Consider the following 144,179-nt stretch of genomic DNA (forward strand, 5'->3'; position numbering starts at 1 on the left):
ACCTCCCCCATGAATCCATATCATAACAGCAAAACCTGCTTCTTTGTCGGCCTTACTTGTAGGAACAAATACATTCAAAAATAAGCAATCTTCGTTGGTCGAGCGGGTTCCAAACTTGACAATCTTATGTTGAAACTGTGGACAAGTCGATCCATATTTAGTTCCATCAATTGGCTGCTGGAATTCCCCGTATGGTTGAGGTCTTTGAAATCTCAGCTCACTCATGGGTGGTTTTGCATACGGAACACCAAGGAATTCATTCACAACTAATTGTTTTTCTCTAAAAGTCACTTTGTTTCTTTTACCATTAATTACTCCTTGCTTTATTTTCACTGAGGGCTCACAGCTTGCGAGCCAAATGCAGCATGAAATAAGAATAACTACTTTCATTTTCTAAATGAAGTTCTCAATCCCCTGCAATGCACAAACCAAGTTTTAACTGTTCTAATTTAATTTCAGCAAAGTTTTATCAACGGCCTTAAATCAGACGTACCTTATAATAACATACAAAGGGTATTAAATATTTGATAACGGAGCATGTGCAAATATTTTATCTTACAGTATCAGCAAGATGGGGTTCAATATTTAGCACTATCAATGTACGGTGTTTACAATGGAAGGCCGGTGAGCACATAACAGTTTATTAATCGCTATTTGCAAGTTGCTATTTTGCCAGTTTATGTTTGCCTGTTGGTATTTACAGATTATTATTTAGAGTACTTAATATTAAGGAGAATGTGTGGCCATTTCTGACGTACAAAAAGATAGTTTAAGGTTTTTTCAAAACTGAATTAATTGTTGTTGTTTTTCTAAAGAGTCAATAATACAATTTTTAAATTACCAATTGCCGGTAATCCTTCATCATTCAAAATTAGCAAAAACAATTGACAAATAGCATTAAGCATATTTCAACGAGCGGATAAAGTGCACGTACATGTACCTGTTGTTCAATATTGTTAAAACATTTCATAATCAGGGGGATTGCATGAAATGTCATTCAATACTGATTGAAACTCTTTTTATATGATCAGAACGTATTTTGGCGAGATTTCATAAACATTCGAAAACGCGTTTATGAAAGCCAAGAGTCAAGTTGGATGGATTTTAATGACGTATTTTTGTGGAATATGCACTGTTGCTCTGGCTAGAAACATTCTTTTGCAGGCGATATTTGTACCAAGTCTTTGAGTTCTTTAATGTACGTTATCACATTCGCCCGAAAGAATATCGGCCGATTTGACTTTCTGCCAGTGAATACAATAGTTATGTGAAAAACTACAGAAACAAGCTCAGTAGCAAACCGTTTAAATATAAAAACCGGTTTAATGGCACTGGGTAAACGCCAAAGACGTAGAACACAAGATCATATGCAATGGCTCATTAGTCAATAAATGTATACCAAAGAAAAAAATAGAAATATCAATATGTTATTTATATTGACAACTGGCAACAAGACGTTCGTAAGTATAAAGTGGTGGTGGTGATGGTGGTGATTATGGTGGTTGTGGTAATGATGGTGGTGGTGGTGATGGTTGCAGTTGTGATGATAGTGCTGATGATGATGATGCTGCTGCTGTTGCTGCTGTTGCTGCTGCTGCTGCTGCTGCTGCTGATGATGATGATGATGATGATGATGATGATGATGATGATGATTGTTATGTTAATGCATTTGACTTTAAAGATATAATGATAAAACGATAAAAACATATGATTTACGTCCAGATTAAACATATATGAGCCTGTGTAAATGGGTTCTGGGAATAAATAGCTACGTGGACACCAATTCCCCTGTTTAAAAAGCGCCAAAACATCCTTAATACCTGATACGTATTCCAGCTAAACTAGTGATTGAAATTTGAAAGTCACACACAGATATATTTTGTAAATTCTTGTTTAGGTTTAAACAATATTTATTTCGATATAATATTTACAATTAGCTTAGTTCTACAAATTAGAGCATAATCAAACTTAACAAAGACCAAATATGTAATGCATTGAAACAAAGAACATGTAAATTATGCACAAAACAATAGTGTACACAGAATTGAGAAGAAAGCCTTTAGGCTTATACTATGCCTCTCTTATGTAAATTGCTTTGTTTGATTTTGATAAGCCATTTTGTACCTAATATTGTATCATACCAGGTTGGTCAGGAAACAGAATAATATAACAGTTATCGCATGTATTTCAGAAGTTTGTTGCAGTCTGGCAGTGTTAGCGGTTTCACTTCTCTCAATGAACAGTTTCAGTCAATCCGGAACTCTGTCAATGAACAGTAATAATCAATCCGGCACTACTGTCAATGAACAGTTTCAATCAATCCGGAACAACTGTCAATGAACAATATCAATCAATCCGGAAATACTGTCAATGAACAATATCAATCAATCCGGAACAACTGTCAATGAACAATATCAATCAACCGGAACAACTGTCAATGAACAGTTTCAAAACATCCGGAACTACTGTCAATGGACAGTTTCAATCAATCCGAAACTACTTTCAATGAACAGTTTCAATCAATCAGAAACTACTGTCAATTAACAGTTTCAATCAATCAGAAACTACTGTCAATGAACAATTTCAATCAATCCGAAACTACTGTCAATGAACAGTTTCAATCAATCCCAAACTACTGTCAATTGACAGTTACAATCAATCCGGGACTACTGTCAATGAACAGTTTCAATCAATCCCTAACTACTGTCAATGAACAGTTTCAATAAATCCCAAACTACTGTCAATAAACAGTTTCAATAAATCCGGGACTACTATCAATGGACAGTTTCAATCAATCCGAAACTACTGTCAATGAACAGTTTCAATCAGTCAGAAACTACTGCCAATGAACAGTTTCAATCAATCCTGAACAACTGTCAATGAACAGTTTCAATCAATCCGGAACCACGGTCAATGAACAGTTTCAATCAATCCGGGACTACTATCAATGAACAATTTCAATCAATCCGGAAGTACTGCCAATGAACAGTTTCAATCAATCCGGAACCACTGTCGATGAACAGTTTCAATCAATCCGGAACTACTGTCAATGGACAGTTTCAATTAATCAGAAACTACTGCCAATGAACAGTTTCAATCAATCCTGAACAACTGTCAATGAAAAATATTAATCAATCCGGATCCACTGTCAATGCACAGTTTCAATCAATCCGGAACCACTGTCAATGAACATATACAATCAATCCGGAAGTACTGCTAATGAACAGTTTCGATCAATCCGGAGGTACTCTTATTTAACAGTTTTAATCAATCCGGAATTGTTGTCAATGAACAGTTTCAATCAACCCGGACGTACTCTTATTTAACAGTTTCAATCAATCCGGAATTGTTGTCAATGAAAAGTTTCAATCATTACGGAACCACTGTCAATGAACAGTTTCTATCAATCCGGACGTACTCTTATTGAACAGTTTCAATCAATCCGGAATTGCTTTCAATACACAGTTTCTATCAATCCGGACGTACTCTTATTGAACAGTTTCAATCAATCCAGAAGTTCTGTCAACGAACTGTTTCAATCAATCTGGAACTACTATCAATGAACAGTTTCAATCAATCAAGAACTACTGTCAATGAACAGTTTCGATCAAACCGGAACTACTGTCAATGAACAGTTTTAATCAATCCGGAACTTCTGTCAGTGAACAGTTTCAATCAATACAGAACTTCTTTCAATGCATAACTTCAATCATTCTTGAATTACTGTTGTAATTTATAATTCTGAATGATCTTACTTCCAGGATGTATTTAAAACTGATTTATGCCGTCATAGGTTATCTGACAGAAAATCCAGGTATACAATAAGTAAAATAGGCAAGGAAATTTTAAAGGCCACGTGTCAAAACGCCCTGGCAGTTTACATCAACAGAGAAACACACTCAACTGTTTGTAATGGATTAAAATACGAACAAAAAAAATGTGATTATAGTTTGAAGTGAACGGTATGCCTTATATTATTCACTTACCTAATCATTTTGATGTGTTTCGTACATTTTTTTTTCATTTAATGGTAAGTGTTTCATTTCTATTTGTCGGATGAATACATGTAAGATTAAACATAGTTTTATCTGATGGTAGTATTATTAAAAATAACTTGATACTGTATGAAAACAAATACGGAACTTAACCTCGTAGCTGAAACTAAGTAAGCCATTTTAAAAAGAAGTTCTTGTTAATGCCAACGGGAAGGCGTATGGATATTGGCAACATTCGCTGATTCTATTTGTTTGGCTAATCTTTCCCCCGGTCTTTCAATGTACAATTTGCCTTCAAGTCAGATGAAACCATACAGTCAGAAACAGAAGAAGGAGTTACTCATGTCTTTCGAACTGCATGATGTCACAAAGTCAGTTGACCTAATTCCGGCAGCAATACCAAATGTCCATACTCCAGTGGCGCGATGTAGACAGCGACATTAGCAGTTTGTCTTAATATCTTTGATGAGTCCACAGCAGCACACTCACTCATCCGATAGGATAAACCATTGATAGATGCATCATGGTCATTAAGTTGTATTTTACCAGTGTCAGCGCCCTGCTCTAATTTATAAAAACGTTGTACCATCTTATACAGATATACTATAAGTGAATGCCTAACAGCCATCAAATCGTCTTACTCTTGTAGGACTGTTCCATTTGAATGTCATATTACCAGTGCGCTTTTCAGTCGAATGTATCCAGTTATGACACTGTATTGCTGACGATTTCTTTGATGATCCGAATGGTAACTATAAGGCTACCAAAAATGTTCTACAGGCATGTCAGGTAAAGAATGAATCAAATAATTCTGCACGATGCTGTTTTAGCGAGTGACAGTCACTTAACGACTTCAGTTACTTAACGGAACATAAACGAACGTCATGTGGTTGTGTTCGGAAGGTTTGTCGTGGTGAAACTGACTTGTATAACAGTGCATTTCAATTATATTTTTTATTTTGATTGACCTCCTGGTTTGTATACTGATACAATCATTGCATCAGTCCCATCATACGAACCCATAGTTTTAAAGCTTTGTTTTACTGTTTTTATGACTCTTTCGTACTTTAAAACAATCGGCACTCTTTCTCGGGCTAGATGTATTCGTTGACAGGTATTGCCTGAATCTTGTCGTTGATTTGCTTTTTTTATTCTTAATTGTCTTCAAGATTATGCTGGCTACAATTTGGCTTATTTTATATATGTTTACAATCATTAATATATGTTGGGACAAGTTCGAGGTTGGATATCCATGAACAAATTTAATCCCGCAGTAAACTCCTTTAGCTGAATGTTCCAAGGCGGTGATCCCATATTTATTGCTAAAAGTATTTTTTAGCTTGTATAAAACTTTTCGTGAACAAAATATAACAGAACAGACGTTTTAATCAGACTTGTTCAATGTACATCGTCTTCATATGCATACATGTTCTGCAATGTTGCCGCAATCTTCTTTCTACAAGACCGGGAAACATTCGGGAGCCAATTCCGAACTGTTGGCATTCTTACGCGTCGCATTCGGCTACTCCGGATAGGTTTCGGCGTTTATACCGCAACCTTTCGTATGTCACTCCGCAAATGCCTTCCGAGCGAGCCCGATGTCAAAGCTTTGCCCATTTATTGACAAATGATACCGAAAGGTTCCCGAAACTAGCAAATTTTATCGGCAAACCTTCTGCAAAGCATTGGGGCTGTAGTGGACGGCAGCTATAAGAACAGTGTAAGGTAATCATATTTCTCGATAGAGATAACGGACCTATGCAGGGAATAGAGTCAATGATTTAAGACCTTAGGATTGCCTTAAGTTTCATTTTGAATACCACCTAAGCGTAATTGATTGTTCCACACATGCACGTGACAAACACACATATCAGTTACTAACTATCGAAAGAGTAATTAGAAACGAAATGTTTTAATAGCAAAGCTTCATTTCATCTCCTCCGTTCTATGATGTTTTGTTTTGACGTACAAGGTTTTCTCTCTCATTAAATTGTAAAGGCAGATGTTCTTATCGTTCTTTTAATTGTATGGTTAATGACATTTTATATTATTATGATGAAAAACGTTCTCGTGGTGTTTAATAAGAGGCCACATTTAATAACCAACTTAGATTAATCTTAAATGTTAGAGCAGAATCTGGGTGTTTTGATCAATAGACTGAATACAATCACTGAGGCATGTCTAATGCACCAGTCAATTGTAACCACGGCCCCAGGTCCGGGGAATAGCGGGGACTTTGACTTTCAGTCCGGCCAACCCCGTTAATATCTCCGCCCTGCGGGGACGAACTGATGGCAAAATCCCCGCCAAATGCCCCAGGACCCCAGGGACCCTAGGAAAGGCCAATTTCCCGCTATATTTTGCCCGAAGACAAAACAATAGCATTCACCTGGCACTGCGGGGCCACCTTAAAGGTAAAAACACGGACCTGGGGGAGGGGGCGTGATTACAATTGACTGGTACATAAAGATAAGGATAATAACTATATTGATTACTGCCCCAGATGATGTTGCAATGATATTTCGACATATTAAGAATGATAACAAAAACAAACAACAGAGGCTCCGTTTGGCGTGCGAGGTATATTCCTATAAAAACATATGATAATGGGGATCATGTTTAACAGTTTGCACATTTTAACAGCATTGCTATAAATATAAGTTAATCTGGGTTTAACAAGTGAAAATAATATAGCGAGTAATATATTGAATACTTAGATGTATCTGTACATCAGATATAGATAATATAAACAAATTCTTCGGTGCCGGATAAAATCAGTAAATGAAAAATGTGGACGGAAAGAATCCGCTATGCATCGTCACCGTGAATATAGACCCTGTTGAGATGTAGACGGAGAGAATCCGCTATGCATCGTCACCGTGAATATAGACCCTGTTGAGATGTGGACGGAAAGAATCCGCTATGCATCGTCACCGTGAATATAGACCCTGTTGAGATGTGGACGGAGAGAATCCGCTGTACATCATCACTGTGAATATAGACCCTGTTGAGATGTGGACGGAGAGAATCCGCTATGCATCATCACCGTGAATATAGACCCTGTTGAGATGTGGACGGAGGGAGAATCCGCTATGCATCATCACCGTGAATATAGACCCTGTTGAGAGGCACAGTGTGAGGGCTCAAACGAAGCTGAGAGGGAGACAAAAACGCACGAATACCTCAAACAGACCACACACGCATCAGAATAGGTTAATCCATAATTGATTGGATTACCGCCTTGGAACTGTAAGTAAATCACGAGTTTATATGCAGATAACTTAACGTTTGTACAAATATCTATTAATTTATTCATCATAGCCAGCATCAGCTTGAATACAATAACATAATTATTTAGTAATTGCCAGAACTCAAAGACCGGATACATACATCACCTGCAAACAAATGAATCCATCGGCAAATCATAGCCATCTCGGAAAAAGGTACGATATAATCATTCAAAGAAAGCAATCGGATATATTTTTGCTTTATCAAATTCAACGTTTAACTCTATGGTTTCATATATGGGGAATATTGTTACAGGACACTTTTCTGGTGACCTGTATCACGTCGAGTTCGGTGTGGAAATACGTATCCGTCGAGACCGCAGGTCGAGATGAATACATGTTTACTAACCGAACAAGACGTGATACAGGTCACCAGAAAAGCGTTTTATCGTAATAGTCCATTTATTATTAAAGTTTTCCTTTTTAATTTTTCGGTTTCAATTTCATTTAAACAGAACGCCATCTGTCAAATGCGCGTATGAATTCGAATGTGTTTTGTGTAATGAAGTCAAGAGAGACTACTACAGTGTAACGAAGACAGAAGTTACAGAACTCACTTCATTGAGCAAAATAAGAACAAAATAGTTTGTGTTTTAGCAACAACTAGTTTACTGAAGTAGCTGAATAGATAGATTGAAAGTGTTTTCTGTTTCGTGCGTATCCTCATGATTCTTTGAAAAAACATGAGAACCATGTTTCCTGAACGTTTACATGCTTCTGGAGCGTAAGAAAAGTTAGATAATTTAATGTTGTTAAAAGTTGACAGTTTAAACAGGGGGTTTTTGTCACGATATTTTTAGCAACGCGAAAGTAGTTCCGAGTTTACACACGGTACTCGCATGATACGGAATCAGGAAACGACAGTACCATGATACAGAATTTTCAATACAGCGTGCTGTATTTTCACTGTTGGATATGGAAAAAGAATTTCATAGGCATATCATAAAGTCGTATATTGAATGTACACTTATACAAACCAGGATCTCAACAATAAACAATATCTTCTGTAGAAAATTAGTCGAGATAGGAAACGATATCAAACAAAAACTTTCCCTTATATATGAAGAGGCCTATGCTGGTATCGTCCATTGTACTGAAAACGTTCCATAAAGACAACCCTTCATCCCCAAGAAACCCATCCGCGGACGCCAACACTCGCAACAGGCGGAATGGTGATACTACCGCAACAACAGTAATTGGAAAAAAGTTATACATGTATCACTGATTCTGATAACGAGAAGAGCTGGTATATATAGAATGCTGGTCTTTGTTGAGAGAATGGCATAACCGCAACATTTATTTTCGTGTTCGTTATTATTGATATTAAAATAAGAATTATATATTGCAACTGGAATAACTTGTGATTCATGGGGAAAAGTTTTAGACTCATTCAGATTGGCTCGATGGTGAAGAAAGGTGGTAGAAAGAAGTATTGTGTCTTTTGTGATATTAAGCAATAAGAAAATATCTTCTACATCAGCATATGTATTAATCCGCAGAGATTGTTTTACATGCTATTGCATTCCTTTCTTTCGGCTACAAATTATATACAAATCATCACCTACAATGTCTTTTTAATTTATTTCCCAGGCTGCCCGGGAATGACAAACGTTCAACAACTATAGCTCTAAATGTGGTTCATTAAAATTTCAAACGTTCACTAGTCAGCTTACATTTGGCAGGCAATTTGGACATATATATGTGAATACATATGGGATTTAATCATTAGAAACCTGCTCTACTGCCTTGCAACTGCGTTAACCAAATTGCAATTAGGAAACTTATTTATTTTAGAATGCCATGAAACCAGTAACATCATTATTATGTTAAATCACTTTCGTTTGCAATATATACGCGAGATTATGGTCTCATGATATAAAGGAAAAACGGAGTACCCGGAGAAAATCCACTTGTCTGACTTGGTTACCACAAGAACTTTCTTCTTTTTTGTAGTGCTTTTAAATAAGTGAAGGCCTTGTGGAAATTCTTAAGCCTGTAGTTATTCTAAAGACTATTAACAAATAGATCGGGTTTCCATGGGCATGCTATTAATTTGAAAAAAGCATCGATGATTCATCCATTATGCATGTTGGTTGATTTACACACGCATGCGTTTTAATTCATACATGTAACCATTGTATGCGCGTTAGTAAGGCAAAACTGATAAGATAAACGTAGATATTTTATTAGCTGAAATGGTTGTATATGAACACTATGGAATACGATAAAACATGCAGTTTTTAAAATATTGCTGAAAAACGGTCACTATAACGCCTTTCCGCGCCTGCGTAACCAGATGTTTCCTGTCATCAAGAGCAGACCCGCTGCAAATGTTGATGCAGAACCGCAGTAGAACGACAGGTAATAATTGCCCAGGAAGTCTCTTATCAATCCTATATAAGGGAAATAAGCAAAACATCTATTAAGAATAATAGTTCAAAGAATCTTAAGGAAACACAACTAATATAATAAACATGGATTTAATAACATCTTGGGTATAAGCGTGTCGTATACATGTGTCCATGGCCTCTATTCAATAACCTCATGAGTCTGTGCTCAGCCTTGAATCATGTCGTATACGTGTGCACATGGCCTCTATTCAGTATCCTCATGAGTCTGTGCTCAGCCTTGAATCATGTCGTATACGTGTGCACATGGCCTCTATTCAATATCCTCATGAGTCTGTGCTCAGCCTTGAATCATGTCGTATACGTGTGCACATGGTCTCTATTCAATAACCTCATGAGTCTGTGCTCAGCCTTGAATCATGTCGTATGCATAAGTATATGGCCTTTATCCTATAACTGCCAATAATCATTAACGAAACTCAGGCTTCAAAAAGTATGTTAAGGTTTAAAATTACAACCTTAAGTTATACTTTTTTCCTGAATATTAACACTATTAAAGATGAATTGTTACAATTACAATTTGCTGTTAAGTCTGAGTCTCATTTGTTTGTGATTTTATGTTCTATGTATTTGGCGTTTACCCAGTGCCATTAAACCGGGTTTATGTTTTTAAACTTTTTGCTACTGAGCTTGTTTCTGTAGCTTTTTGCATAAATATCATTCTCAAAACATTATTAACAACAGCCTCAGGGCATACAACTTAGTCTCAAGACTCAATATGCAAAACATTTTGATATGTCACTAATAACAATTCATTGATTTTAAAAATTGTTTTAAGCAGACATTACAATTCCCAAGTGTATAGTTTGTCAAATGCATGTTATAAAAATGATATAATCAAAGTTTGCTTTTCTGATTTTAAGTCTAGACATGCGATCATCCGTAACTTTGGTCCACGATCTTACCTCCTATTACTGTTAAGACCGAACCTTAGGGTTGTTGTTAGGGTTACCAGTATCTCGAAATAATTAGTTGAGTCCAGATCTTATCTCCGATCACTTTGCAAAGAAGCATAACAATATCATGAAATAACTGGTTGAGTTCAGATCTTACCTCCGATCACTGGGCCAAGAAGCATACCAATTCCCTGAAATAACTGGTTGAGACCAAATGCGCTCGCCAAATTGCTGATTCCCAAAATGTCCACCATTATGAGAGCCAATTGAGAAATGTACGTTCCAGAAACGAAACCAAATAGAGCACAAGTGAAGGCAAAATGGAAGAAACTGTGTAGAGACGGCATGGCAACAGTCAACGCAGCGGTAACGAAAAGTGTCAAGTTATATGCTATTAAACGATACGGTTTGACATGCTTAGTGTCTAGCAAAGCCGACATGGATATACGAGCAATCATGTCAAACACTCCTGTGATTGAGATCAAGTAGGATCCTTCCAGTTCCGAGATGCCCTGGTCCTTGGCTAAGGCTGGTAGATACACAAATGTCAGGTTGTATGAAAGGGCAAATAACACCATTTGTCCACACATGGTGGTAAATGCATAGTTCCGAAACAGTGTTAAATCAATGAAACGTCTCTTTGGTATATGTTCTGTCTTTGCAGTTTTACTGTCCGATGACAACATCTTACTGTTTTCACTACTGTTTTCACAATGCTTGCTTATTGCTTCATTCAATTGTTTGCTTTTTATCTCCTGTGACAACAGAGTTACCGTTGTTTCATTCTTATCTTTATCAGGAGTTATTTTGTGGCTGTAAAAATACATGCAAACATATTAATTGGAAATAACTTGATTAAAATATTCGGATTTTCTCCAATGAAATAAAGCTATTTATCAAGTGTTTAAAGTAAATTTAGCAAAATAAAGGAATACTTCTCTGAGTCAACAGCGTATGCAGCAGGTTGTTTTATTTGACATGAGGATGTATTAATACATATGTTACTATATATAGTAACACATTTGTACAGGGAAATCGCGATTATTTGCATGACTCAGCGATTATCGATTATCATTTTGCGGCCCGTAGAACGTTCGCACGTGAATTCAATTTTCGCCTTAAAATCAATTTAAGCGACTGTAAAATAATATCTTGACTAAATAATCAAAATTTATTGATCTGCTTGAACATATTTATTGTTGAAATCCTAAAGGATGGCAAACGCGAACGCAGTTTAGGAAAATATGCTAGTGTTTGATAACCAGTGTAGACCGTTAGGGCGGCGTTTTTCATTCTGCGTTGACATTCAAAAACAAAACAAAGGGTGCGGCAAAATTGAATTTACTTGAAAAACAGCAACTGTTCATACCTGTTGACATCATTAATACGAGGTATTGGTTTATTTAATTACAAACAGTCGTTCTACTTGCTATGTGTTCATGTTTATTTAATTGAATTCAGTTATTCAGACCATGAACAGACAGATGTCAGTGATTCGTACAGAAAAAATCGGATATACGTGTTGTGGAATTTTCAAAGTGATCAATTGAAATTGGAATGGGAACATAAAAATGACAACAAAATGTTGTTTGCCTGTTTGGCTCACTCTCAAAAAATAAATAAAAAGTAAATTTAATTTGAGAGTGAGTTTACTCATCGTTGTCAAGCGAGAGTAAATGAGCACAATTGGATAGCAGGTAAACTTTAAAAAGCATACTGTACTGTAGACTTTCAAAAAGAAAAACATACATATGTATTAAAGAGGTTAATACACGGCGTAGCCGGGCCGTGTATTAACCTCTAAATAATAAGTGAGTGAAGGAAATTTCAATGGTTTTACTTTGCTATGTGACCTGTCAAAGTTCAACACTTTTTCAAAACTGTTTGTTTATCAACAAAACATAAATCAGTTTAAAATACGTATTCCACTTTCCTGTATAACGGTTTCATTAAAAGATTCGATTTATTACATGCGCACTATATAGATTGATGCAAAAATATGAAAAAAAAAGATATTTTTATGCATTGTCGTGTTGACTCATTTCACTTGAAGATCAAAACAAAAACAAGTATATTATTTAGGAACAGTTATAGAAATATAAGTGACATTTTGACGCTTTTTCAACTGGGGAATATTGGCCACGTAGCTATTAATTTAAAGAACATTAAACAAGTATAATTTATTTTTAACCGTACCTAAATCATATAAAAATTTATTTAAATCATGAAAGTAAAATGATTTAGACATGGTAATGCTTTAAAATAAAAAGTGAAGACAAATTTGCATCTACCTATATTTTGCACCTTTCGACAGTGTAATTAAATAGCGTTAAGGTTATGTGACGCACGAGTATGTAACCGATAACAATTGATTTAATTCAATCTTAAAACCTTTTTCGGAAATATGTAAAGAAACGCTTTGAGTGCCTAGCCGCATTTTCTCGAAACTTCTCAAGTCTCTTTAAACACATTTAAGCTAAACTCACTATTTTTGTTTTTCAATAATTTGCATAATTTTTACTTCTTTAAGGGTTTTTATACTTTAGATAGAAATTATCTGTATGTAGGTTACATTTAACCACTTTTCAATAGTCAAAATTCAATTGAAGTATGTATTTTGGCTAATTGAAATAAGCTACTTAAGCCTGTTGAGCTAAAGAAGTTTCGAGAAATTGGGGCCTGGTTATTAGGCACCAAACCGCGCATAACTTAAACAAAAGTCCACCATCAGACTAATTTTCGCTGTTGGCGTCACAGTAACATCTATAAAGCTTACCTTACCTTATGTAGGCGTATTGTATCATTTGCTCTAATTCAAATTTATTGTAAGTTTTATGCATGCATGTGCTCTATATGAATAAAATAATAAACAGTTAGGATAAAAAAAATACAACAAAGGACAAATTTAGTAAGTATAGCTTATTCATATTGGAGTCATATTGGATCTGTTTGAACAGCTTATTCAGTTTGTAATCCTATTATACTTAGTATTGAATAATGAAGTCATATTGACTGTTTTTGCATAGATTATTAAGTATGTATACATAATAGCGTACATTGAGGTCAGAACTTCAGGGGTTATTATGTTGTAACTGCTTACAGTTGAATCCTGACTTTTCTTCTAATTAAAGGCATGAACAACATTCCACAAATGTAAACGTGGCTGACTATAGCACCAATAATCAGAAAAGCTCCTCTAAATCCAAAATATTCAAATAAAGCACGCAGTACTGGCGGCCACGCAAAACATCCAAATCCAACCCCTGATGCAGCAACACCAATTGCAATGCCTAAAACAACACACACATACATACATATATATATGGCAGTCATCAAAGTTTTAAATTTGTTTTTGACCCATCTACTTACCACATATGAATTACGGTGAACGTTGTATAATTGGTTCAAACATAAAGTACCATACGAATCTTTCATGATTCGGAAAACAGGCGGCAGTTACGTTGACAGTGCCAACCCTATGACCACGCCCCCTCAACAAAAAACATTGCCAACTTTGGAGAAATCCGGTGAAGTGAAAGTGTCTTTAGAGTTATATGATAGGAACATGATCAATTATCACAAAAACCTTAACATCAACCAATTTGAAAGATTCCATAAAAATAAACATTAAACATTATTATTAACTACTAAAGGACGAACGGACGATTTTATGTTGAAAACACAGATTCCGACAGCAATGAATTGGCTAGCTATGACTTATCCGTGTTCGTCTGAGTTTTGGCTAAACATGTCCATCTGTCATGGAAGTAAATTGAAGTTGTATATCTTTTAAACTTTATTATGTTCCGAGACGAGTACATTTTACTTGGAGACAATAGGTTGAAAAAAGATGTTAGTAACGACCTTTACAAAAACACTGTCGTCCGTACGAGGGCCTTAACATGTTAACCTTTAATAGGGAATAGCCGTAATGATACAAAATGAACTCATGTTTGTTAGTAGATATTTATGTACATGTGATAACTGATCATGTTATTATCATTAACCATCTTGTTGTTGTTGTTTTCTGTTTTGCCGGGGTGGGGGGGGGGGCTTGTCCAAAGGCAGGGTCTTGTCAATGTCACTGCCGCTTGTGATCCGTATAAAATTCATCCTTTTCATATATATTCCTGACACAAAGTTCTATATATTTTGAAACACAATTATACTAAAAAGAAGCTAAGTAAACTAACCCAAAACCTATTGTAAGCTACAAATGTCTGCACTAACCTCTTCTGGTATTAAAGTAGTGGCCGACAACAAGTATGCAGGCGGTATAGGAAAGGGAACACCCCACCCCCACAACGAGGCCATATGTCAGGTACAGGTACTGGACGGTGGGTACAAAACCGGAAGAGAGCATTCCAGCAACCGTCAGGCTTACTCCAAGAAAAGTGACTACGCGGAAAGAGTACCTGGTACATAGTCCACTTGAAATAGGGCCTAGAAGTATACGTGAATTAATAATAGTTGAGGATAAGTATGTAATTTGTTTGACACAATAAACATGAATGAGAACGATTATGTTTTATTCTTGATGCTGTCGTTCATATCAAAGTCGTTTTAAATTTAACCATAAAAATAGAAATAGAAATAATAAAACGATTTGAAAGACTAAACCCTCAATATGTACCTTTATGTCATACTTATGTTTTATGACCTTAAAACTGCACTCTCGTAGATGTACCGTTTTGACAACTATTTTTAGTTATGGAACGAGTCAATTGTTTCGTAAATATCTGAAAAGCAGTGGTATAAGACTGCTGACAAGAGATTAGGTCGCAGTATTTTTATACTTCCGTTCGGAAATTAATGTGTTCTGGCTAAAGGCGTTACTACTGCTTTAAGAAAAATGCATAAAAAATAATTTTTGAACATTAAAATGAAAAACTGTGATGTGAGATTTCGTCAGCAGTCTAATATTAATGGTTTCCATGCATTTTCGCAATACAAAAAATATAAAGATTGTCATAACATTCAATCTGAGTGCAGCTTTAATATCAAGGTCAGCTAACACAAGTATTACATAATGGTACCAACTGACAAAGGTTTAAGGACTTATGTATAGTCATAAAATTGTAGTTCGCTAGTGGTCGTTTAGGAACATTGAATTACGTTTTAAATTTTAACCAATTTATACGAGAAATATGAAAACGATTTAAAAGATTAAACATGTGTCAATAATTGCCCAGTTATGTCAAACTAACATGAACTGAAACATGGCCTTAGAGTGTTGATGTAGTCATTCATCTTATTTCACTATTGGTCGTTTGTAAACATCGAACTCAGTATTTTGATTATCAAAATAAAACATAATGCTGCTTTAGCTTATAATAATCTTCTTAGACAGTATTGTACACTTCTTAAAGCTGCACTCTCACAAATTTACCGTTTTGACAACTTTTTTTCATTTTTTTTTTGCTGGAATGAGCCTTTTTTGCGTAAATATCTGAAAAACAGTGATAGAAGACTGCTGATAAAAGATCAGATCGCAGCTTTCCATATTTACGATCGAAAATTAACTAGTCATGGCTTAAAGCGTTACTAACGCTTTAAGAAAAATAAGATATCATTTTGTGATCATAAATATGAAATTATGCAATCTGTTTTTGTCAGCAGTCTTATATCACTGTTTTCCATGCATTTTCGCATAAGTGGCTCGTTCCAAGACAAAAAATAGTTATCAAAACAGTGTAGCTTTAATATTAAGGTCAGTTAATACGAGTATGACATAATGATACAAATTAAAAGATTAAACATTTGTCAATAGTTGCCCAATTATGTCATACTAATATGAACTTAAACTTGACCTTAGAGTGTTGAAGTCATTCATTGTATTTCGCTATTGCTCGTTTGTAAACATTGAATTCAGTTTTGTCATTATCAAAATATAACAGAATGCTATTTTAGCTTCTTATAAGCTTCCTCGACAGTTTTTCATATCGATAATATTAATGTTTTAAATAAAATTTCCGCTTTAGAATAATCACGTTTTTCAGAAAAATAGTCCGCCCAAAGAATGATTTAATTTATGAACTCACCTACGAATCTACAGATGAGTGAGTACAGAGATAAGACCCAAGCCGTGTCTGTGGCGCTCTGTCCAAAATGGTGTCGCATTTGAAGGTAAAGTATACCGTTGCTACGTTCTAAACCGCCTGGAAACAATAGTAAACATCATTAAAGTAACCGCATATTTTGTTTATAAGTATTCACCATTTATTATAACTTTTTTTGTTTATTACTTAATCTTCACGACCTTGAGCAAATTTGGCTTCTGCTTACATTCAAATTATAATTGTATTTTCCACTTTTATCCATTGACATAAAAAAGTGTGTTAAACCATGAAACTAACAAAATTCAACATGTATAAGAAAATGTTGAGTTGGAGCGAAATAGAATTGCTCGTGGTCATTGTGGCATAACGTTCTCACAACCGAACTTGATTGTCAATTCGTATTGTTTAAAGTGACACTCTTATTCAAAATCAATACATACACATGTATAACAAACATAAAGTTTGACTGATCAACCTTAAAATTACTTACTAAATAATGCATGTATGGAAAATATTAGCTATTGATAACAAGAATGTAACCGTGAATTTTATAGCAGAAAGCGCAAAAATATTAAATGATCATTTTTTAGGTAAATGCTAAAGGATTTACTGTGGTCTACTTTAGTCTCATAAGGTAGAAATAGCGTGTTTTATGTTCATTTCGTTCAAGGGCGGCACTCTACTTCAGATATTATGTGTAACGCTATGTCACGTCCATGTGACGATGCAGTCATCAACACACAGTGTGTGCCAACCTACCCGAAAAATATGTGACCGTTGGTTCGACCTCAACTAGATGCGCGTGAAATAGGTGAGAAGTCTGTAACATTAGGTCTAAATTATCAATTGCTTTCAATCGTGTAGCTATAGTGTAGCTAATTTGAAGAGATATTAAGAACGTGTTTGAACTATGATAACAATAACTTTTATTATATATCTATCATAAATCCACACGTAAAACATATATTGCAAAATACGGCAGGCCGTATTCCAATCCTGTGACGTCACGTCATAACAACTATCGTTGTGCGATATTAAATGACGTCATGAAACAAAATAGTTCGTCGTTAAAATGACAGATTTTATGAAAACATGTGACTTTTAAGTGATCTTACCAATAATAGTATAGTATATAATGAAAGGGTTTTTAGTACTGCGTTTTGATCCGGAATGCTTCCGCCTCGTGAAATCTGAACCTGCAAAAATCCACTTGAGTCGAAGACAACTTTCCGGATCAAAACGCAATACTAATAATCCTATTATATTTAACTGACTATTGCTTGACACAGTTTACGATTTATAATATGCATTGGGTATATAGTGCATGATGCAAGTAGATATTAAATAGTAAATGTTACGCCATACAAACTATATCTAGAGCTGAATATTTTAATTGTTTGTAAACTAGTTAACAAAAAAGTGAATGAATTTGTATTTGCTTTTTTAATTCGAATGCTTGGGAAGAAACAATGTTCTCATCAATGTTCTATATATCTACTAAACCTTGTATGGCTTGGACGATAAACGACCCGAGAACGACCAGCCAGCCCCATCCACCGTCCGGAGCGTCAATTGTGCTTTCCTCAACTTGAATTTCAATGTCAAGTTCATCTTTCTTGCCTTCTTTGCCATCATATGATTTGGTATCCATCTTTTGCTTTATATTTTACATATTTTACACACCTTTTATTGACCACCTTAATACCACATGATATTGTTACTGATTGAATTATATTAAGTTTTTAATGTACTTGCTATTTGAATGTTCCGTCACTTTCCGTTATTTGATATTCTATATATGCACATGCATAGATCGCATGTAATATCATTTTACCAAACAAAGATTTGGTCTGAAACTAGTTCAATGCATTTTAATGAGAGCAAAGTTAATATGCCATTTAGTACACATTTAGTTAAAGCGTGTTTCATTAGTATTTGTTAAACAAGTCAAAAAGTAGAACAGGTTCTAGTTTCCTATATAATTTTCCCTGTTATCGATCAACTTAAATTACAAGCATTTATATAAAAAATTATTCGCTTTACTGCTTAAGCTATTGCTGGAAGTTATTAATGTTTCTTCCTCAAAAGTATGTTACTGAATTGATTATGATCGTTACTTATGTTTGATGATTATAAGCTTAAGAATCTACGTGCCTTAATACGTGTCTTATCTTTATGACAATCGCAATAAACTGTTTTTATTGAATAAAATTATGATTTAGTTATAAAAATGTGCAATGAAATAAGCTACGTAAGCTTGTTACACCTAAGAACGTTAAAATGTTACAATATATTACTATTTAAAATTTTAATGACTTAGCAGGGATCGTTCGCTTCGTTCGCTCCGCGCATGTGTTTCATATGAATTATACCTTATATGTTCTGGCTTAATCATGCATTGGGTATATTGATCACGGTTCGAGTAACCATTACAAAGGTAATATATACATCGTTCAAACTTTATCTACAGCTGAGTATTTCAATTTTGTGAAGCAAAATTTGTCCAAAGAAAACATACAAAATAATGAATGACGAATACTATTAACAAAACAGCAACACTATATATCTACTAAACCTTGTATTGCATGGATGATAAACGACCCCAGGACGACCAGCCAGCCCCATCCACCGTCCGGGGCGTCAATTGTGTTTTCCTCAATGTCTATTTCTGTGTCAATGTTTCCTTTCTCGCCTTCTTTGCCATCATTTGGGTTGGAATCCATATTTTACTTTATATTCAACCACTTTTTAATGCATGTATTGACCCGCGTCGTGCCACCTTATATCGATGCTGATTAAGCACCAATAAACTATTTATTGAATGTCCTTGCTGATGGTAATTACGTCACATTCCAGTATTTATAATTCCATATGAGCACAAGTAAAACTCGACTATGGTATCATCTTATCAAACTAAGATCTGGACTAAAACTAGTTCAATGCTTTCTAATATAAGCAAAGCTAACAGGCAAATGAATACGCATTTAAAGCCATTTCGTTAAATCAGTCCAAAAACAAGAAAAAGGTTTTACGTACCTATAAAATATCATTTCTTTTTGCACGCAATAAAAGATTCGAATATAACTTAAAAATGGAAGTTATCAATATAACTATATAAAAAGTATGTTTCTATATCGATTATCATCATCACTTATGTGTGGAGGACCTATGCTAAAGTACATACGCTTCTCAATTGATCATTATCATCACGAGTGAAGGGCTTTAGAAAATGTATTTGCCGACTACTTAATAATTGTTCACTTCATTAACATAAAAAATAGGATTCGTCAGACTATAAATATGAATATGATGATGATAATGATGATGATGATGATGATGATGATGATGGTGGTGATGATGATGATGATGATGATGATAATAATGATGATGATGATGATGATGATGATGGTGTTGGTTTTGGTTGCGGTGGTTTTGGTGGTGATGATGCTGCTGATGATGATGATGATGATGATGATGATGATGATGGAAGTGGTGGTGGTGGTGGTGGTGATGGTGGTGGTGGTGATGATGATGATGATGATGATGATGATGATGATGGAAGTGGTGGTGGTGGTGTTGGTGTTGGTGGTGATGGTGGTGATGATGATGATGATGATGATGATGATGATGATGATGATGATGATGATGATGATGATGATGATGATGATGATGACATTGTTGACAATTTCCTAAGTGACACACGTAAAATCAACATTTAAAAGTTAGTCACATATTCTTATCTTAATAAATAAGTACATGCTGAGTAATGTCATGAAACGTACTATGAGTATGAGGGAAAGATTATCTTCATCGAGTGTGACTAATGTTTCAAGACCTTATATTACAAATACAAACATTATATCATAAATTATTACACATACATTTAATTCATTTACTCAAAGTGAGAACAAATGTCTATATCAAATTTCACAAATTGAAAAGAACGCGTGTGTACGAATTTGTTTAAACCGTTTTGGTGGAAAGAAAGAATAAATGATAAATCATGTTAAAAGCAACACATAACCAATATCATACCTCGTAAAGTATGAAATGATTTTTAGTAAATGTCCAGCTGTTACAATAAGCTCATTCGAGTTTTTTACGCCTTATCATTCTTGGTTGAAATGCATACATTGTAAACGCCATTTTGAGAAGAGCACCATTTTTCATCTTCAACCATTAAATGCCATTTGATCTATTTGATTAAAAGAGTGGTAGAACACTTTTAAAATACATTAAACAGACTATCAATACATTATTATATTAAATTATAAGGGTGGATACATATCTTTGAGATCTTTCCATGTGCGATTGCCCGTAAAATGGTTTACGGTCCGAGGGCGTAGCGCGATGGTTAAAACATTTAAAGGGTCTATGCAGATGGTTACGACTGAAAAACGGGGTGTTTATATCAGGGGCGGTACCAGGAATCGACGTTAGAGGGGGACATAACTGTGGGGGCGTAACCTTTGACTTGCGCTCCTTCTTCAGAACCGAAATGAATTTGATTTAAAGTATTGGTTGTAAGTCCAATACATACTTAACAATTTCTAGTTCGAAATGGTGCATTGTGTGCGTATTTTATTACTTTGTTCTCCTATATTGAAATAAAAAGTGAACTTGGACGATTAATTGGGCTATCACTGGGCGCGCCACTATCCCCCCTTGGGTCTTGATCCGCTTGTGTACACGGTATCATTGCATAAGATATATTATACAATGCCCCTTCATTGTGTAGAATGTATGGAATAGAGAAGAAATGCGCAAATAATATGTTTAAACTGTAAATTAGCCTAAAGAGCACATCGATCGAGTGAAGTCATTTGCATAATTTTGAAGTTTTATTTACAATTCAAAGCAATTAACATGCATTTGCTAAACAAATAAAAGTGACATAAAATATTTAACTATAATCTCAAGTTACAAGAAGTACAGTAAAATGCAGAACAAATAATTTTAATATTATGCTCGGCTGGTAAATTTTATTGTTGTTAACAAAACGTTTTGAGCCAAACATTTGAATATCCATGAATGGTTAAATATAACATTTATATGTCAGAATGTATGGGAGAATGTCATCTATTAAAGCTAGCCAAAATGTTTTATTCAAAACAAGTGCAAGTTGTACAAGTACAGGTCTGGTTTTAAAGGTTATAAAATGTTCAAATGTGTGAACATTTGGATGCTTAACATAAAATTGCTCAATATACTTCCGTCAGACGGCCGTTTTGTAAAAAAAACGTTTGTCAAAGTGTTTTAAGAAACTAAACTCTCAATCAAACTCTTGTAAAAGACCGAAAACGGGGATCCGTAAGTGGCGTAGACTGCGCCATGTTTCATTTAAAAATGATGAAGAAATAGTGAAGTTATCTTTGTTTAACGTCTTCATTCGAAGCAAAATGTTGCCCTCCGTAGCATTTTTGACGCAATTTATCACGTGGTATACACACACTGGTGAACATATCACTTTGCAAATGTTCGCTACAAGCTTCATCACTCTACGAATACCATTCCTTCACTCCTATTCATTCAGTTTTGTTTTTTTTCTCCACAAAGGAGATGAATTTTAAAAATATTAACCCTGGACAAACTCATTTCTCTCTTCGTTAAAAGCTGTTCGAAATGTAACAAAATATTATTCAGAATATAACCTATAGCCAATAGGCATTCATTTACTATTAGACTTAATCATTAATAACTTCATCTTTCGCGGATGTTTAAAGGGACTGTACACCAGATTTTTTCTCTAACGAATCTTAGGACAATTATCTAAAAGAATGGGTTACGCTTTGATATCATAATTGTAAAAACAGTACCAAAATGAAAAAAAAAATTGTGTCGGATCTCGGGTTCGAACCTGTGTCGCCAAAATCGCAGTCCAGCGTCGTATCCACTGAACTACGACGGCTTACTCTTATTGGAAGACATAATTAAGCTATACACCTACCTCGGTAATATCACATGATAACACCGACTAGCCAATCACGCATAAGGAACGAATTCTACCTGGTAGACATACCCAGTAATCTTTTTTAATGGAAAAATACGAAATAACTGCTAAACTTAAATAAATTGTAAATGATGTGGTACTTCAGTTAGTAAGTTTCAATGCATTGTTCACATCGATGCCAAGTTTATGTCAGTTTTCGACCAAAATTTTTTTCGCTATTTTATCATACGGAGTACAGCCCCTTTACGCTCACTTCGCCCATTCTTAATCATTAAAATGTTACTTCATGTTATTTTACTATTACGTAGTACAAAGCTCTTGGTCACTACAGGGAATAATCTCATCCGCATGAAGTATTCAGAAATTAGTTAATGGCATTTACAAATTGTATCGTGTGGCCTTGACGTATAGTATATAGTAAATATATATATACTAATATTATGATAATTCTAAAGCAATTTATGATCACTAAATGCATTGTAACCTCGAATATATATTTTCTCGCCAATATAAAAGATAAATAAGTCGTACAAAGCGATATTATTTTCTAGTGCAGTAACTATTGATTTGCGCACTTTTTGTAATACTTTAGCATTTTCAAAAAGAAATCCAATTTGTTTTATCGGAAAATCAGTCTTAAGTAACTAGCTAGCACAGCGGGGAGGAGGAGAAGTGACGAGGAACAAACCGGATGGCCCGTTGCAAGCGGTCAAGAGATGGGTAGAAAACGAACCGAACAGAATAAGAAATGGGCCCAACATTTAAACGTACACCAACACTACTTATATGCATCAACAAGAATTACTTATGACGATTTGTCCTGAACTCGAATATTTTCAGGCGCGTAGCTGCCTTTCGCGTGTACGCGGCTGAATCCACAATATTCTGACCAAAAAATCAAAAACAAATCAGCCAAATTTACAGTATGCGTACTTGACTGCATGATCCTAAAACTGTCCATTTCAAGTTCTAAATTAAGAACCTCGGATCGCCTAGAACGCATAAGATTGCACCATGCTTTTGAAAATTTGTGGCATGTCCCTGACCCCCTAGCACAATTATGAATCCACATGAATAGAGGGTAGCTACTCCCCTGATTGTATGTTTCTCTGAATGTGTTTATATAGCCAATGTTACACGAAGCCCGCTTTTTCAAGTTTTTCAACCGGTTTTCTCGCCACCACACCCTACGTAATCTCATGCGTGATAGTCAACATTCTGACGTTGACGTACTAAAACTTAAAGCGGTTAACAGCGGTTTGGCGTTAGCTTTATAGGGGACTTTATGACAGGACGCTATTCCGACATCCTGTATCAAGTCGAGTTCGGTCTGTACACGCTTATCGGTCGAGACCGTTTTTTATGAACTGTATTGTCTTAATTACAACTCAACTCAACTCAATGAACTTTATCGATGAAATATTAAACAAGATTGTAATAAGATCAAACGAATACCAACCCTCGTCTGTTTAGATGCGCGACTCAATACGCATTTCAAAGAGAGCTTTAAAAAAATACGAACTTGTGCTTGACGCCTTCTTTGTTGTTTTTTATCGTTTAAAATTTCAAACAGGTGTGCGTGTGAATAGGTGCCGATTCTTAAAAGCAGTGCTTTACCTTGACAAAGGGAAATAACCACTGCGTTTGACAAGTGACCAGTCTAAATGAACAGGCAAGGAATAGGTTTGTTGATTATTGTTAAAGACTAATCGTTTATTAAGGAAAGTTGAAATAAATGTGTTATTGATAAGTTTTCATATTTCTTATAACCTAAACCCTTGTCCATTAAAAATTGTTTCCCTATAGACTCGGCGAGTCTATTGGTGAAAAAAGATGAACATCCTTCCATATAAAATAAAATGGTTTAATTGCCAAATCGTTAGTTTGGAAAACAACGTTCATGAAATGATTATAAAATGTCATTGTTTATTAAGCAGTCGCGGAATGTTCATAGGTGTTTGTATTTATCACATGCGTCCAGCAGTTGTGTCTGTATACCGGGCTCCTTGGTGGTATGTCCAGCGTCTGGTACCAAGTGGAAGTCTGCTTCAGGGATCACCTTAATTACAAGTAAATGAAGATATATAAGGAATCCTTCTTCATATTCTGTGCTAGTGAAATCTGACAGCGATCCTTAAATTATTTAAAAAAAAATGAAATCCCATGAGTGTTTTACGTTATAAAATCAATAAAAATCCGGAACTTAAACGAAGCAAGAAGCACCAGAGTGGGACGTTCCGAGTGGGGAAGATTTGAATAATAGACGCCTTGCCAGTGTGTGTATACCACGTGATAAATTACGTCATAAATGCTACGCCAGGATGCACAATTTTGATTCAAATAAAGACATTCAAACTAAGACTACAACTTTATTTTTTCTTCATCATTTTAAATGAACATAGCACAGTATACGCCGCTTACGGAGCTCCGCCTTCGGTCCATTACCAGAGTTTGATTGAGAGTTTAGTTTCTTAAAACACTTCGATAAACAATTTAACAAACCCGCCGCCGGATTAAGCACTGTCAAAACAATGTTTTGGAAACAGGTTCGTCGAAGTGTTTGAGAAAAACTAACACTCTTAAAGCTGCATAGACAGTTAGACTGTCCTTTGTTTGATTTAAAATGGTGAAGAAAAATAACAGTTATTTTTGTTTTAAGTTTTCATTTGAAGCAAAACGTTGCCTTCGGACGTAGCATTAATGACGTTGTTTACCACGTTGTATACACATACTGCTTGCCCTGATTCCATTATAAATGACATACCTTATACAGATCCCAGGCAGTAACTGCAGGGCACATGATATCATAACGGCCCTGAATGATTGTAGTCGGAATGTGTCTGATCTTGTCAATGTTTGCAAGAATCCATTCATCTTTCTCAAAGAAGGCACCATGGACAAAGTAATGGCTAGAATAAAGAAAAAAATCGTCTAAATTGCATACTTGTATACATGTTCAACCCTTCCATCTGTAACGAGTGTCAAAAATAATTAGAACATAGTAAAACCAAATGACCAGGTAACGTTTAAAAGAGTCAAATGGCACTTTAATAATTTAATTATGAAACTAGATGGTCACCCGAAATGCAAATACAAACAACTTACCACTCAATCCTGGTGACTTGAAGTGCAGTTGGATCGTCCTCCGCCCACAGCAGTTTGGCTTGGTCGAGATAAAGATTCAATGTGGACACCTCCCAACGACTCCACGCCTTGGCGACCTTACGTTGCACATTTGTGTCATCGCACGTGAGCCGCCGGTAATATGCACTCATGACGTCACGTCGCTCCACCTTAAGGAAGATAAAAAAGGTTTTGTTTTTAATTCTTTGATTGGCTGAAATTAATTTAAAACTTGCGGCACGCCAGTCGCTGGAAATATGCACTCATAAAATTACATCGCTCCATCTTCAGTGTGTGTATACCACGTGATAAATTACGTTACGTCATCTATGCTACTTCGGAAAACAATGTTTGATCTTGTTTCTATGAGATTATAAGTATGTCTGTATCTTCTAACTGTAACTACGTACATTTACACGCACTTGAGCTTTTTTATTTTGTTTTTGTTCCATTAATAACGGTTAAAATGCCCCTGTATTAAAACATTTTGTTAATGCACGGTTATTGAATACCGGAGGGCTTCACGATTATGCGCGCACTGCCAAATATGTTCATACACTGATAAAACCGTTATTGTAAATATTCCATGTTTATATTTACACTCATTATTTACAAAACTTCTTTGGGTAATCCAACTAAAACGCTGAAATATAACGCTTCCAATATATTTCAACGTACTATACTGTAAATGTAAGTTTTTGAACAGCAGCTGTGTCAAACATGGCACTTGTTTCATCGACGTCACATACCTTGTACCGATATAAACGTAATTTAACCAATCACATACCTTGTACCGATATAAACGTCATTTAACCAATCACAGACATCGTTTGTTTGATGAAACCATTATCAGAGGTATTCCGAACATATTGAGTTCATATGGAATATATAAATGCAATTGAAAGAGCATGCGTTAATCTAAGAAAGCGCTTTAAATAGTGGTGTAAAACATTATTCTGACCGAATGGTCTTGGTATTGTATTGAACTAGACTGACATGGGTATACGTTGACACTGTGTGGGTTCTTGTAATTGATCTCGGATGAGAAGTATAACAAATATGTTTTACCTCAGGGACTGGTTTCACAAATAATTCAAACTCATCCGGAAAGATGTAACTGGCTCCCTCCTGATATAACCAAATCAACTCCTTTCTAAAAAATAACGATATAATTTCAGACCATGGTAAAGGTGTACAATTTCAGACTATGGTTAAAGTGAACAATTTCACACCATGGTAAAAGTGTACAATTTCAGACTATGGTAAAGATGTACAATTTCAGACCATGGTCAAGGTGTACAATTTCAGACCATTGTAAAAGTGTACACTTTCAGACCATGGTAAAGGTGTACAATTTCAGACCATGGTAAAAGGTAGCTAAAGAACTGCAGCGAACACGTTATATATTACCTTTTTGGATGTGTTCGCTGAAGAGAACGCCGTATCCAAACGCTACCAGAATTCGTGACATTTTTATGTCACGCTGTTATTTCACTTGTATGCATTGTACATACAAAATAACTGTATCCTCAGGTAAATGAAGTAAAATGTAGTTCACAAACACATTTTCAACACCAAAAAACTCTTTAAAGATAGTTGAATTAGCATTTTAATTAATCCTTTTACAAGCATTCCTTAACTAGGTCATAGTTGTGTTCAAATTTAATCACGTGACACCAAGATTTTCAGAAAATACCCATTTGACCTACATTTGAACTCACAAATGTAGTGTTTATTTTGCTGTTATTTTTTCTATTTCGAATAATTAGTGAATAACTAATAACAAATTTGGAATAAATCAATTGTTTTTACTTATCAAAAGGTATTTTCAGCCTTACTTCAATTGGATTCAACTAAATGAACAATGTGAATCCGATACTATAAATAGAATCCATCGACGTCATCATGGTCATGTGATTGCATTGCATCATCACACTCAATTGATTCTGGTTGACTTTACTATGGGGGTTACACCATAACTTTAATGTGTTGTAAACATCAAAAAAATAAATATCAACATTAAAGTTGTGGAAGCCAGAACTAGGTAAAAGGGTGCAATTTCATACCATTGTAAAAGTGTACAATTTCAGACCATGGTAAATGTGTAAAATTTCAGACCCTGGTAATAGTGAACAATTTCAGACGATGGTAAATGTGTCTTATAACGAAAAAGTCATAGACAAACTTTTGGTTTGCAACGGAACATTGCAAAGTACCTGAAAAATATACATTTTTAAATATCAATTGTTTCGATATATTAATCAACAAATAAAATTAAACACGATATTGATCGTGACATTGGGTGAAGACAAGATCCCTAATAAAGTTAGCCCAATAATATGTTATTCTTCTTCTCCGAGTGAACCCAATAATATGTTTAGCCTTTTCCTCCGTGTTAACCCAATAATATGTTTACCCTTTTCCTCCGTGTTAACCCAATAATATGTTTACCCTTTTCCTCCGTGTTAACCCAATAATATTTTAAGCCTTTTACTCCGTGTTAACCCAATAATATGTTTACCCTTTTCCTCCGTGTTAACCTAATAATATGTTTACCCTTTTCCTCCGTGTTAACCCAATAATATGTTTACCCTTTTCCTCCGTGTTAACCTAATAATATGTTTACCCTTTTCCTCCGTGTTAACCTAATAATATGTTTAGCCTTTTCCTCCGTGTTAACCCAATAATATGTTTACCCTTTTCCTCCGTGTTAACCCAATAATATGTTTAGCCTTTTCCTCCGTGTTAACCCAATAATATGTTTAGCCTTTTCCTCCGTGTTATACCAATGATATCTTAACCCTTCTCCTAAGATTTACCCCAAAATTGTTAACCTCCTTCCCCGAGTTAACCCAATAAGATGTGTACCCTTCTCTTTCGAGTTTACCCAATAACATACTCTTCTTTTTCGAGTTAACCCAATAACAGGTTTACCTTCTCTTTCGAGTTAACCCAATAACATGTTTACCCTTCTCTTTCGAGTTAACTAAATACTATGTAGGTCCTTTCAAATATATATCCATATATGTTCTGTATATGTGAATAACTAGTGCATAGAAGAATTTTAAAACCTTTCCTTCCTTCTGATTACAAATATTCCTCTGAAACGAGGCCATTGGCCCCTACAGGGTGCTGTGTGGCGTATACGAGACTCAAGGTGGAGCCCCAGACTCATAAAATACCTGTCTTACAAAAATCGGTCGTACCTTCTGACCATGAATATGCCTCTGAGAATAAGGGCTTTGACCCGGTCAGGGTGTTGTATGGCGTACACGAGGCCAAGGGTTGAGCCCCAGCTGCCGCCGAAGACAACCCATTGATCGATTACGAGCTTTCGACGCAGTAATTCAATATCTGACACCAAGTTCCACGTTGTGTTTTCCTGTAACAAACCAAGATCTCGTTCATGTAACAGTTTACATGACTGTTGCACATATCATCTTGCATTCCGTATTGCAGATAATCATATATTATATTATATAGTACTTTCTCTTATAAGTAATACGTTCCCGACCTTTGTTGGATTGTGGGCTAAAGAACCTATATTCAACGATCGTATTGTACGATAACCTTTTCACTGAGTAGTATTAATATACAGTGAAAACTTGCTGTCGAAATGTCGAAGTCATTGGAACCTCGGGAAATACTTCGAGATAACGAAAAGTCGATATAATCAAAATACAAAACATGCCTAACTAAACCCAAAATATTAACAATATGTTCAACATAGCCGGAACATCGAGGAAACATAGCGAGGTTCGACTGTGTATATTTTTTTCGAAACGAATTGAAAGAAAGAAGACGTAAGATAATTTATTAAAATACCCATAGATAATGCACCAGTCAATTGTAACCACGCCCCCCCCCCCCCAGGTCCGGGGAATAGCGGGGACTTTGACTTTCGGTCCAGCCAACCCCGGCTAAAATCTCCGCCCTGCGGGGACGAACAGATGGTAAAATCCCCGCCAAATGCCCCCACACCCCAGGGACCCTAGGTAAGGCCCATTCCTCGCTATATTTAAAGCGAAGACAAAACCTCCGCAATCACCCGGCACTGCGGGGCCATCTGAAAGGTAAAAACACGGCCCATTTCCCCGGTATAACCCCGGACCTGGGGTGGTCGTAGTTACAATTGACTGGTGCATAAAGACTAATATTTATTTTCTGTACGTAAATCATGTTGTTGTTTTTTTTTATTATGATCATCAAATTCTAATATTAACGAATTGAAATGGAAAATATTTGTCATCAACCGATTTTGGGCACCTTTTATATTTACAGTTGCGATCATTTGATCGTATGACTTGCTAAATATATATATTTTGGTCAGTTGCTAATATAATTTTATTGTACTTTGACCATTTTGGAAATATGTGCGAAATCAATAGTATGTATTCTCTTGTTGTACGTATTTGAAATATATATATATATATACTCTATGATAATCATTAAAGATGCACTCTTACTCCCACATAAGATTTACCACAATTAATATAATTGTTTTATTATTCCAAAATGGATTAATAAATGTCGAAAACAATGGTTCTAATTAAGGATACCTATTTTAATTTGAAAGAAATGTGCATAAAACACAGTATTATAGTAGATCACAGTAAATCTTTTAGCATTCACCAATCATTTAATATTTTTGCGTTTTTAGCTATTAAATACACGGTTTCAATCTTTTTATCTGTAATTAATGTGTAACATGCAACCGTCAAACAAACAAACACCAGATAGCCGTGCTTTCTGGCGTTATGAAACACCAACAGATCCCTTCAGGGAAAAGCATGCTCGACCTTGAAGATGTCCACTGGTCTTTATATACACTAACCTCTCTATTCTCACAGATCCCGGGCTTTGCTTATTTGCATATTACCAAGTTAACATACGTACTACGAACTTACTTCCGTTTTATACGGAATATTATTATGAAAGCACATCCACCGCCTACATCGGACCGTTACACTATGAACGCACACCTGCCGCCTACAGCGGACCGTTACACTATGAACGCACACCTGCCGCCTACAGCGGACCGTTACACTATGAACGCACACCTGCCGCCTACAGCGGACCGTTACACTATGAACGCACACCTGCCGCCTACAGCGGACCGTTACACTATGAACGCACACCTGCCGCCTACAGCGGACCGTTACACTATGAACGCACACCTGCCGCCTACAGCGGACCTTTACAAATGTTTCAACAAATTCATTATCAAGTAAGTAGTTAAAGGTTTTATTAGTCAAAATATATGTTTGTTATATATGTGTATGTATTGATATTGAATAAGAGAGTCACTTAAACAACGCACGAGCAGAAACAGGACAGGCTTTCCTTCTGGGTTCCCAAACTGCTCGTAGTAGACCATGTGAATGTCAGACACCTTCAACATCCCGGTCTCGTATGGCTCAATGTCGGGTACATCGGTCTCGGGGCTGACATTGCCCTGTGTGTTAATACTCTGACTGAAATTTAAATAATAAAGTAAGTATAATACTTTTTTAAAAGTACCTGTTGTACATAAACAAGCTGTAGAAATCAGATCTGTTCTGGTTTAGTTGATTTAATTTTCTATAGATAAGAGCTAATATGAAGCCATGTTAATGCGTCCCATTCCAGAGATCTTGTGTCTGTCAGCATATCAGTTCTTAGTTTAAAACCGTTGATTACCAGGAGAGTCTTAATTGTATTAATCAGGAATCATCAGTATTGATTTCAGAATAATTTGCTATCAGTTCTGAATTATTATTTTTGACAATTTGTATTTTTATATAAACATACTAATTGTTAAAAAAAATAGTTTTTTTATAAATATGAATTGCAAACAATAACAAATTTATAGTTATATTCTACAATAAATATATATTTCAAACAGAGTGAAAGAATATATCCCTAATAAAAACAGTGATATAATAAACTGCAAGTATTTTTTTTATTTTTTTTGGGTAGTTCATTTTTTTGCTGAACAGTATAGAAAATACATGTAAGTTTAAGGTGCGAAGAGATAATTGGTGCTAATTTGTAAGTGTGGAAATTAGCTGTGGGAAAGAGGGAACAAACCTTATTAACATATCATTTAATCCTAATTATGTCCTTGTGGAAACATAAACATGTATACGTGTCGTAGAACATCATTTGTTCTTTTGTGGCATCTTGTTTTTATTTAAATTAATTACTTTAAAACTGACAGTCTAAACATACATTTAAAGACACTTAAGACAAAAACTCACCACTCAGAGATGTATATATATATATCCGACTAGATAAGGATCCTTTGATTGTAACACATATAACAGTTCAATATTTTGTGCCCAATCTTATCAGGCGCTCAGCTGTAGTTTGTGTGAGACAGTATTTTGCTATTCGACTCGAGATAGTGATATGTCAATACTTGAATGAGCATCTTGTTGCATTCTTAATCTAAATGTATCTATGGGACACAATTCTTGATATATTACAGCATAATTATCTATTGCAGTTATTCATACTGAATACTATGTTTCATATATATAGCTATGTCTGTAGTATGGTATTTCACTTGATGCTTGGGTATGAATGAATAAACCTGTAACTCCATTTGAGATCTAATGAATCTAAACCATTCCACAGGTTGTTGTAAGAACCAAACCAACAACGCAACACATCTTACCCCATATATAAATCTCTTTGACAAGCCTGTATATATCAAGCAAAGCCCATTAACCATATTGACGACCCTGGCCTCAGTTTCTCGAAACTTCTTAAGCCTGTTAGGCTTAAGTAGCTTATTTCAATTAGCCAAAATACATACTAAAATTGAATTTTGATAAAAGAAAAATGGTTTATTGTGATTATCATAAAGATAATTCCTATCTAAAGTATACACACTCTTAAAGAAGTGAATTTTAAGCAAAATATTGAAAAACAAAAATAGTGAGCTTAGCTTAATCCTGTTATAAGGGAAATTGGGGCCTGCAGTTTACTTAAACCTACATGTATGAATTGCAATTTACATCTCTCCATCTGCATGACACAAGAACTGAAAGACAGTCATATAGTGTCGAACCTCATTGGCTCGAACTCCCTAGGACCAGCAAAAATATATAGAGCCTCGTAAAATTCGAGCCAAGCGGGATGTTTTACCTTCAGTATAAACAAATCAGTCCTTTACATCCAGTTCGAGGAATTCGAGCCAAGCGAGTTCGAGCCAACGGGGTTTGACTGTACATGTCATTGTTTTACATATATACGTTAAAAAAATCATGACAATCAATTCTTACTGGTAAATTTCACTGACCATGTGTAGTACTACCATGATATGCAAAGATCTTTCCACATGTCAGGTGGATATTATTCCATTGGATTTCATCATAGGCGTTCGATTAAGCGCGGAATAAGCGCCTTGATCTGCATGTGTATGAGGAATCTTTTTTATTTGACCAAATATTTCTGCTAATAATAGTTAAGATCGAATGATGATTTTATTTGTTCAGACTTTAATATAGGAACTATTCTCGGACCTCTCTTGTTTTTGTTATGACAAGTTTTCAAGAGTTTGAACAATGACGCCGACGACAACGACACCAAGGCCTTGACAATTACTGAACATTTTTAATAGAAAAACAGACGTCCTAATTCCTAGAAATAAATGTTTTAAGTCCCTTAAAACAGAATTAAGCCAAGCTCACTATTTCTGTTTTGGTATGAATTGTGTCACTTCCTCCAGGTAAGAGTCTATGAATGAAATAAGATTAATGATAACATGCAATTTATAAAGAATGACATATGCGTTTATCATTCACCAAGGGCTTCAACTCAACTACTAAAATGAAGAGTTATGAAGTATTCATGCTACTATTTATTTTCAGAGCTCTTTTAGTAAAACCAGTGTAAAACAAGAGCTGAGGTAGGGCTGCGCTGACTATTTGCCGCTTTGTCTTAGAAATAAATACAATAATTATGTAATATGTGCCTATCAAAAGCAATATTTTTTTTAAATAAAAGTAAACAAGAAACGCCGAAATGCGTGCGACGAAACCAGTTTTTCAATGAGAAGAACATCAGCTTTTGTTGTGAGATTCAGTTTTGATTGTTTATTTTGTTTCTTTTTATAGTAACAGTTTACCTGCACTTGTTCCTATGAACTCCATGGAAGTCCTCCATATTCTCTTCCTACATACCAAGTTAAGTCGCAACATGTTAACCCTCACTAAAGTTATTCAGTACCAACCATGTTTCGGTTTTTAGTAACAGTGCCCTTGACCTTGACCTAAGGGCCCAAATCTCAACCCCATGAATGGCATCCACACACTCTTCATATATACCAAGTTTGGTCACTATATGTCAAGCCTAACTGAAATTATTTGATACAGGTGTGCTTGACGCCGCCCTTTTCTCGGTACGTCATTCTAATGATCAGCTGCACTTTGTGAAAAACTGTATACAAATTTAAAAACGTGCCCGTCAAAAGGAATCAAAAAGTAAAATAAAAAATCAAACAAGGGCCATTATTTGTATTTAGGGTTAATATGAAGATATGTAACTTATTTTGTGCGATGACTTCTGTATACTTTATAAAAGCCATTGAATGAACAGTATTTGAGATCTGAGTTGAATCCAAAATGCCAAAAAACTTTAACCAAACTTTTGAGTTGAACGAGTGCAATGATTTTAACATTAACCGAACGCAGACGATGAGGCAGACGTCGACGGTGGAGCGAATAGTAAGAGCTCCTTATTCTTCGAAAAGTCGAATAGTCGAGTTAAAGATGGGTTGCTACATTTTGAATGCCACATAATGGATATGTTGCATACTATATTGTTTAAATTGATGGTGTCAATATATCTTCTATTAGAATGGGCTTACTCTATTGGTAATTGATTTTGAAGCGGTCTATATTTAAAAGAGCGATTTGACCCTAATTGTTTGTTGGAGTTATATTTTTATCTTCATTTTTTGAAAGAAAGGTAATGATACTCTGTTTTTGCAATTCTGTCAAACACCCAATTTCTAATGAATAATTTAATGACTAGACCAAGGTGAGTTTCAATTGCGTTCCACAAAGTTTTAAAAAAAATCCGCTGTTAAACCATCCGACACTGGACTTTTGATATTTTTCATTGCTTTTATCGCGTTAAACATTTATATTCAGTAAGATCTTCCTGTCCATGCACTTCATTTGAAAGACAGGTACTCTCATTTTGCATAAAGCTTGTATTTTCCGGAAAATATAAATAATCGTCCAATTGGGAATGCTGAAAAATCCATGTGGCACCCCATGGCATACGATTCCCGAGCAACAATGTGCAGCGTATTTCTTTTACTGTACAGTTTACGAAAAGTCACGTAAAAACTGTATTACATTTCAATAAAGTTCAACCAACTATACATTTCTACCAGAAATTTAATTCAATAATGGAAATAGATAATTTAAAAAACAACAACATTACTTTGAAGAACTATTTGACGTCAATGTTAAACTAAAATTAGTACGCGCTATGATGTGAGTACTCGTATAAATAAACAGCATCACACGTGCTATTTGGTGAAATCTACAAATTTAAAAATGTTCATAATTGCATTTTCTATGTCATTTTTTACACATAAGAGTGTCATAAAGAAATACGTAGACAACATACATAATATATTTATTGAAGTAATAATGATAATAATTATTGTAAACATATCACAGGAACCTTCGGTAATAATATTTTGACAAATGACTAATTAATGTCTTAACATTATAACCGCTGGAAAAGTTAGACTTAGTGGTTTATTATTATTCTTACAGTTTACCAATAATACACAAGTGCATTTAGTCATAAACTTTGGTAGCATTATACACAAGTTGAATCAATAAAACATAGACAATCAGCCCGTTTTTAAACCGTGAGCTCCGTCTTAGAATTTCATGGTTAAAAGAATTATGAAAACACCAAAAGTCAATATATATATATATTCTTTCAGCTTCTTTAAAATAATACTTTAGTTAACAGTATCGCCAATTATTATGAGATGATGACAAACTCTTAATAAGTTATAAATTGAGGTTTGCAAGAAATAAATATCAATCATTCGTTTCCAGTCCGGAAAATTCCGACCCTCAAGCACGCTGCGTTGCTGGTATCTTGGTATGCCTCGTTACCAGTTTACACTTATTCCCTCACGTCGGGATTTTCTATCCTGACAGGTAACGCATGACTGATGTTATTAATAATTTCCATTCAAAGGTCCTTATATTTATCACAGGCGTTCAGGAGTTGGGTCTGTGTTCCCGGCTCCCTGTTACTGTGCCCAGCGTCAGGGACTATCTGGAAATCTGCCTCTGGGAAGACCTGAAATACATGTGTATGTGAAATGAATGAAAAATAGTGCTATTCATTTACTTTTGATTAAAATAATTGATGTTGACTGTATATAGACCCTTGCGTGTCGTGGTTGTTAGTTGTTATTAGTTTTACTTTAAATATCTGTCTCACTGAACGAAATAGTATTGAGTATTGACCTTAGAGGCATTCCCATTAAGTTTTTATTCTTGTTTTCAGTCAAATTAGCTGCAGTCATTGGAAATTCTGCGAAATTTCATCAAGTTTTTCACTTTGTTTTTAGGTTTTGAAACTGAACCATCCCACCACAAGGATGATTGCTTAATCAGCTTGTCAACACTTAAGTGTACACAGGAGTATGAATTTGCTCAAAATATAATATATCATTTGTTCCAGCCTGAAAAAAACACAACTTGTGATCAGGAACGGAATCACATGAGTGATCCTTTTTTAAGAAATTGTCCAAATAGCATTTTCAATGTTGTTGAATTCCAGTCAAGAAAATTTTATATTGCAGCTTCTGTTAGCCTAGAAAACCACGTTGTAGCATATATTTTCGCACCATGACTCATGAGGTCATTTAAAAGTTACCTTATGTAAATCCCAAGCAGTAATAGCAGGACAGATAATGTCGTATCGGCCCTGGATGATTGTAGTCGGAATGTTTCTGATCTTGTTCACGTTAGCCAGGATCCAGTCATCCTTCTCCATGAAGCCACCATGGACAAAGTAATGGCTAAAAACGGATATATTTTGTCTATAGAGATGCTCTAAATGAAAGCCTTTGACCTGTCAATACCTGACATATCTTGCATCGTATTATTCAATCCACAGCATTATAAAGGCAGTGTCTGACTTCAGACTTTCTAGCAGGGAATGAGCATAAGGTTTTTATTCTGGATGGAATATCAAGCACGCATTCTGAGCACATTTAGTTAATTCTAAAGGACAACTAGAGATTGCTTTATTGAAAAAGCGCTTGTCTCCCCCATTGTGTGGTCATAGTTGAGAAATAATCAATGATAGACATGAAATTTGTACTTTTGGACTGGAGACGAACAAACATAAGGGTCATCTACTGGTCATGACCAACCTGCCTACAAAGTATGAAGTTCCTGGGTGCAAGTGTTCTTTAGATATTGAGCAGAAACCATTTCTACACCTCAAGGTCATGGTGACTTTGACCTACTGATCTCAAAATCAATAGGGGTCATCTACTAGTCATGACCAACTAGCACACCAAGTATGAATTTCCTGGGCGTTATTTTGTTATTGAGCGAAAACCGTTTCTTCACCTCAAGGTAACCGTGACCTTGATCTTTGACCTACTGATCTCAAAATCAATAGGGGTCATCTACTAGTCATGACCAACTAGCATACCAAGTATGAATTTCCTGGGCGTTATTAAGCAGAAACCGTTTCTTCACCTCAAGGTCACGGTGACCTTGACCTTTAACCTACTGAAATCTATAGGGGTCATCTTCTAGTCATGACCAACTAGCATACCAAGTATTAAGTTTCTGGACCCAAAGGATCTTTACCTAGGACCTAGTGACCCAAAATATATAGGGGTCATCTTCTTGTCATGACCAACTAGCATGCCTAGTATGAAGTTCCTGGGTGCAAGTGTTCTTTCGTTACTGAGCGGACTGTTTCTTCACCTCAAGGTCACAATGACCTTGACCTTTGACCTACTCATCCTCAAAACAGTTGGAATCATCTACTAGTCATGACCAACTAGCATACCAAGTATGAAGTTCCTGGGTATAAACATTCTTCAGTTATTGAGCAGAAACCATTTTTAAGCTAAAGGTCACTGCCAACATACCTGAAGGTAACCATCTACTAGTCATAGAACAACAAGCATACCAAGTATGAAGTTCCTGGACCCAAAGGATCTTTAGTTATTGAGCGGAAACCATTTCTTTACCTCAAGGTCACAGCGACCTTGACCTTTGACTTAGTAAACCCAAAATCAATAGAAGTCATCTACTAGTCATGACCAACTAGCATACCAAGTATTAAGTTCCTTGGTCTAAGCGTTCTATAGTTATCGAGCAGAAACGAAGTGTGACGTAGTGACAGACTGACTGATTGACTGACTGACGGGGCAAAAAACAATATGTCTCCCCATGAATGCGGGAGACATAATTACTGTTAAAGGCTTAAAGGCAGTAACATGCAAACGCTTAAGAATAAAAGCAAACCTTATAAATTACAAAGTTTTCTTTTCTTGTACTGAACATATTAATAACAAAATTAGTGTTTTAGAAGGAAGTAAATTGCAACTCAAAATATAAACACATATTTCAAACAAGGAATTCTTACTTCCATTTTTAGATTGGAAATAATAAATCCACTGTATGCACTACCACTAAATAAATTTCAATCACAAATGTAAGGTCATTTTTTTACATTGCAATTTAGTTGGTCGCCCTAAATAGCAGTGTGCAATAGTTTTGCCATTGTTAGATAAATGCAACCCATTTCTGCATCAACCTGTTAAACCTTCAAAGATAAAAAAAAGGTTTACCATTCAATCCTTGCAAACTGCAGCGCCCACTTGTCCGCTTCAGCACGCAGAACATTAGCAGGGTCTAGGTAAAGTCGCGATAATGCCATTTCCCAACGACTCCAGGCTTTCGCGGCCTCAATTTTTTTATCTTCGTTATTACCGGTTAAACACCTGTAGAACGCGCTCATTAGGTCAAATCGCTCTACCTAGAAAAAAAATGTCTCAAATCAGTCAGATAAACACCATGTAAATTTCGTGAGGGTTGACACTTTTCTATTTCTTGTTAAGCACAGTTCTTTTTCCACTAACATACTAGCATGTAATCACTTTTGAACAACCATTCAAACTTATTCACCAGTTGAACTTATTTCTTCAATAAGCAATTATACCAAAAACAAGTAAGCAATGTGGCCATTCATGTTTACAACTGTTGTGCTGTTCTTTGACAATGTGGCCTGTCATGTTTACTAAGGCTGTGCTCTTGTCTGACACAGAAGCCTGTCATGTAGACTAAGGTTGTGATAGTGTCTGACATTGTAGGCGGTCTTGATAACTAAGGCTGTGCTCTTGTCTGACAATGTGGCCTGTTATGTTAACTAAGGCTGTGCTCTTGTCTGACAATGTGGCCTGTTATGTTAACTAAGGCTGTGCTCTTGTCTGACAATGTGGCCTGTTATGTTAACTAAGGCTGTGCTCTTGTCTGACAATGTGGCCTGTTATGTTAACTAAGGCTGTGCTCTTGTCTGACAATGTGGCCTGTTATGTTAACTAAGGCTGTGCTCTTGTCTGACAATGTGGCCTGTTATGTTAACTAAGGCTGTGCTCTTGTCTGACAATGTGGCCTGTTATGTTAACTAAGGCTGTGCTTTTGTCTGATAATGTGCCCTGTCATGTTAGCTAGGGCTGTGTTATAAATGTCTGACAAGTGGCCTGTCATGTTAACTAAGGTTGTGCTATTGTCTGATAATGTGGCCTACTATGTCACTAGGGCTGTGTTTTAATTATCTGACAATGTGGCATGTTTACTTAACTAAGGCTCTGCTTTTGTCTGACAATAAGGGTTGTCATGTTTAATTAGGCTGTGTTATTGTCTGACAATGTGGCCTATTTTGTTAACTTAGGCTGTTCTTTTGTCTGAAATTGTGGCCGGTCATGGAGACAAAGGCTGTTCTTTTGTCTGACAATTGGGGCTGTCATGTTTAATAAGGCTGTGCTTTTGTCTGACAATTGGGGCTGTCATGTTTAATAAGGCTGTGCTTTTGTCTGACAATTGGGGCTGTCATGTTAAATAAGGCTGTGCTATTGTCTGACAATGTGTCTTATTATGTTAACTAGGGCGGTGTTTTAATTGTCTGACACTGTGGCCTGTGAAGTTAACTAAGGCTCTTATTTTGTCTAACAATATGGCCTGTCATGTTTAATAAGGTTGTGCTATTGTCTGACAATGTGGCCCATTACCGTATGTTAACTAAGCTTTTGTCTGACAATTGTGGCTTTCATGTTTAATAAGGCTCTGCTTTTGTCTGACAATTGGGGCTTTCATGTTTAATAAGGCTGTGCTTTTGTCTGACAATTGGGGCTTTCATGTTTAATAAGGCTGTGCTTTTGTCTGACAATTGAGGCTTTCATGTTTAATAAGGCTGTGCTTTTGTCTGACAATTGAGGCTTTCATGTTTAATAAGGCTGTGCTTTTGTCTGACAATTGGGGCTTTCATGTTTAATAAGGCTGTGCTTTTGTCTGACAATTGAGGCTTTCATGTTTAATAAGGCTGTGCTTTTGTCTGACAATTGGGGCTTTCATGTTTAATAAGGCTGTGCTTTTGTCTGATAATTGAGGCTTTCATGTTTAATAAGGCTGTGCTTTTGTCTGACAATTGGGGCTTTCATGTTTAATAAGGCTGTGCTTTTGTCTGACAATTGGGGCTTTCATGTTTAATAAGGCTGTGCTTTTGTCTGACAATTGAGGCTTTCATGTTTAATAAGGCTGTGCTTTTGTCTGACAATTGAGGCTTTCATGTTTAATAAGGCTGTGCTTTTGTCTGACAATTGAGGCTTTCATGTTTAATAAGGCTGTGCTTTTGTCTGACAATTGGGGCTTTCCTGTTTAATAAGGCTGTGCTTTTGTCTGACAATTGGGGCTTTCCTGTTTAATAAGGCTGTGCTTTTGTCTGACAATTGAGGCTTTCATGTTTAATAAGGCTGTGCTTTTGTCTGACAATTGGGGCTTTCATGTTTAATAAGGCTGTGCTTTTGTCTGACAATTGAGGCTTTCATGTTTAATAAGGCTGTGCTTTTGTCTGACAATTGAGGCTTTCATGTTTAATAAGGCTGTGCTTTTGTCTGACAATTGAGGCTTTCATGTTTAATAAGGCTGCGCTTTTGTCTGACAATTGAGGCTTTCATGTTTAATAAGGCTGCGCTTTTGTCTGACAATTGAGGCTTTCATGTTTAATAAGGCTGTGCTTTTGTCTGACAATTGAGGCTTTCATGTTTAATAAGGCTGTGCTTTTGTCTGACAATTGGGGCTTTCCTGTTTAATAAGGCTGTGCTTTTGTCTGACAATTGAGGCTTCTATGTTTAATAAGGCTGTGCTTTTGTCTGACAATTGAGGCTTTCATGTTTAATAAGGCTGTGCTTTTGTCTGACAATTGGGGCTTTCCTGTTTAATAAGGCTGTGCTTTTGTCTTACAATTGGGACAGTCATATTTATCTTAATGTAAAAGACAGAGCAAATGTTTTTCCCAAATTTACTTCAGCATTAGTCTTAATGCAATTTAATAAGAAACTAGTTATGTTCTTTTAACTCAGTTTGTTTTCATTTTTGTATGAATTAGATTAGATAACATGTTACCAAGTTCATTATAGGAAACTGGTTTACCTCAGGAATTGGTTTCACATAGGCCTCATATTCATCTGGAAAAATGAAATTAGCTCCCTCCTGATACAGCCAAAGCAACTCCTTCCTGAAAATAAGGAACAATTTGGTATACTAGCATTCTTAGTTGCAATACTACAACCTTGTCCATAACTGACTGTTTAACAGTTTAGGTTTTGTGCAAATTAAAGAATACCAGCAAACAGTACTTACATTTGTAGTTTGTTAGTTTATTCAAATCTTTTCATTTGAATGATTTACATGACAACATTTAATTTAAACTTTAAGACTTTGCTGAAACTCAAATCCAAAATATATTTATATTTATACCATTGTTGTTGTTGTTTTCTTTGAAGCTAATATATTTTTCCATTTAATGTTTTAATAACAAAAAATCACTCTAGCTAGTTACATATGATTTCTCCCAAAAACATTTTAATAACACTTTTGTTGAAAATAGGACCAAATATAAATTGGTTTTGATAAATATAGTTCTTGGTATATGTAGTGATCAATATTTAGGGTTATAGCCAGGTTTTAAAGAGAACAGAGTGCTGCAGAAGAACAGGGTGGTTAGGGAGAAAAGGGCACATTGATTCGGGCTGTGAAGAACTGGAACATTTTTTTGACCAAAAGTGTTAGGATTGTTAAAATGAACTATAATTTGGTGTAAACTGCTAATTTTGTAAATGTTTTAAGTATTTATAATGACATAATCAGTTAAAATAAAAACTAGAAGCGCCGCAATGCGACGAAACCAGGTTTTTGTTATGGGCAATCAGAAATCATAGCCAATTAGTTTGTTGTATGACTATCTTTACTTTTATCAAAAAGAGATGTAACTGATAATTACTGTTGGCGGAAACCATTTTTCTATTTTTAGTAATAGTGACCTTGACCTTAGCCCCTCCCCACTCAAAAGCAATTCCATGCTAGCTCTTCACATAAGCTACCTACACACTAAGTTTCTTCAATATCTTATTTTCTATCAATGCTAACTTATGTTATTGGGCAGAAACCATTTTTCTATTTTTAGTAACAGTCGACCTTGACCTTAGCCCCCCCCCCCCCCTCAAAAGCAATCCCAAGCTAGCTCTTCCCATCTGCTACCTACACACCAAGTTTCATCAATATCTATCGATGCTAACTAAAGTTATTGAACAGAAACCAATGTTTGACGCCCGCCCGCCGGCTCAAGGACAACCTCATTCTAATAACCCGGTTTTCTTTGAAAACCGGGTTAAAATTAGAAATAATTGACAGGCTTCATTATTGAATTCAAGAAGGGTGCACATCAAAAGGGGTCATCTATAAATCAGACGCAACATCAAGTCAAGTTTGAGAGCCATGGGTGCAGGCATTGTCGAGTTATCACTCGAAACATTTTCGCATTCAAGGTCACTGTAAACTTGACTTTTGATTCGATGACTCCTAAAATCAATAAGTGTCATCTTCTGGTCAGGCCCGACTTCCATGTCAAGTTTGATGATCATAGGTTCAGGCATTGTTGAGATATCACTGGGAGAAGATAAGTTAACTTTTTTGCGTTAAATGTTACTGTGACCTTGACCTTGGCCCCATGACCCCAAAAGTCAAGAGGGGTTATCTGCTGGTCAGGCCCACCATTCGTGTCAAGTTTGATGACCATAGGTCCAGGAATTGTCGAACTTGCTTTCATGGTCACTGTGACCTTGACCTTTGACCCCTAAAATCAATAGGGGTCATCGACTGGTCAGGCTCAACTTCCAAGTCAAGTTTGAGGGTCATGGGTGCAGGCATTGTTGAGTTATCATTCGGACAACCTTTTATCATTCAAGGTCACTGTGACCTTGACCTTTGGCCCAATGACCCCTAAAGCCAATAGGGGCCATCTACTGGTCAGGCCTAACATCCATGTCAAGTATGAGGGCCATTGGTGCAGGCATTGTCGAGTTATCATTCAGATAACCTTTTACTATTCAAGGTCACTGTGACCTTGACCTTTGACCCGATGACCCCCAAAAACAATAGGGTCATCTTCTGGTCTGGCCCAACCTCCATGTCAAGTATGAGGGCCATGGGTGCAGGCATTGTCATGTTATCACACGAACAACCTTTTACCATTCAATATCACTGTGACCTTGACCTTTGGCCCGATGACCCCCAAAAACAATAGCGGTCATCTACTGGTCAGGCCCAACTTTTATATCAAGTTTGATGACCATAGGTCTAGGCATTGTTGAGTTATCACTCGGACAAGCTTTAAGATTATTTTACCATTAAAGGTCACTCTGACCTTGACCTTTGACCTGATGAGCCCTAAAATCAATAGGGGTCATCTACTGGTCAGGCCCAACCTTCAAGTCAAGTTTGATGACCATACGTCCAGGAATTGTTGAGTTATCACTCGGACAAGCTTTGGTCTACCGACGGACCGACCAACCAACGGACTGACCAACATGTGCAAAGCAATATACCCCTCATCTTTGAAGGGGGACATAATTAATATGATACCAGCACTATAAAATGTACATATATGCAAATATATTTATAATCAAAAGAAGGATACAGTCATGACTCCCAACACATTAGTACCAAACTTGTGATTTGACCATGTGATCTTTGAAATGTGAAATTGAATTTTGACAATAGAAATCAACATGACATAAAGTAATCCCTTCATGTCAACTCTGCTGTACACATGACACAAAACCACACTTTACCTTCTGAGATTGAAGATTCCCCGAAGAACTAGGGCCTTTACTCTATCAGCGTGTTTAATGGCGTAGACAAGGGCCAGAGTAGATCCCCAACTACCACCAAATACAACCCAGCTCTTGATTTCAAGCTTCTCACGAAGTGCTTCGATATCTGACACCAGGTGCCATGTTGTGTTTTCCTGAAAAGAAATAATGAGCTCAGGTGAATGGGTGTTGTGGATAAGGTGTCCCTCTCTCACACAAGAGGGTATGGGTTTAAGCCCTATGAGGTAAAATTTCATCATTGTGGTTAAAATCAAAACTTAATGTTCTCACAAAGAACCAGCTGCTGGCCAAAATAGTTGGTTCAAATGGCAATTGTGCCGGTTTTAAATTTGGAAAAATAAGTAGAGTAAGTAGAAGCTTGGCAATAACTTTACTATTTGGGATGGTTCAATCTAATCCTAATTGAGAATCCTGAAAATTGGTTTCAGCTTCCTATGAATCTTAATTACTTAATTGTGGGTCTTCTATCTTTTTAAACCGAAGAGTGATTTAATGAATCAACTATCACCTACATGTATGTCTCACTGTAAAATCAAGCTACCAACCCTAAGTTCTGCAGGTGGAGTGGACTTGCCCGCTCCTCGCTGGTCCATGAGCACTATCCTGTACACGGAAGGGTCAAAGAAGGTTCGGTCTCGAGGGGAGGTACCACCGCCTGGTCCACCATGCCTAAATCAGCATAGTTAATGTACTGAATGTAGTTGGGTATAAAAACTATACATTAATGTACCTTCAATTTAAATAGAAAAATAAACAATGAATGTGTGTATCATAATTTATGTCTTAATATTGTGCATCATAACAGAGAAAATTGATTAGCAACTATTGTCAATGTAATAAATGCAGATGGGTCTAAGCATGCATTAATGTATTTTTTTAATGTATTTTAAATTATTTAAAATACACAATGAATGTGTTTTTCATATATCACTAAATTGTGCTTTATAACAGAGGAAAATGACATTGTTTTACTATTTTAATGTGAAGTATAGTAATTACTAGTAAAATAATATGGTAAACTGAGATTATACAGAGGTTGAGTGTTTAAGCCCAAGCAGGGGCATTTTCTCTTGGACAATATAGACTCCAAAATGGTAAACAGTATCGAGCATGATGCTTGTCAGTTCATAAGTATAGTTGTTTCTACAATCTCTCTAAATTAGAAGTAATATATGATAAACTAAGTGCATGTGTGCATCTAAATGAACACATTTAACCTACAGAAAGATCACAGGCTTCCCGTCAGGGTTTCCACTCTGCTCATAGTAGACCGTGTGCAAGTCAGAGACCTTCAACATCCCCGTCTCGTATGGCTCAATGTCGGGGTACATTGCCCTCGGTGTTGAAATCTGCACAGAAGCTGACATAGTTCGGTGAGTTACTCTGACTGAAATCATACATAAGCATTTCCATGAAGTAACTTTAAATAAGTTTCATGAAAGTGTGCGTTGTGGATGAGGGAGGATGCCCAAGAAATGTCAAATTTTGCACTCCTACTTCATATTACAGTATAGGGTATTTTTGAATTTTGTCAAATCTCATTTTTTGTTTATGGCAATGTACTATTTTAATGATATACATGTTCAAGTATGTATAAAATATAATTTTGGCTAGTTGAAATTATTTACAGTAAAACTGCGATCGCTCGAGGTCGCTAGGGACCGAGCCAAAACCTCGAGGGAACCGATGTTTCGAACGACCCGATTTTCAATTTTCCAGTTTGATATGAAATATCTTTCAGTGTATTTTAAATTTGAAGTCGTCAAACAAACTGTTTACTAAGACACCGATCATGTGTTGCGTTGTGGAAATCGCTAATACGTTCAAAGGTTGACGAAAACTTAATGTAAAACGCAAAAGAAAAAAAATGGATTGATAGAAATGTTTAAAAAAAAATAACAAAAAAGCACATTATCGTAACAAGCAACATTTGAATGACAGTACATATTGTGGCATTAGTCAGATTTAAGTTCCGCAAAATCAAGGATTGTTGATTGGCGCCTCTTGTCGGTTTCGCGAAACTGTTCAATCATAATGTGACGTGACAGCGTACAGAGCGTCTAAAGATCACGGTCAGCATCGGCAGTGAATTTAAAGAACCTTCTGACCACATCTAAAGCGTCTTCATCTAAAGCGTTAACTTCTCGTCATTAACTTCTCATAATTATCATCTCAAATGCCCATATCAACTAATATCGGCCATGCATTAACAGTGAAAAACGGTTTTTCACACCTTATCAAATAGCCCTTCAACCGTCATTGCAATTTTTACAACTTGCGAAAATTTTAACACCTAGCAATTGTTTGTTTATTTTAGAACACGCGTTCGGGAAAAAGTGTGAAATTATGTCCTCGAGGGAGCCATAAGGTTATGTGCACGATTTGTGTATTTGGGACCGAGGATATTGCTCGACTGCTCGACATAATTAGGTTTCGAAGCAGCGTGGGTATATTTTATATGAAAATAGAAGGAAAAAAGTTCGGGACCAAGCTCCGACCTCGAGGGAACGCCAGTTCTCGAACGACCGCTTGTTTGAGGGAACTCAGTTTCACTGTATTGTGACTTAAATGAGCCTTTGTCATCAAGCCACTGTGCTATCAACCATTATCCGATAATGTGTGCTAAAAATGGTCAGACACTAAATATTTTAGCATAAGAGTCTGCGGGAGCACCTACATATAAATGTTAAAAGACTGAGTCAAAATCAAGGAGCACCGTGCAGCAGCGTTCAAAAAAGATTCAGTGTCAAACAGAAAACAGAAGTGGTACTTTTGAAAGATATCGTTTATACCATTTGTTTTTAAGTTTCACTATACAGCACAATGTTGACAGTTGCCTTTGCTGTACCATGCTCCATTTCAGGCTGTTGTTCTCTGTGGGCGTGTCTGGGATATCCTGTAATAAGAACATATTTACCTGAAAGTAGTTTCAATGCTCCTTGTCTGTAGCCGAATCCGCACCTGACCAGCAAGTGAATCATGTGATAGAAAATCGTGTGCAGGAATTGTTGACTGTCACAGTTTATTAGAGTAACGTTCCCTGAAACTCTTCAATTTTCCCGTCAAGTTTTAAAGGTTACAGACTACTAAGTGTTTTCCATTTATATTTATAGACATTGACCATACTGCGTGCAAAAGCGAAATTACACTGATTTCTTGTTCTTCACGACCCCAAATATCATATATGTGGAGAAAGGTTCCGAATTAGTGAAATTTGCCTTTTATTTATTTATTTTTTTAAACGTCATCTCTTACATACATATGTACGTAAATCATTTCCGATTAAAGTAAAGGTTAACCATCAAAGTCTATAAGTTCTATTGCAATAAAAGCGCTTAAAGCGTTAAAAGGCATTGGGTCTGCTACGTTTTCTGAGTATAACCATGCAGTTGTAAAACAATTAACATAAAGAAATAAAACTAGTATATGCATGCTCATGAATTCCTTTGCAAATACGTTTAGATTGTTAAGCTAATACCTAAGACCAAACTCCAATTAAGCTGATACTCAGTTAAATCAAAACCATAATAATAGTTCATGTAATAATAATAATAATAATAATAATAATAATAATAATAATAATAATAATAATAATAATAACAATAATAATAATAATAATAATAATATATTCAAATTTTCAATATGGCCTTCAAAGGAAAGATACAAAAGAAAAAGCACTATCCTTGAAAATAAGTCACCTGTCAATGTTAAAACTAAAAAGATACATTTACATATAAAACTATTAAACATTCTGTTAACAATGCATTCATATTTAAACATTCACTGACAGACACTCAAACGACATGACTATAAATTAAACATAAACATATGTTAAAGAACATGCAAAATAACTTATCATTCACACAATAAATGAAGCTCATAATTTCCATAATGAACGTTTTAAGGGTCTTGAAGTTACGTATATGTAAAGGAATGTCATTCCTTATATTTTTGCTATAATTTGTGAATGATGTTTAGAACGAGGTGTTACCGGTGTCCTGTTCCAATACCGCGCCTGGGTCCCATATATGGCCATGTACAGCTATGGGTGTATGGCACGAGGTGTCCCTTTCCATATATGGCCATGTATAGCTATGGGTGTATGGCACGAGGTGTCCCTTTCCATATATGGCCATATACAGCTATGAGCGTATGGCACGAGGTGTCCCTTTCCATATATAGCGATGTATAGTTGTTGGTGTTTGGCGCGAGTTGTCCCTTTCAATATATGGCCATGTACAGCTATGGATATATGGCACGAGGTGCCCCTTTCTATATATGACCATGTACAGCTATGGGCGTATGGCACGAGGTGTTCCTTCCATATATGGCCATGTATAGCTATGGGTGTAAGGCACGAGGTGTGCCTTTCCATATATGGCCATGTACAGCAATTGGTGTATGGCACGAGTTGTCCCTTTCCATATATGGCCATGTATAGCTATGGGTGTATGGCACGAGGTGTCCCTTTCCATATATGGCCAAATACAGCTATGAGCGTATGGCACGAGGTGTCCCTTTCCATATATGGCGATGTATAGTTGTTGGTGTTTGGCGCGAGTTGTCCCTTTCAATATATGGCCATGTACAGCTATGGATATATGGCACGATGTGCCCCTTTCTATATATGACCATGTACAGCTATGGGCGTATGGCACGAGGTGTTCCTTCCATATATGGCCATGTATAGCTATGGGTGTATGGCACGAGGTGTGCCTTTCCATATATGGCCATGTACAGCTATTGGTGTATGGTACGAGTCGTCCCTTTCCATATATGGCCATGTATAGCTATGGGTGTATGGCACGAGGTGTCCCTTTCCATATATGGCCATGTATAGCTATTGGTGTATGGCACGATGTGTCCCTTTTCATATATGGCCATGTACATGGCTGGGCGTATAGCACGAGGTGTCCATTTCTATATATGGACATGTATAGCTATGGGCGTATGGCACGAGGTGTCCCTTTCCATATATGGCCATGTACAGCTATGGGCGTATAGCACGAGATGTCCCTTTCCATATATGGCCATGTAAAGCTATGGGCGTATGACACGAGGTGTACCTTTCTATATATGGCCATGTACAGCTATGGGCGTATGACACGAGGTGTCCCTTTCTACATATGACCATGTACAGCTATGGGCGTATGACACGAGGTGTCCCTTTCTACATATGACCATGTACAGCTATGGGCGTATGGCACGAGATGTCCCTTTCTATATATGGCTATGTACAGCTATATGCGTATGACACGAGGTGTCCCTTTCTATATATGGCTATGTACAGCTATGTGCGTATGACACGAGGTGTCACTTTCTATATATGGCCATGTATAGCTAAGGATGTATGACACGAGGTGTCCCTTTCCATATATGGTCATGTATAGCTATGGGCGTATGGCACGGTTTATCCCTTTCCATATATGGTCATGTATAGCTAAGGGCGTATGACACGAGGTGTCCCTTTCCATATATGGTCACGAGGTGTCCCTTTCCATATATGGTCACGAGGTGTCCCTTTCCATATATGGTCACGAGGTGTCCCTTTCCATATATGGTCATGTATAACTAAGGGCGTATGGCACGAGATGTCCCTTTCCATATATGGCCATGTATAGCTATGGGCGTATGGCACAAGGTGTCCCTTTCCATATATGGTCATGTATAGCTATGGACGTATGACACGAAGTGGCCCTTTCTATATATGGTCATGTATAGCTATGGGCGTATGGCACGAGGTGTCCCTTTCCATATATGGTCATGTATAGCTATTGGTGTATGGCACGAGGTGTCCCTTTCAATATATGACCATGTACAGCTATGGGCGTATAGCACGAGATGTCCCTTTCTATATATGGTCATGTATAGCTATGGGTGTATGGCACGAGGTGACCATGTACAGCTATGGGCGTATAGCACGAGATGTCCCTTTCTATATATGGCCATGTATAGCTATGGGCGTATGACATGAGGTTTCCATTTTCATGTTTGGCCATGTATGGATATGGGCGTACGGCAATGTATTTTATTTATTTTCTAAATATTGAAGGTTTAGCTAAAGTGTTATAGAAGGGTTCTGCACCCTGTCCTTTTTATTGTAGCACCCTTCTGCTCCCATGAAGACCAGCAAGTGCACACTTCTGGCCTCATGGAGACGAGCAAGTGCTCCATTCTGCCTTCATATAATTAAATACTAATCAGAATAATAAAACAATAGTAATTGCTAAAGATAATAAAAAAAAAATAGTTATAGAGGCAACAGTTGAAACCAAATACTATCTTAATTAAACATTTCTGACATTTTCTCTCTTATTCACTACCTGTACCTTTTCTGCAACAACATGTCCTTTTTAAAACCTTTCTTAATCCCTAATATAAATAATAAATTGATCTATCACAATAAAGAATCTGTCTTATGGTCCAGAAAGTCACTGAGGTAGTCGAAATGACTAAGGTAGTCGAAGTCACTTAGGTAGTCGAAGTCACTTAGGTAGTCGAAGTGACTGAGGTAGTCGAAATGACTGAGGTAGTCAAAGTTACTAAGGTAGTCGAAGTCACTAAGGTAGTCGAAATGACTGAGGTAGTCGAAGTCACTTCGGTAGTCGAAGTCACTGAGGTGGTCGAAGTGACTGAGGTAGTCGAAATGACTGAGGTAGTCGAAGTCACTGAGGTAGTCGACGTCACTGAGGTAGTCGTAGTCACTTCGGTAGTTGAAGTGACTGATGTAGTCGAAATGACTGAGGTAGTCGAAGTCACTAAGTTAGTCGAAGTCACGTAGGTAGTAGAAGTTACTGAAGTAGTCGAAGTGACTGAGGTAGTGATTTTACTTTTTCTTCCATACCATACCTGTAGGCATTTTGGTTGAATTCCATCATACGCAGCAAAGCGCCACATCCTATTTTTTCTACTTTATTGTTAATGGTAAGTTAAGTTTGCCACTTCAGTATAACCCGATCGAGTAAATATTTCTACCAGAAAATTAATCGCAAAAAGATTTTGTATTGAACATGATTTTAGACGAACATTATTTTGAACGTAGTATGACGTTATGACGTCGGTATCAATAAACAATGATGCATATGCTATTTGGAAAAACATAAAAACATTTTTCTATGTCAATGTTTACACAAGTGCATAAATGAAGGCATGCAAGAAAAAATTAAATCATGTGTTTTCAGTCCTGATCGAAAAATCCGACCTCAAGCGGACAGTGTTGTTGGTAACTAGGCTAGCTTCGTTACTGGTTTACACAGTGCCCTGAGGTCGGGACTTTCTATCCAGCCTGTAAACACATGTTATATATCATCAATTCTTTCCATTCAAAGGTCTTTATATTTATCACAGGCGTTCAGGAGTTGTGTCTGTATTCCCGGCTCCCTGTTACTGTGCCCAGCGTCAGGGACTATGTGGAAATCTGCCTCTGGGAACACCTGAAATACATGTGTACGTAAATTAAGACGACACAATGTAATCTACAGCCATTTACTGTTTATTAAAATAGTTGATGTATGTTGGTGCATCTTGTTTGTTGGTCGTTGATCATTTGACTATGCATATTGTACAATGAAACAGAAGCATAGTGAGTTTGGGGCTAGGAAGCTTATCTCCTAAGTCTCTATTCTTGTTTTCTTTTTTTTCTTTCAAGTTTTGAAACTGAGACTTCCCACCCAAGGATGATTTCTTAATCATTCTGTCCACACTTTAACGTATACCTATATGTATTTGCTCAAAGTAATATCAATCTTAGTTTGTGGATTGGTTAAAAAAAAATCCGACCCAAAGGCAGGTGCGGAAAACATTAACGAGGATTGCCAAACCGACCACGCAGCGTGCTCGGAGGTCAGATTTTTCAATATGGAACGGAAAAAGCATGATTGATTTCTTTTCTTTAATACCTTAAATTTCCAATCTGTTTAAAAATTGTCCAAGAAAACACAGTTATGTACATTTTATACCATGTGTGACATTGTTCACTGTCATCATCGTGCGTAATTATTTCATTTCAATGTTGTAAGACAAAGCTTTTGTAAGACGATTAATTTAATTTGTAATTTTGTTTGATGTTTCGATTCCGCTCTATTTCAAAATATCCCAATTGAGTTTCATAAACTAAATAATACAACAAATAAGTCCTTAATGGCGCGTTGCTGTGTGTTACACATCTGCCATGGAAGAATTTCCCAGCTGAGCCATACTCACCAAAAATGTCTATCCGGTGTTTAAGAATTATAATACAACATGTTTTATATATTAGCAGTTAAGTAACGTATTAGATATAAAAAGCTGGAAAATAGGCTATAGATAATAGTTTCAACTCTTTTTGGTCATTTAAAATTTACTTTATGTAAATCCCATGCTGTAACTACAGGACAGATAATATCATATCGGCCGTGTATGATTGTAGTCGGAATATGTCTGATCTTGTCCACGTTAGCCAGGATCCAGTCATCCTTCTCCAGAAAGGCACCATGGACAAAGTAGTGGCTGAAAATTGGATATAATAATTTATATTGAGGTGCTTTATTTATTTCTAAGCCTTTTGACTGTCAATAGATGATAACTCGTATCATTCAATCTAAAGGATTCCGTACAGCTCGGAAAACTAGATGATGTTATCGTTGTATACACTGCTCTAATCATATGTCTGCATGAATAAAAAAGGGCTTTTGTTAATTCGTTTTCTATGTGTCACCTATTTAAAAGTAGTTGCTTTTATTTCCAGGTCACGAGTTCATTGATAATAATGTTATGTATTGTAATGTTTTGTACAAAAGCATGTTGGTTATCCATGTCGGAAAATATCTTATTGAACTTATGTTTTTTGTTACTATATACTCAACTTTAAATAAAGATTCTGATAATTTTAGACTTCCTCATAGGAAAGGAACATATATTTGTGTGTGTGGGGGGGGGACATTGAGCATGTTGTTAAGCAATATCAGAACATTCATAGAGACTGTTAATAACAGTTTAAATTGTTTGGCATATGCTAGGTTATACACCCTGCTTCTTTACGAAACAAACCTAAGGCTACACAAAATTAATGTTTTCGCTCTAAGGATTTACTACACCTGATTTTCAGAAAATGCAATAAAAAAAGTTTAATTATATTTATGCGACCATTCTATTTTTAACCCCGAAATCGAAAGTAATGCCAAAATGAGTTTTATCCTAAAGTCAAACTAAATAAAGGAATATTTAAACTAGAAATGTGTCCATAGGACACGGATGCCCCCACTTCGATTTTTTGTCACAGAAAATAAGCCATAATGATTATTCAGGATAATCTGAGGGCCCTAACTCCTAAATGATTAAAGCGATTTCCATGGCTATCGAACTTGATCAAGATATTATGGTCACAAACATGTGTTAAAAGTTTGGTGAGGATTGGACAAACAGTTTTCAAGAATTAGATCGGAAACAATCTTCGGGACGTATTTTTCATGTCTTTTTTTGCAAATAAAGGGCCGTAACTCCTAAATGACAAAAGCGATTTCCATGGCTATCGAACTTGATCAAGATATTATGGTCACAATCATGTATGTAAAGTTTGGTGAGGATTGGACAAACGGTTTTCAAGAATTAGATCGGAAACAATCTTCGGGAATTTTTGGCAAAAAAGGGCCGTAACTCCTAAATGACTAAAGCGATTTCCATGACTATCGAACTTGATCAAGATATTATGGTAACAAACATGTGTTTAAAGTTTGGTGAGGATTGGACAAACGGTTTTCAAGAATTAGATCGGAAACAATCTTCGGGACGTACGTACGTACGTACGTACGGACAAGGGCTACCCTATATGCCGCCACTTTGTGGGGGCATAAATATGTTATATCTGTCACAACATTTCCGGTAATGAAACAGGTTTTTTAATATAAAATATTAAATTCATATGTTTTTATTCTTTTAAAAATTACACTTAGAGGGGTCAATAATGTTGTAACCTTACAGGATTATCATTTCAAGAATTCATTATATTGGAAAAAACTGGGTTTTTATCACCCGTCCCTGTTTTTAAACGAAATGGAAATGTTTTATTTCGCTCCATTTTTTCATGGCCAAAATCTGTACAGCAAAAAATAAAATAAATTCGTGCCACTTTAAAACTAGCTGTCTGCGAACATGGACGTGTTAAAAATTGGGAACACGGATAATTTCTAGTACAGGTCAGTATGACCTTTATTTTGTCCTTCTGAAACTAAAATCAATGGCGGTCATCTACTGACCAAGCAATTCAAACGTTATTTATCAACCACTAAATAGAGATGGCAAAAAGACAATTTTCTTAAAAGCCTTGTTTAAGGAATGTTTGGCATGACAATTCCCTGCTGTGCATCTCCAGCTAATTGCACTGGTGTCACAGTAGGGGCCAATTTCCTGTTTATTCGTTTATTGACTCAGGGCCATTTAGGGTCCATTTCTATAGATAAAACCTCTAAAACTGCACAGTAGGATTTCGATAAGACAATCAGGCAATTAGATTAAGATCAATACACAGAGTTTGTGTACAAATACACGGGGTTTTTTTGGTGGAGGGGGAGGGGGGCACTTAGAAGGATTAAACTAGGCCTTTAAGGGCAAATGCCCAAAAATTAAAAAAAAATGTAACAGAAATATCATGTCATTTATGATGACTGGCATAAAAAATCTTCCATAGTGATACACTTTTTGGCCCATTTCCTGCTGAATTATAAACCATTTGCATACATGTATCCCAAACAATGAAAGGTTAAGAAATGGTTATGATTTTTAAACTGTGTTACACATAAACACAAGACGTAAATCAAAGTTAACCATTCAAGCCTTGCAAACTGCAGTGCCCAGTTGTCTGCTTCAGCACGGCTCAGGTTATCTTGATCCAAGTAAAGTCGGGATATGGCCATCTCCCAACGACTCCAGGCCTTTGCGGCGGCAACTTGTTTATCTTTGTCATAGCCCGTTAGCCGCCGATAGTAGGCACCCATAAGGTCGAATCGTTCCACCTGAAAGGAGGCAGATAAGCCGCTGTGTATGCATAGCGCAATTAGAAGAACCATAAATTTGGTATCGATGTGTACAATGCATTGAAACTTACTAACTGAAGTACCACATATTTTTCGTATTTTTCCATTAAAAAAGATTACTAGGTATGTCTACCTAGAAGAATTAATTCATTATGTGTGATTGGCCAGTTTTGTTCCCAAGGGCATAATTTGAACAAACTTGGTGGAGGACTACTATATGATGGTACATACAAACCATCAAGGATCTGAAATTTAGGTCTTTAGGAAACTTATAAACCCCAGGGCGCGGCCAGGGTTGTTTCCAGTGCCATAATGTGAACAGACTTGGTGGACTACAATATACACAGAATCAAGGGTTTGATAGATAGGTCAATAGAAAACTTGTGAACACCAGAGCTCGGCCACTTTTGTCCCCAGGGGCATAATTTGTACATTCTAAGTGTAGGAGCAAAAGTGAATACATGTATACAGATATAAAGCATCATAAATAATAAAAGAACATCTTCAGTACCTCAGGGATTGGTTTCATAAATCCCTCAAACTCATCTGGGAAGATATAAGTGCCACCATCTTGGTACAGCCAAATCACCTCCTTCCTTGAAATTAGAATGGCATTGTCTAGATATAGAGCTATCACAGGTGTGAATAAATACCCGACATATGCTGCTTTGCCTCAGAATCAAGTTAACAACTTCATAGAAAAGTGTATAATGTATACAATGATCTGTTGGAAACCCATTCAAACAGTGGCAAAGGTAAGCAGCATAACATTGATAATAATCATAATATGGAAGGTTTGCGCACGTTGGATGCCATACTTGTTGACCCAATAACAGGTGGCATGTGTTTGTAGGCGTCAGCATTGGCCTCTGAATTCGAAGGCAATGACCCTCAGTGATTAAGAGAAATTGTCACCGGTGAATGCACTATGGCTCTATTTGTATTATATTAATCATGTTCTCTCTGCTGTTATTGACCATAATAATACCGGGGTGCTCAATTGTCAAGTTACTGCACGCTAATGCACCATCGCAACGCTCTGCACAGTTAACATATTATTTGCATCTGGGCAATCTCTTGGTAACGCAACATCCACCATCATCAATAGCCCAGATCCCTTTACTTGTGACTTCTGGTTGAATCGCCATATCAAGTACTGTCGTAGCTGACATCGTTTCAAGATGCGCAGTGCCATTTGAAGTGCCTAATACCAGTGTATAAACAGCATACCAAACAATGAGTTTACAAAGACATTATCTGACTGCATTTCATGGCTTTAAAAGTGTGTTGATGCCAAGGGGATATACTATGAGGGGCTAATATATTCATTTCTGCCATGACACAAGCTATTCATAACGGTAGCTCGCCACTGTTGCCACTAAATACTCTTTGTGTGATTTCAGTCTTCTAAAAGATGGGATGTCAATTGAATACCGTTCTCACCTTCTGACAGTAAAGATCCCTCTAAGTATGAGGGCTTTGACTCGTTCTGCATGTTTAATGGCGTACACAAGAGCCAGCGTAGACCCCCAGCTACCACCAAACACCATCCAACGCTCGATTCCTAGTTTCTGACGAAGAGTTTCAATGTCTGACACCAGGAGCCATGTTGTGTTCTCCTGAAATACAAGTGTATTGTGGTGAAGTTGTATTGGTGCACCATCTCACACAGGGTGTCATGGGATTGACTCTTAACAGAGACACTGTTGCCTCTGAATTTGGACACATGGGACACTAGTTACAAGTTCACATCAAATGGAATCGATCATGATTCTATAGGTATGCTTCAGTTAATAATGTGATTTGCAACAGAATGTGCAGAAATATGGATGGCAGTCATAGTCAATGAGAGTGATGCCCCTTGAAACTCTGCAAATATATTTCCCGCCATGTGTCAAACTAAAACTAATTAGTATAAATCTCTCACAAGTGAGTTGTATACCTATGTTTCATCACACTGTCAATACACAGATGTATATCATGAATATCATTCTACCAACCCTTATTTCTGCAGGTGGAGTGGACTTGCCCGCTCCTCGTTGGTCCATCAGCACTATCCTGTACACGGACGGATCGAAGAACGTCCTGTCTCGTTGGGTGAATCCACTGCCTGGACCTCCGTGGCTTAAATGAAATACGTTACGATAATTTCATGATTAAAGTACATGTTGATCTGAAATTCTGAAATTGTTGTTGATTCTACGTTTTAAAAATATGAAATATGTATATTTGTATGTAAACCAAAAATAAAGCGGTCTACTAGTATAGTATTTCATCTCATCTAAAAACTGCGCTTCCCTTAAAGGGACAGAGCCAACGTTGTTAATTGTCATCAAAATCAGACACCAGGACTGGCCCCAAATTCTCGAAACTTTATTTACCCTAAACCTGCTTAAAATATGGTTTTTTTTTTGTTATTCTCATAAAGACAATTCATATTTAAAGTCTAAATACTCTTAAAGAAGTAAATGTTACGCAAATTATAGCCAAAAAATAGTGAGCTTAGTTAAATTCTGTTTAATATGACGGACATAATTTTTATGTAGTTTGAAGAAATCGGGGCCTAGTTCCTACACAAGAAACAGACAAGAGTGTCATGCATATCAGCTTCGAACTATCTGTTGTCTGGTTAGCTCTTACTTCAAACCAATGTGAGCCTTGCTCGTGTTTCCTGGCCTGGATGTATAAGAATTTAGTCGGAGGACAGTAAAGCACGGACATGTACCCAGGTAACTGCAGGGTACAATTTTAGTTTCCTGTATCTTACCAATACAGCAATGCCACCTGATGTTAGGTGCTTTGAGTGTTTTATGACAGCCTTCAAATGTTGCATGTTGCATGTTAAAGCGAATGAAAGGGGTGCTTCTTCTTCATGTGCTTCATCAAAGAAAACGTTCCCTCATCCTTGTGACTGCCCTCATTGCAGTTCGTTTTTCTTTCATTAGAAAAGGAAGAACAACCAAAAACAGTACTCGCTGTAATTCAGATGGTATCGGTACTGTTACTTTTCATGTAGGGTGCCAAGCCATGCCTATGGCGTGAAATGTTTATACGGGTAATTGACAATCAGGTATCCAGGTTCAATAATTTTACCCGTCCATGCCCTAGTGGACACTCCTTCGTACTCCAGTTTGCCCATTGCACAGCCTTAGACCACACTCTCATTCAACAGTGTGATCAATATAACGATGTTGTATAACACGTTCACAATCGTTACTAAAATATATAAGTTGAACTGAATTTTGATGTGTATTTACGATATAGCTAAATTATTATAATATCAGTATAATCTAATACCGTTATAGCCGCGAATATCAGCCTTGATTAAATCCTCAAGTAACACTCGTATTTAAAATCAATGCATACACATGTATAACAAACACATATTTTGAGTGATGAACCTTAAGCTACTTACTAAATAAAGCATTTATTGAAACTATTAATTACTGATAACAATATTGTGATCGTTTATTTATTAGATGAAAATGCAAAAATATTAAATGACTGGTGAGTCCTTAAAGATTTACAGTGATCAACTATCGGCTCATAAGGTAGAAATGCAGTGTTTTCGGCACCTTTCTTTCCAATTTAACAAGGTGTCTTCCATTAGAACTATTGCTTTCGATATTTATTCATCCTTTTCAGTAAATCAAAACAATTGTATTAATTGTGGTACATCTTGTTTTGGAGTAAGAGTGCATCTGTATATATTTAACCTACAGAAAGATCACAGGCTTCCCGTCTGGATTTCCACACTGCTCGTAGTAGACCGTGTGAATGTCAGACACCTTCAACATCCCGGTCTCATACGGCTCAATGTCGGGGAACATTGCCCTCGGTGTTGGAATCTGCATTGAAGCTGACATAGTTCTGAAATGATGAAGACTAAATTTGCAACATATAACCATGAAGTATTGACATCAACTGTTCAATTATTTATTATGCAAGGTTGGGTGTGGGTGGGAGTGAATACTGCCATATGGTCATACATCCACATACCTTCCTTTATACCGACTGCACAAATCATAAAAGTGGAAAGTTAAGTGCTACAGTATAGAACATACTCTGATGATGTTTGTTATGTACTGGTCTATTTTTTTCAACGTTTCAACACGGGCACGGACCTTTAAACCATGGATTGGAAACTTCATTTTGTGTCTGGGTAGAACATTGAACTAACGCGTAAAGAGCGTGAGATTCGGCTGTGTCAAGTTGTTACTCTTCCGCCATCTTGTTTCGGATCGAGAAATTGTGCAACATTCATCCGTTGCAATCTTCGTATTTACCGCCGTAACCTTCAAGTTGGTTAGTATTTGTTTTATTTTGAGTTGTATTTACTAAAAGTAGAATCTGGGGGGTTTTCTCGCTTTTTCCTGAGATTATTTCGATTTTTTTACTCTATTTGTTTGATCGGGAGAGAAAATGTAAACACAATTATATGTATTTTTCGAAAGCCTATGGCTCTGCAATTAAAGTTTCCGACATAAATACAATGATTAATTATGATTGATTGTCAATATAATTTCCAAACGTAAACTCGTAAATGGTTCATGTTCGTTTTGTTTTACGTCTAATCATAAAGCAATGAATGATGTAGCGACACATTTATTTTGCTTTAGAAGTGTATGCAACATTTGCTTAGAAATTGGGACATATATTTCGGTTGGAAGCAGGTTATTGGCCCCAGATTTCGGATATTTTTCGGATATATATTTTTTAATATTAATTGTTACTTACCTTCTAACTTAATAATATACTGTTATGCATTTTCGATATATATAAACCACGCATTTAATAACATGAGGTTAGCTTTGAAAATTACAGCCCTTTTTCGTTTCGGGGAATGATCGGATCAAATCGTATAGACACTACGCGACATTTTCTCCAATATGAATGTCATTTCAAATGTTGAAACCAGTCTTTCCAATTCCGCCACTTGTTATATAGCCTGACCTTTTACGATGTCTTTTCAGGAAAGATGCAACAAAAATGAAAACGAAACAGCGGAAGAAATGCACGGTTGCCAAGAAGAAAGAACATAAAGAAAGAAAACTTTTTTTTTTGTTGCAAATGAAATTGTTGATTGGCATCAAGTCCGGAAGATCTTTATTTACTTTTATAATATAAATATCAGTTGTTTTACATTTGTACACATATTCAAATTGTATAAAATCAACATATTGAGTAATCAATATGATAGATGCTCTAATATTATAATAGGTTTTAATGAAGGCAAAACGTTTACGTAAATTGAATACAAAATATAAATTATGTTGACCTTGGCAGGGAGGAAAAGTTTCATAACTACTCTATTAAGTTGTACTATTCATTCGTAAGTTGCGTATAACAAATGCTTCTTTTATATATTTACAAACATTTATAACTTCTTTTTTATCACATGATGCCAATAACTGATGGAAATTGAATATAGATTGATTAACATTTAGTAAAATCGTTTAATATAAGTTTTACGTAACTGACGATAACATCGACAAATACATATGAGGCGATATTCATCCTCTATGTCCCTAAAAATATTGAACGCTTCACGAATTTGAGTGTCATGAAGTATGCATAAGATTTGAATATAAAATTAATTATTTGCAGTGATCCTTAATGCACTAAAATATAAACATATATCTATACCATTGTGTTTATATTTCTTAATATCCATGCTGACTCCATCAATTAAATTTCCAGCTTACGTTACTAGCCAAAAATCACCAACAATTCCGTCCTAATAAAATCTCTGCTCCATGATTCATCAAAAGTTGCCAAATAGTTAGATTTGTATGTAAAAATATGAAAAATACCAACGGAAATATGTTTATGATAAAAATACATTCGCATTCGTTTGAGCTGATAATAATAAAATGGAATGTGATTTACAAGCAAATTTATTAATTCAATTTAGTTGAGTTTCTATAAGGCAACACTGTGAGGTTGATCTTAGAAATCTCCGTTTAAAGGCGAACCGTCGATTAGTTGCACATATATAAATATACATGTTTTTTGTGGCATAGTAGTATACTGCCACTTTGGCTGGTTTTCAATATAGGTCTTAATTGGATCTAAGAACGATGTAGCTCAATTAATAACTGACCAACGGAGTGAATTAAGTCAATAATGTATGACCGTAATACAATGTATTGACTTAAGTTCGCATACTGAATACCAACCCAGATGCTGTTGTGGACTGATATGTGACAACGACAGGCGCTGATCTTCGACATGTATGTATTATTGTGGCGCTGCAACTTCTCAAAATATTGGGGCCGCGACGTCTGTGGCTACAGTCACGACACCTATGCAATAATCTGATAATGGGCATTTAGAGGTACATTCCTTATCAAATGAACATATTTATAGTTCCCTGAAAATCCTAGCAACAATATTAAGTTTTATTTATTATTATTCGATTCCAATTTCTCAAACTGTAACAAGACGCCGATTAGGCAACGCCGCAGTAAAGCCGTATTTTTTATTTGACGATCCAATTTAGCAAACCTAAGATTTGAGCTTGTGACCAAGATTTTAAATAAAAGGACCCATATTTATACTTATTAGAGTTATCTTTCATACAAATAACCTGATCAAATTTCATGAAAATGAACAGAAACTATTCCATTTGTGTGAGGAGAATTGAACAATTTATAAGTACATCAGCTTTTCCTAAAAGAAAAGCCTTAAGAGACATAGCTTTTGATCCCAGGTGAAACACTTTAACATAGAAGATTCCATGCACACAAATATTTTCAAAAGGTTATTTTAAATTAAATTCTAGAACAGGGGTAAATGTTTCCATACATTTTACCTAATGACTGAGTTGTTACCCAAGATGACTCATATTCACAATAGTCGAAGATACAATGCAGACAAATTTTCGGAACAAGTTTTGTGAAGATTGGATAAAATCATTTGATTTTATGACACAAGGGTAAATATTTCCTAAAAGTAGACCTAGTCACCTACTTTTGACATAAGGTCACCTATATTCACAAATGTTCAAAACATACACAAAATGTAGTCAAGTATTCTGACAAAGTTTCATAAAAATCGGATAAAAAACTAAGATTTGACAAAGTGACAAGTGTTTCAGTTGAGGTAAACTATATTCACAAATGTTCAAGGAAACGTGTGACAAGCGAGTATTCCGACAAACAATTGGATAAAAACTGATTGACTTTATGACATGGAATAAAAACTTCCTAAGATTTGACCTAGTGATCTAGTTTTTCGGGTTGACCCATACTGACAAAAAATCACGACACCATCAAGACAAGTATTCTGACAAAGTTTCATAACAATTGGATAAACTCTATTGACTTTATGACAAGGAATAAAAACTAACTAAGATTTATCATAGCGATCTAGTTTTTGACCTGATGTGACCCCTATTGTTCAAGACAACATATAGACAAGTTTTTTTTGACAAATTTTCATAAAAATATCGATAAAAACTATTGACTTATTGACATGGGATAAAAACATCTCAAGATTTGACCTTTCGACCTAGTTCTTGACCTGAGACAACAGTCCAGTACTGAAACGTTTTGTTGATGTTTGCCTGTTTTATCAAATTTATGTGACCCACTGCAGTGCCGCGCTAGAGTTCAAGCTTTTGTTATTTGTTAGCGAATTGTTTACTTTTTTAAATGCATCATCATTTGAAAAAAACAACAACATTTTACCTGGAAGTAGTTTAATACCCCTTGTCTGTAGCCCCTTGTTGTCTGTAAGCCTAAACCGCCCCTGACAAACAACTTAATCAGGAACTGTTGACTGTCACAGTTTTTCAGAGTGACGTCCATAGGGACTCTTCAATTGTTTTCCCGCCATATGTCAAAGTGAAACCGGAAGAAGGTATGTTTTGACTATTTCTTTGTACATGTAAGTATGTATTTTCTCATTTATTTAAATCACTATTTAAGTTGTAGATAGAAAGTTTCTATCGAGGTTATAGGTGTTTGTGGTTGTAACTGTTAAGTATTAATTAAGCAGTACTGTACAGTAAACACACTGACGCTGTTATATAACAAAATCTGACCTGTTTAACACTAACAGTTTAAAATTCTACATTATCAGTACATTTCCCTCCCCTTATATGTTCTGCAATTTGATAATCATATGGATGGATACTCACTCATGTGATATGAGATAGTTAATCTTTATCTGTTTGTTCACATGTGTGCCTCAAGTCATTCTTAATGTAAGACACTGGTAAGAGTTATAACTTAAATAGTAATTTGTGGGAACATTTGGGATTACGACTGATCGTGTGGTATTTGTCCTACTTTCTTTGAAATGATATATTATTTATATTGACGATAATAATTAATAGGACTTAATTTAAGAATGGCTCTTAGCTTTTGTTTTGTATCCTTTTTTGTGCATTTATCAATTTACAGCAATACTCATTCCAAGGCTGTGAATATTGTAAGGGCTGTACAGGAATAGGAGGTTCTTGGTCTCAGGTTGTACACATGGACTCAAGATTATTAATAACATGATACATGAACGTATTTAAACAGTTGACAAAAATGTAGGAGTCATTTTACTAAATTCAATAATTGTTTAATGCAAAAGTAATAACTTTCTGATGAAAGGCAAAACTCAGCCTATGGGATTGAGCTCAGCATTATATGATCATCTTCTTCTACTGTTCCAATTTTCTTTTCCACTCAACAGAAAGTCTGTCTATCCTGCACTTACATTTTTTATATAAACGTGTACTTAAAATTCTTCACTAAAATTGTCATTTAAGGCTGATTGTTTGTCTGTTTCAGAGCTCCTGTAAATCAAAATGCGAGTCCAATTCTTCCTAAGCGTTATAGTGTTGGTATGTGGGTCAGAGGCCAAGGGTGCGTTACGAGGAATGTTCCCAGACAAACACCCACCCATGTTACAGAATGGTGTAGACCCAGGACAGCCTGTGTTTCTTACCCCATATGTGGAGAAAGGCCAGTTTGACCAGGGTAGGCTTACAACCGTACATGTTCTTAGTTTAGTTTATTACCCCTAAGATTGGGGTGTTAAATGTGTGTGCAGGGGTCGAAATTAGCACAAGCCCACAAGCCCTACACTGGTAAAATGCTCTCCGGGCTTGCTGCAATTCAGGATTTTATATAACAGCAATAGTGTCAGAATTCAGGCTTGTTCATCCAAAGTCTAATTTCGATGACTTTATGTGCACCATCAATCTTTAATGATGGTATTTCCTAAACAGTCCAGAGTTTTGCCCTCAAAACTTATTATTTTGATAAAGTTTACCCAGGGTCAGTGTTTACTTTACCTCTGTGATAATGATCTAAAGCAAAGCACAGAGTTATAAATACTGACTGCCCAGCTGGTATTAAATTTCTAACTGCACACACTAAGGTACATGGATTGATTATTTCAAGGCCAGAATTTGAAAAATAACCCATTTTTTCAATAAAAGCTATCACACTCTTATTTCAGCTGATACTTTGGAAGTTAACACATTCTTGATTCTTATTATTTCAGAATGAAAACAAAATCGTGAATATGTGCAGTTTAAATCTTTTCTGACAGGATAACATTTTATATTTCTCTTAAATTACTGCAACATGATATTGCTTAGTGAATAAGAGTTGTAATAAAAATTGATATTGATATCTTACGTGAATAAAATTAGCTTCATAATTTTGTCTAATGTTCTTTTCAACACAAACTAATGGCATTTTATTAAAAAAGTCAGTGTTATCAATTACCATATAAACGCATCCAAAAAATACCACAGGTGCAAATTAGCACCAAAAAAAGTTTTTTTCTGTAACAAATCTCAGGACAATTATCCAATAGATTGTGTGACGCTTTGATATCATAATTGTAAAAAAAAGTACCAAAATGTAAAAAAAAATTGTGTCGGAGACCGGGTTCGAACCCATGTTGCCAAAATTGCAGTCCAGCGTCGTATCCACTGATATACAACGGCTTACTTTAAATGGGTGACATAATTAAGCTATACACCTACCTCGGTAATATCACATGATAACACTGACTAGCCAATCACGCATAAGGAATAAATTCTACCTGGTAGACAAACCCAGTAATCTTTTTTAATGGAAAAATACGAAATAACTGCTAAACTTAAATAAATTGTAAACTATGTTGTACTTCAGTTAGTAAGTTTCAATGCATTGTACACATCGAGCCAAGTTTATGTCAGTTTTCGACAATTTTCTTTTTTTTTCGCTATTTTATCATAAGGAGTACAGCTCCTTTAATGTTAAGCAATGATTGAAAATTTATGGAATATAGTTTTTTTACTTAATATCTACTGTTGGGGAGGCAGTCAGTAAAAGGTTCGTTACATAAAAGAAATAACTCTATCTATGGTGTGTCACATGTTATCTCATGAGAAATTTCTACAAGATAGCAAGACGACCAAATACTTTAAAAGATTTAACATTTGACAACAGCAAGTAATGTAGGCCCAGTATGGTGCAGGACAGTAGCAGTTATCATAATTTATGCAAAACTGTTTACAATGAAATCATGAAAATTAAAGATTTTTTTAAGCATACCAGGTCAGGCAGCTAGACATATAGTAAAGCTGGTGTGATATTGGAACTGGACTGTTAACATGAGGACAAATAGTTAAGATTAACCTACCGGTATGCATGCACGAACATTGCAGCTCAGGTGGCCAGTAAAGTTGCCCAATCTCTGGAGTGACATGTCAACAAGACAACAGATAGTTCAGTTTTAATCTACATTTCAGCTCAGAAGGCCAGTAAAGTCGGCCCAATCCCTGGTGTGACACAAGACAGTTATGCAGGATTCTTCACTGTTAACAAGACCACAAACAGCAACATGTACTTCTGGTTCTTTCCTGCTCAGGTGAATATCCAACAAAGTGTTATAGGGTTGAGTGAGTGTTTTGGGGGTTGAGTGAGTGTTCTTGGGGTCGAGTTAGTGTTCTGAGGGTTAGAGTAGTGTTCTGGGGGTTGGATTATTGTTCTGGGGAGTTGAGTTAGTGTTCTGTTGTTTAGTGTTCTGTCGGTGAAGTAGTGATCTTGGGGTTGAATTATTGTTCTGGGGAATTGAGTTAGTGTTCTGTTGTTTAGTGTTCTGTGGGTGAAGTAGTGATCTGGGGGTTGGATTATTGTTCTGGGGAATTGAGTTAGTGTTCTGTTGTTTAGTGTTCTGTGGGTGAAGTAGTGATCTGGGGGTTGGATTATTGTTCTGGGGAGTTGAGTTAGTGTTCTGTTGTTTAGTGTTCTGTGGGTGCAGTAGTGTTCTGTGGGTTGGATTATTGTTCTGGGGAGCTGAGTTAGTGTTCTGTTGTTTAGTGTTCTGTGGGTGAAGTAGTGTTCTGGGGGTTGGATTATTGTTCTGGGGAATTGAGTTAGTGTTCTGTTGTTTAGTGTTCTGTGGGTGCAGTAGTGTTCTGGGGGTTGGATTATTGTTCTGGGGAGTTGAGTTAGTGTTCTGTTGTTTAGTGTTCTGTGGGTGAAGTAGTGTTCTGGGGGTTGGATTATTGTACTGGGGAGTTGAGTTAGTGTTCTGTTGTTTAGTGTTCTGTGGGTAAAGTAGTGTTCTGGGGGTTGGATTATTGTTCTGGGGAGTTGAGTTAGTGTTATGTGGGTGAAGTAGTGATCTGGGGGTTGGGTTAGTCTTCCATGAGTTGAGTTAGTGTTCTGTGCATTTAAAAGTACTTGTGGTCTAGCTGTGAGGTATTCTTCCGATTATTATACATGCATCAATAGCCATAGTATTAAAGGCAATAATTCAAACATGATATTATTAAAGATAAGGAAGAGCAGAGTGAGCGAGAGTGTTCTCTTTTCAATTAATTGTGAGTCTTCACATGCATTTCGTTCTTTAAACATAATATAAAAATGTTATCAGAAAAAATCCTTTTTCATGATTTGAATTATTGTCTTTTTCACTCCATACACATGTACATCCTTGTCCTCTGGATCCAATGGTCCTACATGTACCGGTATATATTGCTTGTGGGCGTGTGTGCAGGAGGGCTCTATTATACCAGACCAGTGTGTCTCAACATTTCTTCACAAATTTGGTAATTTATCGTCATCTTATTTAAGACTGCCTCACCCTCATCTTGTGTGGTCACATAATTGAAGGGCAGCACCACCTGGTCTCCTCTGTTTGTCTCAGTATCTCAAAAGCTATGCCCAATTCGATTCACCTCTTGTCATTGAAGATATTCCCCATTCATAGTGTCAGTTACAATGGGACCTTTTATTTAAAGGCATTGCCACTGGATCTTCGAAGTTCAACCAACAGTCTCAGTATTAACAGTACTATGCCTAATATAAATTTCATTTCTTGTCATTGCAGACATCCCCATCCAACGGCTCAGCTCCAGTGCTTCTATGGCTTCAGGGGGGTCCTGGTGGAAGCTCTCTGTTTGGACTCTTTGTTGAGAATGGGCCCTACCTCATTAACAAGGATATTAAATGTATGTTTAGAGAGATTTTTTTTTTTTTTCCCCATCCCATATTTTTTGCACTCCAAAAAGTCAAAAATGCTATCGTTGATGATATCTTTTAATAGATAGTTGGATTTGGCTTTGCTACTTTTGGCAAATTTCCGATACAAACTTAAAATAAGCTTTTTGTCAAAACTAAACATTATATTTGACAAAATTATATTATGAAACACAATATATTTAGAAAAAATACAGCATTTTAATATATGATAGAATAGAAAAAAGAACTGGCACTAACAAAAGATTGTTGAAGAATAAGGAGGGCTATACGACTCAGCCTGGCGTCTACATCCGCGTCCGATAAAGTTTTAGGGCAAGTTGGCATTTTCACTTATTTCTCGAATATTGTTCATTCAATTCACTTCATACTTCACACAGTTGTTCAGGACCATCACACTATAAGGTTTCATGCTATAAGTTAGTGTACAATATAAGTTACGAAAAATGGTATCAAAAACATGTTTTGTATTACTATAACTTACAACTTTTACATCAAGATCACTATACAAAATTAAATGAGTTCGTTTCGGAAAAACAAAACTTTGAAAAACAAAACAATCATAAAAAAAAAACATAAATCACAACTGATATTCAACACAAAAAATTAAACCTTAAAATCAAAATGATTAATTGTATGGTCCATACTCAAATGGCTACAAAATGTTCAAGATGATCAAAAAGGTTTCCATGGTTTATAATTTTGAGTAATTGTTTTTCGCAATGTTGTAATGTTCTTGTATTCAGATAATATTTAAACAGATAGGATGCTTTTACAGGAATTTAAATTTAAGAAGATATATATTTGTTAAAAAACTATTTTTATTTGAATTTACTTTTTATCAAAGTTGTTCTTTTTCACCATGGTAACAATATTTAAATGTAGTATTTCACATACATATATCATAATTAGGGTTTTAGCCAAATTTGGAAAAGGGTAGGGTGTTGCAGAAAAGGGCACATTGTATCGGGATATAGCATTATGAATATGACAAAATATGTTAGAAACGGTGTTTAATGAAATTAATATTAAGTTGCAACTTCCAAAAATGTAAAATAAATAAATGTATTTAAAGTTCTGTTATGAGTTTTAATCAAAACTATTAAGATATATCTGATTATTTAATCATGATTTAAGCCTATGAAGGCAGAAGGGTGCCATCAAAAATGGACAGGGTGCAGCACTTTTCAATAACTCTGTACTTAAAACTCTACCTTATACACACTCATCAAACCTAAAATTAAATTGCAATAACAAATGCAATTAAGTCAAAACAAAAAAATAAGTGAGATAGCTCTACTCAAGCATCTTAAATCATGATTTTTTACATGATTTACATAAATTCAATGTAGTTTGTTACAAAACCATCAAAATACAAAGTTGCAGTTGCTCAGTTAAGTTGCCTTACATTCACAACTTCGGATGATAAAACAGTAAACTACATTGCAACTCAAGAATTTTTTTCATTTCACCTGCACAAATTAAAATTACTGTCATCATTTATAATAAATTCCAGTAAAATTTAATTCATCAATCATGTTGAATTGTTTAATATATCTTAATTAAAATAAGATTAAGCACAGTAATTTTATAGATAACAGTTAACCGATACCCCCCCCCCCCCAAACGCGTGCACACACAAGTACCCCATTCATACACGAAATCGGTAAAATGGATTAAACTAAAAAAGATACATTAAATTTGCTTTTCTTTACTTGTGTAACTGTTTGTATGAAAAATTGGGCAAGATTTTGTTTAAGATATATGATTGTAACTATTTGGTCATAATTGATCACCGACTCAACCAGCAGATGGGATTTCTGTTTTTTCTCTTGTTTTAAACATTTGGCTTATGTCTGCCAATGTCCTCCTTTGAGTTGTGTCAACAATATGGCGGGATGCAACAACAACACTAAATAACTTCAAACATTTATAACATAAGCATGTTTACTTATTAGTGTTTGTACTTAAAAAGAATAAAACTAAAATAAAGATATTGTCAGAAACCGATTGTACAATGGATAATCATTTACTTGAGTGGAACCGATTATTGAAAGTCAAACTGGAAACGATTCCCAACACTACTATAAATATCATTTATGTGGTAACATTCTTAGAAATATTTAAACACACTTGTAAAATCAATGAAACTGTGTCGCAACAAATCTTTTGGGCTGTCTTGCCATTAGACCAAAGAATCATTATATAATAATGTCAAAATTCTCTGGTGACCTTAATAAATTACTGTGAATTCTCAAATAATTGTTGACTGGCACATTACGGGAATTGGAAAAATCATTTAAGTCGATATTTATTGAATTTGTTTGTACTTTATTGCAATTAACATAAAATAAAAATACGAGAATCATGTATAATAATTCACCAGTAAACTCAATTTTCTCATAAATTACTTTGCTGACTTTGTACCCCTTCCTCAAGAGTCGTCACATATCGTTATATTATAACAATGGTTTCAGTTGTGAAGAAAGACATCACGTGGAACAGCAAATATTCCATGCTGTACATCGACAATCCAGTCGGGACGGGCTTCAGTTTCACGGACAAAGACGAGGGATATGCTACTAACGAGGAAGATGTCGGCAGGGACCTGTACAGGTCAGGGAGAAGTTTGCAGTTTTACTTATTAATCAATTGTTTTACTATTACAAGCAAAATTCATGGTATGTCTAGAATCACAGAATAAGGCATTGATTTCGTTTTTAATGGTGATCCCATCCTTAACATGGAGAGTAACTCAAAATATTTCAGGTATAATGTTCGCAATTTCTTTAATAAACACGACTCAAAACACTTCTGATCATGCTATATTGCTTGACTTGACTTTTTCCACCAAAAGTTATATGTACCCAGCTATCATTAACCTAACTATTAACAAACTTACATGTTTTCTTTCTCTCTCTATTTCTGTTTTTATCTCTTTATTCATTCTTTCTCTTTCTTTTCTACTTTTTGTTGCCCAAATCATCATTTTTATACATAAATACACTCACATTCTTTTGCCTGGTGCTTGGCATTTAAAGGATAGTGCTTGAAAAAGTGGTATACTCAGTACTGGTTTAACACAGGAAGGTTGTGTCCCGTATATCTGTGCTTAACACCGAGCACGTAAAAGAACCAAGGGGTCTCTTCGAAAAAGAGCTAGGGTATCACACCCAGACTTCCTTGTATCCCACCACTTCCCCTTCACCATGCTGTCCCTTCAGCAAAAACAAAGGACCCTGTTGGAAATAAGTGCTTGCACTTTCACAGGTTATCCTTGACGGCAAGGTCTAAAGAATTACATACATACATACATATATAATATAAGAAAGAAAAGTGTTAGGAAAAAAATGCCAACAACGATTTTACTTGCTTTTATGTATATGATATACTGTGACAAATCTTCGATCTGGTTGGACATTAAGGAAACTTTGTTGGGTACATTATGGCTCATGGTTATTGGAAAAAGAATGTACATTGAATACATTGTATGTAAAGTGAACATATATATTAATATATATGTATGTAGAGTTGCTATTATGAATAAGGACCTTAAACATTATTTTGTCTTTGTTTAGTATGTGTGCAATAATACATGTTTAAAGCTGCACTCTAACAGATGGACCGTGATCTGATATTATATCACCAGTATTATATCAGTCATCGAAATAAGACTTTTCGATGAACAAGCCCGAACTCTTATTTTATTGCATGGAATCATATTTATGAACAAGCCCTGCTATATAAAATTCAGAATTTGAGCAAGCCCGTAAGACATTTTACCAGAGCAGGTTTTGCGTGCTTGTGCTAATTTCGACCACTGTTGTATCACTGGTTTCCAGATATCTGAGCCAAAACTGGTTCATTCCAAGACAAAAATCAAAAAATGTTTAAATGACAAAATTAATTATCCAGACTGTTTAATAATGCATGTATTTCTTCCCTGTATTTCAGTTGCCTGGTCCAGTTTTTCCAGGTGTTTTATCAGCTCCAGCAGAGTCCATTCTATGTAACAGGGGAGGTAAGTACACAGATGTCTCTTCATTTCTTGAAATATCTTATAACATAATTACAGAGCTTTTTCTGCCCATTTTGGGAAAAAGACCCTAAACATTTTGGGAAAACTTGTGTCGCGAAATTGGGAAATTTTACAGTTAAATGAATAACCTTTCCAGTCTCCTGCAAATGAGGAAATTATTCAATATTATTTTTTTTTTCCCTTTACAAAGACATGAAAATGCTGAAATATCAATTGCAATAAATCATGATAGATAATATTTCAAAATGATCTCTGAATGTGATGTAAATCAAGGATTTCTTAATTCAATTAACCCCAAAACTTAAAATCATTAATTTATTAAGATGTTGAATTAACCAGTACAGGTAAAAGTCATTCATAAAACAAAAAACATTATTTTTTCAATTTTGATTGGGATTTTTTCTGAAGATTGGGAAAAATATCTTATATTTTGCTTTGGGAATGGGCCCGATAGTCGGATTCATGGGCACTACAGAAAAAGCCCTGTTGTAATTTCATTTAAAGCTGCACTCTCATAGATACATTTCAAAATATTGTATTACTTGGCCCTTTCTCAGTAGATTATATAAAAACTGGGACAGTTGTTATGTTATCAAACATAAAATTAAATGGAAACAAACTTGCCTTAGATTACTGTTCTGAATTTTATTTCGATAAATATCCAAAATAATCAGCTGATTTTATATAGTTAGGCATATCACGTTTGTTCTGATTAACAGGTTAACCTCAACTTTATAAGTTGATTGACATCATAGAATCAAGTGTTAACACACAAATTTTGTAAGGCACAACCTCCTTCAAACTTGACAAAGACAAAGTCAAGCATGACAATGAAGATTTTTGATATGCTGTCTGTATTATGCTTAAATCGAGAGTTATTGTTGTAATCCGATTTTCTGAAACTCTTATGCCAAACCAGTCAAGTGTGATAAAATTTGATTGGGTTTGCTACAAAAAAAGGCCAAATTTACAATAGGAAGAGACAAAAAAAAAGAAACTAAGATTTCGTTTTGGTGAAAGGTGGAAGTCATTGGCAGTGACTTTGTGGTCAAGAATCTTGGAATGTCAAACTTGGCAAGGTCTTTTTCCTATAGATGCTCCATTCTAACCAGGGCCAGTATTCATAAAAAATCTTAAGTCAATTCCTTACATAAGTCATTTTCTTAAGATACCTACCTCACTTATCATAGGATATATTCTCTTGTTAATATTAGTTATATCTGAAACACTTCTATTTCATTGATTTTATTCAAAACACATACTTTTATCTAAAAAACACACACTTTTTAGCTCTACTGGCCAAAGGCCAGAAGAGCTTATGCGATGGTAATGTGTACGTAGTATGTGCGTCCGTGCGTCTTTAAACAATTGCTTGTGAACACGATACAGTCTTCAGTTTTGATTTTATCTCGATGAAACTTGTACAGTATTTAGATATCCATTAGAGCTCGGTTACTTTTGAAAACCAGCCAGATCCGCCCATGCATGCCTAGATTATGGGCCTTGAAAGTATAAAAAATCAGTGCGTCTGTAAACAATTGCTTGTGAACACGATATAGTCTTCAGTTTTGATTGCATCTCGATGAAACTTGTACAGTATTTAAATATCCATTGGAGCTTGGTTCTTTTCAAAAACCAGCCAAATCCGCCCATGCATGCCTAGATTATGGGCCTTGAAAGTATAAAATATGTTATTTTTAGCTAAGTCTATTTTTAGCCAAGTCTACATGAGTGAAGTCTATTTTTAGCAAAGTTTACATGTAAAGTCACAATTGCTTGTGGGTGTTTGTTCGATTCATGGCCCTGGGGACATTACTGGCCAAGCCCCCAGGTTCACAGGTTTGGTATACTTAAATTGGGAAATGTTAAAAACCTTTTTGTCTGAAACAGCTATGCAGATCCTTGCTATCTTGAACAAGGCTTAATTTAGTGGACCACTACCATAGTTGTTCAAATTATACCCCTTTGGCACTGCCCCAGGGGTCACAAGTTTCCTAGGGACTTATTTAAGAAATATTTTCAAATCTTCTTGTTTCAAACCACAAGGCCCATACCTTTGATATTTGTTGTGGAGCATCATATGATGACTGTCTAGCAAAATATTTGAAATTATGCCCCTTGGGCAAAAGCTGGGCCCACCCCTTTTGACTTACTTTTTAATTTTTAAAGCTACAGCAATGAAATTTTGACCATGTGTACAGTTTTGCAAACAAGCATCAATGTTGTCCTCGGATGTCCTTGACTTTGACCTTTTGACCAACTTTTTAGCTCGACTATTCGAAGAATATGGAGAGCTATACTACTCACCCAAGCGTCGGGGTCGGCATCAGCGTCACACCTTGGTTAAGGTTTTGCATGCAAGCACACATAGGTTAATATCTCAGCAACTACTAGAGGTATTGCAGTGAGACTTGATGCAGTGGTACTCAACCATCCAACCTACCTAATTAACCAAGTTAGATAACTCTAGTTTTCATTTAATGCAAATAATAGGCCTTTATTATTCGACTTAGAAATTCTGGGTAAGGTTTTGCGTGCAAGCACACATTGATTAATATTTCAGCAACTACTTGAGGTATTGCATTGAGATTTGATACAATGGTACTCAACCATCCAACCTACTTAATTTTCCAAGTTGGATAACTCTAGTTTGCATTTAATGCAAATAATTGCCCTTTATTATTCGACTTAGAAATTCTGGTTAAGGTTTTGCGTGTAAGCACGCATAGGTTAATATCACAGCAACTACTTGAGATATTGCATTGAGACTTAATACAATGGTACTCAACCATCCAACCTACTTAATTAATTAAGTTGAATAACTCTACTTTTCAATAAATTTAAATTATTGCCCCTTTTTTATTCGACATAGACATTTTGGTGAAGGATTTGCATGTTCTCTCTTTTAAGTCAATACCTCAGTGAATACATCATGTATTGCATTGAAACTTTACACACAGGCTCACAACCATTTAACCATCTTCTTTAATCAAGTAAGATAACTCTATCTTTCATATAATATAATTTTTGCCCCTTTCTAATGTGACTTAGAAATTCAGGTTAAGGTCTTGCATGTTAGCACAAATAGGATAATATCTAAGCATCTACTTTATGTATTTCTTTGAGACTTTAAACAATGGTATTCAACCACCCAACATAATTGAATAACCAAGATAGATAACTGTATTTTGCAAATAATGGCCCTTTATTATTAGACTTAAAAATTATGGTTGAAATTTTGCATGTAACCACATTTATGTTAATGTCTCAGCACATCATGTTTTGCATTGAAATCTAATTTAACAATGATCCATGCATGTTTGGCCAAATCTTTTCAGTCCATACACTGAATAGTCGAGCGTGCTGTCTCTGTGACAGCTCTTGTTTATTTTTAGAGCTACAGAAATGAAATTTTGACCATGAGTACAGTTTTGAAAGCAAATATTTTTTACCCTCAGATTACCTTTACTTGGAGATTACCTTTACTTGGCACATATTGAAATAGTTCATGCAACTAATTTGCTTACAACACTTTCTGTCCTCAGATGTTGACAAGCAGCATTTTCAGCTAAAACAAACACAAAAAATGAACTATATATTTGTTGCCTATTACTCATACGTAAATGCTCTGGATTGAAAATGACCACAAGAGCCATGCCAGTAGAGCATAGGCCCTCTTGGGCCTCTTGTTTAATTTGATTTCAATTATTTTAGGAAATTGACTTAAGTCAAGAAATTAATTAAGATGTTTATGCATACTGTCCGTTGTGTCCCAGTGCTGTTAAAACACTGCTTGTTTGGAATCAATCAACTGCTGTCCTCTTGATGTCCCCTAGGTGCCAGCATTCCCAGCCAACACAAAACTTTGACAAGGACATAAGCTATGTATTTATTTAATTTTTTTCAGTCATATGCGGGCAAGTATGTTCCAGCCATAAGCTACAAGATCCATATGGAAAACCAAAACCCCTTCAAGAAATTAAATATCAACCTACAAGGTCTGGCTATAGGGGATGGACTCTGTGATCCAGAAACTGTAAGTACAAACAGTATACGCTTTAAACATAGTAATTTTCCAACTGTCAAGACACTGTCATGCCCTTCCAGGCCTGGCTATAGGGGCCAGGCTCTGTGACACAGAAACTATGCGTACCAACTCAACATAGTACTTTTCCATCTGTCAAGACATTGTCAACACCATACAGGTCCTGGCTATAGGGGACGGGCTCTGCTATACAGAAACTATGTGTACCAAGTAAGTACTCAACATAGTACTTTTCCATCTGTCAAGACATTGAATATCAGCCTACAAGGCCAGGCCATAGGGGTCATTCTTTGTGACTGTGTGCAATTGTAAGTCATCTTGTCTGTAAAAACATAGTACAGTCAGCCTGCAGAAGAAATGAAAGCGTTGTAAAATTGTAGGCACGACAAGCATGATTTTAAAAAAAATTCAATAAATTAAATTGTATTCACAAGCAATAACAATCAAATCCAAAAAACTGTAACCAATAAGTGCCTGTCATTGTCTAACAGGTAACAGCTAGTTTCATAACAGTAACTTGTAAAATTGTATGTACTAGGTAAAATGAGCATTGCTTTCATCTAGCAAGTGTTTTGCTAGTTTATTTTTTTAAATGAAACCTTTTGTTGGCTGAGGACATTTTGACTATTTGCAGTATGTAAAAAAAGGCAGGGTCTATGAGTCAACATTTCTCCATTTTTATTTTTAAAAACGGTAGGCGCGACAAGTTTGATTTAACTTATTTGACAATTCTATTCACAAGCAATAACAATCAAATGCAAAAAATTAAAATTAAAAAATTAAGCGGCCCCAAACTGTAACCGATAAGTGCCTTCCATTGCCTTACAGGTAACAGATAGTTTTATAACAGTAACTGATAAACCTTCATGTGGTAAGTTAAATGAACATTGATTTCATCTCGCAAGTTTCTTGCTAGTGTATTTTTATTTGAAATGATACCCTTTAATGGCTGAGGACATTTTGACTATTTGTAGTACGTAAAGTAAGGCAGGGTCTATGAGTCTATGAGTCAACATGTCTCCATTGTCTGCGTGATTATCTATTCCCCTCAGTTCCTCATCAAGATTTATTTCAGATTCTTCTGCTTGCTTGGTCTTTTGGTTTGCATTGTTTTAAACCCTGTCACACCTTACGTCCCATTTTGTAGCCCTGGGGCATTTATTATTTTAACATGTCATGTCAAAATGTAGATTTGACGATACTTGATTTTAAGTTACAGTACCAAATTCTGCAGAATAATGTTAGTGATATTTTTGGGGCTTAGTTCACTGCGAAAATTGTGGATACAATTAATTGAAAAACCCATTATAAAGGCTAATATTTTTTTATTCTGTACACAATTCATATATACATGTGCTCTTTTGTTTTGATCATAAAATTATGTGTATCATTTTAAAAGCAAACTTCCTGGTTATAAGACTAAGTAATATTTTATGATCAATTTAGAAACATTATAATAAAGAAATAAATGGACATAAATGGACAAACATTGAGCCCATCCTGTCAGCGAAAAAATGACAAAATATGTTAGGATCAAGAATTTTGGTTTGATATGATTATGTTATTATTATGTTGTATCACAAATGTTATTGAAAGGTTTATTCAAATTCAAATTCAAAAATCTTTGCCATAGCATTCAACATTAGAAAAATTAACATACTAAACAATCAGAGAATAAAACCTTTTTAGAGAGAACATTGTGTTTCAGATGATGCCGCAGTATGCCGACTTCATGTTCCAAATTGGTATGTTGGACGAAACCCAAAGGGACTACTTTCAGAAGTATGCCATGCAAGCCACCACGTACATACAGAATAAACAGTTTGGGAAGGCTTTCGAGGTTGGGATGTTGATTTCATACATACTTAACAATGGTCCAATTTTTCAGAACTTTGTGTTGAAGTTAGCAACATGATTTACGACATCGTTGTTAATTTTTGAACTTGAATTATTTCATGATGTGCTCACATATTTAAATGTAAACAAGTACAGCTGAAACAGTTGTCTCAAATCTTGTTAGAAATTCAGCAGATCACAAGTGTATCCTTAACTTCCAGAGCAGTAACAATTTTTTAGTTAGCAACGATGACATTAATTAAACAAACTTCTGAACAAACGGCCCACTACGGTTTGTTTCATTGTTATCTATGACTTATATTTAAGTAGAGGAATAATAATGTTGCTGTTGAATGACAACAAATTTAATATTCTATTTATATCATAAACACTTTCATTATTTATTGTGTTGAATAAATAAACCTACCTATAATATTAAAACATTATAAAGATAAATCATTCTGTAATTTTGCTGAGATTTTTAGCTCCACTGGCCGAAGGCCATGGAGCTTATGTCGTCACAGATTGTTCGTCGTGAGTGCGTGCGTGCGTGCGTGCGTGCGTAAACTTTTGCTTTAAACGACATCTCCTCTGAAACTGATAAGCGGATATTGACAAAACTTCACAGGAATGTTCCTTTGGTGGTCCTTTACCAAAATTGCTCAAATGGTTCCGGTCCATTGCACAATATGGCCTCCAGAGCTAAAAATAGCAAAATCTTTAAACGACATCTCCTCTGAAACGGTTCGGCAGATTTTGATGAAACTTGACAGTAATGTTCCTTGGGTGGTCCTTTATTAAAATTGCTCAAATGGTTCTGGTCCATTGCACAATATGGCCGCCACAGCTAAAAATAGCAAAATCTTTAAACGACATCTCCTCTGAAACGGATAGGCAGATTTAGATGAAACTTGACAGAATTGTTCCTTGGGTGGTCCTTAACCAAAATTGCTCAAATGGTTCCGGTCCGCTGCACAACATGGCTGCCAGGGCAAAAAAATAGAAAAACCTTTAAAGAACATCTTCTCGGAAACCGATGATCAGATTTTGATGAAACTTAACAGAAATGTTCCTTGGATGGTCCTTTACCAAAATTGCTCAAATGGTTCCGGTCCATTGCACAATATGGCCGCCAGAGCTAAAAATAGCAAAATCTTTAAACGACATCTCCTCTGAAACGGTTCGGCAGATTTTGATGAAACTTGACAGTAATGTTCCTTGGGTGGTCCTTTATTAAAATTGCTCAAATGGTTCTGGTCCATTGCACAATATGGCCGCCACAGCTAAAAATAGCAAAATCTTTAAACGACATCTCCTCTGAAACGGATAGGCAGATTTTGATGAAACTTGACAGAATTGTTCCTTGGGTGGTCCTTAACCAAAATTGCTCAAATGGTTCCGGTCCGCTGCACAACATGGCTGCCAGGGCAAAAAAATAGAAAAACCTTTAAAGAACATCTTCTCAGAAACCGATGATCAGATTTTGATGAAACTTAACAGAAATGTTCCTTGGATGGTCATTAACCAAAATTTGTTAAATGGTTCCAGTCCACTGCACACCATGGCTGCCAGAGCTAAAAAATAAAAAAAACTTTATACGACTTGTCGTCGAAACCGATGACCTTTTTTCGATAAAACTTGACAGAAATGTTTGTTTGGTGCTCCTTTACTCAAATTGCCCAAATCATTTCGGTCCACTGCACAACATGGCAGCCAGAGCTATTAAAGTAAAACAAAAATTTAAATAACTTCTCAAAAATTGATGATTGTATTTCTATGAAACTTGACGAAAATGTTCGTTAGGTGGTCTTTGCTTGAACCTTTTGGCCAGTGGAGCACAGGCACTGATGTGCCTCTTGTTCAAGTTAGCTTTCAAAGAATGTGAATGTAACTAATTTATTAAGTTAAAATCTAAAAAAAAATACACAAAATAAAAATAATGATTGACCCTTGCTGTATAAAGAACTGTTTAATTCTCTCATTACTTTCAGATTTTTTATCATCTCATACTTGAAGGCAAAGGCAGCTACATATATAACGTTAGCGGGGTACAAGACTACTACAACATCCTGCGCACAGAGGTGTGTTTGATTATTGGAACTGCATGCTGTGTCTGTGCTTGATTTTCTCTGCTTATGTTTCAGATATTTGACATGTTACTCAATGGTGACCTCTACCCCTACAAGCCCTACTTCTACAATGTCACCAACACAAATAATTACTACAATTTCTTACTAACAGAGGTAATAGGGCTTAGCCAAGCTTTTTAGTAGAATTATTAGGGCTTTAAAGTAGAACTGTACCTTGTTATTTTTTAAAACCAAAATGTTATGTATTAGCTGTAATGTTTGTTAACAGAGTTGAACATATTTAAAGGGACTAGACACCAGATGATACCATTGCAAGAAAAAAAGAAAATTGTCAAAATCTTAGATAAAATTGATATGGTTGTGTTCAACGCAGTGATTCTTACTTAATGATGACAAAGCTAACAACACATATGTCTCTTTCACAGTTTTTGTGAAATTTTCAATTTGAAATTTACTTGGTTTTTGTACTACGTAAATCCCAGTAGATTTAAAAATAGTGTTGGTGAATGTATCTGTACAAAACACCTGACTTTCTCGTGCTAAATATACATACTATAAACTGGGAAACCATCAGGCGCTATTTATAAACGGGTAATCTCTGCTGAGATAGGGACTGTGGACTTCTATTAATCATGTAAAATGATGTATTATTGGCCTCATACTAGCTCTTAATAATTCTACGCATGTTTTGAGGAAATACTGTATTTGCCGATTTTTGGTGTCTAGTCCCTTTAAAAACTTTTGAAAATATTCAATAAAGCTATTATAGATTCTATTTTTAGCATCATTTGTCTAGTAGTCCTCTTTTGAATTCTAAAGAAAACTAAGCCAAAAAAAATATGATTTATTTAAAGAAGTTGGTAATAATGAAAAGTCAAAGAATATATGGTTAACAATAAAAAGATAACTTTCATGTCAGATTTGGACCTGCCAATTTAATACCGTATGACCTTATCATTAAGTTTTATGGTCAACCTTTATTGTTTAAGAAACCAAATGATGATTATATTTTTTCCTGCTGGCTACCAGGTTTTCCGTTTACAACTTGACACTTAACATGAGTCAGTTTGGTACGACCGCCCTTAATAAACATGTTTCCAATGATAAATGGCATATATGTGTAGGAACACCCATCACATTTGCTTAAAAATCAAAGTCAAATTTCGTCGCATGGCAGAATGACGAAACAGACAAGCTCGTGCTTGTGTTTCACATCTGACTTCAAGTCCTTTCAAAACAAGATGAAAATGGATCTCATGTGATTTAATAGATTCATTTTTCCATTGAACCTATCACATATTAGCATGCTTTTGCTATTCTTAACCGTAATGCTTCTACACATTTAGAAAAAAATGCTTGTATGTTATAAACCGTTGAATTATTTTTATAGACTTAGAGTTGTTGATGGCGGTCAGAGGTGTTATTATCACTGGAAAAAAATTCAACCGTGGCGCCATAACTCCAAAACCATTCCAAGATATTGAAATAAAATGTAGACATGTAATAAAGACAATGTGCACAGAAGTATAGCAATTGTTGAGTTATGCCCCTTGTTTGGGAAAAAACAAAAATTGGGAAACACTCCACAGCACTCTTGTTATAGATTTTAGGAAACAATCTACATTTTCAGCCAATTAAATTGCAATAAGGCAATCATTCAGTACTAGGCTTAATCATTAAGAATTTTGACTTTTGCGGGTGTTTAAAGTTCCCCCTTCTGCCACTCTTCCGATACACACTTCCTGCGTCAGATTTTGCATTGACAATGTGTCAGCCAATGGGGTTGTATTCTAAGTCAGTTAGATAACATGATGTAACATTTTAATGTTTCAGAAAGGCTCGTTCGCTGAGCACACATCACCTATTCTTAATCATTTAAATGTTACTCATGTCATATAACTATTACTTATACATTTTACCATCCAGTGTTGTATTAATTGTCAATGAGTGAAGTGGAGGATAAATTAGGATGTTCTTTTAAATAATTTAATACTTTCTAAATATAAGCATGTCTCTTATTCCTTGCATAGTTCAGCAATCTGTTGTTAATCTATATTATCAAGTAATTCAAACTTAATATTTACTGTGAGAAAAAACATGTATATTTGCAAAGGGGTTATCAGTATTTTATTACGGTAATACCTGTTCATATAGCCGCCAGCAGACTTTGACTACTATGCCACCGCGCTGGCTGATCCCATGATCAGAAGGGCGATCCATGTGGGGAATCTGACCTATCACAGCGGAGAGCAGGTAGAGAAACACATCATAAACGACATTATGGACACTGTGAAACCATGGGTGGCCGTGCTTATGGATAACTATAAGGTTTGTATACTAGAGTTAAATTATGTTTAAGCTTATTTTGAGCATTTAGCGTATATACTTATTTATTTTACATCAATTTTGAAGACACATATTAATTGATATGAATCACTCTAAAGTCTGCTTCCTGGGTACAAACAAATACTGATGTCCTTTTTGAAAAGGAAAAGAGAATGGTCCTCGAGGGGGCACGAACCAACAACCTCTCTGCTAGACTATTGTCACCCTCCCAACATTTGTGATAAATGTGTTTATTATAGTCATTGTGAAGACAAGGGTTGCTTTATTTCTGGAGTATGGCAGAATACTATCAAGAGAGCTTTGATATACCTTCTGTGCTGGCTTGAATAAAATATTTGTTTAAGGCTACTTAATGTATTAAGCAATCATGTATAGTTTTTTGCACACTGATAATGAACTTATTAAATACAATGTTCAATATTTGCCTAACCGAGTCGAAACAAGTTTATTCTGGTAATGAAATGTTTTAAACTTTTCGTTGTCAAGGTAATGATGTACACTGGTCAGTTGGACATTATTGTGGCCATTCCTCTGACTGAGGCATTCCTTCAGACAGTCCAGTGGTCAGGGCTTGACCGTTACAAGTCAGCTGACCGTATGATATGGAGAATCAATGACAGCGACAAGGAGGTGGCCGGATATGTCCGACAAGTAGACAACTTCTACCAGGTAGGGGAGATTTTTTAACATGATTTTTAATACCTTGCAGTTGTTAACATGAGAATTATCAGGCAATAACTTGTGTTGGCCCTTAAGTATAAAAATGTTTTTTTCATTTTTAGCTCGTCTGATATTTTGAAAAAAATGACGAGCTATTGTCGTCACTTGATTGTCGTTTTCGGAGGTGTTGGTTAAGTTTTGCGTTTAGGTCACTTACATGGAAACTATCAAAGCTATCACTTTCAAACTTTGGAATACATGTTCACTATCAAATCTACAATATGAAATAAATAAACTGTAAAAGGATAAAATCAGATAAGCGTTCAGCACCTGCAGGCGGTGCTCTTGTTCAATTTATGTCCCTTACAAACACAGACAAACATCTGCTTGTAATGGACTTGAATAATTTTCATCTGTCACTCATCCAGATATCATATATGTCAGATAATTTAAAACCACCTCTTTGTATAAACACTGATAACACATTATTAATTAATTGGTGTTCTGATAATCGATTATAGTTCGAAAATCAAGGAAAATGGTCAAAATTGGCAGCTATCAATGATTTTATCAAAAATGGATATCGAATATATAAAAATAACCACTATAGTCTGTCCATGATTTAAGAATATTTTCACCACATTTTTCTTTCTTCTTTAAAATGAATATCATTTTAAAATTTGTGACTATTGATAAAATAATAATTATATTTAATCAGTAAATGAAAAATAACCTAACAAACAACTCACAAAGTATGCATAAGAAAAATGTATTTGAAAAAAATAAAGCCAAAATGAAAAGTGAGAAGTGTTTAATGTACATGCATGAAAATACTCAATTATCACTCATTGATCAGTTTTCAATATCTGATTATGGAAAGTGAGATTTGGTCGAATCACCAACACTACTATTTCTTAGTCTAAAATAATAGACGTGTTAAACAGGATTCTGTGAAGGATTTGCCATATCAAAAATCGTCAAAAAATCCGTCTTCGTACAATTATTTGGACTATACAGTACTATTTCTGTAATAACACTAGACCGATATACATTATTTTGGGAAAAAATAAAAATATGCACATATTTTTGTAACTTTTATTTTCTATTTTAAATAAATCATTTGTTACATATCAAACAATAAAGAGATGAACAGCATATTCTTTAAAAAAAGGTAAACAAAGAAAATAATCCAAGATATATACCAGTCATGAGACGTTGAGAATGTTATATAGGGCACAATGTTTAGATTAAAAGAAATTGATTCTCTGATAAGATTTTAGCTCTGTTATATGTATTTAATTAAATGTTCAATTTCTCCTCAATGAAACTTTTTATCTCTCCAGGTCATAGTGAGAGGTGGCGGCCATATTTTACCCTACGATCAGCCGGCAAGGAGCTTTGACATGATTACCAGATTTATATCCAACACAGGCTTCTGATTATTTATTTATATCTGATAGTTTTGTTTAACTTCCTTGTGTTTTGAATAATACAACATCTTTACATTGTTTGAAATATTTTGATACTTAAACTTTATAAATTATCACATATATTTTACTGATTTAGATACTGTCTTTTCATGGGCATATACAGCATATTCATTTTTAAATATTTAAATTTATACTGCTGTAAGAAAATAATTTTCATCCCTTAAAGCTGCAATCTCACAGATTGATAGTTTTGGCTTTTTTTTAATTTTTTGTTTCAGAATCAGCTAATTTTGGTATCCATGCCTTCAATTCAATCCTATAAGATAGCTCACAATAGAACAGCTCTAAATTTTTTGGAAAACTGCCAAATTTTTAATTTTTCTTTAAGTATTAGGAATGCTTTTAGCTATAAAACATAAATTTACAAAAATAAATACGAACAACTGCAATCTGATCTTTTAACAGCAGTAATTAATATACTCTTATATATGTTCTTATATCACTGGTTTCCCAACATCTTTGGCTCATTCAAAGACAAAAAATTGTCAAAGTGGTCTAGTCTGTGAGAGTGTAGCTTTAACCTACGTGATTCTTTGCATAAGGCAAAATGTGATTCTTGACTTTATTGCTATTTTGATTGTTCAATATTGAAGTTTTATCAGTTAATTGATAAAACATTGTTTGGAAGAAGTTATCGATATTAAAATACTCAATCTTAATTGCGTCAGTTTTATCTTAATACATGTATAGATAGATATGATAAATCTGAGAGTGGTTGGTAGATATGGTGACATTTATGTTTACCAGACTTAAAGAGACTTGCTCATGCTTTAGTAAAATACAAAAAAAAAATGTTTGACCGAATAAAGTGCGGCAAATCATTACAAGTGTTAAAACTAAGATACTTACGGTTAGAACCCTTCAACAAATGTGGATATGTGCTCAAATATTGTCTTTGGAGTCCACAATTTTGAAAAGCATTTGTTACGCGCTTTAACAAATGTTGATATATATGCTCAAGTATCGTCTTTGGACAATTTTTAAAAACATTAGTTATGCATTTCAACAATTATTTATTATAGGCTTAAAGCTTAAGTTATCCATATATTTGTGTATTAGCCCTTGTGGGTGTGAGGTTTTATTGTCAGTTTTCTTAATTTTGCACCCCACTTAAAGCAGAGTATTTGTTTACACTTATAAAGTATATTTCTTTTCTGCAATTTCATAATCAAAGAGTCAAATTGTTATAATATAATTAAATGTTTTCAGATGAATTGCAGAGAAAAATAATTGGTGCTAAAACATGAGCGAGTCCCTTTAAAAACTGATAAGTTACAGGGAAACATGTACATGATACTACATTTGTAATCCTCTGATTGCAATATTTAAAGTGACACTCTTATTAAAAATCAATACACACACATGTATAACAAACATCAATTTTGAGTGATAAACCTTTAACTACTTACTTAATAATGCATTTAAGGAAAATATTAATTACTGATAATAAGATTGTAACCTCGTATTTAATAGCAGAAAGTGCAAAAATATTAAATGATTGGTAAGTGCTAAAAGATTAACCGTGATCTACTATAGTCACATAAGGTAGAAATACTGTGTTTCATGCACATTTCTTTCAAATTAAACATAGTATCCTTCTTAAGGACCATTGTTTTTTTTACATTTAATCATCCTTTTTGGAATATTAAAACAATATTATTAATTGTGGTAAATCTTATTTAGGAGTAAGAGTGCATCTTTAACATTTTTTGATGGGTACAGGTATGATATAATGTAAAATCATTAAACATTTCTGAAATATCTTGAACAAATTTCACTAAACTTACTCGTTTCCTGTTACACCTTAACTATGCAGAATCAAATTTAATATATATATGTTGAGGCCTAAATTAAAATTAAGTTTGTTTGCCCTTTACCGACCGACCCGAAAAAAAGCCGCCGACCCAAAATATTTTATTGCAAAATTCGTGAGAATATTTTTTTTTTCAATTTTGCAGTCACGATTTGTTTTCGCTGTTTTTTCGCCGTTAGTTTAGTTTATTTTCTTTCCGCTCAATCGTTGGGTTCTTTAAATCAATCAAGACAAAAGAAGCGCTTGTTGTACGTTTTGTGAACGATTTGCAAGCGTCTAGAAAACAGTTCATCATCATGGCGTCCATATTAACATTTTGTTACAGTGTTTTTATTAATATTGATGGTAAATTAAATCAAATTGCGAAAAATAAAATAAGTTCTTTCGAGTCCACTAACACATGGGAAGATGTATTATCAGACTTCATGAATAAGGCAAACGTAACATTACAAAAAACGGATTCCGTTACAATTTCCGTTTGCAAAAACAGCACCGATGTCGAAAGTTTCCATCCAGACATTTCTGAAAGTATTTCGGTGCTCAATACCTTTGACTGTTCGTTGAAGTATGTTACTTACAATATAAAAAGAGAAAGTGATATCAATGATCAGAACAACAATGTTGACGGTGACGAAGTTATATGTTTTCTAGTCAGACATCTCTAGTCTTATAGTCAGACATTTTTGTGTGTTCTACACATGTAACTAAAGAAATTGTATCTGTTAAAGGATTGTCCCAAGAATGTCACAAGTATTTTTATAACTGTGCACAATTCTTGTCCATACATGTGTATCAGTTTTCTGCTATAAATAAATGGTAAAGTTGTTAGCTTTGTGAATAAATAACATTTAAAATCCCTGCTTTTTAAAGTAAATATGGTATAGATTTTCCAGGTGTGATGCATTGATGGACCATGCTTGATATGAAATTCTTACATATTCCCCCAAATTTATATGATCAGAACGGAAGTTTCTTTCTACCTCACAATAATTACACTGCCATTTATACAAACACTGCTGCAACATGTTTGGTCATACATGTCACTCTTAGAATGTTGTCAAGGTCAGAATTCCAAATCAAGCAATAATACTCTGCCATCTGACAGAGAGTTTAACATTTAAAAGTAACAACACGAGTTCTATCAAAATTAATTTATTTTGCATATATAGTTAAAACATGCCTCCCTCCCCCTTTTCTACAGACTCGGGACTGTCATGCACTCTTCTAGTATGATAATGTATGGGGTGTAAAATGACTAGCAGTGAAAAGATTGAAAAACCACATCCAGAAATGCCAATATTACACATTTGTGTCTAGATCTACAATCATGCAAGAAGTTAGTGCAAGGTGGGGTTAAAGCAAAGTGTCCTGCATGTACAGTAAAGCATATCAATACAGCATACATTTATATATTGAAGTACAGTCAAGCTTACAAATATATATTACAACACACGACAAGGTGGATAAATACAGAAATGAGGTGAACCATGCATATAAAGCTATATATCATTTAATAATAATTTAAACATTAAAATGCATTCCCATATATTAATGTAATGGTTGCAACAATATGGTTCATCCACCAGAAAAAATAAAAAAGGTCAAACATACAAACACCAGTTTTTGTGTTCAAGATCAAATTCTAGAAAAAAATAAAATATTTTTCCTACCTACCGACCCACCTCTAAAATTTAGGGTCGGTAAAGGGCAAACAAAGAATTTTTTAATTGTGGCCTGAGCAATATCCACTTGGGCCTTCTGAAAAGTCAGGTGCTCAATATCCATAGAAGTCATTGGCTAGTCACGAATGATAAGCCTTTAAACTTGGATGACCCATTTCCCAAGCTGAAGTGCATAATTACACCACTTAAATTATGAAGGTCATGACAACCTTGACCTTAAACCTAGCATTTCGGAAATGTTAAGCAGAAACCGTTTTTTTATTGGTCATCACCACTTGACCCTTGCCCTACTGACCTAAAAATATAATGAGTCGTGAGCATTTATTCTTCTAAGTTAAAGGTATTAAGGATCAAGTGTTCTGATTATATTGAGTAAAAGATAAAGTGATCTAGTAAAAGTCACATTTATCTAGACCGTTGACGTATTGGACTTCGTTATCAAGATGAAAATGGGTCATCCCATTTTATGATTAAATATCCTACTTAGTTTCAAGGGTCCTGGATATAAAATCGAGCATCTTAAATGTATCATTTGGAAATTACATTTCTGGTAATCATTATGATCTTGATCTTTTACCTATTGATCACAAAATCAATAGGAGCTATTTACTGGTTATAACTAAAAGTGTACATCACTACTAAGTTTCAAGACCGTAGGATCTAACGTGCTTGCTATATTTTTTTGTTTAGATGTCATCAGGACCTTGACCTTGGACCATAATATCAATAGAGGTGTGACGCCGTCACTGACGACGATGAACAAAAGTATCTGTATCGAAGGCGACACAAACCAATATCACTAAGTCAGCTTTTTAATTTTCTTTGTAGATTTTTCTAGTCTCTGATTTGCCGATTCCACACTGGCATTCAGCGAATCCAGTTTCTCGTTCTGACACGCGCCCTCCTCCTGCACTGAAAGAGCCAACGATTTCAGTCCGCTTAACGCTCGGCTAATTTCGTCAGCCTCGCTGTCGGTGACAACCTGTTTTGATTGGTTTATTTGAAGCTGGCTTTGCTCCGATTGGTCAATCTGAATAGGGCTGACGTCTTTGAGGTCTGTTGCCCTCTCCGCAGGTTTTTGAGCATTGCTGAATGATGCTGAAACAAATCGTAACATCAGTTGGCGATACTGCTAACCTACCCAATTAACAATCTAGTCAATTGTACATGCGTTCTGGGTGACGTCATACATCAAAATATCCCGCCATTTATTAACAGGCACTACTTTAAAGTGTCAAGATTATGCCCCAACGGATGGAATACAGTAGCTCAAACAATTTTCCGTACGTCCGCTTTTCTTGGCCGGACAGTAACCTGCTAAGGTTTCTAGGACTTTTTACCCCAAAGGTCAAGGTTATACATTGCGATTATTCGGTGAAATTCTGCTATTGCATTAGATATGGCTTTGTCCCTTTCATGAATAGGACAAATTTCAAATAATAAGTCACAAATATTCCATCCCATGGGATCAGTGTCGGGCGTAGTCCAGGTTCCAACTTGAAAGGTAGAGGTCACACAGTCAGGTAGTTAGGCTGCATCTTAAAGCTGCACTGTCACAGATTGAACGTTGACAACTTTTTTTACTTTTTGTCATGGAACGAGCCATTTTTTTGCGAAAATCCATGAAAACGGGTTATATAAGACTGCTGAAAACGGGTTATATAAGACTGCTGAAAACGGGTGATATAAGACTGCTGACAAATACTTCTATCGCAGATTTTTATATTTAAGTTCAAAAAATGATGTTTTATGCTTTTCTTCAACCGTTAGTAACGGTTTAAACCATACAACATTAATTTTCGGACAGGAATATAAAAATCTGCAATCTGATCTATTGTCAGCAGTCTTATATCACTGGTTTGCAGATATTTACGCAAAAATTTGCTCATTCCAAGACAAATAAATTAAAAAAAAAATGTCAAAACGGTAAATCTATGAGAGTGCAGCTTTAAAGGGGCACACTACACTCTAAGTTTATGCCAAACAAAAATGATTCTAATGCAATATCATTTTCAACTCATTTTACATTAATGATAAAAAACATGATTAAAATTTTGTGTACAGATAAAAAAGAATTGGCGATATTTTGGCGCTCCTTTAAATGGGCTATTTTGTGGCCAAGTAGTTTTTAATTATTGTTTTTTTTTTATTTTTAATTATTGTTTTTTTTTTATAAAGCTTATATTTTTATATATTTAAACAAATCATGTTGTTGTTTTTTGTGGTTTCTTTTATCAATGAAGTCAAGTGAGTTAAAGATAATAATGCACCAAATTATGCATCAAATCATACTGTGCGCCTTAAAGTTGATGTTAAACAAGGACAATACTTCATCATGGCAATAACTGCTTATATAACACTTTGCCTCTCCTCCTCAGTAATGTATTTCAACGCAAAGCACGATCTGCTAATATTTACATACATGTTTATTATTTGATTTACTGAATTAAACTTAAACGATTAGTCAAACAAGTAAAATGACAACTGTTACCTGTAAATCTTTCTTCAGATTTCATCCTTGCGTTGAACCCCTGAACATGATCGGGTAGTTTGTCGAACTTCATCTTGTAGCGTGCACAGCCGTCCAGAATCTTCAACACAGCCATCATCTGCGCACTGGTGGCGCTATACGCCAAGTCGGGTCGTCCGATATGCGTTCTCGTGATCTTGATTTCCCACGGGGTTATGACACGGATTTGTGAAACGTCCGACCACATAAAATGATGCTCCGTTTTCATCTTTGAATTCAATATTGTGATTCCATCGTTTGATAACCGCAGCGTCCCGAGTTGTCTACTATTAGCGCGATTCGTTTCTTCCTTGTTGTACAGAACTTCATACTCAAATATTTCGGGGACCCCTGATTTATTCACGAAGACTGGGTCTATTTGCTCCACGTTGCGCGGAATCCGCCACCGCCCCACCCAGCTATCAAGGTCCCCCACGAGGCGGTTCGCAATATCCAGGTCCCCGTGGAGGTCCGACATGGCAGTCATCATGGAGTCCATCTGGCGGCCTTGGGCGTGTAGCTGTTCCGCCGCCGTTGTGAGGGTGGTCTGTGAATCATGGACGATACTCAACAACTTCTGACCAACCTTGGTTCGCTCACTCGCGCTGGGTTGTCTGGATTCTTTAGCACTCTCGTCAGCTAACAAATACCCTTTCCGAAAATGTTCAATAGTTCTAAACGCGCACTCACGATCCACAAATGACGAAAACCATACCTTCCTGTCATGAACAGTTGTAACTAATATAGCACCAAAAATTAAACCAGTCGTTGCTTTCCGGACATCTTTAATTTCCCAAAAAGAGACATAGACCGGGCTTTCCCGGGGTTTGTTGTAGGGATCAAGTTGGAGGCTGGATGCGGAAACGGAGAACATGCCATTGACCCACCTGCGGTCAAGGTCACTATACACCGCGCCCATACATTCGTACACTGGTGTAGGGATGGTCACGTGTTGCCGTGACATCATGGGGTAAAAGTAGCTGGTTGGCTGAAAATAATCGGTAAGCAGTATCAGTGGTGTGTGTATACCACGTGATGAATAACGTCATAAATGCTTCGTCGGTAGGCAATATTTTGCTTCAAATATAGACTTAAATCAAAGATATCAATTATTTTAATAAAAAAGATATGGTCATTGTCGGAATAAATGCCTGCCGAAGTACAAAACAATTTCGACACTTGTATGCGAATTGTTTACAGTACAAATGGGCTTAAAACCCTCCTAAAAGTACAATTATGTTTATTGTAATGCACCAGTCAATTGTAACCACGGCCCCCCAGGTCCGGGGAATAGCGGGGACTTTCGGTCCAGCCAACCCCGGGTAAAATCACCGTCCTGCGGGGAAGAACTGATGGTCAAATCCCCGCGAAATGCCCCCGCACCCCAGGGAGCCTAAGTAAGGCAAATTCCCCGCTATATTTTACGCAAAGACAAAACAACCGCATTCACCCGGCACTGCGGTGCCACCTGAAAGGTAAAAACACGGCCCATTTCCCCGGCTATCCCCGGTATACCCCCGGGGGGGGGGGGGGGGGGGGGGGGCTTTTTAATAAATTAAATCTTAAAGATGAAATGAATAATAATTTCTAGTTCTTAATTGTATCCCTTGTTTCACCTTAACTGTATAAAGTTAGAAGCGAACAATGATTCTGTTCAATGTATTCACCTCGGAAATGAACAACAATACGAACGCATTTACTTATAAGTACATATTTATGATAAAAAAATCATGTTAAATGAATTTAAATATCTTTGTTTAGCATCCAATGAGTTCCTTGTTACTGCAATAAATGGCACCACATGTGTCTTGGCGATGGTCGGCACGAGCCTTTGTGACGCACAGGGGCAGGGTGTGTTGTTTTGACACACCCCTTTGACCAGGCCTCTCCCGCTCCCCTTTTTTAAAAAAAAATTCCCAGACTTATTAATAATGATGGGGAACTGTTACTTATGCCTATGTTAGCACAAAGTTGGCCCTTGACGCAGAGATGGTTACATTGAATCCTACTTCTCTCAATTGAAATTAGTTCATTAGTTAAAGATTAATTAAAGACCACAAAAACTGAGGCCATGTTGAGTTGAAAATCAGAAATAAGAACTCTTTTACAGCAGGTTGGTTACGATTTTGTTTCATTATTGTGCAAACTGTGGTATTTTGAGAACTGCCAGCATTTCATGTACACTTCATTACTTACAGACGCCGTAAGAACATTCAGGCGCAGGCAAATATAACTATTGTATAATATATAATTATTGTTACAGTGAACTTGTGTTTCACCGACCGTTCTAAGGCGGTAATCCCATCATTTATCGGTAAATGTTTCTAAATGAGTGTGACTTATGCACCAGTCAATTGTAACCACGGTCCCCAGGTCCGGGGGTATACCGGAGATAGCCGGGGAAAAGGGCCGTGTTTTTACTTTCCAGGTGGCCCCGTACGGCCGGGTGACCGCGGTGGTTTTGTCATTGCGCCAAATTGAGCGGAGATTGTGCCTAATATAGAGTCTCTGGGGTGCGGGAACATTTGGCCGGGGTTTAACCATCAGTTCGTCCCCGCAGGGCGGGGATTTTACCCGGGGTTGGCTGGACCGAAAGTCAAAGTCCCGGCTATTCCCCGGACCTGGGAGGGGGGGGGGCATGGTTACAATTGACTTGTGCATTAGTGATCTGTCTGAGGTGCTCCGTGTTGTGCGAGGTGTATATACGTTTTCGTCCCTAGTTCGTTTTCGTTTTGGCTCTTGCCTTGTACAGGCGAACCCCGTTGGCTCGAGCTCCCATAGACCGTCAAACATACCTCGAGCCTCGGAATATTCGAGCCAAGCGGGAATGTTTTAATTCAGAATAAAGAATTCGGTCTTTTACAGTTCGAGCAAATGAGGATTTCGAGCCAAGCGAGTTCGAGCCAACGAGGTTCGACTGTACCTCTTAACAGGTGTTTTTGAATGTTCGACTTCTAGACGTGTCCCTGTAGTTTTTATTGTATCACGTTACAATGGAAAATACAGGAAGTGGCAAAGAAGCCTAAAAAGAAAGCGACATTTGGGTAACAATATGGCAATGCAATCTGCAGTTATAACGCTAATGACGATGCAAACTGTTCAGTTTATTATGAACCATACACATCTTAACATTTAATTTAGTGATTTATAAACATACATTCATTTTATGGCGAAACGAGAATGAGATATTAAGCGATCTTAAGCGATTTAGGGCAACGTAAACCTCAATGTCATTGAAGCTGTGTAAGCAAGCAATAATAAATCTTACAGTCTTATGAAAAAATACAATGTTTATTCATATAGGCCAACAACAAATATATCATACACACATTCAATCAGATACAGTAGAACCATTTATAAGTCAGTATCTAGAAATAAGAAAATGCTGGTTATCAAAATTTCAATACGAGAAATTGTCAACCACAGTTGCCCTCAGCGTCACACGCATCTGTCATTTTCGATTTGAATGCAGAATCTCCTGTGTGCGCGCCATTTTCAATTGCTTCTAAAAGAGCAGGGACAATTTCCCGCCAAAGCTGATACTCCTTCGTGTATAACCTCTGACCGATAGAGTCTTCCTCATCAATTACTAAGTGCTGCATTGTCTCAAGGGTGTATTTAGGCCACGTGACTGGCCCATCTCCATTGGGGTCCCTGAAATTAATTGAAACACATATATATTATATATCAACTAAACAATAAGAAATCATAGTAACGGCATTGAATAAGCAACGTTTACATAACCCTAGAATTAATAGAACAGACACTACACTGTCACAGTGATACGATGATTCAAAAGACAAATATAACTTAATATTAATAACAAACAATATGCACATCAATGCTTATTTATGTACATGTATAAGAAGCAAATGAAGTTAATCAATCAGCTACATTATACGAGTACAACATTACCCGAATTTCGCAAAATTGGTCCAGTAAGTCATCACTCGTTCTGAAACATCCAGTTCCCTTTCCGGTGGTTGGTAATCAGTTGTATTAAACCATTGTTCATTGTCTAAATAATACCCAAATACGTGAGGTATCTCTTCTCCATGTGTAGCTGTTGAAATCCATTTCGGAAGATTGAAGAAACGATGAGCTGGTGCGAGCATGAAATTGTAAAACCAGGTGTTAGACGCTGAGCCGTTAGCGTGAGCTAAATTCAAATCCATGGCTGGAACGTTCATGAAAATATCTCCGCTCAGTTTTGTGTACACTGCTCTTGCATCCTCAGGGTTTGCCCAATTTGTATATTCGTAGTCAATCAAATCGCTTACTGCCGAGTGGGTGTTCTGACCTGGACACATCATCCCTACCATCATAGGCACGAGCATTGACACGTCCGCCTTGCCGACTTTTAAGTCGTCTATGGAGCCATTGTGATTGGCAGCTAGCATAATTACCCATAACGCCCCTTCATCTGCATTTACGCCATTTATGTAATTCAATTCTTTCATAAACTTCACCTCGTCACTATCTGGTAGTTTAAGGGTTTCTTTGGAACTTCTCGCAACAAATTCACCATCAATGGTATGAGCAAAAAACGCCTGTGTTGCGAGAGTATCATTATCTACAATCACTTCTGCAACGTCTATGAACCTCTTAGTGTCAACGGACTTCAAACATTGGAAAATATCTTCAGTCGTGTCAGTACGACATTCAAGGTGTTCAGCGTATATGCGTGCAGCCGGTAGATTGTCACTACCAACAGCAAATGGAAGTGTCGCTGTTCCACTTTGTGATATCACATTCTGAAATAGACCTCTGTTTTCTGGATAAAGTGAGTGTAAATGAGCACTCATGGCTCCAGCGGATTCACCTAATATAGTGACTCTGCTGGGGTCACCACCGAAGGCGCCGACATTCTCGTTAATCCATTGAAAAGCTAGTCGTTGATCCCAAAGCCCCATGTTTCCCTTTGCTCTCTCATCTCCGATGTTTAGGAACCCGAACAGTGCTAGGCGATAGTTGATCGTCACAACTATGACGTTTCCATACCCTGCCAAGACGGTCCCAGCGGTCATATTACCATCCCCAAAAGAAAGTCCTCCACCATGCATCCATATCATCACAGCATGATTATCTCCAGTGTCGGCCTTATTTGTAGGAACATACAAATTCAAAAATAAGCAATCTTCGTTGTCCGAGCGGCCTCCAATGTTAATATGCTTCATTTTCGTCTGTGGACAGGACGCTCCATATTTCGTCCCATCAATTGGTTGTTGGAACGCTCCGTATGGTTGAGGTCTTTGAAATCTCAACTCACCCATGGGCGGTTTTGCATACGGAACTCCGAGGAATTCATTTACAACAAACTGTTTGTCCCTAAACATCACTGTGTTAGTTTTGCCATTAATCATTCCCAGCTTTGTTTTCACTGATGGGTCGCACAACGCCACCCAAAAGCTACATAACATATAAACAATTACTTTCATTTCCAAGTTGTATTCCTTGTCTTCAGAGAGAAAACTCAACCTGTAAGCATGAATGTGTAACAGTATGTAAAATCGCGTTTTACTGCATGGGCTATTTATCCGATATCGGAGAGCTGTTGAGTAAACATAAAGCTAGTTCAACATTTAGCGCATAAAAAGCTAGTTCATCATCTAGCGCATAGCCTGAGATATCATGGCGTGCGCAGTGAAGGTTACACTGATTGCGTTCCTAGGCCAAAAAAATATATAACTGTTTTCCTCTTACATGGAAAAATATGCAATTTCGATTTCAAATTACATGTTTATAAAATATTTTGTTGCATCGGATCGACCTTCTAATATATAAGTGTGTTATAATTCACAAAAACAGCATTGTTATTGCTTACAAGACCTTACAAGACGGGGAAATTTGGGTCCCGATTTTAACCTGAAAGTAGGGGACGGTCTTATACGCGAGGTTATAAGTCAGAATCAGTAATATTTACCTTACGGTATTCGACTGACCGATTTATTGTCTGTTGGTGACATAAAATGTCCGATTTCATGGGCAAAGTTCTTTTTATAATCATTTTTAGTAAGAATATGATGTTGTAACTGTAACTTGTGATAACTGGCAAAAAATATATATATTTATTTTTTATTCAATAATCTTTGTAATAGAATAAAAAAAAAAAAAAAAGAAATTGCGGACATTTATAACGGTAATTTTTTTTTTTAATTTTTACCTTTTTTCCTAAAAATAGATGAGGGTTGGCGAGGAAAAACAGGGGGTCGGTCGGGATACCGGAAACACAGGTATTTTGTTTGGCCCTTTATCAGTCATGATTGAATACACAGTGAACCGAATGCCATAAAAGGAGTGTTTAAATATATCACTGACAGGTACTAAGCCTTATAAGGAATTGTAAGATATGCCATTAACATCTTATAGCTGTTTTTCCCCAAAACAATAATAAAAGTAGCGGTTTGGATGGAATAGTCGCGGAAATTTATAAAACTATATTTACCATTTCTATCGAAACTATTCAATCGCATCTTTTCTACAGGAGAATACCCCAGATCCTTTGGGGATGGTATAATAGTACCTGTTTTTAAGGGGGGGGGATGTAGACGAGCCAAAGAATTATAGAGGAATAACTCTCATTAATATTCTTTCGAAAATATATTCTCAAATATTACTTAATAGACTAACAACGTGGACTAGTATTAATAATAAAATTATCGAAAATCAATTTGGATTTCAAAAAGGAAAGTCTACGATTGATTGTGTGTATATTTTATATCTATTATAGCAAAAACACTTTCCTCAAAGATGAAACTGTATTGTTGTTTTGTTGACTGTGAGAAGTGTTTTGATAAAATCACAAGATCACATCTATTCTATAAGTTAATAACTGAAAATATAAGCACCTGTTTCGTAAAGGCCATCAAGGATGTATAGTGCCGTCAAGGCATGTGTACGATATAAAACAAACCTATCTCCATTCTTTACATCAAATATCGGCGTGAAACAGGGAGACCCCAGTTCAAGTTTGATGTTTTTATTTTTCGTTAACGATATTTTATCAAATATTAATCATAATATAGAAGGAATTTGCACCATAAACGATGTCAAATTATATCTGCTTTTATTTGCCGATGACGCTGTTATTTTTGCTCAAACTCCTCAGGCCCTACAATCAATGCTTGATGATTTACAAGTCTACTGTGGAATATGGGATATGGGATCTTAAAGTTAATACATTAAAAACTAAAATTATGATATTCGAAAGAGGCAGAAAATCTAACTTTATCTTTAACATGAATAATACAAATCTAGAAATTGTTGAATCATTTAAATACTTGGGTATAACCTTGTTCAAGAATGGAAACTGGAATAGGACACAGAAACACATTGCACAACATTCCCTTAATGCCTTACATAATTTATTTATCGTTTATAATCAACTAGACATTAACATCAGAGAAAAAACTAATCTTTTTGACAGTCTCATTGGGTCAATTCTTAAGTATGGTTCAGAAATCATTGGATTCCATCCAGCAAAAATCATTGAACTAATTCATTGCAAATTCATGAGAAAAGTTTTAAACGTCAGGAAAAGTACGAATCTCACCGCCTTATATGGTGAACTAGGAAGGCATCCAATGATAACTGAACGAAAAATAAGAATGCTTAAGTATTGGATACGAATTTTAAAATCTAATAATACATCATTAATCAAAAATACATATAGAATGTTAAAAAATGACGTTGACAACAATAATATATACAGTGGAATGAATCGGGCATATCAAATAAAGAAAATATTAGATGAAATGCATTAAAATGAGAACTATTGAGGCTCAAATGTGACCTACGCATGTCCAAATAATGTATTCAATGTATGCAGAAAAACTATGAAATAGCGTAACGGCGAGGTTGTATGTTCATCAAGAATAAAATACTTTGCTATAATTATGTGGTTGAGACAAAACGTTTAAAGGAAATATCGGATGGTCAGAAACCGTTTCAATACAGAAAGCGAATTGTTTTTCTGAACATGATGTAAGGCATTGCTTTTAAAGACGGTTAAACATACAGTCGAACCCCGTTGGCTCGAACTCGTTTGGGTCGAATTCCTCATTGGCTCAAACTGGATGTAAAGGACCGATTTCTTTAAACTGAATGCACGCATTCCCGCTTGGCTCGAATTTTCCGATGCTCGAGGTATTTTCACCGGTCCCTTGAGTTCGAGACACCGGGTTTCGACTGTATCTTGAATGCACGTACCAAAGAATGATCTCCGGTTTTATACCACGTTAGATAAATCGCAATTTTCACAATTACTCTACATATGAACATGTCGAAGTTATGATTGGCATTGATCTGTATGTAAACAACCGTATGTTAAATAACATACGGTTTTGTGTACATGTATACTGTTGTACGGAAATTACTCTTTGGGGTTACAGAATCAGTATTGACTAACGCTTTGAGTGAAGACTCAAAACTTCCAGTTAAATAATGAGTAAAGCATTGATGTTAAAGTGACATTCTTATTCAAAATCAATACACATGTAAAACAAACATAATTTTTGAGTGATAAACCTATAACTACTTACTAATTATTGCATTTATGGACAATATTAATTACTGATAACACGATTGTAACCGTGTATTTAATAGCTGAAAACGAGCAAAATTATTAAATGATTGGCGAGTGCTAAAATATTTACTGTGATCTATCGTCCCATAAGTTAGAAATACCGTGATTTCTGCAACTTTCTTTCAAATTAAACTCGGTATCCTTCATAAGAACCATTGTTTTCGACATTTATTCATCCTTTTTGATATATTAAAACAATTGTATTAATTGTGGAAAATCTTATTTGGGAGTAAGTGTGCATCTTTAAGTATTATTGCCTATAGCATTACCCAAATACAATAAGGTATGTTGCTATTTGTCCAAAGCAGAGAAACTGGAAAGTAAAGTATTCTGTTTTTTTGTGCATGGTCTCTTTTTCACGTATTGCTAACGTACTTGGATATTTTTTAATAACGTTTTTTTTCTTTGAAAATATATATCTACGAAGAAAAAATTATGATGCAACAAATATGTTTCAATATATCATAGACGTGTAAATAATCGATGTTAGTCAGCATGTTTCATTATGGGAATTGTATATAAACAAGAGAGAGAGAGACGTCTGTTAAATCAAAACAATTACTTCCACCTTCAAAAAACAATCTTTATTTAAAAAAATACCAAGCAATTCATACAAAAATAACAGAATTGTTTGCTAATGCTATTTTCATTATCCTCGATTTACGCTGGATTTGCGGAAAACTTTGCCTAGCCCATTAGAGGGCGTATTTGAGCTACATGTATATACAATTATTATGTTCATGTAATCATGTAATTTTGTGTTAATGGCTATAATCATAACATTTGTGTTTCACATTCCTTAGAGGGACGGTACACCAGATTGGCACCAAAAAAAGTTTTTTTCTGTAACGCATCTCTGGACAATAATTTAATTATTTTTTTACTCTTTGATTTCATAATTGTAAAAAAAATACCAAAATGTAAAACAAAAATCGAGTCGGAGACCGGTTTCGACCGGGGTCCCCAAAATTGCAGTCCAGTGTTGTATTCACTGTGCTACGAAGGCTTACCCTTAACGGTTGGAATATTTCAGCTATATACCTTAGTAATATCACGTGATAACATCGACTAGCCAATCACGCATATAAAGGAATGAATTCTACTAAGTAGACATACCTAGTAATCTTTTTTAATGGAAAGATACCAAAAAACTGCGAAAAATAAATTAATTGAAAACTATGTGGTACAATTTTCTTTCCTTTTTTCGCTATTTCATCATACGGAGTACAGCCCCTTTAAACCTCTCCATCAAGGCAGACTATGCTGCAGCAACACAACTGTGGTCATCAAAGTGGACACCTTTAAGATTTAATGTTCGGCATACTCTTCATCAAAGGTGTCAAGATGGATAACCAAGGGTGTACAACAGCAATTCTGAATGATGGTGATGGTTTGGAGGATAAAGACAGTCTTAAACTATAAATAAACAATATCTTAAGGCAGTATCAATCCTTTGAATGATTTCAAATATATCCCAGCACCACTTTTTAAGAAAAATATAGGGAAAAAAAACAAAATATAGGAAATATAGGAGGTTTTTAAAAATATAGGAAATTTCTCAAAAATATATGAAAATATAGGAATATAGGAATTGGTTGACGGCCTGAGACTGGACGAAACATCCTGTGCTCAAAAACCACTTTCTTGCCAATGAACCGTCCACGAGCCTTGCTCATTCTTTAAAAAAATACCAAACTTACATAACTTAAAGATTTTTAAGACACGTGTGCTATCCGATTTCTATATTACAACAAGTTAAGACCAAAAAAATAAAATCATATCCAATAGTCAGAGCTGTGGGACCACTCTAGGTGTCATTCATTGAAGGGCCCGCGGCATTTGGGGTTCAAAAATACTCGTTTGGCGAATATCCTACAAAACAGTGGGAATAAAACTCCACCTTTGGCCTCAAAAATATGTTCAGTCACACTATGAGATGTGACGGGGTCAAGCCATAATGCAGCCATAGGCGGCGCGGGTAGACCTTTATAAACACAACAACAACAACAACAGCATTCTCATTCATCAGAGATTTGACAATGATCAATCTAATACGCTGGTAGGCATAGCATCATAACTCTGGTGAACGAGAATGGAAATTTGTTGCCAATAACAAACCTTATTCCTAGTATTGTGTTGTTGTTTTATGAAGTACATGTAGTAGCAGTAGGAGTAATAGTAGTTATATAAAGGCACGGACCTATAAACCTATGGTTTATAGGTCCTTGGTTTATAGGTCTGTGATAAAGGGTAGTAATAACAGTAATAGTAATATTTCACTGTTCGTTACTGTCAACATTATAAATAACATGCACAGCATTATCGCTCTGGTGTACGAAAATGTTAGTCAAATCAAATCAAATTTTATTTTCAGTCTGTATTAGTGTTATATAATACGTATACGCCCAGCCTCACATTACTTGTGACGTTGTGTTAACGCTTACACATGAATAAATTGTGCATCTGTTCGTTTGATAAGGTTACTCTATTACCTTTGTTTAAATTATCATTTTTTCACTCATGTACTCAGTATTTAAAGTACATATATAACATATACCACAACTTGTCTAGTGATGTGAATCATATTAACCATGTATTATATAAACAAGAAACACTATACAGTATGTTTTTGTCACTTAATTAATAAATCTGTTTGAATCTTGTATCTAAAATTGTAAAAAAAAATCAATCTAAAAAGGCTGTTAGTCTAAATCACCATAAAAAGTACAAAATAAATTACCAGCTTTACGATCAGATTCCAGTTTCGTTTTCTTCGGTACGAAACAAATCAGCACGAATGTCGAAGATAAATTTACATGCACACCGGTAAAACCCGGAAGTAAAATTTGCTTGATATTTTTTCTAATATTTCCCAAAATCAAACGATGAGGAGAGGAGCTGGTATTGGTGCCATCAAAAATAAAAACATCGCGCAAGTAAGTACTGATTTCCTACAACTATAATAGTGAATATGGATTTACAAACGTGCTGATACGCTGTTTCTTAAACACGAATTAAATTCGGATAAATTATGTTCGGATAATGTAAACAAATAATGTAAACAACTTCAACAGTAAAATTATGGAAATGTCACCAAATGTGCAAGTTAATAATTTAAATCAAGACATTATAAGTATGACTTTTAATGCAGAATGCATGTAAAAAGAAATTTATTTGAATAATCAAATGTGTATCTTGGGAGTCATTTTAAAGCCTGAATGGCTACTTTGGACGGTCAGTTTCAACTCTTCAAAGAGTTTTGTTTATCACCTGCTATTCCTTCAAGTGTAATTTAAAGCTTTGATTGGCCGGTTGTAATTTTAAGTGAAATTATTACAAAATGTACATGAATGGATGCTTTGCAGGTATGAGTCTGCCTCTTCAATATCTAAGTTAAGTTTTAGGACTTCCATATAAACAGCTGCTTCATAGTTGATTATTGTTGGGAATTCTGCGTTAAGGGGAAATAATGAATGTCTAAATGTAAAATAAACCGCCCCCTTAACACTCATTATGGCTGAGTTAGTTTCATGGGCCATTCAGTCATATTTATGTCATGTTCATTTATTTGCTAATAAAATATAGAAGTCTTATTTGGTCTATAATGTATATGATCCTAGTTTTTGATATATCTAAAATACTTTTTATTCCTCTTATACATTATGTTAAAAAAATAAATAATATATATATATAGTCATGGACCTCCGTGATATAATACATACCTTATGTTCATTCCTACTTGAGTTGCCGATCCCGTGCCAAAAAAAAGCTCAGCTTTCTAAAAAGCGCAGCTTTAGATTAGCTAAAGCTATGCTTTTCAAAAAGCTGCGTTTTTTTAGCTAAGCTATTTTGAAAAAGCTTAGCAAAAGCTGTGTTTTTTATAGGAAGGTTAGCAAAAGCTGTGCTTTTTAATAATAGCTTAGCTAAAGCTATGTTTTTTTCTCTAAAAAGCTGCGCTTTTTCTTCAAAGCTGCGCTTTTTAAAAAAGAGCTGCACAAAAGCTATGTTCTTTTCTCTAAAAGCTGAGTTTTTTTCTTCTAAGCTGCGCTTTTTGTTTATGAAGATGCGTTTTTTAAATCAAAGCTTAGCTAAAGCTGTGTCTTTTGACTAGGTAAAAGATTGCCTCTTAGAAAAGCTGCGTCTTTTTCATATTAGCTGCATCTTTTCCAAAATTAAAATTGGGTTAGTATTTCTTTAAAAGACTAAGCTTTTCAAACAAAAGACTAAGCTTTTGGAGAAAAACAAAGGTTTATATTGTGAAATTCATTTTTTTATTATTTATTTATAACACATTATTCTGTAGTTTTTGGCATAAATATTTTGGCAGGAACAGAAGATACATCTTTTTTTTTATTGGCATCCCTTTTAAAAGTATCTTTAGTTTTATTGATAATCTACTGTCATTAAAGAGTGCATTTTAAGTGTATCTTTTTACTAAGAAGTGCATCTTTTAGTTTAGGTGAAACAAAGTAGTATCTTTGTGTAATAAAGTAAACATTTATGAAATATACACATAAATACAAGAATATGAATGAATGAATGAATGAATGAATGAATGAATGAATGAATGAATGAATGAATGAATGAATGAATCAATCAATCAATGATTCAATCAATCAATCAATCAGTAAATAAGCATTTTATTATTGATCAATATACCTTCAAACTAAAATAAAATAAAATAATGAAATAAAAAGAAAGATTATTTTAAAAATCAAAAATATATTATATTTTTTTATTTAAATCAAAAGAACACATTTTACTTATAGGCAATAATCAATTGCATGTAATAACAACATTTATAGAATTATTATTCCTTAAATTTCTTGTAATGCCACTACCAAATTCTTTGTCATTTCCTTTCCAATTTTACAACATGCATGATAAGCCTGATCTTATCTGATTGTACCAAGGACCAATTAAATCTCAGCATTTAGGGAGCCAATTTCAAATCAAAGCTACTGGTAGCCATTTTGTTGGGATTTCATAAAAGAATTTTGATGATGTTTTAATTAATAAATGGATTTACACCAATTAAAACAAATTGATATTAAAGGGATTAGTGAAATAAAATAATGATCATTAGATCAGATAAATATGAACTATGATTAGAAACATGACATACCACTATTGGATGATTTGTGATAAACTGACATGTGAAAGCACTCAGGTCATGGTATGTATTCTTTATTTCAGTTGTTAATTTCACTGTTATGACACTTGACTACATGTGGGACTTTTATTTGTCAACTTTCAATCTAGTGCACATATTTTAATAAATAACAATGCTGTTGTAGATAGTAGCCGGATGTAGGATTATTGGTCCCAGATAGTAGATTTACGTAGTTTTAAACTCTATGAAGATGCACTTGTTTTCATCCTTATATATATGTTAATATCATATTAACATATTAAGCTGAAATTGCCATGTTTCCATACATATGCACACTAGCACCTTTAATGCTATACAAATGATTACAGTGTTGGTTTTTGGAGGGGTCATAAAACTGCCATCTGCCACATGGCTTACCAGTTATTGGAAACTGGCCAAATTGGGTCAATCAATTTAAGTCAAGTACTAATAAAGTCATTACATATTTAAAATATGATACCCTGTTTTATTCCAGAGCTGTCAGGAATCTCTAGATTTGACAAAAATATAACTAAAGATCCTTGAGACTGTCATTTTCCAATTTGTAGCTTTAACAGTTTCATGATTTTCTATCAATTATTTTTGCCACTGAGTAAAAGGTTATTTTATTATTGCTAAATTTGACAAATATGTACTTGTTTGTCTGTCTGTAAATACATTATGTCCAGTTACAAGGTGTCATGTAAAATTAAATATGAAATAATAACAATATATGTAACACAAACTCATGTTTAGGAAATTTAAATAAAGCAAAATGTCTATGTATTTATTCAAATGCGTTCTATTTTTGATGGTTCAATATATTTATATAACGCGGTTTAAACACACTTGGTGCATTTTTTTTTTGTTTAATTTCGCTTAAAGCGTATATTTTTGATAAACAATGCACTTTAGATACACTCAAGTGCGTATTTAGTGCGTTTTTTTGTAAAATCTTTCTTCATCTGTGGTATTTTTTTATGAAAATAGGAGCTACGTTTTTTTTTTAAAAAGCTGCGCTAAATTAGCTAAGCTATTTGAAAAGCTTCATCATAAAGCTAAGCTTTTGGGCCAACACCGCCATGAAGCTGCGCTTTTCATAATTAGCTAAGCTATTTTGAAGAAAAAACACAGTCCCATCCAAAAGCTAAGCTTTTGGGCCAATTCTGCCATAAAGCTGCGCTTTTCATAATTAGCTAAGCTATTTTAGAAAAAGCTAAGCTTTTGGGCCAATACCGCCATAAAGCTGCGCTTTTCATAATTAGCTAAGCTATTTTAGAAAAAGCTAAGCTTTTGGGCCAATACCGCCATAAAGCTGCGCTTTTCATAATTAGCTAAGCTATTTTAGAAAAAGCTAAGCTTTTGGGCCAATACCGCCAAAAAGCTGCGCTTTTCATAATTAGCTAAGCTATTTTAAAAGCTAAGCTTTTGGGCCAATACCGCCATAAAGCTGCGCTTTTCATAATTAGCTAAGCTATTTTAGAAAAAGCTAAGCTTTTGGGCCAATACCGCCATAAAGCTGCGCTTTTCATAATTAGCTAAGCTATTTTAGAAAAAGCTAAGCTTTTGGGCCAGTACCGCCAAAAAGCTGAGCTTTTCATAAAATAGCTTAGCTATTTAAGAAAAAGCGCAGCTCCATCAAAAAGCTTAGCTTTTGGGCCAATACTGCCATAAAGTTGCGTTTTTCATAATTAGCTAAGCTATTTTAGAAAAAGCTAAGCTTTTGGGCCAATACCGCCATAAAGCTGCGCTTTGCATAATTAGCTTAGCTATTTAAGAAAAAGCGCAGCTCCATCAAAAAGCTTAGCTTTTGGGCCAATACCGCCATAAAGCTGCGCTTTTCATAAAAATAGCTTAGCTATTTTGCCCAATATCACCAAGAGCTGAGCTTTTTTAAGAAATTAGCTAAGCTATTGTGGCAAAAAGCATAGCTTTAGCGCAGCAGCTGTGTTGTTTTTTCCCCAAAAAGCTGCGTTTTTTATAAAAAAAGCTGCGCTTTTTCGGGCCAATACCGCTAAGCTTTTAGCTATGCTTTTAGCTATGCTTTTAGCTGTGCTTTTAGCTCAGCTTTTAGCTTAGCTTTAGCGAACCTTTTTTGGCACGGGATGTGAAAAGAAAAATTATTTTCTGGGATTATGATATGATTATGATATGTCGGTCAATAGCTATTCATAGCTAATGTTTTCTGTATTAGGTCATACCAACTGAATATAAAATTTGATTTGATATGTACAAGATAAGTCAAATCATTTACAGCCTCAGTCAGCTTCTTATTTGTGTGAAGTTGATTGACAGGTTCAAGTTGTTACACAATGCAACTCTTGTCGGCTTGTTATTTGTGTTAAGTTGATTGACAGGTTTAAGTTGTTACACAATGCAACTCTTGTTGGCTTGTTGTTGTTTTTTATTGCAATCACTGAGAAAAACAATCACTGAGTTTTGCGTTAATAATTTCAATTATCATTTATGAGGTGGTAAATTCTAAATTGTCTAGATAATTAGAGATAGTTGAGAATAATAATACAAATAGTCTGAGATTGCCACTTACATGTAATCAATATTTAGCCAAAAAATGCTGTCATACATATGGCTAGAGGAAGAAATTGACCACCATCGTATTGAGTTGATCCGAAAAAGAATTTTTGATAATTATTACCAAAAATGGTACTCCGAAGTTAACAACACCTCAAAGTTAACCAGTTATGCTCTATACAAACATACATTCGAAAAAGAAATTTATCTTGACTTAATAACTGAAAAACATTTAAAATATACTTTAGCGAAATTTCGAACATCATCACACCAATTGGCAATTGAAACTGGAAGATATACAAACACCCCTCAAAATGAAAGATTTTGTAAATCCTGCAACATAAACTTAATCGAATTGGAATATCACTTTCTTCTAGTGTGCCCAAAATACAAAGAACTAAGGAATAAGTTGTTTAAAAATATTTTTGCCATTGGCCAACTTTAAACAAATTTAACATTGTAATGAGCTCAAAATCAAAGAAAAGTATTTAGAATGTTTCAAAATTCCTATTCTTTGCAAATAAAATTAGAATATCATAAAAACTTCTTTTCAATAACTAAACCTAGTATTGTTTTATGCAATAAACTATGGAACTGGAACTGGATTCATAACAGAAAAATATGCAATTGTTTTTCAATTGCAAAGCAGTATCAGGCAACAATCCTTTTTTAACCTTTCCACTTTTTGCAGTTGACATGTATTTGATCAGTCTTTTTTGGCATTCATTTACAGGCCAGATTCAAGGACAAGGGAAATGAAATTGCAGAGGATCAATTTGCACAGGTATTGTTATACACATTTAAACAAGTATATTGTAATATGTAAATGAAATAAGCTCCAAAATGAAAAACAAACTTGAATGATAAGAAAAAATACTTACTGTACAGTGGTCAAAATTAACACAAGCCCGCAAGCCCTGCACTGGTGTTTCCGGGCTTGCTCAAATTCTTATTTTTATATAGAAGGGCTTGTTTAAAAAAATGATGCCATGAAATATTCGGCCTTGTTCATCCATAAGTCTAATGTATAAACCCATTTACTTTTTTTATACAAACAAATATTGAAATACACTCAGTTGTATGTTCCTGTCAAGAAATGTATCCCACAATTATGTGAATAATTCAATAATCAATCAAAGTGATATATTTAAATTTATTCTTTGGACAAATGGTTCTTCTATGTAATGTATAATCTATTCAGATGACAAAGCAGATGGATTCCTTCAAAGGCTACCTGGAGGACTTCACAGCCAAACACAAGGACGACATCAAGAAGAACCCAGAGTTTCGAGCACAATTTCAGGAGATGTGTGCCTCTGTTGGTGTAGACCCTCTTGCTTGTAAGATTTGTCAAAGTTGACATAAAAAATTAATGTTTATGTATTTTTAGAGGGAGGGAAAGCAAAATGTTCGTTATTAAATTAACTCTAAAAATAGAAACAATGCTCTTCTTTCTTTCATAGGTTAATAGCAGTTCAGAGTGACTCAGCCATTTTGATAGGAACTACTTAAGTTAATATTATTGTTTTTACACAGGATGTGAAGACAAGAGAGGCAATTTATAAGTTTAAAGGCAGTTAGACAAACACATCTATATCATGTTGCAGAATTTATTTTATTATCATAATCAACAATACGGTACATTCATTTGAAATGGCCATTAGCCAAAATACTGAGATATTGGAATGGCCTTGGAAAATATATCCAAAAGTGTATATACTATTTATGTGGAAATATTATCATGAGAACTCCAGAAAGCACTAAGTCGTATATTGAACGTTTAAATATAAGACTTTGCCTTTTTTTCTCAAAAGCAGAAAATGTCAACTTGTGGCCTTGTGGAAATTAGAAAAAGAATTGTATCGTATGATTCTTTTTCACAATAAGAAATTCCTGGTAGTAATATAGTTTATTTCTAAGCAAACTGTTTTAGTGGCTATGTAAGATACAGCTAGATTAAATGTGTAAATTACACTTTCAATTCAGCAATTGATCTCAGCACAATCTTCAAGTAAAATACTTGAAACGTCCCAAAGGTGTATTATAGCATATTTATAGTACAGATTGTCTATGACTGTATTGTTACAGCGAGCAAGGGGTTCTGGGCCGAGATGCTCGGCGTTGGAGACTTCTACTATGAGCTCGGGGTACAGATAATAGAGGTCTGTCTTGCTACCAGCCACAGAAATGGAGGTATTGATTAGCTTTAGTTTCATAACAAATTAAACATCCAAGATTTGCTTTCAATACAAAGTTTCTATTATAAGGGCCATTTCAGTAAAACATATAACCCTCGGGGGAAGGCAATTATTGAAATAGTATATGGGTAGGTGTCTTTTTTTGCCAATTTGGACCCTCAAAAGGTTCATATGCTTCTGTAGGGCAATGGCATAATTTAAAAGTGCCTTCCCCCAGGGGGTTATATGTTTAAATGTAATAGCCCTAAGATAATACAATTAAAATGATACTTTGATCTGATTATGAAAGGCCTTGATAACTATAAATTTAATACTTTTATATTGAATCCAAGTCCATTTGCGTTTGTTTGTCCAGAGTAACTATGTGACAATGTAAGCTTGATTGTTCCAACAGTTATGAACATTCTATGAATATCCGGTTGGTTCTGCATTATGCAGTCTTCGAAATTTTGTTTTTTAAGATGAACAAGCCCAAATTCTTACACTACTGCTTGGCATCCAAATCTTCCTCCAAGCCCTACTTTATAAAATCCAGAATTTGAGCAAGCCCGGAAATCATTTGACAAGTGCAGAGCTTACTTGCATTGCTTGTGCTAATTTCGGCCACTGGTCATATCACAGTCAGTTACAACATATACAATTGCTTTAAGTTTACTCACTCATGTTAGGCGAATACTTATTCAACATTGAAATGAGGTCAAGCATGTTTCTTTTTTCCATAACTTTCCAATATTATAAAAGTTTTATATATGATATATTTACCTTGAATAATTGAGTAAATGCATGGTTGATTATTACTGATTTTTATCAGGTAAATTTTAACGATACTTGCTTTTATGCTAATCTTAGAACATTTTATGTAAAAAATCTAAATGATTAAGAAGGACAGAGCAACAATACCAGTGAATTAGATTTAGGGCTATTCCAGTAAAACATATCACTCCCAGGGGGAAGGCAATTATTTAAGTAGTACATAGGTTGAGTGTCTTGTTTCGCTTATTTGGACCCCACAAGGGTAAATTTGCTTCTGTAGGGGGTGGCATAAATTAAATATGCCCCCCCCCCTTTATTGGAGGCAGATACGTAAGGTGAATTTTGTGGCTGGAATTGAAGGTTATTATTTAGCCAATAATGTCAGTTGTGAAATTTTGAATGACTAAGCGATCTGTGGAATTTCACCAAACTTGTGCTGTTCCAGGTCTTATCAGCATAGAGGAACTACGAGAAAGGCTGATGAAATCCAGGAGTAAAAAGAGTCAAGAAGTCAGCTAGTAAGTGAAATCCTTTGATTTAATTTGTACTTGTTTATATGCCCATTGTGAAAACAGCTGAAACTGATATGTACATGTATGACTCTTGAGTCCACTTCCTGGGTAGAAACCAGTAGGATGCCAAAAGTTTAAACTTAAATCCCGATCAACACAACATTCGAACCGCTAGGTCTATATGATAAAATTTTATTAATTATGAACTCAGTTGATTAGAATTGTTTGAATATCCTTAATTGATTATAAAAATAGTAAATAATAGTTTATTGTAAAATCAACCATGGCGGTCTCAAACTTTAAATTGAGTTTAATTATTATGTCTTAGATGATATGCCGACATTTGTTTTCAAAAGATTTACTATAACTTAATGGTCGTGCATATTTCTTCGTCTTTTTGCCGGTCATAGACATGTTTGTGCATTTAAATTGCATGATTGTAGCATGATGTTTCAAATTTTGTAAAAAACAGGGCCTTAAAGTCATTATACAGAAATAGCATAAGCAACTGCTATTATCACAACATAATTATCTAGCAAACTAACATGGAATGGCCATTTGAAAGTGCCCATGGTAGGGATCTAACCCCAAATGTATAGACCACTTTCACCCTTATTATCTTTTCTTCATGCTAAAACATTCTTAAATACTTTATAGTGTTATATACTTAAGGACGGTGATTCCTTTGCATCAAAATAATAACCTTGATGTTGGTGTTTTTGATGTGCAGAAACGTTAAACTTGGCCAACCTCAATACCTCGTCAAGGTATTTATATAAAACCCAAATATTACCAGACACAATCCACCCATCAACATAAGTATTATTGACGTCTGCTTTCAATGCCCCTGTCTAGCTGTGTGTTTTACTTTAGAATGTATAGCCATGTCTTCAACTAAAGTAAAAACCAATCAAGATGGCTCTCCTGGGGCCCTAGCTCACAGCATTATGGCATCTATTTACATTCGCTAAGCCTTTAGTGCAGAGAAAACTTACCCACACTGGGGTATGATGTTGTTGTTTATTTCAGTATTATGCTCTGATAGTATCAGTCATGATTAGAATTATTGGCTATGCTTTTAAGCAAACATATGTTGTCAATACTTTTTCTTGAACATTAAATATTCAGCTACAATATTTCCTAGTAATTAAACATTGGGATGAAGATATATTTCAAATTGATTACATTTTATACCAGGTTGCAATGAAAACCTGGTTATTTGAATTGGGATGTCATTGTGTGGGCGTGCCTCAAACATTGGTTTCCGCCCAATAACATTAGCTAGCATTGATTGAAAGTAATGAAAGTTGGTATGTAGGTACCTTATGTGAAGAGCTAACTTTGGATTGCTGTGTTGAGTCAAGGTCACTGTTACTTGAAATAGAAAGATGTTTCCCCCCAAATACCTTAGTATGAATCGATGGATAGTGGTAAGTGTTTTTGTGTAGGTAGCTTATGGTACGAACTAGCTTGGGATTGCTTTTGAGGGGGATGGGGTCAAGGTTACTGTTACTAAAAATAGAAACATGGTTTCTGATCATTAACTTAATGTGTTTGAACGTAAGGATATTACTGAAAGTTGGTGTGTAGGTAGCTTATGTGAAACGCTAGCTTTGGATTGCTTTTGAGAAGGTCAGGGTCAAGGTCAATTTCACTGTTTCTAAAACAGAAAAATGGTTTCCTTCCAACAATTAAAGTTAGAATTGATGAATAGTGCTTAAAGTTGTGTCAGTAGCCTATATGATGAGCTAGCTTGGGATTGGTTTTGAGGGAGATGGGGTAAATGTCACTGCTTCTTAAAATAGAAATATTCTTCACATCCAATTACTTTCGCTAGAATTGATGGCTATTGCAGGAAGTTGGTGGGTTGGTAGCTTATGTGAAGAGCTTGGGATTGCCTCTGACTGGGTGGGGTTAAGGTCACTGTTACTAAAAATAGAAAAATGTTTTCTGCCTTATAAGATGTAGGAAGTTGAGTGAAGGGTTAGCTTGGTCATGTTGTGGCTCTTCTGGTTTTTATGTGTTTGTGGTGTTTAATCCTTAGATATATAGCTTAAGCCCTTTTGCTTCTTCACATTGGTGCCAAGTAATACAAACTTTATTTTATTTTGCAGTGATGATCTGTTACGAGCTATAAAGAAGTTAAAAGTCCTTGGAAATGGTTTCTCTGTGATCACAGTTGGCAACACATACATGGTACAATCTGTCCCTGGTGAGCTCAGCATGGACCATACCACTGTCATACAACAGGCCCAGGTAAGCTGATTCACACTTTACTTAATAGATTGGACCACTGAAGGCAACTGTTATAAGGTTTAATCTGTACCAGAGGCACTAAGCATGGCTTATACCAACAAACTCCTGATTCACCCTCTACTGAGTAGAAAATTTCATGGTACAATCTGTCTCTGTTGAGTTCAGCATGGATCATACCACTGTTAACCATAAACTCAAGTAACCTTATCCAGCCTGTATCGAGTAAACCAATCAACTATTGGCAACACCGACATGGTACAATCTGTCTCTAGTGAGTTCAGCATGGATCATACCACTGTTAACCATAAACTCAAGTAACCTTATCCAGCCTGTATCGAGTAAACCAATCAACTATTGGCAACACCGACATGGTACAATCTGTCTCTAGTGAGTTCAGCATGGATCATACCACTGTTAACCATAAACTCAGGTAACCTTATCCAGCCTGTATCGAGTAAACCAATCGACTATTGGCAACACTGACATGGTACAATCTGTCTCTAGTGAGTTCATCATGGATCATGCCACTGTTAACTAGAAACTCATGTAACCTTTACACACTGTATTTAGTAAACCATTCCACTGTTGGCAACTCCAACATGGTACAATCCACCTCTTGGGAGCTCAGCATGGATCATACCACTTTATTCAATACTCACAGGTAATAAGCTGATTCACCTTTGGTAAATAAGTCCACCATTGGCTACACCTCATACAATTTGCCATACAACCACAAGTTCCCTATAAACTGATTAACAAAACAGTTGTGTTCCCTGTAGATAAGTCCACTCTTGACATGCTGTACAGTATAACTGCCAATTTTGGGACATCCTATTAGATTTAACATGAAACATTGTACCCAAGTTTGTGGTGACAGTGGACATAAGACTAACAAGTCCTATAACTCTGGCTGAAATATTCCATGAGTTATGCACCTTGACCAGCTGAAGAAAAAATATGTTTGCCGTGCTCTTGGTTAATGCATACATGATCCAGAAATTGTAAGTAGCAAGTGGCCCCAATCCCTCGAACAATCTAAAGTCCCGTAATAATAGGATCAAGCTAAACTTGCAAGTTATGGTATAAATTGTGTAACTTTCTCCTTTAAAAAAACAGATTGTCTGAAAGAAGACCTAGGTTATTATATTGGGGTATCATGTCAGCAGGCAGGCGGCATCAACAATTTGTGTTCAGGGCTGTAACTTTGCCATACATAGAGGGATTTTAAAATAACTTGACACAAATGTTTTCCATGACATACAGTGTGTCCCATATGATACAAGATCCAGGTTTATAGGTCAAATGTCACATTTAAAGTTCATCGGTTAAAATGCATTATACTTGTGTTTGGGCTAAAATTTTGCCATGCTCAAACGGATTTTAAAAAAACTGGGCACAAATGTTCTCCATGACTAGACGATGTGTCCCCTGCAAGACTCATGTCTGTTGGTCAAAGGTCAAGGTTACACTGAGGGTCATTTGTCAAAACCTTGTATTTGGCGTCTGGGCTATAACTTGGCCATGCATATGAAGATTATAGAAATAATTTGGCACACATATTCACCTTGGCTAGACTAGAAATTACAAAATTATGGCCAGTAAGATACATGTAAGTTCAAGGGACTTGTTCACAAAACTTATGTTTAAATTAACTCTTTTATTGACTAACATCAAGAAACCCATTGAAACAGAATTTTGTAACATTTAACCTAAACTATTTCTCTTTTCAATAGCTATACTAACTTTTTATTGGAAAAATAGAGCATTTAATGTCACATTTTTCAACGTATGTTAACAATAAAGCTCTTGTTTGAACTTGTGATGATGTTTTCCATCGTTACAAGGTTTTTATTCACATTTCCATTAAATAAGGAACATGCCTTAAATTAGGACATGACTTATGATGTTTCATGAAAACCAGTCCTGCAATGTTTTCTTTCTTTTCAGGCAAATTTCTTCGTGACAAAGTCCAAGCTAACCTCAGGTTTGAAATGGGAAGAGGAAAGAGCAAACAGGGCTTTAGTAAGTCTTTGTTTAATAAGTGGTTGCAATGAGCAAGCAATTAATGCATTAGTTGTGTCTCCCCATGGGGGAACGTATTATTTTTCAACAAACAAAAACAAACAGTCAGTCCGTCCCCTTCTGTTTCTTAGATCAGTGGGTCAAAGGTCAAGGTCGCGGTGACCTTGAGGTGAAAAACAATACCGCTTAATAACTCAAGATCGTTTGTTTGTTTGTATATTTGAGTTTATCAAGGTCTGCCCGCGCCCATTGGCTGCATTATGGCTTGACCCCGCCTTGGCGCCATCACGACTTAAATTGTGTTTTAAATGCCATAGTGACATGAGATAGAAGTGACAGCAATTCGCAGTCAAATCCAGACATTGGAAGACTTGAAGAAACAGAGTGAGATACAAGAGATCCGGGTGCGATACCCTAGCTCTTTGCGAAGAGACCTCTTGGTTCTTTAACTTGCTCGGTGTAAAGCACTGATACACGGGATACAACTTTCCTGGGTTGAACCAGTACTGAGTACACCACTTTTCCAAGCACTAATAACTGAAGATCCTTTTGGTCCAGGAACTTAATACTCGGTATGCAAGGTGGTTATAACTAGTTGATGACCTCTATTGATTTTGAGATCAGTAGGTAAAGGTCACAGTGACCTATACGTGAAAAAACGTTAGTGATTAGTCCGTAGGTTACTGTTGGGTCGTCTCCAGTCCAAAAGTACGCATTTCATGTCCTCCATTGATTATTTCTCAGCTACACCACAATAGGGGAGACAAGCGCTTTTTCAAAAAAGCAGTCTCTAGTTACCAGTTAGTGGTAGTTATATATCTAGTTTCACTGACCGTTTCAAGGCGATAATCCCATCATTTATCGGTAAGCTAATTAGATGAGAGTGTGTTATGTTTGTATTAATGGATGTTTTGTTTACACGTTTGTGTTTCTAGGTTATTGGCATTTGGATTTTTGTCTTGTGCCACTAAACAGGGCTTATTTTTGAATGTATTACTAATGGGCTTGTCCCTGTAGCCTTGTTAACATGCGGAAATCCGAACTCAATACCACAGTTACTACCTGTTGCTGAACTGTTAATTGTGACGTCATGTATATCACGTGAAAGCGTTCCATACGGTATTGTCATAGCCTCATTGGTGTTGGTATTCTTGTAAGCGTTAATAAATATTAACCGTGAAATGTTTCAGATGTCTTATGGGTACATTCAAATGAAACATTGTACACATGTTGCCTACGACAATACAAAGAATTGTTGAGTTATGGCCCTTTTTCAACTGAAAAAACACAGGCAAGCATTGAGAGTTCGCTCCGGGCTACTTTCCATCTTTCTAGGTTTTGAAGCTAAATAGTTTATGCGTCCAGCATTGTTCCGATTAATAACTTGAAAAGCATTTGTCAAATCATCACAATATTTGCTCAGAGTGTATATGGACATAATATCTCGGATAAATTGATAAACAGCCATATCGCGAGAGTCACTCGAGAGGTAATGTCCGATCAAAAACATTAGGTGCATTTGTCCAATCATCTCAAAATTTGGTCAGAATGTGTATGCGCATAATATCTTAGAAACTAGCCATATCGATCGAGCTGGTCAAGAGTTATTGCCCTTTATTAACATAGATTACCGTAAATCAGTCTTGTCAGATCAATAACTTAAGAAGCCTTTGTCCAATCGCCACCAAAATTGGTCAGAATGTGTATTGGCAGAATAGTTTGAAATAGTTTGATAACCAACCATATCGTTGTAGTCACTCAATAGTTATCGCCCTATGATTATAGAAATTTCTTAAAATCGGTCTTGTCCGATCAATTACTTTAGCTGCCATTGTCCGATCAATTACTTTAGCTGCCATTGTCCGATCAATTACTTTAGCTGCCATTGTCCGATCATTTACTTTAGCTGCCATTGTCCGATCAATTACTTTAGCTGTCATTGCCCGATCAATTACTTTAGCTGCCATTGTCCGATCAATTACTTTAGCTGCCATTGTCCGATCATTTACTTAAGCTCCCATTGTCCGTCCAACACTAAATTGAGACGATATGTTTTGGGTAGAACATTCAGCAATGCGTCTTATTTACTTCACTTATTGGCAGACAATGTATTTACATCTGACTAATGTACAACCAAACTTGGTGTTCTTAATTAGGACGGGCATATATTACGAGAGTTGGTGCTCTTTTTGTGTTTACATTTTCACCGCACTGTTTGTATGGTACTCCCAACACCAGATGTGGTTTATTTATACAATACATTATGGTTACGTTCAACCAATTTCATCTTTCTTAAAAGGATCGTTACTTTTTCGTACGGTGTTTAATGTTTAGTACACTAGTGGAACTTTCTTTCCATATATGGTGTTAGGGGTCGTGAAACACAACAGTGTTATTTTGCGTGGAAATTGGTCAATTTTCTTTAATTATGATAAATTATATAGGAAATTTATTTATTGGCCTTTTTCCTATCACACATTTTTTGTGTCAACAGTTAGTTGCTATGGTAACCATTTCTCGCACCAGCCTAGATAATCACTTATAAATGGGTTAAACTAGGCCTTTAAGATCTCTTATTAGTGCCAAAGATTATTTATTGCAACAGATAATGCATTTTTGTCTAGCCTTCATATGACATTATTATGAGTTATTATTATGAAGCTTAAGATTATGATGACAAAATTACTTTGTTTGATCTTCACATGTACAAGGAGTGTATTAGGAACTCTCATTATTATATAAAAGCAATCTGTAGTTACACGAAGCTTTGTCGGTGGCTTTATTCCCAGGAATGGTAAAACAGGTTCATAACTGCACATACTAGAATCTGATTTTTTAAATGATATGACTTGTATTCATTCTGTGCTTTCTTACTAATTCTTTTTCGCAGCGGAGAATAAGAAGGAAGTGCAAGGTTATTTCAGGCCTGTCGGCCCGCTTCATAATGGCTTCACCAATTGCATCCCCCGTACAGTTTAAAAAGAATTTTAAAAGCCGAAGTGGAAACATTTATCCTTATTATTGAACACGGTATGAACCCAAGGCATAGTTTAGCCCCGAAAATGTGGCTGTGTGGTTGTCAAGTGTGTCACAACGGAGGGAAGGGAATTTAAGAAAGTTATGTCTTATTCAATTTAGATTGATTGCTGTAAATCACCCCGATTTTGTTTATTTTTTGTTTATCAGCCTTTGGCTGTGCCGTGACACCATCACGCCTTTAATTGTGTTTAAATGCCATAAGTGACATGAGATAGAAGTGACAGCAATTTGCAGTCAAATTGCCATTCCCTAGCTGTTTGCGAAGAGACCTCTTAGTTCTTTAGCGTGCTCAGAGTAAAGCCTGGTTTGAACCAGTACTGAACACATCATTTTCTTAGTACTACCCTTTAAAGCTGCACTCTCACAGATTGAACGTTTTGACAACTTTTTTATTTTTTGTCTTGGAACGAGCCAATTTTTGCGAAAATCCATTGAAACCAGTTATATTAGACTGCTGACAAAATATTAGATCGCAGATTTTAGTATTAAAGTTCAAATATTCATGTTTTATGCATTTTTCTTTAACCGTTAGTTAAGCCATAAAACAATATGCAAATCTGTGCTCTGATCTTTTGTCAGCAATCTTTTATCATTGGTTTTCAGATATTTGCTCTTTCCAAGACAAAAAATAAAAAAAGTTGTAAAAACGGGAAATCTGTGAGAGTGCAGCTTTAAATGCCGAGCCCAGGCAACGGAGCTACTGGTACCATATTTTAACGTCGGTATTCCGACCTTCCGCATCCGAAGCGAACACTCTACCACTGAGCTAGCGGGGCGGATTTAAATTGATTTTGATTCTACCTTTATATTTTCAGACCTATCTAGTCAAAGAAGGCCTGGCGTGGGTGGATGACCAATCAGAAGATGCGGAAAGACAATACTGGTTCCCAAGTCTGTATACAGCAAATATAGCAGTTACATCATAGTGCTGGGAACTTGGGCCCTGTTTTTTTACAAGGCAATTCAGCGGACTTTTTCGACAGTGTGAAAATTGCGGAATGTTGAACAAGAAATAGTCTTTTCCATACCAGTTAAAGTTTATATTGATATAAATTCTCTGTTTTAAACCAAGATCTATTTATTTTTAATTTGTTGGTTTATATTCATTTACAATTTTCCTTATTTCAACTTCCAAATCGCAAATGGTCAACCAATTTGAAATTGTATTTAAGATGGTTCTTGAATACGGCACCAGGGGTTTTAAGATGCGGACAAATACTCTGTAAAATGTGCTTTCTGTATGTGTATAGAAAATAGGACAATTACATAATAGTGCTTAGAAACCATTTTTTTTTTTCAAACAGGCTCCTTAGTTGTATATGATTTTGAATGACTATATAAGGAGATTCTGATTTACCTTTTATAACAAGATGTTGAGTGTCGTTTCATAGCATGATTTTGAATGACTTATTTAAATAAATATGGTAGTAACCTGGACAGGTTGTGAATAATTTTATGTTGTTTCTTGTCGTATATGGCGTTATTTTAAGATTTGTTATGGCTGAAGTAAAACAAAACTTACAAAACTTGTGGATGTGTACATGTTCCTGGCCACAATCAAGAAGTGTCTTTGTAGGTTGTGTTGAATCTTCCAAGAAGAAGATTCAGCTCGACTTTTATTAGTCTTTTTTATTGGTGTTTGTGTTTAGACAGTTGCATTGAGTTAAACTGTTTTAAATACAAAGTTATATGTATTCTAGTTTAATGCTATTTCTTTATTGACTTGGAACACTATCACAATTTCAATAAAAAAATAAGATGTCCGGAAATGTGTTAATCGAATTATGATCATTATCATTGCAAATAAACAGTCGTTATTCTGAGCTCATAGTCTAACATTATACACGTTCAAAAAAGATTCTTCTAAATTCTGCATATGTGAACTGCAGTAAACCTGTTGTCTGTTGCATGTACATACCGTTGTTTTGCCAGCTCCATAATTGTTCGTTGGATAATTATTTGTTTTTGTACAAGGAATTGCTATGATTTTTTTTTTAAAGGAACATGTAATTTAGCATATTTTATGAGCTTTTATAGACCTTTAATCGCATTCAGAACAACTGCCCGAAAATGGCGCCAAAATCATGTGTACGTAAGGACTTGCCATAAAAAATCTGTCCACGTACATTTTTTTGAGTACAGGAGCTCATTACAGTCAAACAATGTGCATGCTATTTAGTTGATACTGATGCACCTTTAAAGCTGCACTCTCACAGATTGAACGTTTTGACAACTTTTTTTATTTTTTGTCTTGGAACGAGCCAATTTTTGCAAAAATCCATGGAAACAAGTGATATAAGACTGCTGACAAAATATCAGATCTCATATATTTATATTAAAATTCAAAAAATGATGTTTTATGTATTTTTCTTAAACCGTTAGTGACGGTTTAAGCTATAAAACATTAATTTTCGAACGGAAATATGAAAATCTACGATCTGATTTTTTGTCAGCAATATTATATCATTTGTTTGCGTAGGTATCTACGCAAAAGATTGCCATTTTCAAGACAAAAAAAAAGTTTTAAAAACGGTAAATCTGTGAGAGTGCAGCTTTAATACAATATTCTGTTTTGTTCTCAATAAACACCTTGTAGGAAATGTTTAAGTGCAGTATTGAAGCAACATAAACAACATGTAACAACGATTTATTCACTAGTGTACAACATTTGAAACAAAATACATACATTTAACAAATATGCTTTCTTACTTTCACTCTGTTATTTCCATTGCTTGGATTACTAGAAGCACCAAAACAATAACAATATAAATATTCACATAAATGTAATTTTTATAAATACCGTTATCTCATATTTTTTCAAAAGTTTTACTTGTGTTTTGAATTGAAAATAAAGCTATCAGCCCGTTAATTTAGTTTTACATGCATGTTCGCTCCTGATCAATAAGGAACTCGTATATTTCCCCGGATCTCACCTGTTCCTATTTAGTTTGTGTATACCACGTGATAAATTGTGTCATAAATGTTACGTCGGAAGGCAACATTTTGCTTCGAATGAAGACTTAAACAAAGATAATTTTCCTATTTTTTTCACCATTTTAAATGAAACATAGAGCAGTCTACCTCGCTTACGAAGCCTCGCCTTCGGTCTTTTACAAGAGTTTGATCGAGAGAGAGTAGTTTCTTAAAGGCTTAGTTTAAGCCCCCCCCCCCCCAAAAAAAAAACAAAAAACAACAACAACAAAAACGTGTATTTGTACACAACCTCTGTTAATTGTTCTTAATCTCATTGCCTATATGTCTTATCAGATCTCCGATCGAAGTATTCTGCTGTGCATTTTGGGATATTTTAAGATAGAAATGGACCCTCAATGGCCCTGGGCCAATAAACAAATACACAGGACCCCTACTTTGACACCAGTGCAATTAGCAGGAGATGCACAGCAGGGGATTATCATGCCAAACATTCCTTAAACTAGGCCTTTAAAACACTTCGACAAACCAAAAACAAAAAGTGTTTGATAAACCTAATCACCTTATGAAACTTCGGTAATAAAACGAAGACGGGGCTCTTAAACAGGCAAAGACTACCCTTGGTTTCATTTAAAATGGTGTCTTTAAAGAATTTATTTAAGTATTCATTTTAAGCAAAATGTTGCCTTCCGACGTAGCATATATGACGTAATTTATCACGTGGTATACACACACTGATATATCTGTGTATTAAATAATACTGCATCAGATATGAACTGCATCCATTATAAGCAGTATCCAATATCACACCGGATGAAATATCTACCTCATCAAATATCTTCTGTCTTAAAATTCTATCTCAACGTTTATCCAATGCATCAATTATTTACCTTATCAAAAAATCTCGCCGCATAAAACATCTAGTATCAAATATCTATGCATCAAATATCTACCGAATCACATGTCTATTCACCATGCAGATATCTACCTAATCAAATATCACAATGAATCAAATATCTACCATATGAAATATCAACATACCACATCAAATATTTACTACATGAATTATCTACCACATTAAATATCTACGTTTCAAATACAGTCAAAAACCCGCTATTTCAAAGTCGTTGGGACCTCGAGAATATCTTCGAGATAACGAGCATTCGATATAACCGAAATATAAATAGCGTCTTAAATAGACTTACTTAACCTGGTACATTTGAAAAATGTTCGACATAAACAGAACATCGAGATAAAAGAGTTCAACATAGCAAGTTTCGACTGCATCTACGATTCAAGTATTAACATGTACCAGAAGCACATTATTTTCTGCTGTTATTGTGTATCCTACATCACAGCTTGAATGGTGTTTCTAGGACGGATGTTTTCCTTTTAACTTTATCAAGCTCCGCCTTTTGAGCGTCGCCCGTCATTTTGCCCTTTTCTGGCGGGAAATTGACCACGTGACTCGTCTTCCGGTTTGGTTTGCAGCTCAGGGCCATCGCATGCTGCACAAACACGTGACCGTTCTCGTACTTGAGGTCGTATACCTTTTGCTGCAATAGAAACACATTAACGTCCAAGTGATACTCGTATTTAACATCAAGTTAGCAAACATGAATTTTAAGTTATAAACTTTTAAAGCCTCAGTGCCACTTAGAATTGAATAATTAGAGAAAAATAAAAGTGAGCATATTTTGATGTCTCCTATGATGTTTCCTATAATGTACGAGAAATTCCCGAGGTCCACACGATGCTTTAGTAAAAAGAAGTGTTTGGGAAATACCAACAAAATTCCAACTGCATCACCGACTCACTTTATGCTAATGGGGTAGATAAGTGGGCGGAGCTTCGCGCTTTGAAAACAGTACCTAAACAGTTGCCGGAATTGTTGAAAAGTTGAGAAATAACTGAGAAATGCTAAATATTTTCAAATGAAGTCTCAGTATTTTCAAATGAAAAATTATTAATATTATTTAGTGAAAAGTTCGCAGATTGGTACTCGCTCATGTTTTTACATGCATTTTTGTGCATGCGAAATGAAGTGCGGCAAGTCATTTGGAGTGTTAACACTAAGATACCAAAAGCTGGGAACCTTCAGCAAATATTGATATTTGCTAAAATATCGTTTTCGAAGGCTACAATTTCCATACAAGCGTAATGAGTATTGTTGTTGTTGCGAAAATAGGTGATAGACATGTCCTTGTGGTCTAGTGGTTCAGGTGTTGATTTCCTAGATTTATTTTTTTTATTGACTACCGGTAAGGGTTCGCTCCCCACAAAAAAACAACATATTTTTTATACTATGACTTAATTATTTTCTCTGCAATTCCGATATCATAGAGTAAAATTATGGCAAAATAAGTGTTTGCAGATGCATAAACGTAAAAACTGTTTATTTATAAACCAACATACAATTTTAGGTATTCAGAAAGTCACGTAATATGCAAATTTTGTAATGATGTGCGGGCTTAATTTAGATTATACTAAAAGTAACTTTCGGTTTTGTTACAATTTGTAATTGCGATAAATGCATTTTTGTGGGTTAAAAATGTAAAAAAAAAGGTTGAGAAGTCATTTTGGTATAAATACAAAAATGGCTTACGTCAATATAACATAATAGTACTTTAACTTATTACTAAATAATGTATTTATGAAAATATTAATTACCAATAATTATCTTTTATCATAATTGTAACCGTGTAATTAATAGCTGAAAACGCACAAATATTAAATAAAAACAATCATAATTTATAAACAGAACCTTTTTTGGCTCCGAAAACTACTTTGAAGATATTAAATTGAATTGAATTTTATTGCTCAAAACTCCATGTAGTTATAATACACTAGCGGCCGGCGTATACCTCTGCTGGAAAGCTAGCATTGGATGGCCACATTTCCAAAAGGAAAGAAAGATGTAAATAATATAATATATAAATGAAAACTATACCCAAGAGTTGTCTCCTGTGTATCGATGCTTTACAATGACACTTCCTTTCTCAAAGATGATAATATTTAGTTGGGATGGGAAATTGCTGTCAATTATAAATCATGTCGCTTATTGTTTAAACTAAACTTTATGTCATGTGGCGCACGGCAGGTCAACCAATTATGCAGCCAAAGGGCGCAGGCATGCCTATATAAACTCTTAGATACAATTGCCAAACAAAGTGTAAATGCGAGAATTGTTTTTCATGAAATAATGCACCAGTCAATTGTAACCACGCCCCCCCCCCCAGGTCCGGGGAATAGCGGGGACATTGGCTTTCGGTCCAGCCAACCCCGGGTAAAATCCCCGCCCTGCGGGCACGAACTGATGGTAAAATCCCCGCCAAATGCCCCCGCACCCAAGGGACCCTAGGTAAGGATTATTCCTCGCTATGTTTTGCGTGAAGACAAAAGCATCGCATTCACCCGGCACTGCGGGGCCACCTGAAAGGTAAAAACACGGCCCATTTCCCCGGGTATCTCCGGTATACACCCGGACCTGGGTGGGTGGGAGCGTGGTTACAATTGACTGGTGCATAAATTATTAGACCATTGTGCTATAAGCGGATAGGATGGTTCCATGCCATACATTTAATATTTATTTTGAATCTTGAATTACCGGCAAACAAATATCGTTCACGCCATTTGTGGCCAATTAATATATCATATTAAGTTAATCGTCGAAATGGACAGTCCCAAATGCCAACAATCTTTTACAATTTTATATTTTCAAACATTTCAAGTTAAGGTTGCAAAGCAATATGTAAACATTTCCTGAAACTGGCTTGAGTACTTTTGTTGCAGTTTTATTGATCATGTACATACCCATTGCTAAAACAAAACGGCAATTTAGCGAACAACATGTCATTGGCTACCATTTTAGATTCATCTTACTAGCAAATATACCCTACGCATGTAACGTGATTATTCACGTAGATATCCGTTGACATGCAGCACGGAGTTTTGAAACTGCCTCTTTTTCAAAACATGAACTCTAACCTATATTTGGTGTTCGCTAAGTTGACCCACTAGCTCCTCCCTTTGTGTAGTCACGTGGTATTTTGTAAGTTAAACCGCCCAGGTTAATACTTTCATTTTGGTTTAAATAGTATTTATTTTGATAAACAATACAAGACAAAGAATACAAACATTAAGCATAATCAAACTTTAATAAATATAAAATAAGTATATTATTATGAAGCCTATAATATTATTGCAAATGGTAATGGGGTATGTGAGTAAATAACAGACAATAGACGTGTAACAGGCTATCACATACCGTACATAGAAGAGTACGAGCGATTGGGAAAGTAAAGAAATGTCATGTCAAGAAGTAGGTGGTAGATTTCAAGTCTGTTCAAACTATGTTGATGATGAGGTAAAATATGTTGGTCTGTTTGATAAATATTTGGACACATTTGAAGATAGTCTAGTTTGTTTTGTCATTTGTAGTTTTTGAGCCGAAGAAAAAGAGTTGACGTGTGATCGGCCTGGAGGTATGTTACATGTCAAGTAGGTTTGTTCTTGAATCCCGGTAAAGTGGGCAGAGAAAGAAGGATTCATGCGTCTTCAATTTACCCGCACTGGCAACACTAAGTATCTACATTATATTAAGAGAGCTGCAATGCATGAGTAGCTTGGGGTGGCATGCACTCGACTTCCGATCTCCATCGCAACAAAAGTGAGAAAAAGTTTTGTTGGTATTGTTCAGATTGCGTTTGAAAGATGGAAGGTCAGGGGCTGATCGAGTTTCGTATTCCACGAAGAAGTAGTAGAAGGAAGAACATAGTTTGACAACAGCTGACACATGCAAGGGATGTTGTGGATGTTATTTCCCAAGTTACGAATGTGATAGGTTGTTGCATCTCCAACACAGGAGGGTATCATGGACGACCAGTAGGGCGTAGTCATTGAATTAAACATCTTTAAAATAGGGCGAACTTGCGTTTGCCTCGTCTGTCTATAAGTGGTTCTAGGGCAGTTTTGCAAGGGAAATAATTTTAGCGACCTTGTGTTGAACTTTTCAAGTCTTTCGTCTCCCCTTGGCGAGAAATTGTCCGAGGCGACATCCACGTACTCGACTAAGGTCTGATATAGGTTGTATAAGATATTTCTAATGATCTTCGATCGTAGAGAAAATTGTGAGACCTCATTTTACGTAATCTCTTTCAGGCCTTTTGCTTGACAGACAATATGTTCATACCAGGAGTAGAAACTTAAAAGTGCGACACTGAAGTGAGTAAGTGAGGTAACTTCCTTGATCTGTGAATTATTCATGAAAACACGCGATTGTGATGGTCTGTTCATGTTTCGAGAGAAAGTAAGTGCCATTGTTTTCGCTGGATTTAAGAAGAAACTAGCCAATGTTCTACCCAGTCGTCATAGGGTTCCTGAGCATGAAAAATAGGGTCATAGACAATAATGTACAAGGCTGTATCATCTGCAAGTAGGCGAAAAGGAGAACTAATTTCTTGCACAATGTCGTTTATATACTAAAAAGGTAGCGGTGCAAGAAAAGAGCCTTGAGGAACTCCAGCTGTTACAGAAATAGTGTCAGATTTAGTACCCGAAAGACCAACACATTGTTGTTTATTCGCCAAGATAATCAGGTAAACAGAAGTGCTGTCTGCTTCGTTTTTCCTGGACGTAAACTTGAAATTAAATGCATTTTTCTCAAAATATTTATTTATTTAAAGGTATGACTTTGTAATTATAGTTTCTGTTGTTTAATGAATAACCCCAGTTCGATGAATTTTAATGAATTTTTCTTACCGAGATATCGAAAGTTGTATTCGATTACAGAAATAGCCAATTATGTAGAAATCAAAAATGGAAGTTTTTTACAACTAAAACAGTATTTTTTTTTTCTTTATTTTTTAACATATTATTCGTATTGTTTTCATGGATAAGTTTTTTGTGTTTCCTTTATTTTCCTGGAGCTGACGAGTACTTAAAAATCAACAGGACTAGTGTCTAGGAAAATGACGTAATAGAAACGAACGCTCACCATATAAAAATGGCGACGAGAGTTCTGCAGGTCGCTTTCTAGCTTTCTTGCAGTAACTGTACCAACCATGGTTTAAGGTTTTATGCATGAGTGTGTCCAAATGTCTGTTCTATAATATAAGTGACATGTCTTGTCGTTGCCCGTATTATATAGCCTGTCAAATCCAGTCAGAAGAATTTGGGCAAAAGGTCGCTTTAGATGTTTGTAACTATATTTCAAAGGCGTTTTAGGAAACTTTTTGGTCAGATTTATTGAAAATGAAAGTGATCAATTTGAAATCATATTTCTCCCTGAGTGATGCAATGGCAGCTATGATCTTATCAGGTAAGTTAAAATGTTTTGTCAATATGTCTAAAAATATCTAAAGTGACACTCTTATTCAAAATCAATACATACACACGTATAACAAACATTTTGACTGATAAACTACTTACAAAATAATGCATTTATATCAATATCTGATAACAAGATTGTATCAAACTAGGGTTGACTTTTTCCATTTATTCCACGCACTGAAGGCATGTACAAACATATTACGATATAATTTCTGGTGACCTATTTCACGTCTCGGTCTGTGTACAATCATGCAGTAGAGTAAATTTCTAATCAGAGGTAAATGACGAAATAGTCAAGAAAATGACAACACGTAGTAAATCAAAGCAATGGCATATTTTTGGTTTGAGTGCACATATTGAATCAAGAATACATTACAGATAATGTTATTCGTGATGTCTTGTTACCAAACGAATATGCTTTTTCAAATAATCATGCCCTGTATTCGTCTTTATATTTCACATCGGTCATCTTTGGTAAATAACCCTTCCAACAATACCTTCAATATGCCGTTTGGCAGCGTTATTCGTTGGCTGTTTTTCTAAAGATATGAAGTAAAACTCAAGAGCTTTCTTTTCATTTCCTTCCAATTGGAAACAATGTCCGATCATGTTTAGAGTTGTTTCTACGTAGCCATAAATGCTTGTACCTGAATAGAACAGTTGAAGCATCTTGAGTGCTTCTTGTTTCCCTTTTTTATCATTAAGCTCGTTATAAACCAAGTACCTCAGATAATAAAGATATGGAAGGGAGTCAACAACCAATAAGTCCATCCATTTCATGACGTGCCCGTCTTTTCGTTTTCTTTCTTTTCTGTCGTCATCATCAAAGGTGCGTACCATTTCCTTCCATAGGAATACTGGTACGACGTATCTATCGTGACAGCAAAACACTACAGGACACAATACATTACATCTCATGACATGCGAAAACGGGTTCAAGGTAGCCTCCATTACTACTTTATCACTTGGATCTTCTCGTGCGCGCTCATGATATGTAATTAATGGCCATCGTCGATCTTGCGAACTTAATTCTACCATCAAAAGTATGTCAAGCGCCTGCGGATATTGTTTGCTGCTATACAAATACGATGCGTATTTCAAGCGACTTGAACTCATATCAGACTCAAACGAATTCTCAAAAGATGTTATGGCGTATGTTTCATAGCTTTGGGATTGTGAATGCAAAGCACATGAAGCAAATATTGTGCCAATGCATGCTGAATAAAACGGAACCATCATGGAAATCGCCTCTTTCTCAACGTCACTTTCGGTTTGACTAAAACTAGTCAAGAACGTTCGCATCGCAAGCAAGGTTTCAACCGCCTCTTTGGTCGTCATCTTGTTGATAATTGTTAAATGTTGGATAACTTGTACCACAGGCACTTGAAGTGCGACGGGAAGTAAACGTTTTATAATAGTTGAGTCCATCCTTTCCAGACTTTTTCGATATCGTAGCCTTGTCCCAATGTCGTCCATTTTCAGTTTGTAAATAAACTTTGGTGGATTGGATAATACGTCTTCGACAAAACTTATAAGCTTTGCAAATTCAGGTGATTGAATTTTTCCATCGAAAAGATTGACGTTTTCAATTGTGTAATGAGGACAAAATTTGATCTTGAGCCACCTTAGAATTGTCATTAGACAGTATTTCAGGCATTGTAATAGATTGTCTGCTGTCCAAATGTCCTCTGGGTACCATTCAATGGTAAACAATAACGCTGTTTTGCAATGGAATGTACTAAAACGATCTTCGACCATTGCCTTTATGAAGGATTTTCTAAGGATCTTTAGCAAGACGTAGACTTGTACCTGGACAATACTGAGATCAAACATTAGCAATCTTTCAATTTTTGAGGTGGAAAATCTCCATTGGCAATCGTGTTCATCTGGTGCATTATATATTTCTATATAGTGTTGATTTTTATCCGAAACACGACACACCCGAGAGGGTTTGCTTGACGGATGACCTTGAGGTATTATGAACGTTCCGACTAATTTAGCCTTTATTAGAGTCTTTCGTTTCGGCCAGTGTCCAGGTCTTGGTCTGTTGAACATGTATTGACACTGTTTCGGAAGAACGGCACTATGAAAAGCATAGACGTTATCGATATCATCTCTCCACGCACGAGATGGCCCATGACGAATTATAGTGCCTGTCATAACCTTTACACTTTCGTCAAATATGCAGTTTTTCATAAGCACTACACCTCCACCGATGTCATAATAATCATCAGCCCACTTATGTTTCTTTGATGTTTCATTTTTGAATACCTGAAGATAACAACATTGTGGAGGTAGAGAGTTGTCTGTTATCACTAATAAATCATTAGTTCCTTTAGGCCACTTGTCGATTTCCATAAACACTGTATATCTCAGGTCTAATTGAATATGATCCATGTCTGAATTCATTCCTACTGTAGTTGTGCCTTCAGTTTGACTTCCGAATTGATAATTCTCTGTACGAGGGGTTTTCTCTGTAGTATTCATTACATTATTAACTATGTGAAGCGCAGCTGTAGTAAGAAATTCCCGTAGTAACCAAGCCCTTCGTCTTTTCCCAACTATAACTTGATTTACTCCTATATCATCTAGAACATCACATATTTTTTTATTGATAAGTTTTTCCATGCTCGGCTCGGCCATTTTAAATTCTCGCTTAAATAACGAAGTAAATGCGCAATCAGCACGGGCTGTAGCTCCAATGGCTTCAATTTAAACTCAAATCTATGAATAACGAATATCGATAATAAAAATGTGAAAACTTGAAAACCTGCCAATGTCTTTACAAAAACAAATTGGGCCGCATCGCGAGATTTCGGGTATTCGGAAGTGGTTTCAAATAAGTTTTCTTAATATAGTTTTGTTTTAATTATTTCGTCATGAAATGAAGTTTCAGCTTACAGTTTAGAACTGATGTAATACAATTTACAAAATATACGAGTATGTGAAATTAGCTGATGTAAAAAGTCAACTAAAAACTGAACTCCTGCTGTGAAGCCACACACCTGCCGTTGTAGCTTTAAAATGATCACTATTGCATATTAAAATACAGGTACAAGTAGTAGTAAAGAAAATATCAACAATGTGGGAGACACAGGTCATGGGCCAAAACAAGACTGAACCAGCTACAAAAACGTACATACTCCTCAATCAGACCACTCACACATCAGCATTAGTTTGTTTAGAGTACAACCTACATTTTTAGCCAATGAAAATGCAGATAAGCAATCATTAAGTTTTAAACATAATCATTAAGAATTTGACGTTTCGCGGGTGTTTAAAGGTCCGCCAACTGACACTCATCCGATACACACTCCCTGCGTCAGATTTTACGTTGACAATGTATCAGCCAATGGGGTTGTATTCTTAGTCAGTAAGATGACCTGAAGTAATTTCATAATGGATAAGAAGGGCTAGTTCGGTACGCTCACTCCGCCAATTCTTTATCATTAAGAATTTATATCATGTCATCTATGACAAATACAAGTTCGGCCTACCACCCTGGAATGGTCAGTGAATGGCTTTTTATCTTATCTCGTTTGGTCTTGTTTCCCAAGATCTTCAACTCATATGATAATATTGCATTTGCTTAATCAAACAAAAGCTTCCCTAATCATAATACAAATGGTTTAAATAAACCTTGAGGTATTATGAACGTTCCGACGTTCCAAAGTTTAATTTGATATTTTATAAAATAATAATATCGTCAGAAGGTCCTAAGTCTCGCGTCGCGGCTTGTTTTAAATCTTATTTCAAATATGAGTTCACTGGTATAAATTATCCCAAGTTCCTTGTAAACAGTTTTTGTCGTTAAATATAATATACCCATAGCACGATTATGCTATCAAAACGTTTATGAGTATTGATTGCATAATACAGCCAGATAACAAAATATAATGTATTCAAAGGCCTAGCGCGAATGCTTGTATAAACCTATTGAAGTACAATTTAGAGGTACATTTGAATTGTTTATTTCATAACAAAATCAGTGCTAAATTTTAAAGAACATTGCAAATTAAAACGAAAAAAGTTGAAAAACGTTTTGAAAATGTTAAATACAAACGGTCTAATTTTTGAATAGAAAAACTACATAAATGATTTGCATTTGTACTAAATATGTCTGAAGTTCTATTTTTCTGATGCTTCATACATATTCTTTACATAAGATTCTTTTTCAATTGAATGTGTGTATCTTTATGGGGAAAGAAATACAGTTGAACAGTTTGTGTAATTAAGCGCGCTTCACGGATTTTGCTCGCGTGCTCTACTGCGATCATTTAGCATAAACGCAAGAAAAAATGCGTGTTATGCAATATGAACGTCAGGTTTTATCTATACAAAGGACAAGGCGAATGTAAATATTGAAAATTTAATCAAGTGCATAAAGGAAAAGCTATTTTGCAAGTACGGTGTCCGCGCGGTGTTCATACGACAAGAATAAACCAGCTCGGTGATATACGACAACTATATATCAATTTAGCTTGTCAGCTGAAGAAAATGCACCTAGTAATAATAGATAAAAAACAAATACTAGTAGTTCAAGATGTCCGCAAAAGGACAGATCGGTGTTAATAGGAAATGAGTGCGAAAGATTTTCAAGAAAATGCCCGGGCCTAGAAGTAGACCTAGAATTGGACGACAAGGATAAGGCCACAGGGGATATAGCAGCTTATGTGAACGAAATCGTACGGAGCCCTTACGACAAAACATACGTCCGTCGAGGCCCGTGTGGCCAGTGTACGTCATCAAACGTTGACCCTGCGACTCCTCTGAAATAATTGTTCGAGTAACGGCAAGCTCTTCCAACTTCACAATTTTCTACGAACTCCATGAGATCTTTAGAGCTCGCCGACTCTCCACGAGTTCAAAAACGAGTAAAACGATGTCCGTACTGACTCGAAGTGATTTTGTAAAATTTCGACTGAACCAACTCGTGCTCATAGCGTGAATGTAATCGGGTATTGGTTGTTATTGTCATTGGCAAGGCTTTCACGTCACCCGAATATTTATAATGTAAATCTGCCAGGCCCACGAATAAACATTTAACATGTTTTATCAGTGATCGTATGTTTCTTCATTAGAAGCAAAATATTGCCTTCCGACGTAGCATTTATGACGCAATTTATCACGTGGTATACACACACTGAATATTAAGGCGTTAAAGCTCTTTTATTAAATAGGACCGTTAAAACAGTTATTTGATTTCCATTTGCAAATAGCTTAAATGCTTGTTCCCGTAAATACCGCCCACCAGGTACCCGTAAATACCGGCCACCAGGTGGGGTAGTAACATTTGTACCCGTTAATACCGGCTACCAGGTGGGGTATAACAAGTGTACCCGTAAATACGTGCCACCAGGTGAGGTATAAAATGTGTACCCGTAAATACCACCCACCAGGTACTCGTTAATACCGTCCACCAGGTACCCGTAAAAACCGGCCACCAGGTACCTGTAAATACCGTCCACAAGGTAGGGTATAACATGAGTACCCGTAAATACCGGCCACCAGGTGGGACATAACGTTTGTACCCGTAAATACCGGCCACCAGGTGGGGCATTACGTTTGTACCCGTAAATACTGTCCACCAGGTAGGGCATAACATTTGTACCCGTAAATACCGTCCACCAGGTAGGTATAACATGAGTACCCATAAATACCGGCCACCAGGTGGGGCATAACATTTGTACCCGTTAATTCCGGCCTGCAGGTGGGGCAGTAACTTTTTTTACCCGTAAATACCAGCCACCAGGTGGAGCAGTAACATTTTTACCCGTAAATACCGGCCACCAGGTTGGGTAGTAACATTTGTACTTGTAAAGACCGGCCACCAGGTGGGGTATAACATGTGTACCCGTAAATACCGGCCACCATGTGGGGTTTAACATGTGTACGCGTAAATAACGGCCACCAGGTAGAATATAACATGTGTACCCGTAAATACTGGCCACCAGGTACCCGTATATACCGGCCACCAGGTACCTGTAAATACCGGCCACCATGCGGGGTAGTAACATTTGTACCCGTAAATACCGGCCACCATGTGGGGTATAACATGTGTACGCGTAAATAACGGCCACCAGGTAGAATATAACATGTGTACCCGTAAATACTGGCCACCAGGTACCCGTATATACCGGCCACCAGGTACCTGTAAATACCGGCCACCATGCGGGGTAGTAACATTTGTACCCGTAAATACCGGCCACCAAGTGGGGTATAACATGTGTTCCCGTAAATATCGACCACCAGGTGGGGTAGTAACATTTGTACCCGTAAATACCAACCACCAGGTGAGGTAGTAACATTTGTACGCGTAAAGACCGTCCACCAGGTGGGGTATAACATGTGTACCCGTAAATACCGGCCACCAGGTGGGGCATAACATTTGTACCTGTAAATACCGGCCACCAAGTGGGGTATACCATTTATACCCGTAAATACGGACCACCAGGTGAGGTATAACATTTGTGCTCGTAAATATCGGCCACCAGGTGGGGTTGTAACAATTGAACCCGTAAATACCGGCCACCAGGTTGGATAGTAACATGTGTACCCGAAAACACCGGTCGCCAGGTGGGGTAGTAACACAGTATACACGTTTTTTTAATTAAAGACGGGGAAAGGAAACAATTCTTTTGTCCTGGTACTGCTGGTAATGATTTAAATTGTGAGTCTTATTCAGTTGGTAAAATCTGCAAAGATATGCTCGGACATGAATCATTCTACATCCCGAATAAGTCATGCCTTCTTGTGGTTATAAAAGAGCGAGGGGTTAGATACCACAATTGCATACGCTTTGTTTCCTAGTCATACAATAACAGTGTGTGTATACAACGTGATAAATTACATCATAAATGCTACGTCGGAAAGCAATATTTGTCTTCCAATGAAGACTTTAAACAAAGATTACTTTACTATTTATTCACCTTTTAAACGAAACATGACGCAGTCTACGCTGCCTACGAAGCCCCGCCTCCTTTTTTTACTAGAATTTGATTGAGAGTTTTAGTTTCTTAAAACACTTCGACTAACCTTTTCACAAAACCGCCGCCTGATATAGCACTGTCAAAACTTTATTTTGGAATGAAGTTTGTCGAAGTGTTTGAAGAAACTAATCACATAATCAAAATTCGGTAATAAAACGAAGGCGGGGCTCTTTAAGACGAATAGACTGCCATTTGTTTCATTTAAAATGGTGACGAAAAAGAAAAGCAAAATGTTGCCTTCCGACGGAGCATTTGTGACGTAATTTATCACGTGGTATGAATAATCAACTCGCTGACACTGGGGTTTGCACTGTGTTAAATCGCAATTTATCATATAAAAGTGTAAAAGTAGACGCTGTCCAATGCATAGTCTGCATCCGTTCTTTGCAAACCCATCTGAATTGGAAATTATACGTATAAATTATTAGTCATTTTATTTCAATGTCTAGATTACTTTTTCACAATCAATCACAATTACAAATGTTTTATATGCAATTAATACTTTATTAAGATATTTCCTATTCGCTTGTATTGTAAGATTGACTTTTTGCCATTTGTTCTGTATGCTTTGAAAGAAAAAAATCCATTGAAATTGATGTTGAAAATGAAATCAGATTTTTAATTTTTTGAACTAAGAACAGCAACACAAAAACAAATTGATGGTGTTTCTTGCACAACTATACTAGCTATGATGCTCTGATATCAGTTCTAAAAAAATCAAATCAATTCCTTGTTTGTATATTTAAACTATGAATGAACAGGACTTTTCACTGATATGATGTATTAGGCCATAACAAAATGATATCATTGACACCAGATTAAGTGTGTTTAACGCAAACAAAACCACAGTGTGTTTTTTTTTTCAAGTATACCCATAACAACATTTGTAATGGATGCTTATTTCTTTGAATACTCTACTTTCAAGCTCTGTTTGGGACAGTTCAATTCTGATTGTCTCAAAACATGACCATTGCACCGTTATGATTTTGGTACCTTTTCAATTTGTATTTATATCATTATTCAATTTGAATCCTTGCTTTGTCACGCAGAACAAGGTGTTGTATCATAAATGAGCTCATTTGTCATAAATAAAAGGTACCATTTTAATAAACGTTAGAGAATAAAGTGTATGACGTTAATTTTCCTGTTTAAATACCGAACGTGATGATTATTTTAAAAATGTTCTGCATGAAATTAATATCACGTTTTACCATGATAATTAAGATGAAATATTATCTGCATTTAATATTGAAATATTTTTAATTATTAAAACGAAATGAGAAATAAATGTAACTTGTAAATGACTTGCTGTAATATGACTAATCAATTAATTTATTGCTCTTTATATTACATGTGTGTGTTACAGAAATATCTGCAAAAATCATGAATAATATCAAAACAATTGGTTCTTATGAAGGATACCGTGTTTAATTTGAAAGAAAGGCGCAGAAAACACGGTATTTCTACCTTATTAGACAATCGTTGATCTCCATAAATCTTTTTTCCAGACAATCAAATTGTGTGCGTTTTCAGCTATTAAATACGCGGATACAATCTTGTTATATCAGTATTTGATATATTCTATTGATATTGACTCTTTAGTAAATAGCTAAAGGTTTTGAACCAAAATTTGCGTTTGTTATTTTGATGATAAATACGAGTGTCACTTGAAATGTGTATCGGCTACTGATTGGTGTTTGTTAAAAGAATGTAAAATCCTATTTAATCAAAATTAAACAGAAATCCTTTGTTATGTTGTGAATTTATTTTCCTCCAAAGCAATGTACATACTTTTATCGTTTAATATGCTTACTCGAGGTTTATCAAGATATCCGATGTTCAAACAAGCATGTTATTTAAATCGAGTCTTTGAAAGATAAATGTGAGGATTAACTTTCTCTCGTCTCTCTCTCTCTCTCTCGGGAGAGAGAGTTAGAGGTAATTTACTCGTCCATTAAGCTCACCTACCATATGAAATGATTCTGCTTTTTAAAGGAGCGACAATGAACTTCAGGTCAAGTTTTCCAGCTTGTTTTTGCCTTCGTTGTAGTTGTTTGTTTCAACAGTAAATGAAGCCGTATTTATAAAGCATCTTATAGTGAACATTTTCAACAAGTTAAAAAGTTAAAACACGCATTTTTTTAAGTAGAATTTAAAGAAAACTCACAAAAATACACTAAAAAAATAATAAATACGGCAAGAAAAGGTCAAAATTAGAAATGCATGCGAATAATTTTGATAAGAAATAGAGAGTATTTAAAATATCATTGTTAAAAAATCGAAAATGTTCGCTAAGTTGATTTTTCTAAACCGTTGTGCTTACCTCAAGTCCCAGTTCGTTTTTGCCGGTGGCGATGTCGAACATGTAGGAGTGCCATGGACACATCACGTGACATTTGCCATTGTAGTCCTCGATATCGCCCTCGAACAGCGGGCCGCCTGTAAGGGAGATAACACGTTACTTAAAGAAACATCATCGTTACCATTCGGAGCTCCTCGGCCATTTTATCGAAAACAACCTCGGATGTATTTGGACGGTTTACATACTCAAAAGTGGTACGTGTCCGCTGCAAGTAGATCGCGTAGTAATTTTATTTAGCAGTTAAACTTTGTGACATTACTCTTGGGATTCTTAATTATGTTTGATATTATACAATTCAATGGCAATCAATTTAAACTTAGATCAATAAATACAACTCTTAAACACTACATTTAATTAATGATATAATTCAAAATTTTACGAACTACTTCAACTGATGTACCTGCATACATCCGAGGTTGTTTTTGAAAAACATGGCCGAGGAGTTCCGAATGCCTCGTTACACATTTGACATTGAACAATTATTACAGCGCTTTGAACTCCTCGGCGATTTTCCACCGGAAACAAGCTCGGATGTATATGGTAGGATTACAATGTTCATAATCTTTATGCCCCCCCCCTTCGAAGAAGAGGGGTATATTACTTTACATATATCGGTCGGTCGGTCGGGCGGTCGGTCCATCGGTAGACTTAAGCTTGTCCGAGTGATAACTCAACAATTCCTCTACGTATGGTCATCAAACTTCACACGAAGATAGGGCCTGACCAGTAGATGACCCGTATTGATTTTAGGTGCCATCGGGTCAAAGGTCAAGGTCACAGTGACCCTAAATAATAAAAGGATTTTAAAGCTTGTCAGAGTGATTAATCAACAATGCCTAGACATATGGTCATCAAACTTGACATGAAGGCTGGGCCTGACCAGTAAATGACCCCTATTGTTTTTTGGAGTCATCGGGTCAAAGGTCAATGTCACAGTGACCTTGAATGCGAAAATGTTGTTTGAGTGATAACTCGACAATGCCTGCACCCATGACCCTCTAACTTGACTAGGCGGTTGGGCCTGACCTGTAGATGAGCCCTTTTAAATTTAGGGGTCAAAGGTCAAGTTCACAGTGACCTTTAACGCAGAAGGTTGTCTGTGTCATAACTTGACACTGCCTACACCCATGGCACTCAAACTTGACTTGGAGGTCCATGCATATTTCATTCAATTGTCCAAATAATTCTGACAACATGGCGCTCAGGGGGGCGGCATAATGTTTGGCAAACATCTATTGTTTCATTTAACTACGCTGCAGGTAAAACGCGTAGTTATTTTAAAAGAGCGGTTAATGGCTTTACTCTTGGGAATCTTAATCATATACATGTATGCAAAAACACTCAGTGTCAATCAAATAAAACTTAGATATACAAGATACACGTTAAAACTCTACAATTAATTAATACTATTATGTTTACATATGGTGAAATCAAGACTTGATTGAACTGCAACGAGCATATTGCCGAACAAGTTTATGAATGTTCATGTAAAAACTATTACGAAGTTTTCCTCCAAGATACAAAATGGGGATTATAAACTTTATGTGGGGTGTTTTGTATATATCCTCTTCTGTCTGTCTGTCCATCCGTCCGTATGTCTGTCCGTCCGTCTGTTTGCCTGCCTGCCTGTCTGTCGCGTGTGTTTGTCTGTCGCATCTTTCTGTCTGTTGTCGCGCCTGCCTTCCCTCCCGCCTGCCTGCCTGTCTGCCTGCCCGCTCGCTCGACCGCCCCGCTCGCCCGCCCGTCCTTCCTGTCTGTCTGTCAACGTGTTCCGATTGCTGTAAATGCAACTGGAACATACCTGTAGCTCCCCTCTAAAGTTGCTGTCATACGCTACATGAACTAGCAACAGTAAACAGCAAATACAGTATTATATGTATTTATTATGATCCAGGATACGTGATGTGGAATATAATAAGGTGATTGATACTCCGTGTTCATCCGGGGGTGGGGGGGGGGGAGGGCGTGGCGTCGTATTCGACTCAAGTGGATCGATTTCACGCAGTATTAATTACCTCTTTATGATATAAATTACTGATTAAAAATTGAAAGACCCGGTATAATGTTTTTTCTTACGCCATTTTATGCTGCGTATGTGATAAGGTTATACACCTACTGTTTTACGACTGGTATCCTTTGAAATTCACCCCCAGTTACACTGTCTGTTATTGGTAACACGCCAATTTCTCATTTTTCACTAATGACAAAACTCATTGATTTCCCCGCTCGCGCAGGATCGTCTTGTTATTGCAGTAATGAACGTATAACGGTAGTTAACATTTTAACTGCTGTGCTTAAGAATGCGTCATTACTGACATTAGCAAGTTGTCATGTACTAGTACTTGACGTGCTTGTTAAGTTTTACGACGGAATCAGCTTCCACGTTTGTAACTGCACCTATGTATTTTGCATCATCATCATCATCATCATCATCATCATCATCATCATCATCATCATCATCATCATCATCATCATCATCATCATCATCATCATCATCATCCTCGTCGTCGTCGTCGTCGTCGTCGTCGTCGTCGTCGTCGTCCTTATCGTCGTCGTCGTCGTCGTCGTCCTTATCGTCGTCGTCTTCGTCGTCGTCGTCGTCGTCGTCGTCGTCGTCGTCGTCATCATCATCATCATCATCATCATCAGTTTGCATTTGGTGCAGTTTACATATGTTGAAGTCTACATATGGTGTAATGTGCAGTTTACATTTGGTGCAGACTACATTTGGTGCAATGTGCAGTTTACATATGTTGCAGTCTACATATGGTGTAATGTGCAGTTTATATTTGGTGCAGTCTACATATGGTGCAATGTGCAGTTAACATTTGGTGTGGTCTACATATGGTGCAATGTGCAGTTTACATTTGGTGCAGTCTACTTATGGTGTAATGTGCAGTTTACATTTGGTGCAGTCTAAATATGGTGCAATGTGCAGTTTACATATGTTGCAGTCTACATATGGTGTAATGTGCAGTTTACATTTGTTGCAGTCTACATATGGTGCAATGTGCATTTCACATATGGTGTAGTCTACATGGTGTAGTTACCATATGGTGCAGTTTACATACGGTGCGGTTTATATATGGTGCACTCTATATATGGTGTTATGTGCAGTTCACATATAGTGCAGTCTACATATCGTGTAGTTTACATATGGTGCAGTTTACATTTGGTGCAGTTTTCATATAATGCAGTTTACACATGGCACATTATACATATGGTGCAGTTAACATATGAAGCAGTATACATATGATGCAGTTAACATATGGCACAGTATACATATGATGCAGTTTACATATGGCGCATTATACATATGATGCAGTTAACATATGGCGCAGTATACATATGATGCAGTTTACATATGGCACATTATACATATGATGCAGTTAACATATGGCGCAGTAAACATATGATGCAGTTTACATATGGCACATTATACATATGATGCAGTTAACATATGGCACAGTATACATATGATGCAGTTAACATATGGCACATTATACATATGATGCAGTTAACATATGGCGCAGTAAACATATGATGCAGTTTACATATGGCACATTATACATATGATGCAGTTAACATATGGCTCAGTATACATATGATGCAGTTTAAATATGGCCAGTATACATATGATGCAGTTTAAATATGGCCAGTATACATATGATGCAGTTTAAATATGGCGCAGTATACATATGGTGCAGTTAACATATGGCGCAGTATACATATGATGCAGTTTAAATATGGCCAGTATACATATGATGCAGTTTAAATATGGCGCAGTATACATATGATGCAGTTTAAATATGGCGCAGTATACATATGATGCAGTTAACCTATTGCGCAGTATACATATGATGCAGTTAACTTATGGCGCAGTATACATATGATGCAGTTTACATATTGCGCATTATACATATGATGCAGTTAACATATGGCGCAGTATACATATGATGCAGTTAACATATGGCGCAGTATACATATGATGCAGTTTACATATGGCGCATTATACATATGATGCAGTTAACATATGGCGCAGTATACATATGGTGCAGTTTACATATGGCGCAGTATACATATGATGCAGTTTACATATGGCGCAGTATACATATGATGCAGTTAACATATGGCGCAGTATACATATGATGCAGTTTACATGTGGCGCAGTATACATATGATGCAGTTAACATATGGCGCAGTATACATATGATGCAGTTAACATATGGCGCATTATACATATGGTGCAGTTAACATATGGCGCAGTATACATATAATGCAGTTTACATATGGCGCAGTATACATATGATGCAGTTAACATATGGCTCATTATACATATGATGCAGTAAACATATGGCGCATTATACATATGATGCAGTTAACATATGGCGCATTATACATATGGTGCAGTTTACATATGGCGCATTATACATATGGTGCAGTTTACATATGGCGCATTATACATATGGTGTAGTCTACATATGGCGCATTATACATATGGTGCAGTTTACATATGGTACAGTTTACATATGGCGCAGTATATAAATATATGATGTAGTTTACATATGGCGCATTATACATATGATGCAGTTTACATATGGCGCAGTTTACATATGGTGCAGTTTACATATGTCGCATTATACATATGATGCAGATAACATATGGCGCAGTATACATATGATGCAGTTTACATATGGCGCAGTATACATATGGTGCAGTTTACATATGGCGCAGTATACATATGATGCAGTTAACATATGGCGCAGTATACATATGATGCAGTTAACCTATGGCTCAGTATACATATGGTGCAGTTAACATATGGCGCAGTATACATATGGTGCAGTTTACATATGGCCAGTATACATATGATGCAGTTTACATATGGCGCAGTATACATATGATGCAGTGTACATATGGCGCAGTATACATATGATGCAGTTTACATATGGTGCAGTATACATATGGTGCAGTTTACATATGGCGCAGTATACATATGGTGCAGTTAACATATGGCGCAGTATACATATGGTGCAGTTTACATATGGCACAGTATACATATGATGCAGTTTACATATGGTGCAGTATACATATGATGCAGTTTACATATGGCACATTATACATATGATGCAGTTAACATATGGCTCAGTATACATATGATGCAGTTTACATATGGCTCAGTATACATATGATGCAGTTTACATATGGCACATTATACATATGATGCAGTTAACATATGGCTCAGTATACATATGATGCAGTTAACATATGGCGCATTATACATATGATGCAGTTAACATATGGCTCAGTATACATATGATGCAGTTAACATATGGCGCATTATACATATGATGCAGTTAACATATGGCTCAGTATACATATGATGCAGTTTACATATGGCTCAGTATACATATGATGCAGTTAACATATGGCACATTATACATATGATGCAGTTAAGATATGGCTCAGTATACATATGATGCAGTTAACATATGGCACATTATACATATGATGCAGATAACATATGGCGCAGTATACATATGATGCAGTTTACATATGGTGCATTATACATATGATGCAGTTTACATATGGCACATTATACATATGATGCAGTTAACATATGGCTCAGTATACATATGATGCAGTTTACATATGGTGCAGTATACATATGATGCAGTTTACATATGGCACATTATACATATGATGCAGTTTACATATGGCACATTATACATATGATGCAGTTTACATATGGTGCATTATACATATGATGCAGTTTACATATGGTGCAGTATACATATGATGCAGTTTACATATGGCACATTATACATATGATGCAGTTTACATATGGCACATTATACATATGATGCAGTTTACATATGGTGCAGTATACATATGATGCAGTTTACATATGGTGCAGTATACATATGATGCAGTTTACATATGGCACATTATACATATGATGCAGTTTACATATGGCACATTATACATATGATGCAGTTTACATATGGTGCATTATACATATGATGCAGTTTACATATGGCACATTATACATATGATGCAGTTAACATATGGCTCAGTATACATATGATGCAGTTAACATATGGCTCAGTATACATATGATGCAGTTTACATATGGTGCAGTATACATATGATGCAGTTAACATATGGCTCAGTATACATATGGTGCAGTTAACATATGGCTCAGTATACATATGATGCAGTTAACATATGGCTCAGTATACATATGGTGCAGTTAACATATGGCACATTATACATATGATGCAGTTTACATATGGAGCAGTATACATATGATGCAGTTTACATATGGCGCAGAATAAATATCATGCAGTTTACATATGGTGCAGTATACATATGATGCAGTTAACATATGGCTCAGTATACATATGGTGCAGTTAACATATGGCTCAGTATACATATGATGCAGTTAACATATGGCTCAGTATACATATGGTGCAGTTAACATATGGCTCAGTATACATATGATGCAGTTTACATATGGTGCAGTATACATATGATGCAGTTTACATATGGCACATTATACATATGATGCAGTTAACATATGGCTCAGTATACATATGATGCAGTTAACATATGGCTCAGTATACATATGGTGCAGTTAACATATGGCACATTATACATATGATGCAGTTTACATATGGAGCAGTATACATATGATGCAGTTAACATATGGCGCAGTATACATATGATGCAGTTTACATATGGCGCAGAATAAATATCATGCAGTTTACATATGGTGCAGTATACATATGGTGCAGTTTACATATGGCTCATTATACATATGATGCAGTTAACATATGGCTCATTATACATATGATGCAGTTAACATATTGCGCATTATACATATGATGCAGTTTACATATGGAACATTATACAAATGATGCAGTTTACATATGGCGCAGTATACATATGATACAGTTTACATATGGCACAGTATACATATGATGCAGCTTGCATATGGCGCAGTATACATGTGATGCAGTTTACATATGGCGCAGTATACATATGATGCAGTTAACATAAGGCACATTATACATATGGTGCAGTTAACATATGGCGCATTATACATATGGTGCAGTTAACATATGGCGCAGTATACATATGATGCAGTTTACATATGGAACATTATACATATGATGCAGTTTACATATGGCGCAGTATACATATGATGCAGTGTACATATGGCGCAGTATACATATGATGCAGTTTACATATGGCGCAGTATACATATGATGCAGTTAACATATGGCGCAGTATACATATGATGCAGTTAACATAAGGCACATTATACATATGGTGCAGTTAACATATGGCGCAGTATACATATTGCGCAGTCTGCATATGGCGCAGTTTACATATGGCAAAAGTAACAGTTTGTGCAGTTTGCCTTTGGCGGAGATTGCATTTTGTGCAATTTACATATGGTGCAGTTTACATATGACGCTGTTTACATTTTGTGCAGTTTACCTAAGGTGCGGTTTGCATGTGGCGCAGTTTAAATAAAAAATTTTTTTTTTACATATGATACATTTTCCGCAGTTAACATTATGCGCAGGCTACCTTTGGTGCTGATTCTCAATAAGATGCAGTTTACGTATGTTCATTTTAAATAGAGCGCCTTTTACATGAGGTGCAGTTTACATATGTTCATGTTAAATGGAGCGCCTTTTACATGAGGTGCAGTTTACATATGTTCATTTTAAATGGAGCGCCTTTTACATGAGGTGCAGTTTACATATGTTCATTTTAAATAGAGCGCCTTTTACATGAGGTGCAGTTTACATATGTTCATTTTAAATGGAGCGCCTTTTACATGAGGTGCAGTTTACATATGTTCATTTTAAATAGAGCGCCTTTTACATGAGGTGCAGTTTACATATGTTCATTTTAAATGGAGCGCCTTTTACATGAGGTGCAGTTTACATATGTTCATTTTAAATGGAGCGCCTTTTACATGAGGTGCAGTTTACATATGTTCATTTTAAATAGAGCGCCTTTTACATGAGGTGCAGTTTACATATGTTCATTTTAAATGGAGCGCCTTTTACATAAGGTGCAGTTTACATATGTTCATTTTAAATGGAGCGCCTTTTACATGAGGTGCAGTTTACATATGTTCATTTTAAATAGAGCGCCTTTTACATGAGGTGCAGTTTACATATGTTCATTTTAAATAGAGCGCCTTTTACATGAGGTGCAGTTTACACATTGCTTGTTTTACACATGGCGCAGTTTACATTTTGTGTAGTTGATCTATGGTGCAAATTTCATAAAAGATGCAGTTTACATATGACACAATTTACATATGGTGCAAATAACAGCCGTACTTTAGGACCA

At 35.7% G+C, this 144,179-nt stretch overlaps 10 protein-coding genes and 1 long non-coding RNA gene across 18 annotated transcripts in view; 2 read left to right on the forward strand and 9 right to left on the reverse strand.

Moving 5' to 3' along the window:
* LOC128235258 (carboxylesterase 5A-like) overlaps nucleotides 1–463 on the reverse strand; it is a 2,196-nt gene extending 1,733 nt beyond the window's left edge. The window contains exon 1 of the mRNA XM_052950060.1: nucleotides 1–463. This exon is cut by the window's left edge and continues 1,133 nt beyond it. Coding sequence (XP_052806020.1) covers nucleotides 1–390 — 390 coding nt within the window. The 5' untranslated portion in view covers nucleotides 391–463.
* Nucleotides 464–9,451: 8,988 nt separating this feature from the next.
* Nucleotides 9,452–19,501, reverse strand: LOC128237284 (monocarboxylate transporter 12-B-like). Of its 3 annotated transcripts, none has more exons than XM_052952671.1 (6): nucleotides 19,221–19,501; nucleotides 16,628–16,744; nucleotides 14,817–15,029; nucleotides 13,687–13,876; nucleotides 10,744–11,399; nucleotides 9,452–9,675 (listed from the first exon to the last, which is right to left on the reverse strand). In XM_052952671.1, the coding sequence occupies exons 1-6, from the start codon at nucleotides 19,366–19,368 to the stop codon at nucleotides 9,548–9,550; spliced, it is 1,452 nt and encodes a 483-aa protein (XP_052808631.1). In that variant the 5' UTR covers nucleotides 19,369–19,501; the 3' UTR covers nucleotides 9,452–9,547. The 3 variants fall into 3 exon arrangements, with proteins under 3 accessions (XP_052808631.1, XP_052808622.1, XP_052808640.1); XM_052952662.1 differs by lacking the exon at nucleotides 19,221–19,501 and adding an exon at nucleotides 18,149–18,419; XM_052952680.1 differs by lacking the exon at nucleotides 19,221–19,501 and adding an exon at nucleotides 16,872–16,957.
* A 5,022-nt stretch (nucleotides 19,502–24,523) lies between these two features.
* On the reverse strand, nucleotides 24,524–28,935 carry LOC128235811 (probable proline iminopeptidase). The gene is made up of 5 exons (XM_052950608.1): nucleotides 28,925–28,935; nucleotides 26,787–26,871; nucleotides 25,701–25,888; nucleotides 25,360–25,504; nucleotides 24,524–24,654 (listed from the first exon to the last, which is right to left on the reverse strand). The coding sequence occupies exons 1-5, from the start codon at nucleotides 28,933–28,935 to the stop codon at nucleotides 24,544–24,546; spliced, it is 540 nt and encodes a 179-aa protein (XP_052806568.1). The 3' UTR covers nucleotides 24,524–24,543.
* Nucleotides 28,934–32,059, reverse strand: LOC128239977 (uncharacterized). Its single transcript, XR_008261983.1, has 3 exons — nucleotides 31,958–32,059; nucleotides 31,039–31,192; nucleotides 28,934–29,100 (listed from the first exon to the last, which is right to left on the reverse strand). It is a non-coding gene; the product is annotated as an uncharacterized LOC128239977 (long non-coding RNA).
* Nucleotides 32,060–35,342: 3,283 nt separating this feature from the next.
* On the reverse strand, nucleotides 35,343–47,207 carry LOC128236044 (probable proline iminopeptidase). Its single transcript, XM_052950868.1, has 8 exons — nucleotides 47,084–47,207; nucleotides 45,388–45,553; nucleotides 44,712–44,835; nucleotides 44,125–44,300; nucleotides 41,426–41,510; nucleotides 38,566–38,753; nucleotides 36,624–36,768; nucleotides 35,343–36,041 (listed from the first exon to the last, which is right to left on the reverse strand). The coding sequence occupies exons 1-8, from the start codon at nucleotides 47,145–47,147 to the stop codon at nucleotides 35,931–35,933; spliced, it is 1,059 nt and encodes a 352-aa protein (XP_052806828.1). The 5' UTR covers nucleotides 47,148–47,207; the 3' UTR covers nucleotides 35,343–35,930.
* A 3,356-nt stretch (nucleotides 47,208–50,563) lies between these two features.
* On the reverse strand, nucleotides 50,564–51,041 carry LOC128235820 (DNA-directed RNA polymerase subunit beta'-like). Its single transcript, XM_052950616.1, has 2 exons — nucleotides 51,016–51,041; nucleotides 50,564–50,924 (listed from the first exon to the last, which is right to left on the reverse strand). Exons 1-2 carry the CDS (start codon nucleotides 51,039–51,041, stop codon nucleotides 50,564–50,566), a joined length of 387 nt encoding a protein of 128 aa, XP_052806576.1.
* Nucleotides 51,042–51,113: 72 nt separating this feature from the next.
* LOC128236084 (probable proline iminopeptidase) lies at nucleotides 51,114–62,946 on the reverse strand. 3 transcript variants are annotated; one of them, XM_052950941.1, is made up of 9 exons: nucleotides 62,867–62,936; nucleotides 61,355–61,492; nucleotides 58,896–59,045; nucleotides 57,176–57,299; nucleotides 56,619–56,794; nucleotides 55,687–55,771; nucleotides 54,967–55,154; nucleotides 52,509–52,653; nucleotides 51,114–51,599 (listed from the first exon to the last, which is right to left on the reverse strand). In XM_052950941.1, the coding sequence occupies exons 3-9, from the start codon at nucleotides 59,039–59,041 to the stop codon at nucleotides 51,489–51,491; spliced, it is 975 nt and encodes a 324-aa protein (XP_052806901.1). In that variant the 5' UTR covers nucleotides 59,042–59,045; nucleotides 61,355–61,492; nucleotides 62,867–62,936; the 3' UTR covers nucleotides 51,114–51,488. The 3 variants fall into 3 exon arrangements, with proteins under 3 accessions (XP_052806901.1, XP_052806893.1, XP_052806909.1); XM_052950933.1 differs by having other exon boundaries at nucleotides 61,344–61,492; XM_052950949.1 differs by lacking the exon at nucleotides 61,355–61,492 and having other exon boundaries at nucleotides 62,867–62,946.
* A 44-nt stretch (nucleotides 62,947–62,990) lies between these two features.
* LOC128236061 (probable serine carboxypeptidase CPVL) lies at nucleotides 62,991–84,819 on the forward strand. 4 transcript variants are annotated; one of them, XM_052950895.1, is made up of 12 exons: nucleotides 62,991–63,038; nucleotides 63,962–64,150; nucleotides 65,920–66,038; nucleotides 67,506–67,626; nucleotides 70,132–70,270; nucleotides 71,609–71,675; nucleotides 75,601–75,729; nucleotides 77,447–77,578; nucleotides 79,719–79,817; nucleotides 81,819–81,992; nucleotides 82,497–82,679; nucleotides 84,014–84,819. In XM_052950895.1, exons 2-12 carry the CDS (start codon nucleotides 63,979–63,981, stop codon nucleotides 84,107–84,109), a joined length of 1,431 nt encoding a protein of 476 aa, XP_052806855.1. In that variant the 5' UTR covers nucleotides 62,991–63,038; nucleotides 63,962–63,978; the 3' UTR covers nucleotides 84,110–84,819. The 4 variants fall into 4 exon arrangements, with proteins under 4 accessions (XP_052806855.1, XP_052806848.1, XP_052806843.1 ...); XM_052950888.1 differs by having other exon boundaries at nucleotides 63,023–63,065; XM_052950883.1 differs by lacking the exon at nucleotides 62,991–63,038 and adding an exon at nucleotides 63,375–63,395.
* Nucleotides 84,820–87,551: 2,732 nt separating this feature from the next.
* Nucleotides 87,552–101,562, reverse strand: LOC128236081 (synaptosomal-associated protein 47-like). The gene is made up of 3 exons (XM_052950920.1): nucleotides 101,489–101,562; nucleotides 90,147–91,152; nucleotides 87,552–88,753 (listed from the first exon to the last, which is right to left on the reverse strand). The coding sequence occupies exons 2-3, from the start codon at nucleotides 91,129–91,131 to the stop codon at nucleotides 88,455–88,457; spliced, it is 1,284 nt and encodes a 427-aa protein (XP_052806880.1). The 5' UTR covers nucleotides 91,132–91,152; nucleotides 101,489–101,562; the 3' UTR covers nucleotides 87,552–88,454.
* Nucleotides 93,239–95,674, reverse strand: LOC128236053 (pyrethroid hydrolase Ces2e-like). Its single transcript, XM_052950876.1, has 2 exons — nucleotides 94,080–95,674; nucleotides 93,239–93,818 (listed from the first exon to the last, which is right to left on the reverse strand). The coding sequence occupies exons 1-2, from the start codon at nucleotides 95,600–95,602 to the stop codon at nucleotides 93,581–93,583; spliced, it is 1,761 nt and encodes a 586-aa protein (XP_052806836.1). The 5' UTR covers nucleotides 95,603–95,674; the 3' UTR covers nucleotides 93,239–93,580.
* Nucleotides 101,548–118,628, forward strand: LOC128236103 (vacuolar-sorting protein SNF8-like). Its single transcript, XM_052950962.1, has 8 exons — nucleotides 101,548–101,684; nucleotides 107,145–107,195; nucleotides 107,613–107,751; nucleotides 108,500–108,604; nucleotides 109,808–109,880; nucleotides 111,989–112,130; nucleotides 114,078–114,152; nucleotides 118,007–118,628. The coding sequence occupies exons 1-8, from the start codon at nucleotides 101,634–101,636 to the stop codon at nucleotides 118,115–118,117; spliced, it is 747 nt and encodes a 248-aa protein (XP_052806922.1). The 5' UTR covers nucleotides 101,548–101,633; the 3' UTR covers nucleotides 118,118–118,628.
* The last annotated feature ends 25,551 nt before the right edge of the window (nucleotides 118,629–144,179 follow it).

This window comes from Mya arenaria, chromosome 1 (genome assembly GCF_026914265.1).
Source record: "Mya arenaria isolate MELC-2E11 chromosome 1, ASM2691426v1".
NCBI classification, from domain to species: Eukaryota; Metazoa; Mollusca; class Bivalvia; order Myida; family Myidae; genus Mya; species Mya arenaria.

Coding starts and splice junctions, on each gene's coding strand:
- LOC128237284 (XM_052952671.1), bottom strand. CDS start 19,368: ATGGATTCCAACCCAAATGATGGCAAAGAAGGCGAGAAAGGAAACATT. Junction 15,030..16,627: donor ACTCATCTGTAGATTCGTAG/GTGAGTTCATAA, acceptor GTATACTTCTAG/GCCCTATTTCAAGTGGACTA. Junction 13,877..14,816: donor CTACTTTAATACCAGAAGAG/GTTAGTGCAGAC, acceptor GTGTTGTTTTAG/GCATTGCAATTGGTGTTGCT.
- LOC128235811 (XM_052950608.1), bottom strand. Junction 25,889..26,786: donor TTGTGAAACCAGTCCCTGAG/GTAAAACATATT, acceptor ATCTTCCTTAAG/GTGGAGCGACGTGACGTCAT. Junction 25,505..25,700: donor CAAGTCACCAGGATTGAGTG/GTAAGTTGTTTG, acceptor TCTTTATTCTAG/CCATTACTTTGTCCATGGTG.
- LOC128236044 (XM_052950868.1), bottom strand. CDS start 47,147: ATGATTCACTTGCTGGTCAGGTGCGGATTCGGCTACAGACAAGGAGCA. Junction 44,836..45,387: donor GGGAAGCCTGTGATCTTTCT/GTAGGTTAAATG, acceptor ATGCTGATTTAG/GCATGGTGGACCAGGCGGTG. Junction 41,511..44,124: donor GGAATCTTCAATCTCAGAAG/GTAAAGTGTGGT, acceptor CCTTATTTTCAG/GAAGGAGTTGCTTTGGCTGT.
- LOC128235820 (XM_052950616.1), bottom strand. CDS start 51,041: ATGGAATTCAACCAAAATGCCTACAG. Junction 50,925..51,015: donor TTCAACCAAAATGCCTACAG/GTATGGTATGGA, acceptor CGACTAACTTAG/TGACTTCGACTACCTCAGTC.
- LOC128236084 (XM_052950933.1), bottom strand. CDS start 61,408: ATGTCGAAGATCAGCGCCTGTCGTTGTCACATATCAGTCCACAACAGC. Junction 59,046..61,343: donor AGCATCTGGGTTGGTATTCA/GTATGCGAACTT, acceptor TCATCATTTCAG/AACTATGTCAGCTTCAATGC. Junction 55,772..56,618: donor GGGATCTTTACTGTCAGAAG/GTGAGAACGGTA, acceptor TCTAATTTCAAG/GAAGGAGGTGATTTGGCTGT.
- LOC128236061 (XM_052950895.1), top strand. CDS start 63,979: ATGCGAGTCCAATTCTTCCTAAGCGTTATAGTGTTGGTATGTGGGTCA. Junction 81,993..82,496: donor TGCTTATGGATAACTATAAG/GTTTGTATACTA, acceptor TTCGTTGTCAAG/GTAATGATGTACACTGGTCA. Junction 82,680..84,013: donor AAGTAGACAACTTCTACCAG/GTAGGGGAGATT, acceptor TTATCTCTCCAG/GTCATAGTGAGAGGTGGCGG.
- LOC128236081 (XM_052950920.1), bottom strand. CDS start 91,131: ATGATGTCACGGCAACACGTGACCATCCCTACACCAGTGTACGAATGT. Junction 88,754..90,146: donor ATCTGAAGAAAGATTTACAG/GTAACAGTTGTC, acceptor GATTTGTTTCAG/CATCATTCAGCAATGCTCAA.
- LOC128236053 (XM_052950876.1), bottom strand. CDS start 95,602: ATGAAAGTAATTGTTTATATGTTATGTAGCTTTTGGGTGGCGTTGTGC. Junction 93,819..94,079: donor ACCAATTTTGCGAAATTCGG/GTAATGTTGTAC, acceptor AATTAATTTCAG/GGACCCCAATGGAGATGGGC.
- LOC128236103 (XM_052950962.1), top strand. CDS start 101,634: ATGAGGAGAGGAGCTGGTATTGGTGCCATCAAAAATAAAAACATCGCG. Junction 101,685..107,144: donor AAAATAAAAACATCGCGCAA/GTAAGTACTGAT, acceptor ATTCATTTACAG/GCCAGATTCAAGGACAAGGG. Junction 114,153..118,006: donor AAAGAGCAAACAGGGCTTTA/GTAAGTCTTTGT, acceptor TTATATTTTCAG/ACCTATCTAGTCAAAGAAGG.